Source organism: Artibeus jamaicensis, unplaced genomic scaffold (genome assembly GCF_021234435.1).
Source record: "Artibeus jamaicensis isolate MK-2021 breed Jamaican fruit bat unplaced genomic scaffold, CSHL_Jam_final contig_464, whole genome shotgun sequence".
Lineage (NCBI taxonomy): Eukaryota > Metazoa > Chordata > Mammalia > Chiroptera > Phyllostomidae > Artibeus > Artibeus jamaicensis.
Window position 1 is genome coordinate 802,015 of NW_026521842.1, and position 144,179 is coordinate 946,193.

The following is a 144,179-nucleotide window of genomic DNA, read 5'->3' on the forward strand; positions in this document are numbered from 1 at the left end:
AGGTCTGTGCTCAATCCCAAGGGAACTAGGCAACTAGGCCGGTGCAGGTGCCTGCAAACACAGCAAACCAGCCTATGGCGGTAACCCCTGGGAGGGGAGTGCTGTGAGGAAGTCCTAGTCCCCATTGTAGGGAGCTGGGGAGAGGCGCCAAGTGTCTGGATCCTGAGAGGGGCTGGTTGAAAAAATCACAACAATCGACCCTCAGCCAACTGCAATCAGAAAAACCGGTTCGGCTAGTTCGAAGCCAACAAGTGACATTTCCTTTTCTGAGGTTGTTTTTGAGAGATCATTTTTGTTTGTGCGTTTTTTTGTTTTTTGGGTTTTTTTTTACTTTACTTTATTTTATTTTTATTCTTTCTTTTTTTTTACCTTTCTTCCTTCTCTATTCCTTTTTTTATCTTTTTGCTTTTTTTAAGTAATCTGTTATTTCTTTTAAATTTTATTACTGTTTCATCTTTCCATACTTTTGTCCTCTTTACCCAGATTTTCTGTTTTATTTCTTTTTCTTTTCTTTCTAAACTTACTGTTCTTTCTTCCATTCCCCTACCATTTTTTTCTTTCGTCCTTTTATTTCTTTCCTTGTCATTTCTTTCTTTTATCCACAAGAAACACAATCAACTTGAAAATATGAAAAGACCAGAGCTGGACCCATAGAAGAGGCCTCCCAATAGTACAGTCAGAGAGACAAATTGCACATTGTTGTAGGAGAGAAGCCAAAAGTTGCTGCATATTCGAGTAGGTGGAAGCAGAGAACAACAGGATAACCAAAAGAGGCTGCACCACTGAAATTCACAGGCATTCCACCACAAAAGTTCACACCATAAACCCAGGGTGTCAAAACAGATTAATCTAAGAAGCTGAGGCTAACAAGAAGAGTCTCACAAACAATGGGATGACAAAGAAACAATCCCCAAATGAAAGGAAAGTAGGAACCCTCAGAAAGAATGTTAGATGAAATAGAGACAAGTCAACTATCAGACACTGAATTCAAAGCACTGGTTATCAGGAAGTTCAAAGAACACACAATGAGCTACCAGAAACTACAGGGGAGCTATAACAATCTCACCGCGAACTATATCAACCTGAAAAAGGAAATGGAAACTATTAGCAAGGGCCAAGAGGAAATGAAGAATACAATTTCTGAATTAAAAAACACAGTGGAAAGCATAAAAAATAGGGCAGATGAAACAGAAGATCGGATTAGTGAGTTGGAGGACAAGGTAGAAAGCATCTCACAGAAAGAACAGGAAAGGGAAAAGAGGCTCAGAAAGAATGAAGAGAGATTAAGAGAAATGCAAGACAATATGAAACATAATAATATCCGAATAATAGGAATGCCAGAAGGGAAGAAGAAGAAGAACAAGGGATAGAAAACATATTTGAAAGAGTAAAGAGAGAAAATTTCCCTAATTTGACAAAAGAAAAAGTCACACAAATCCAGGAATCACACAGAGTCCCATTCAAGAGGAACCCAAGGAGGCCCACTTCAAGACACATCATCATTAAAATGACAAAATTCCAAGGCAAAGAGAGAATCTTAAAGGCAGCAAGGGAGAAAAAAGAAGTAACATACAGGGGAGCCCCAATAAGGTTAGCAACTGACTTCTCAATGGAAACACTTCAAGCAAGAAGAGAATGGCAAGAAATATTCCAAGTAATGAGAAACAGAGGCCTACAACCAAGGCTACTTTACCCAGCAAGACTCTCAATCAAGATAGAAGGTCAAATAAAGAGCTTCCAAGACAAAAGAAGTCTAAAAGAATTTGCTGCCACCAAGCCAGCTCTACAAGAAATACTAAAATGATGGCCTTAAAGAAAGGAAGAAAAAGAGACAGACAGAGAGGAACACAGGTACAAAAATGGCAATGAATAAGTACCTATCAATAATAACCTTGAACATAAATGGATTAAATGCTCCAGTCAAAAGACACAGAATAGCTACATGGATAAAAAAGCATGACCCACACATATGCTGCCTACAAGAAACCCACCTCAGAACAAAACACCATCACAGACTAAAAGTGAAAGGCTGGAAACAAATTTTCCAAGCAAATGGACAAGAAAAAAAGCTGGGGTAGCAATTCTCATATCAGACAAAATACACTTCAAAAAAAGGAGCCATAAAAAGTGACCCAGAAGGTCACTTCATAATACTCAAGGGAAGAATCCACCAAGAAGACATTAACATCATAAATATATATGCACCCAACATAGGAGCACCAAAATATATAAAGAAAATCTTAGAGGAATTCAAGAAAGATATAGGCAGCAATACAATTATAGTGGGGGATTTTAACACCCCACTATCAAAAATGGACAGATCTCCCAAACAAAATATGAACAAAGACATTGTGGAATTAAACAACACCCTTGATGAAATGGACCTAACTGATATATACAGAGCTCTTCACCCCAAAGAAGCTAAATACACATTCTTTTCAAATGCACATGGAACATTCTCAAAGATAGACCACATGATAGGACACAAAACGAGCCTCAACAAATTCAAGAATATTGAAATCATACCAAGCATTTTCTCTGAACACAGGGGACTGAAATTGGAAACCAACCCCAAAGGAAAAAATCCAAAACACCCAAAATCATGGAGACTGAATGGTATGCTATTAAACAACGAATGGGTCAAGAATGAAATTAGGGGGAGAAATCAAAGTTTCTGGAAACAAATGAAAATGATCTCACAACAACCCAAAACTTATGGGACACAGCGAAGGCAGTCCTGAGAGGGAAGTTTATAGCAATACAGGACTACCTAAAGAAGATAGAAACATCTCAAAGAAACAACCTTACTCTATGCCTACAGGAACTCGAGGAACAACAACAAAAACAGCCCAAAGCAAGTAGAAGGAAGGAAATTACCAAGATCAGAGCCGAATTAAATGACATAGAGACTAAAAGCACAATTCTAAGGATCAATGAATCCAGGAGTTGGTTCTTTGAAAAGATAAACAAAATAGACAAGCCTTTAAGTAGGCTCATCAAGAAAAGAAGGGAACGGACACAAATAAACACAATCAGAAATGAAACAAGAGAGATTACAACTGATACCACAGAAATAGAAAGGATTGTAAGAAATTACTATGAAGAACTGTAAGCCAAGAAATTTGAGAACCTAGGGGAAATGGACACATTTCTAGAAAAATATAATCTTCCAAAGCTTAATGAAAAAGAAGCAGAAAATCCGAACACTCCAATAACAGCAAAAGAAATTAAAGCAGTAATCAAAAAACTCCCATCACACAAAAGCCCTGGACCAGATGGTTTCACAGGAGAGTTCTACAAAGCATTTAAGGAAGCACTAACCCCTATTCTTCACAGACTATTCCAAAAAATCCAAAAGGATGGAAAACTCCCAAACTCCTTTTATGAAGCCAGCATCATCCTAATTCCAAAACCAGATAGAGATACAACAAAGAAAGAAAACTTCAGGCCAATATCACTGATGAACATAGACACTAAAATCCTCAACAAAATATTGGCAAATCACATCCAACGATATATCCAAAAGATTATACACCATGACCAAGTGGGATTCATCCCAGGGATGCAAGGATGGTTCAACATTCGCAAAACAGTAAATGTAATTCATCCCATAAACAAAAGCAAAGACAAAAACCACATGATCATATCAATAGATGCAGAAAAAGCTTTCGATAAGGTACAACACCCATTTATGATGAAAACACTCAGCCAAGTGGGAATAGAGGGAGCATTCCTCAATATAATAAAGGCCATATATGAGACACCTACAGCCAACATTATTCTCAGTGGGCAAAAACTAAAAGCTTTTCCACTAAGATCAGGAACAAGACAAGGATGTCCACTTTCACCACTTCTATTCAATATAGTTTTGGAAGTTTTGGCCACAGCAATCAGGCAGGAAAAGGAAATAAAAGGCATCCAAATAGGAAAGGAGGAAACAAAACTGTCACTGTTTGCAGATGACATGATAGTGTACATGGAAAATCCTATAGACTCTACCCCAAAACTGCTCAAACTAATTAATGAATTTGGCAAAACAGCAGGATACAAAGTCAATATCCAGAAATCAAAGGCATTTTTGTATACTAACAATGAATCAGCAGAAGCCGAAATCAAGAAAAAAAATCCCATTCGATATAGCAAAAAGAAATATAAAATATCTAGGAATAAACCTAACCAAGGAGGTAAAAGACCTGTATGCAGAAAACTACACAGCACTGAAGAAAGAAATCAGGGAAGACACAAAGAAATGGAAACATATACCTTGTTCATGGATTGGAAGAATTAACATCATCAAAATGTCCATACTACCCAAAGCAATATACAGATTCAATGCAATACCTATTAAAGTACCCATGGCATATTTCACAGACATAGAACAAACACTTCGAAAATTTATATGGAACCATAAACGAGCCTGAATAGCAGCTGCACTTTTGAGAAAGAAGAACAAAGTAGGGAGGAATCACAATACCTGATATCAAACTGTATTACAAAGCCACTGTAATCAAAACAGCCTGGTACTGGCATAAAAACAGGCACATAGACCAATGGAACAGAACAGAGAGCCCAGAAATCAACCCAACTCTCTACAGTCAATTAATATTTGACAAAGGGGGTAGTAACATAAAATGGAGTAAAGATAGCCTCTTCAGCAAATGGTGTTGGGAGAACTGGACAGCTTCGTGCAAAAAAATGAAACTTGAGCACCAACTTACACCATACACCAAAATAAACTCAAGGTGGATAAAAGACTTAAATATAAGCCATGACACCATTAAAGTCCTAGAGGAGAACATTGGCAAGAAAATCTCAGATATTTCACACAGCAACTTCTTTACCGATATGTCCCCCAGAGCAAGGAATATAAAGGAAAGAATAAACAAATGGGATCTCATCAAAATAAAAAGCTTCTGCATGGGTAAATAAAGCAGTATTAAATTAAAAAGACAACCAACTGTATGGGAAAACATATTTGCCAATGATACCTCAGACAAAGGTTTAATCTCCAAAATATACAAAGAACTTACACGACTCCACTCTAAGAAGGCATCTAACCCAATTAAAAAATGGGAAAGGGACTTTAACAGACACTTCTCCAAGGAGGACATACAGAATATCCAGAGACACATGAAGAGATGCTCAATATCGCTAGCTATCAGAGAGATGCAAATTAAAACCACAATGAGATACCACTTTACACCAGTCAGGAGGGCTATAATAGACAAAGCAACAAACAACAAATGTTGGAGAGGGTGTGGGGAAAAGGGGACCTTAGTTCACTGTTGGTGGGATTGCAGACTGGTACAACCATTATGGAAAACAGTATGGAATTTTCTCAGAAAAATAAAAATCGACCTGCCTTTTGACCCAGCAATTTCACTGCTAGGATTATATCCTAAGAATCCTAAAACATCAATATCAAAGAACCTATGCACCACAATGTTCATAGCAGCACAATTTACAATAGCCAAGAGGTGAAAGCAACCTAGGTGCCCATCAGTAAAGGAACGGATCAAAAAATTGTGGTACATATACACCATGGAATTCTATGCAGCAGAGAGAAAGAAGGAGCTACTACCCTTTGCAAGAACATGGATGGAACTGGAAAGCATTATGCTGAGTGAAATAGGCCAGGCATTGAAGGACAAATACCATATGATCTCACCTTTGACAGGAAGCTAAAGAATAAAACAAACAAGCAAGCAGAATAAAAACAAAGACGCTGAAATAGAGAACAAGTGGGCAGCGACCAGAGGGGAGAGGGAAGGGAACTTAAGGGGGAAAAGGGGGAGGGAGTTTGAGGAACAAGTATGAAGGACACAGAGATGAGGACTAGGGGGCGGGAAACGGGAGGGAGGGGGAGCACAGGGCGGGGAGGCTGGGAAGGGGAAAAAAAATGTACTTGAAAAGTAACCAAAAAAAAAAAATACATGCTCTTGCATTGAGGATATATAAAATAGCAAATGAGAAATAATTAATGTCATAACAAAACCACCAGAAAAATTGAAATAAGAAAATAAAAATAGGGCCCTGGCTGGTGTAGCTCAGTGGATTGAGCGTGGGCCTGCAAACCACCCGATGGAGGTTCGATTCCCAGTCAGGGCACATGCCTGGGTTGCAGGCCGGTTCCCTGCAGGCCAGTTCCCAGCAGGGGACGCACAAAAGGCAACCATACATTGATGTTTCTTTCCCTCTCTCCTTCCCCCTTCCCCTTTAAAGATAAATAAATAAAATCTTAAAAAAAAAAGAAAGTAAAAATAGCAAACAATAAAATACAAGTTCTGAAGTTTAGTAAAGTGAAATTTGTCTCAGCTGTTCGTGTTAGCCTTTTGACTTCATTCTGGGTCTGTCTTTGTTTTTTTCACAGCTCTAGGTCTTATTGTCTTATACCTGCAAAAAAAAAAAGATTAAAAACAAGACTTGTCCTGTCTTTAAACCACCAAGTGGGTGTTGGTGGTCTTCCTGGATGCTGCAGACATAGGTGGGCTGGGCTCTATTTCTTTTTCCTTTCCTGTAGTATAGTAAGGATGGGGGCTTGATCTATACTATAATACTCACAAGTGCCCCATTTTCATGTCCTCAGAGTGCTGTGCAGTCTACACTCTCCACTGTACATATGCACCAGGTCAACACCTATAGTCCACTTCATTGTGCAACCCTTTGATTAGTTCATGAGGGGCACTGAGTGGGACAAAATCACACCCCTCATCCTCTCTCTTTGTTGGCCTGAGCTCTTTGCATATGCAAAGTCCCTTCTTGGCAGTTTATTTATTTTTTTAAATTTTATTTAATTATTGTTCAAGTACAGCTTTCTGTCTTATACTCCCATCCCAGCCCCCCCTAGTGCTCCCCACCTCCCTCCAATTTCCACCCCCCTTAGTTTTTGTCCATGTGTCCTTTATACTTGTTCCTGTAAATCCTTCCCCTTTTCCCCTGAAATTCCCTCTCCTCTTCCCTCTGGTCCCTGTCACCCTATTCTGTATTTCATTGTCTTTGGTTATATTTTGCTTGTTTATTTTTGTTGTTGTTGTTTAGGTTCCTGTTAAAGGTGAGATCATATGATATTTGTCTTTCACCACCTGGCTTATTTCACTCAGCATAATGCTTTCCAGTTCCATCCATGTTGTTGCAAATGGTAGGAGCTCCTTCTTTCTTTCTGCTGCATAGAATTCCATTGTGTAAATGTGATTTCCTATTAAATCAAGTCTCTCTGGGCACTACTACCTCTCTGCGTCCCTGCTGCCCACCTTTGATCAATGTGTAAGGAGCACTGAGTGGAAGCAAATCATGCACACACCCTCTTCCCTCTTCCCTCTTCACTGGCCTAGGCGCTGAGCAGGAGAGTTCTCTTCACAGCAGCTGAGAACTTTTTTTTAAGTGAATTCTCCTTGGTTTCAGCCCACTGCTCCTAACAAGTGCCTAGCTTTTCACACAGCACCACTCTCTGACAGTCCAGAGACTATCTGGTTCATGGCCAGTCATGGCCTGTCTTCTCCCATCTCCTAGTGTCACTCAGATCCCCAATTTCTCTGGTACTGTCCCAGCTGGCAACCACAGGACCAGCTAGGGTGTGCTGCTGGCTGTGTGTCTCCTACAGATCTTTATTCCATCAGAGACTTTAAGCATTCAGGTCTCTGCTGGCACAGGTCTGAAGATCCCTCACTCTGGAAAAGGAGGGAGCCACCAGGTTACAATCATGGACCCAGCTCTCCTCCAAAGCTTCCATGGCAGCTGCAGTCTACAGGGCCCAGGGACCTTCCTGTTGGCATACAAAATCTCCTTACCATTCATTTTGAAACATCTTCTGTAATCTTTGGCTTCCAAACTTTGTATCAGCCGGAATTCTGTTGGCTGTTCACTCTGTTCTTCAGGAGATCAGCTATTTGTCCCAGTTGGGTGTACAAGCAAGTGGGTTCAGCTCCCACCTACCATGCCACCATCTTCTTAGAAAATCAGAACTGTTATCCAATAGTTACTTAGGTTATTTTTCCCTTTGACTGTGAGGAAAATATTTGCTTTTGCTTATATATCAATTAAGGGTCTCTGCCTTCTTTGTTATTTTTTTCCAGATTCCTACATCTAGTTTTTTAAATTATATTTCATTGATTATGCTATTAGTTTTACCAATATTCCCCCTTTTATCCGCCCTCCATCCTGCACCAAGCAACCCTCCAACATCCCTTCCCTTAGTTCATGTCCATGGGTTGTACATCAGTTCTATGAGTTCTATTTCCTATACCATCTTTGACCTCTTCCCATGTATTTAATGCCTACCAATTATGCTTCTTCTTCCCGGTACCTTCCTCCCCATTCTTCCACTCTCTCTCCCCACTGAAAACCCTCCATGTGATCTCCATTTCTCTGATCCTGTTCCTGTTGTAGTTGTTTGCTTAGTTTTTCTTTTCATTGATTTTCCCTTTTTATTTTTTTTAGGTTTATTTGTTGATAGTTGTGAGTTTGTTCTCATTTTACTGTTCATATTTTTATCTTCCTTTTCTTTGATAAGTCCTTTTCTTTTAACATTTCATATAATAATGGCTTGGTGATGATGAATTCCTTTAACTTCACCTTATCTGGGAAGCACTTTATCTGCCTTCCATTCTAAATGATAGCTTTGCTGGATAATCTTGGATCTAGGTCCTTGCCCTTCATGACTTCACACACTTCTTTCCAGCCCCTTCTTGGCTGCAAGGTTTCTTTTGAGAAATCAACTGATAAACTTATAGGCACTCCTTTGTAGGTAACTCTTTCATTTCCTCTTGCTGCTTTTAAGATTTTCTCTTTGTTCTTAATTTTGGGTAATTTATTGATGATGTGCCTTGGTGTGTTCTTCTTTGGGTCCAACTTCTTTGGGACTGTCTGGGCTTCCTGGATTTCCTGAAAGTCCATTTCCTTCACCAGATTGGGGAAGTTTTCCTTCATTATTTGTTCAAATAAATTTTCAATTTCTTGCTGTTGTTCTCCTCCTTCTGGCTCCCCTATAATTTGGATATTGGAACTTTTCAGGTTGTCCCAGAGAATCCTCAGCCTCTCTTCATTTTTTAAATTCTTGTTTCTTTATTCTGTTCCTGTTGGATGTTTATTTCTTCCTTTTGTTCCAAATCAGTGATTTGAGTACTGGTTTCCTTCCTGTCACTGTTAGTTCCCTGAATATTTTGCTTTATTTCATTTTGGTTATCTTTCATTTTTTGGCCAAGCTCAATCATTTCTGTGAGCATTTTGATTACCAGGGCTTTACATTCTCCATCAGCTAGGTTGGCCATATCCTCCTCGCTTAGCTCTCTTTCTGAGGTTTTGCTCTGTTCTTTCATTTTTGCCCTATTTCTTTGCTCAGGGCCCCAGATAAGCTGTAAGGGGTTGGGGCCTTCTGTATTCATCCAGGCAGGGCAAACCTCCTTGGTGCACTTCTGCACTGCCTGTGGGGAAGGGACCAGAGAGGGAATAATGCAGTTCACCTGCTTGGCTATAGCACACTTTTTAATGAACTCTTATGTGAGACTAGGAGTTACCTCTACTGCACAACCACCGTGGTCCACAGCCACCTCTGAGTCTGTTTTCCTTTAAGTCAGCCCCTCCCACGCAACCAGCCCCACCCATCTGGTCCACCCTGGCCACTGGGTCCACCATCTCCCTTGGTTTTTCTGAGTCAGCCTGGGAGATATGCTGCCCTACTGGTCTGGTTGATCTGTTTGACTGTTTCATTAATTTCATGGTTGTCGAACTTCCATGTAGTTTGATTTTTCTGACATTTCTGATTTTTATTTATTTTATTTTATGTTTTTACCATAATTATTATAGATTCATCTTGAGTAGCAAAGGAACATACTACATTGACATAGAGAAGGAATATATGACTTCTGGCCAAGATGGAGGGGTAGGTAGACACACTGTGCCTCCTCACACAACCAAAATTAAGGACAAAAACTTAGAGAAAAAAAAAACCAACCACAACTGACAGAAAATTGAACTGTATGGAAGTCTGAAAACTATTCATCCTGACCAGTAAGAGGGGCGGAGTCAGCGGCAGGTGGAGAGATGCCACAGCAGAAAAATCAGTGGCTAGTGGATTCAGGTGCAGGGTGGCAACAAGTAGACCCACTGAGGTGCGCAAGGCTGCTGGCTGACCACAATCACAAATTTGTGCTCAGATAAACCAGACTAAAATGGGCAGTGAGACAGACTGTGCAACCCAGGGTGCCAGCACTAGGAAATAAAGCCTAAAATCACTGATTGAAAACACTTGGGGGAGTTGAGGTGCCCGAGAGACTCCCAGCCTCATAGGAGAGTTCGTTGGAGAGACCCACAGGGTCTAGAACATACACATGCCCACCCACCCAGCAACCAGCAACAGAAGGGCCCAAATTGCTTGGGGGAAGCAGCAGAAGGGACTGAAATATGAGAGAGAGTGCAAAGTGAGCACCATTGTTCCCTCTCTGACCCCGCCCCCACATACAGTGTCACAACCCAGCAACTGGGTTGCCCAGCCCTGGTGAACACCTAAGGCTCCTCTCCTTACTACGTAGCAGGTGCCACCAGACCAAAAAAAAAATCCTTTAACGTTTCATATAATAAGGGTTTGGTGATGATGAACTCCTTCAACTTGACCTTATCTGAGAAGCACTTTATCTGCCCTTCCATTCTAAATGAAAGCTTTGCTGTATAGAGCAATCCTGGATGTAGGTCTTTGGATTTCGTGACTTGGAATACTTCTTTCAAGCCCCTTCTTGCCTGCAAGGTTTCTTTTGAGAAAGAGCTGATAGTATCATGGGAACTCTTTTGTAAGTAACTGTCTCCTTTTCACTTGCTGCTTTTAAGATTCTCTCCTTACTTTTCATCTTGGGTAATGTAATTATGATGTGCCTTGGTGTGTTCCTTCTAGAGCTCAACTTCTTTGGGACTCCCTGAGCTTCCTGGACTTCCTGGAATTATATTTTCTTTGCCAGATTGGGGAAGTTCTCCTTTATTATTTGTTCAAATAAGTTTTCCACTTGTCGCTCTTCCTCTTACCCTTCTGGTACCCCTATAATTTGGATGTTGGAATGTTTAAAGATGTCCTGGTGGTTCCTAAGCCTCTCCTCATTTTTTGGAATTCTTGTTTCTTCACTCTGTTCTGGCTGAATGTTTCTTTCTTCCTTCTGGTCCACACCGTTGATTTGAGTCCCAGTATCCTTCCCATCACTGTTGGTTCCCTGTACATTTTCCTCTATTTCACTTAGCATAGCCTTCATTTTGTCACCTAATTTGTGACCAAATTCAATCAATTCTGTGAGCATCCCAACTACCAGTATTTTACACGGTGTATTTGATAGGTTGGCTATCTCTTTGTTGTTTAATTGTGTTATTTTCTGGGGATTTGATGTGTTCTTTCATATGCGCCATTTTTTTTTGGTCTCGGCACACGTGTTAAGTACTAAGGGGCAGACTCTTAGGTGTTCACCAGGGCAGGGCAACCCACGTCACTGGTTGTTATGCAGTATGTGGGGTAGCAGTCTGAGAGGGAACAATGGTGGCCACTTGCTCCTCTCCTGCTGGTTTTCAGTCACTTCCCCCACTACCCACAATTTGGGTACCCAAATTGGCCCCTTCTGGTGCTGATTCCCAGATGGTTGGGCTTGTGTACATTCTAGGACCCTGTTGGTCTCTCCAATAAACTCTCCCATGAGGTTGGGAGTTTCTCCTGCTGCCCCTCAACTGCACAGGTTTTTCAGTCAGTGGTTTGAGGCTTTATTTCCTGCGCTGAACTCTGGGTTGTGCAGTCCGTCTCACACCCCAGTTGTTCCTCCCAGTTTACCTGCACATGAATGTGGGACCACCCAGTCCATAATCCACCACCTCACCTGTCCAAGAGCTGCTGCCTTGCCTGCCCTGGCCCTTTCCATCCAGCTGCCTGTCTCTACCCTTCCTACTGGTCTGGATAAATGCTTTTCTTCTTTTTTTAAAGATTTTATTTATTTTATCTTTAGAGGGGAAGGGAAGGAGAGAAATATCAATGTATGGTTGCCTCTCATGAGTCCCCTGCTGGGAACTGGCCTGCAACCCAGGCATGTGCCCTGACTGGGAATCGAACTGTGATACTCTGGTTTGCAGGCCTGAGCTCAATCCACTGAGCTACACCAGCCAGGGCAATGAATGTTTCTTCTTTAACTCCTTGGCTGTCAGACTTCCTATAGTTCAATTTTCTGTCAGTTCTGTTTTTTGTTTTTTTTTTTAGTTTTTCTTCTATTTTTTTTTCTATTTAATTATTTTTCAACTACAGTATTCTGTCTTTTCCTCCCATCCCAGCTCACCCCCCAAGTCCCCCACCTCCCTCCCATTTCCACCCCCCTTAGTTCTCGTCCCTGTGTCCTCTATACTAGTTCCCATAAATCCTTCCACTTTTTCCCCTGAAATTCTCTCCCCTCTCCCCTCTGGTCACATTGGTGGATGCTACAATACCTCAGACAAGGGTTTAGCATGCAGGATCCCCTGCTCTCAATTTCAGTGTCTTTGTTTTTATTCTGCTTGCTTGTTTATTTTGTTGTTTAGCTTCCTGTGAAAGGTGAGATCATATGGTATTTGTCTTTCACCGCCTGGCTTATTTCACACAACATAATGCTTTCCAGTGCAATACATTGCTTTCCAGTGGTTGCAATGTGTAGGAGCTCCTTCTTTCTCTCTGCTGCATAGAATTCCATTGTGTATATGTACCATAATTTTTTGATCCATTCATTTACTGATGGGCACCTAGGTTGCTTCCAACTCTTGGCTATTGTAAATTGTGCTGCTATAAACATTGTGGTGCATAGGTTCTTTGAAATTGATGTTTTAGGATTCTTAGGATATAATCCCAGCAGTGGAATTGCTGGGTCAAAAGGCAGGTCGATTTTTATTTTTCTGAGAAAATTCCATACTGTTTTCCATAATAGTTGTACCAGTCTACAACCCCACCAACAAGGGACCCCTTTTCCTCACAACCTCTCCAACATTTGTTGTTTGTTACTTTGTTTATGATAGCCATTCTGACTAGTTTAAAGCAATATCTCATTGTGGTTTTAATTTGCATCTCTCTCACAGCTAGCAATATTGAGCATCTTTTCATGTGTCTCTGGATCCTCTGTATGTCCTCCTTGGGGAAGTGCCTGTTCAAGTCCTTTTCCCATTTTTTAACTGGGTTATTTGTCTTCTTAGAGTGGAGTCCTGTAAGTTCTTTGTATATTTTTTCTTTTGTTAAATATGTTTTATTAATTATGCCATTACAGTTGTTCTATTTCCCCCTGTCATTCTCCTCCATCCTGCATGCTAAACCCTTGTCTGAGGTATTGTAGCATCCACCAATGCGAGCAACAAATGGTCGGAAGCTTTCAGGAGTTTAAGATGGAACTTTATTGGGCAAAGTTTTACCTGCGCAGGGGCGAACTCTAGGGGTGTCCGGAGAAACGGTGCCAAAATGGCTGCAAATGAAAGTTGGGCCCGGTGCTTACAGCCTAGGGTTTTTATTGGGGTGAGCAAGCAAGCAAGTACAGAAGCAGACGTAGCTGTTAGCAAAATTGGCTATCTTGAGAGAACACACATGTGGCTATGCTCTCTGCTTGCAACAATAGATACTTTTCTGCAAAGACAAGGTTATGCAAAGACAAGGTCATGCACAGGCAGTTTATCTTGTTCAGCACTCTTTGTACTTTCTTTACTTTTCTATCTTCCTTGCTGAGACAGTCTGGTGCCTGCCTTGGGTTCCTCTTGGCTACTTTTATCTAATTCCGGGCGTAACAGTATCCTTGACAATTATGTTTTCCCATACAGTTGGTTGTCTTTTTATCTTAATACTATTTTCTTTAGCCACCCAGAAGCTTTTTATTTTGATGAGATCCCATTTGTTTATTCTCTTTTTAAAATTTTATTCAGTTATTTTTCAAGTACAGTTTTTTGTCTATTTCTTCCATCCCAGTCCCCCCTGCCCATTGCTCCCAACCTCCCTCCCATTTTCTCCCCACCCCCAGTCCTCATTCCTGTGTCTTTCATACTAGTTCCTCAAAATCCCTCCCCTTTTTTCCCCTTAAATTCCCTTCCCTCTCCTCTCTGGTCACTGACCACTTATTCTCTACTTCAGTGTCTTTGGTTTTATTCTTTTTTAAAATTTTTATTTAATTATTTTTCAAGTACAGTTTTTTGTCTATTTCTCCCATCCCAGCTCCCCAGCCCTGTCTTTCCACCTCCCTCGCATTCCCCCCCCCCAACCTCATCCCTGTGTCTTTCATACTTGTTCCTCAAAATCCCTCCCCATTTTTCCCCTTAAATTCCCTTCCCTCTCCCCTCTGGTCGCTGCCCACTTGTTCTCTATTTCAGTGTCTTTGTTTGTATTCTGTTTGCTTGTATGTTTTATTGTTTAGCTTCCTGTCAAAGGTGAGATCATATGGTATTTGTCCTTCAATGCCTGGTCTATTTCACTCACCATAATGCTTTCCAGTTCCATCCATGTTGTTGCAAAGGGTAGTAGCTCCTTCTTTCTCTCTGCAGCATAGAATTCCATTGTGTATATGTACCACAATTTTTTGATCCATTCATTTACTGACAGGCACCTAGGTTGCTTCCAACTCTTGGCTACTGTAAATTGTGCTGCTATGAACATTGTGGTGCATAGGTTCTTTGATATTGATGTTTTAGGATTCTTAGGATATAATCCCAGCAGTGGAATTGCTGGGTCAAAAGGCAGGTCGATTTTTATTTTTCTGAGAAAATTCCATACTGTTTTCCATAATGGTTGTACCAGTCTGCAATCCCACCAACAGTGAACTAAGGACCCCTTTTCCCCACACCCTCTCCAACATTTGTTGTTCGTTGCTTTGTCTATTATAGCCCTCCTGACTGGTGTAAAGTGGTATCTCATTGTGGTTTTAATTTGCATCTCTCTCACAGCTAACGATATTGAGCATCTCTTCATGTGTCTCTGAATGTTCTGTATGTCCTCCTTGGAGAAGTGTTTGTTCAAGTCCTTTTCCCATTTTTTAATTGGGTTGGGTGTCTTCTTAGAGTGGAGTCGTGTAAGTTCTTTGTATATTTTGGAGATTAAACCTTTGTCTGAGGTATCATTGGCAAATATGTTTTCCCATACAGTTAGTTGTCTTGCTAATTTAATACTGTTTTCTTTAGCCACACAGAAGCTTTTTATTTTGATGAGATCCCATTTGTTTATTCTTTCCTGTATATTCCTTGCTCTAGGGGACATATCAGTAAAGAAGTTGCTGCGTGAAATATCTGAGATTTTCTTGCCAATGTTCTCCTCTAGGACTTTAATGCTGTCATGACTTACATTTAAGTCTTTTATCCACCTTGAATTTATTTTGGTGTATGGTGTAAGTTGGTGCTCAAGTTTCATTTTTTTGCACGAAGCTGTCCAGTTCTCCCAACACCATTTGCTGAAGAGGCTATCTTTACTCCATTTTATGTTACTGCCCACTTTGTCGAATATTAATTGACTGTAGAGAGTTGGGTTGATTTCTGGGCTCTCTGTTCTGTTCCATTGGTCTATGTGCCTGTTTTTATGCCAGTACCAGGCTGTTTTGATTACAGTGGCCTTGTAATACAGTTTGATATCAGGTATTGTGATCCCCCCTACTTTGTTCTTCTTGCTCAAAAGTGCAGCTGCTATTCAGGCTCGTTTATGGTTCCATATAAATTTTCGAAGTGTTTGTTCTATGTCTGTGAAATATGCCATGGGTACTTTAATAGGTATTGCATTGAATCTGTATATTGCTTTGGGTAGTATGGACATTTTGATGATGTTAATTCTTCCAATCCATGAACAAGGTATATGTTTCCATTTCTTTGTGTCTTCCCTGATTTCTTTCTTCAGTGCTGTGTAGTTTTCTGCATACAGGTCTTTTACCTCCTTGGTTAGGTTTATTCCTAGATATTTTATATTTCTTTTTGCTATATCGAATGGAATTTTTTTTCTTGATTTCGGCTTCTGCTGATTCATTGTTAGTATACAAAAATGCCTTTGATTTCTGGATATTGACTTTGTATCCTGCTGTTTTGCCAAATTCATTAATTAGTTTGAGCAGTTTTGGGGTAGAGTCTATAGGATTTTCCATGTACACTATCATGTCATCTGCAAACAGTGACAGTTTTGTTTCCTCCTTTCCTATTTGGATGCCTTTTATTTCCTTTTCCTGCCTGATCGCTGTGGCCAAAACTTCCAAAACTATATTGAATAGAAGTGGTGAAAGTGGACATCCTTGTCTTGTTCCTGATCTTAGTGGAAAAGCTTTTAGTTTTTGCCCACTGAGAATAATGTTGGCTGTAGGTGTCTCATATATGGCCTTTATTATATTGAGGAATGCTCCCTCTATTCCCACTTGGCTGAGTGTTTTCATCATAAATGGGTGTTGTACCTTATCGAAAGCTTTTTCTGCATCTATTGATATGATCATGTGGTTTTTGTCTTTGCTTTTGTTTATGGGATGAATTACATTTACTGTTTTGCGAATGTTGAACCATCCTTGCATCCCTGGGATGAATCCCACTTGGTCATGGTGTATAATCTTTTGGATATATCGTTGGATGTGATTTGCCAATATTTTGTTGAGGATTTTAGTGTCTATGTTCATCAGTGATATTGGCCTGAAGTTTTCTTTCTTTGTTGTATCTCTATCTGGTTTTGGAATTAGGATGATGCTGGCTTCATAAAAGGAGTTTGGGAGTTTTCCATCCTTTTGGATTTTTTGGAATAGTCTGTGAAGAATAGGGGTTAGTGCTTCCTTAAATGCTTTGTAGAACTCTCCTGTGAAACCATCTGGTCCAGGGCTTTTGTGTGATGGGAGTTTTTTGATTACTGCTTTAATTTCTTTTGCTGTTATTGGAGTGTTCGGATTTTCTGCTTCTTTTTCATTAAGCTTTGGAAGATTATATTTTTCTAGAAATGTGTCCATTTCCCCTAGGTTCTCAAATTTCTTGGCATACAGTTCTTCATAGTAATTTCTTACAAATCTCTCTATTTCTGTGGTATCAGTTGTAATCTCTCCTCTTTCATTTCTGATTGTGTTTATTTGTGTCCGTTCCCTTCTTTTCTTGATGAGCCTACTTAAAGGCTTGTCTATTTTCTTTATCTTTTCAAAGAACCAACTCCTGGATTCATTGATCCTTAGAATTGTGCTTTTAGTCTCTATGTCATTTAATTCGGCTCTGATCTTGGTAATTTCCTTCCTTCTACTTGCTTTGGGCTGTTTTCGTTGTTGTTCCTCGAGTTCCTGTAGGCATAGAGTAAGGTTGTTTCTTTGAGATGTTTCTATCTTCTTTAGGTAGTCCTGTATTGCTATAAACTTCCCTCTCAGGACTGCCTTCGCTGTGTCCCATAAGTTTTGGGTTGTTGTGAGATCATTTTCATTTGTTTCCAGAAACTTTGATTTCTCCCCTAATTTCATTCTTGACCCATTCGTTGTTTAATAGCATACCATTCAGTCTCCATGATTTTGGGTGTTTTGGATTTTTTCCTTTGGGGTTGGTTTCCAATTTCAGTCCCCTGTGTTCAGAGAAAATGCTTGGTATGATTTCAATATTCTTGAATTTGTTGAGGCTCGTTTTGTGTCCTATCATGTGGTCTATCTTTGAGAATGTTCCATGTGCATTTGAAAAGAATGTGTATTTAGCTTCTTTGGGGTGAAGAGCTCTGTATATATCAGTTAGGTCCATTTCATCAAGGGTGTTGTTTAATTCCGCAATGTCTTTGTTCATATTTTGTTTGGGAGATCTGTCCATTTTTGATAGTGGGGTGTTAAAATCCCCCACTATAATTGTATTGCTGCCTATATCTTTCTTGAATTCCTCTAAGATTTTCTTTATATATTTTGGTGCTCCTATGTTGGGTGCATATATATTTATGATGTTAATGTCTTCTTGGTGGATTCTTCCCTTGAGTATTATGAAGTGACCTTCTGGGTGTCTTTTTATGCTCCTTTTTTTGAAGTGTATTTTGTCTGATATGAGAATTGCTACCCCAGCTTTTTTTCTTGTCCATTTGCTTGGAAAATTTGTTTCCAGCCTTTCACTTTTAGTCTGTGATGGTGTTTTGTCCTGAGGTGGGTCTCTTGTAGGCAGCATATGTGTGGGTCATGCTTTTTTTTCTTTAAAAAAATTTTTTTTATTGATTATGTTGTTACAGTTGTTGTATTCCCCCCTTCATTCCCCTCCACCCTACCGCCCCATCCCCACCGTTACCCCCCCTTTAGTTTATGACCATGTGTCTCAAGTCCTTTAGATTCTATATTTCCCATGCTATTCTTGTCCCCCCATCTATTTTCTATCTACTGTCTATGCTACTTATTTTCTGTACCTTCTCCCTCCTTCTCCTCCTCCCACTCCCCTATTGCTAACCCTCCTTGAGATCTTCATTTCTATGTTTCCACTCCTGATCTAGCTGTCCTTTTAGTTTGCTTTCGTTTTAGGTGTGGTTGTTAATAACTGTGCGTTTGTTGTCCTTTCACTGTTCATGTTTCTTTAACTTCTTTTTTCTTAGATAAGTCCCTTTAACATTTCATATAATAAGGGCTTGGTGATGATGAACTCCTTGAATTTGATCTTATCTGAGAAGCACCTTATCTGTCCTTCCATTCTAAATGAAAGTTTTGCTGGGTAGAGCAATCTTGGTTGTAGGTCTTTGGATTTCATGTCTTGGAATACCTCTTTCCAGCCCCTTCTTGCCTGCAAGGTCTCTTCTGAGAAATCCGCTGACAGTCTGATGGGGACTCCTTTATAGGTGACTGTCCCCTTAGCTCTTGCTGCTTCTAGGATTCTCTCCTTCATTTTAATCTTGGCTAATGTAATTATGATATGCCTTGGTGTGTTCCTTCCAGGGTCCAGCTTCTTTGGGACTCTCTGAGCTTCCTGGATTTCCTGGAAGTCTATTTCCTTTGCCAGATTGGGGAAATTCTCCTCTATTATTTGTTCAAATAAGTTTTCCACTGGTGACTGTGCCTTTCCCCCTTCTGGTACCCTTGTAATTCGGATGTTGGAGCATTTAAAGATGTCCTGGAGGTTCCTAAGACTCTCCTCATTTTTTTTTTGAATTCTTGCTTCTTGACTCTTTTCTGTTTGGCCATTATTTGCTTTCTTCTGGGCCACTCCATTGATTTGAGTCCCAGTTTCCTTTTTATCGCTATTGGTTCCTGTGCACTTCCATTCATTTCACTTAGTTTCGCCTTCATATATTTGTCTAATTTGTGGCTATAATGAACCAGTTCTGTGAGGATCCTGATCACCAGTGTTTTAAACTGTGTGTCTGAGAGTTTTGCTATTTCTTCATGGCTTAGATTTATAGGCTCTGGGGCTTTGAGATCTTCTTGAGCCATTTTTGGTCTGTTCACGTCCTTTAAGTGTGAGGAGCGGAGTCTTGCACTCCCAGGTCACTGGGTTGTGACACTGTATGTGGGGGCGTGGTCAGAGCAGGGAAATGGCGGAGCCCTCTCTGCCGCTCGCTATGGGAAACCGCTGGGTTCCAGTCCAATCGCCCACTCCCTCGCTTGTCTATCCATGCACAAATGCGTGACCACAGTCAACACGCAGCCCTGCTCCCCTGCTGTCTCCCCCACGTTCGCTCACTAGGTGCAACCCTGCGTCTGGATTTGGCGCACCTGAGTCCATCTGACTGAGTGTTCCTGTGCAACCCTGCTCCACCAGCCGCTGGTTTCGCCCCTTACCGGTCAGGCTGAAGAATTCGTTGTTAACAGACTTCCGAAAAGTTCAATTTTCTGTGTTCTGGCTGTGTTTTCTGTTGCTAATATTCAGTTGTCTCTAAACTTGGTTATGTGAGAAGGCACGGCACATCCACCTATGCCTCCATCTTGGCGGCAGTCCCTGGGTCATGCTTTTTTATCCATGCAACTATTCTGTGTCTTTTGACTGGAGCATTTAATCCATTTACATTTGAGGTTATTATTGAAAGGTACTTATTCATTGCCATTTTTGTATCTGTGTTCCTCTCTGTCTGTCTCTTTTTCTTCCTTTCTTTAAGGCTGTCCTTTTAGTATTTCTTGTAGAGCTGGCTTGGTGGCAGCAAATTCTTTTAGACTTTTTTTGTCTTGGAAGCTCTTTATTTGGCCTTCTATCTTGATTGAGAGCCTTGCTGGGTAAAGTAGCCTTGGTTGTAGGCCTCTGTTTTTCATTACTTGGAATATTTCTTACCTTTCTCTTCTTGCTTGAAGTGTTTCCATTGAGAAGTCAGTTGCTAACATTATTGGGGCTCCCATGTATGTTACTTTTTTTTTCTCCCTTGCTGTCTTTAAGATTCTCTCTTTGTCTTGGAATTTTGTCATTTTAATGATGATGTGTCTTGAAGTGGGTCTCCTTGGGTTCCTCTTGAATGGGACTCTGTGTGATTCCTGGATTTGTGTGACTTTTTCTCTCATCAAATTAGAGAAATTTTATCTCATTACTCTTTTAAATATGTTTTCTATCCTTTGTTCTTCTTCTTCTCCTTCTGGCATTCCTATTATTCGGATATTATTACGTTTCATATTGTCTTGCATTTCTCTTAATCCCTCTTCATTCTTTCTGAGCCTCTTTCCCTTTCCTGTTCTTTCTGTGAGATGCTTTCTACTTTGTCCTCCAACTCACTAATCTGATCTTCTGTCTGATCTGCCCTATTTTTAATGCTTTCTACTGTGTTTTTCAATTCAGAAATTGTATTCTTCATTTCCTCTTGGCCCTTGCTAATAATTTCCATTTCCTTTCCATTTCCTCACCCTATTTCCCGGTGAGATCATTATAGCTCCCGTGTAGTTCATTGTGAGCTCTTTGAACTTCCTGATAACCAGTGCTTTGAATTCAGTATCTGATAGTTGACTTGCCTCTATTTCATCTAACATTCTTTCTGAGGGTTCCTACTTTCCTTTCATTTGGGGATTGTTTCTTTGTCTTCCCACTGTTTGTGAGACTCTTCTTATTAGCCTCAGCTTCTTAGATTAATCTATTTTGACACCCTGGGTTTATGGTTTGAACTTCTGTGGTGGAATGCCTGTGAATTTCAGCGGTGCAGTCTCTTTTGGTTATCCTGTCGTTCTCTGCTTTCACCTACTCAATATGGAGCAACATTTGGCTTCTCTCCTACAGCAAAGTGCAATTTGTCTCTCTGACTCTACTATTGGGAGGCCTCTTCTATGGGTCCAGCTCTGGTCTTTTCATATTTTCAAATTGATTGTGACTCATCTGGTTCCTCCATGACCATCAAGGTTTCTGTTCCCTTATTTTCATATATGCTTGGCAACTGCTGGCTTGCTGGCTTCTCCTCCTCCAATTGGACAGGTTTCTCTCCCTTTTGTACTAGGAACTGGTATCTGCTGACTTTATTTTTGTTTGCTTTATTCTATCCTTCATATTGCATTTTAATTTTTCTTTTTTACTTAACTCATATTCCAATAACACACTACTCTTTATCTTTTACTTTTCAATCTTTTAATTCAAATTATTGATTTCTTATATTATCATTATTCCAGATCCAACACAGCACTCTTTCCTGGTCTTAATCTGTTTCACTTTCTTCCTGAACTTTATCACTGTTGTGACTAACTTTATTCTCTCACACAATATGCCAAGTTTCTGTCTATAACTCTCACTATATTTCACCATTTAACCACATAAATGCTATGCTTTCTAAAGTCAGTTCCCATTCTTTTCCCTTTTAACAAGAGTCATCTCTTTTTAACCTTTTATAAAAAGTGGCTAGTTGGGTGAAATATCACAGTTATTGCTGTACTTCTGCAAAGAATCTCCTATCTGTTCTCCACTGTCAGTACTTTAAATCCCATAGAATACTCTCCCACTATCTTACTTAATTAAGCCTTTGTCCTTCCCCGATCACATAGCTTTGATAAGGGTAGGAGCTGGTTTCTCAACAGAAACACTACAGGCCAGAAGGGAATTGCAAGAAATATTCCAAGTAGTGAAAAGCAAAGGCCTGCAATCAAGACTACTCTACCCAGTGAGCCTCTCAGTTAAAATGGAAAGTGAAATAAGGAGTTTCTCAGACAAAAGAAGGCTGAAAGAATACACCTTCACCAAACCACGACTGCAAGATACACTGAAGGGACTGCTTTAAGAAGAGGAATAAAAATAGCTAAAGAGAGGGGAACACAGGTACAAAGGGGGGAAATAAATAAGTACCTATCAATAATCACCTTAAATATTAATGGATTAAATGGTCTAATCAAAACATATAGGGAAGCCGAATGGATAAGAAATCATGACCCACAAATGTGTTGCCTACAAGAGGGGGAAAAAAAAAAGGCCTACACACACTGAAAGTGAAGGGTTGGAAAAAAATATTCCAAGCAAATTGACAGGAAGAAAAAGCTCAGGTAGTAATGGACTTAACTCATAATTATAGAACTTTCTATCCCAAAGAACCAAAATACACATTCTTTTGGGTAAATGCACATAGAACAGTTTCAAAGATAGACCATATGACAGGGCAGAAAACAGCCTCCACAAATTCAAGAAAATTGAAATTATATCAAGCATTTATTCTCACACCACAAGGGCCTGAAACTAGAAACCAAACTCAAGGAAAAAACTGAAAACACTCAAATTCATAGAGATTGAATAGCATGCTATTAAACCATGATTGGGTTAATAATGAGATCAAGTAAGAAATGAAAATATTTCTGGAAGCTAATGAAAATGAATACATAAGAGCCAAAAACTGATGGATCACAGAAAAGAGTCCTTACAGGAAAGTTCATAGTAATACAGACCTACTTTAAAAAGATAGAAACTTTTGAAATAAACAACCTAACCCCACACCCACAAGAACTGGAGGAACAACAACAAACAAAGCCCAAAGCAAGTAGAGTGAAGGAAATAATCAAAATCAGAGCAGAATTAAACAACACTGAGACAAAAACAATAATTCAAAGGATCAATAAATCCAGGAGCTGCCGCTTTGAAAAGATAAAATCAACAAGCCTTTGACCAAACTCATAAAGAAAAAAGAGGACCCAAGTACATAAAATCAGACATGAAAGAGGACAGATTACAGCTGATACCACAGAAATACAAAGTATTGGAAGAAATTACTATGAAGAACTAAATGCCAAGAAATTTGAAAACCTGGATGAAATGGAACAATTCCTAGAAAGATATAATATTCCAAAACTGAATGAAGAAGAGGCAGAAAGCCTGTATGGACTGATAACAGCTAGAGAAATCAAAGGAGTCATAAAAAAAACTCCAGGCACAGAAAAGCTCTGGACCAGATGGTTTCAGTGGAGAATTTTACAAAACATTAAGGAAGAGCTAAACCATGTCTTTCTCAGACTATTCCAGAAAATCCAAGAATAAGGAAGATTCCCAATCTCTTTATTAGCCAGCATCATTCTAATTCCAAAAGCAGATAAAGACACAACAAAGAAAAAGAACTGAAGACCGATATTACTGATGAACATAGGCACTTAAATGCTCAACAAAATATTGGCAACCTGCATCAAGCAATACATTAAAAATATCACACACCATGATCAAGTGGGGTTAATCCCAATGATGCAAGAATGGTATAATATTCACAAATCAATGTAGTATATCACATAAACAAAAGGAAAGACAAATATAACATGATCATACCAATAAATGTGGGAAAAGCATTTGATAAGGTACTGCACCCATTTATGATAAACACTCAGTAAAGTTGGAATAGAGGGAGCATAACTCAAAACAATAAAGGCCAAAAACAATACCTCAAAACAATAAAACAGAAACGTACAGCCAATATCATGCTCAATGGGCAACAACTTAAAGCTTTCCCAGAAATATCAGGAACAAGATAAGGATATCCACTTTCACTACTTCTATTCAACATAGTTTGGAAGTTCTAGCCAGAGCAGTCAGACAAGAAAAAAATAAAAGCCATCCACATTAGAAAGGAGGAAGTAAAACTGTCACTGTTTGCAGGGGATATGATAGTGTACATAGAAAAATTATACACTCCACCACAAAACTACTCCACATAATAAGTGAATTTGCAAAGCAGTGGGATACAAAGTCAACATTCAGATATCAAAGGCATTTTTGTACACCAACAATGAAATATCAGAAATAGAAATCAAGTAAAATATCCCATTTGCTATAGCATCAAGAAGAATTAAGTACCTAGGAGTAAACCTTACCAGGATGGTACAAGACCTGTACTCAGAAAATTACACAACATTGAAGAAAGAAATTAAAAAAGACACAAACAAATTGAAGCATATACTGTATTCATGGATTGGAATAATGAACATCATCAAAATGCCCATACTACCCAAAGCAATTTATAGATTCAATGCATTCCTTGTTAAAATACCATTGAGATGTTTCACAGATATAGAACAAACATTTTAAAAACTTATATGGAACCATAAATGAACCTGAACAGTCACAGGAATTTTGAGAAAGAACAAAATAGAAGGGATCAAAATACCTGACATCAAACTATATTACAAGGCCATGGTAATCAAATGGTCTGGTAGACTATTTGTCTGCCATAAGAACAGACACTGAGATCAATGGAACAGAATAGAGACCCCAGTAATAAACCCAAATCTCTATGGTGAATTAATATTTTACAAAGGGGGCAGAAGCATAAAATGGAGTAGAAATAGCCTCTTCAATAAATGGTGTTGGGACATTTGGACGGCTACATGCAAAAAAATGAAACCCAACCACTAGCTTACACCATACACAAAAATAAACTCAAATGGATAAAAAGACTTAAAGAGAAGTTGTGACACCAGAAAAGTAATAGAGGAGAACATAGACAGGAAAATCTCAGATACTCCACACAGCAATATTTTCACCAATATGTGTCCCAGAGAAAGGAACATAAAGGAAAGAATAAACAATTGGGACCTCATGAAAACAAAGAGCTTCTGCACATCTAAAGGAAACATCAGAAAGAAAAGGAAATATCAGCAAAATAAGAAGGGAACCAAATGTATGGGAAAATATATTTGCAAATGATACTTTGGAGAATTGTGTGATGTCCAAAATACATAAAGAACTACATGTGTCCACTCCAGGAAAACAAACAACCCAATTAAAAAATGGCAAAGGGACTTCTGGCCAAGATGGTGGCATAGGTGAAAACACTGTGTCTCCTCGCACAACCACGTTTAAAGACAACAAAGTTTTATTTAAAAAAATGCAACCAAAACACAGAAAATTGAACTATATGGAAGTCCGACAACAATGAACCATTCAGCCAGACAGATAAACCAGGCAAGGAGCAAGCAGTGAGACTGACCATGCTGGCCCCAGCGGTGGGAAGCAGCAGAAGGGACCACCATTGCCCCTCTTTGACCCCACTCCTACATACAGTGTCACAACCCAACTACTGAGTTGCCCTGCCCTGGCGAACACCTAGGGCTCTGCCCCTCATACCTAACAGGCACGAACAGACCAAAACATTATGGCTCAAGAAGAACTCAAAGCCCCAGAGCCGAGAACTCTAAGTGACCAAGAAATAGCCAACCTATCAGATACACAGTTCAAAACACTGGTGATCAGGATGCTCACAGAACTGGTTGATTTTAGTTGCAAATTAGATGAAAAAATTAATGCTACACTAAGTGAAATGAAGCAAAAAGCAAAGGAACCAATAGTGATGGAAAGGAAACTGGGACTCAGATCAAGAGAGTGGACCAGAAAGAAGAAAAAAAAGACCAAACAGAAAAGGATAAAGAAACAAGAATTCAAAAAAATGAGGAGAGGCTTAGGAACCTCCAGGACATCTTTAAATGCTCCAACATCCGAATTACAGGGGTACCAGAAGGGGGAAAGGCACAGCCACCGGTGGAAAACTTATTTGAACAAATAATAAAGGAGAATTTCCCCAATCTGGCAAAGGCAATAGACTTCCAGGAAATCCAGGAAGCTCAGAGAGTACCAAAGAAGTTGGACCCAAGAAGGAACACACCAAGGCACATCATTATTACATTGGCCAAGATTAAAATGAAGGAGAGAATCCTAGAAACAGCAAGAGCTCAGGGGACAGTCACCTACAAAGGAGCTCCCATGAGACTGTCAGTGGATTTCTCAAAAGAGACCTTACAGGCAAGAAGGGGCTGGAAAGAAGTATTTCAAGTCATGAAATCTAAAGACCTACATCCAAGATTGCTCTATCCAGCAAAGCTTTCATTTAGAGTGGAAGGGCAGATGAAGTACTTCTCAGATATGGTCAAGTTCAAGAAGTTCATCATCACCAAGCCCTTATTATATGAAATGTTAAAGGGACTTATCTAAGAAAAAGAAGTTAAAGAAACATGAACAGTGAAAGGACAGCAAACGCACAGTTATTAACAACCACACCTAAAACAAAAGCAAACTAAAAGGACAGCTAGATCAGGAGCAGAACCATAGAAATGAAGATCACATGGAGGGTTAGCAACAGGGGAGTGGAAGGAGGAGAAGGGAGGAGAAGGTACAGAAAATAAGTAGCATAGGCAATAGATAGAAAATAGATAGGGGGAGGGCAAGAATAGTAGGGGAAATATAGAATCTAAAGAACTTGAGACGTAATTGTAGTAGACCGCTCTGCCTGATTTTAGGAATTGTATCTCTACCCCCTGTGGCTAAGGGCAAGAGACCACCTTTGGAATGCCAGCCGCAGGAGACAAAGCCTGTCTCTGGTAGCAAATGCTGCCTCAATTCCTCTCCCTGCCCCCAGAGCTTGGTCAGAAGTCAATGACGGGTAAGACCCCTCACAGCGGGGGGCAACCTGAGCCAGACTCGATCACCTGGGAGGCCTTCATGGAGGGACTCCGGGGGCTGCAACAGAGAGCAATGGACTCTTGCCCCCCCCCCCCGCTTTGACAAAGCCTGAGTCCCCATGTACTCTGGGAGAAGCACTTCCTGTCTCTAATCCCCTTAAGCCTGAATACCTGTTGGGGAGAGGTGCAACTCCTTGCCTGGCCAGAGCGTGACCTGGGGGAAAATGTGGCATCACAAAGACTTGCTGATTAACCTGTGAAATCTGCTAAAAGTGCTTTCATTCATATGATAAGGGTCCGAGAGAAAATGAGTTTGTCTTCCAAAGTTTCTGCAACTCTGACTCATAGTAAGCCCCCAGACCTCTTTGTAATGTTATCTACTGTTTGATCCTTGCTGCCCTGTACTCCTGTGTATTACAACCCAATAAAAGGCTATGGAGAAAGGCGCTCGAGGCCTTTTTCTCCTCGGAGAAACTGGCCGCTGCTGGCCTCTTTCTCCTCAGAGAAACTAGCCACAGCCCACGCCTCCATCCCCAAACAGATCTCATCGCTTCTCGGCCATATTTATTCACTCACGCGTGTCTGTGGCACCGAGGGGATGCTTGCGAAAGTGGTTGCCCCCACAGGGAATGGTGGAGGTGGGGGTGTGCAGGGTGAAAGGGAACGAAGTGGGGGATAGGACAACTGTAATGGCATAATCAATAAAATATATTTTTTAAAAATGGCAAAGGACCTGAACAAACACTTCTCCAAGGAGGATATACAGAGGACTCGGAGACATATGACAGGCTACTCAGCATCAATAGCCATCAGAGAGATGAAAATTAAAACAATACTTAGATACCACTTTACATTGGTCAGAATGGCCATCATAAACAAATCAGCAAAGAACAAATGCTGGTGAGGTTGTGGAAAAGAGGGAACCCTAGTGTACTGTTGGTGGGAATGCAGACTGCTGAAGTCACTTTGGAAAACATATGTGATTTTATTTTTTTAAATACTTTTTATTTAATTATTGTTCAAGTACAGTTTTTTGTCTTTTACTCCCTTCCCAGCCCATACCCCCCTGTAATTTTCTCAGAAATCTAAAACTGTAACTGCCTTTTTATCTAGCAATTACACTGATGTGATTATACCCTAAGAATCCTGAAACACCAGTTCAGAAGTACCTATGCACTCCAATGTTCACAGCAGCACAATTTACAATAGCCAAGTACTGGAAACAGCCTACGTGCCCATCAATAAATCAGTGGATCAAAATACTGTGGTACATTTACATAATGGAATACTACACAGCGGAAAAAGAAAGGAGCTCCTACCCTTCACAGTGGCATGGGTGGAACTGGGGATTATTATGCTAAGTGTAATAAACCAGGAGGTAAAAGACAGATACCATAGAATTTCAGTTATAAGTAGAACATAGTCAACAAAACAAACAAGCAAGCAAAGTATAACCAGAGATATGGAAATAAAGGACAAACTGATAGTGACCAGAGTGGTAGATGGAGGGGCATAACAGATAAAGAGAAGGAAGGAACAAATCATGACACATTAATGAAGGACTCTTGGGCATGGACAGTGGGGTGGGCATTGACTGTTGGAGCAGAGGGGATGGGTGGGGCATGGAGTGCAATGGGGAAAAAAATGGGACCACTGTAATTGAATAACAGTAATATAATAATTAATTTTAAAAACTGCATGTAACTGCAGAAAAACAGACACACAATTATTTGGTTTGCACAGGGGTCCTCAACCCCCAGGTTTGAACCACTCCAGTGGTTCAGTGAAGCTTCATCTGTTTTTCCTGCTACTCCTCATCACTTGATTACCACCTGAGTTCTGCCTTTTGTTAGATCAGAGCTAGTATTAGACTCTCATTGAAGCCTGAACCCTAATTTGAACTGTATATGTGAAGATCTAGATGCACATTTCTTGTGAGTGTCTAATGCCTGGTGATCTGAGGTGGAGCTGAGGTCATGATGCTAGTGCTCGGGTTCAGCTGCAAATACAGATTATCATTAGCAGAGTGGTTTGACTGTACAAGGAACATGATAAATCAGTTGCTTGCTGACTCATATCAAAACCCTATCACTGACTGAGTGGCAATTAAGCTACATCTGTTGGTAGGCTTTATAGTGGCAAGTGAGTTGATGTAATTCAATTATACAGCTGTCTAGTGGCTTTAAGTCAGAATCCAACACTTCTTTCCAACAGTCCATGTATGGCCTGCCCAGTATTTTATTTACCACTTCTGTCCACACCTCCTTCTCATACTATGCACTTGTCCCTCTCACAGTTTTGGTAAGCCCACATGCTAACCCAAATGCCAAGAGACAAACATCATTGGAAAGCTTCTTTGAAAAAGGGGAAAGACCCAATGATGAGAGACCAGAAGTCTAAGACTATCAACAAAAAGAAAGTGCATTAAAGAAAATACCAAAAGTTCTGCTTAAAATATGTGTTTATTGCAATAGGTGATTCACATTCTCCAAGCCCACTTTGTATAATAATATGTGGTGACTGGCTATCCAGCAAAGCCATGAAACCTTCAAAACTGCTTTGCTGCATGGTAACCAAACATCCTGCATTAAAAGGCAGGCCTTTGGAGTGTTTCAAAAGAAAGTATGAACACAAAGAACAGAAGCAATTATTGAAGGCCACTACTTCATCAAATGTATCTGCACTAAGAGCATCATACTTAGTGGCTAACCACATTGCTAAAGCTAAGAAGCCATTTACTACTGGTGAAGAGTTGAAATTGCCTGCTGCAGAGGACATTTGTTGTGAACTTTTAGGAGAAGCTGCTGTTAAAAAGGTGGCATGTGTCCCTCTTTGGGCTAGCACCATAAGTAGACAAATTGATGAAATAGCAGAGCATATTGAGGCACAATAGTTAGGGTTAATGAATCACCATGGCACACAATCCAGGTTGATGAGTCTACCAACATTGACAATAAGACAACACTGCTTGTTTTTCTGCAATGTATTTGTCAGGAGGATGTTCATAAGGATATGTTATGTGCACTTTTATTGCCAACCAACTCCACAGCTGAAGAACTATTCAAGTCTTTGAATGATTACATATCAAAAAAACTTAATTGGTCATTTTGTGTTGGTATATACACAGATGGAGTGGCTGCCATAACTGGACGTCTTTCTGGTTTCACTACTTGGGTCAAATAGGTCAATTCTGAATGTGAGTCTATGCACTATGTCATCCATAGAGAAATGCTGACTAGCCAAAAAACATCACCTGATGTTAACGTTTTGCAGGACATGATTAAAATTATCAACCACATTAAAGTACATGCTGTTAACTGATGTCTGTTTGCACAGCTCTGTGAGGAGATGGACATAGAGCACACACACCTTCTCTTATACACAGAAGTGAGATTGCTTTCTAAAGGTAGATCACTGGCCAGAGCTTTTGAGTTATGAGAACCACTCCAGGGATTTCTTTTAGAAAAACAGACAACACTGGCAGCACATTTCAGTGACACAGAATGTGTTGCAAAACTTGGTTACTTTTTAACAAAATATATTTTGTTCATTATGCTATTATAGTTGTCCCATTTTTTTCTCCCCTTTATTCCCTTTTGCCCTGCATTTCTCCTCTCACAGCACCCACTCTTAGATCATGTCCATGGGTTGTATATATAAGTTCTTTAGCTTCATCATTTCCCATACTATTCTTAACCTCCCCGCTGTCTATTTTGTACCTAACATTTATGCTTCTTATTCCCTGTACCTTTCCCCCATTCTTCCCCCTCTCCACTGGTAACTTTCCATGTGATTTCCATTTCTGTGATTCTGTACCTGTTCTAGTTGTTTGCTTAGGGTTTTTTTTTCAGTTGTTGATACTTGTGAGTCTGTCATCATTTTGCTGTTCATATTTTTTATCTTCTTTTTCTTAGTTAAGTCCCTTCAACATTTTATACAGTGAGGATTGGGTGATGATGAACTCCTTTAACTTTACCTTATTTGGGAAGCACTTTATCTGCCCTTCTATTCTAAATGATAGCTTTGCTGAATAGAGTAATCTTGGATGTAGGTCCTTGCCTTTCATGACTTCAAACACTTCTTTCCAGCCCCTTCTTGCCCGCAAGGTGTTTGTTTGTTTGTTTGTTTAAGAAATCAGCTGATAGTCTAATAGGCACTCCTTTGTAAGTAACTGTCTCATTTTCTCTTGCTGCTTTTAAGATCCTCTCCTTATCTTGGGTGATGTAATTATGATGTGCCTTGGTGTGTGCTTCCTTGGGTCCAACTTCTTTGGGACTCTCTGAAGTCCTGGACTTCCTGGAATTATATTTTCTTTTCAAGATTGGGGAAGTTCTCCTTCATTGTTTGTTGAAATAAGTTTTCAATTTCTTGCTCTTCCTCTTCTCCTTCTGGCACGCATATGAATGTTCAAAGTTGTACCATAGGTTCCTAAGCCTTTCCTCATTTTTTTGAATTCTTGTTTGTTTGTTCTGGTTGAATGTTTCTTTCTTCCTTCTGCTCCAAATTGTTGATTTGAATCCCAGCTTCGTTCTGTTTACTCTTGGTTCCCTGCATATTTTTCTTTGTTTCTCTTTGCATAGCGTTCATGTCTTCCTTGGTTTTGTGGCTTCCCTGAATCATTTCCGTGAGCATCCTGGTCACCAGTGCCTTGAACTGTGCATCTGATAGATTGGCTATCTCTGTGTCACTTAGTTCTTTTTGTGAAGTTTTGATCCATTTCTTCATTTGGGCCTTATCTCTCTGTTTCTTCCTTTTGGCAACTTCCCTGTGTTTCTACATATTAGATAGAGCTGCTTTGATTACCATGCTTGGTGTACGTGGTATGTTTAAGGCAGGTGAATACCTGCCTTAGGTATTCACCTGGACAGGGCAGCCCACTTTGCTACTTTGTGGCACTGTATGTGGGGAGGGGTCAGAGAGGGATGCTGCACCTTGTTTGATTCTTGCCCCATTTCCAGTCTTTCCCTCCACTTCCCATAAGCATTTGGCACCATTCAATTTGCTGCTGTGGTGCTAATTCCTAGAGTGGATGGGTTTGCAGACATTCTGGGACCCTTTGTTCCCTTTATATGGACTCTCCTGAGAGACTGGTAGTTTCTTCTCCTGTGCCAGTCCCCACTGGTTTATAGCCAGAAGTTATGAGGCTTTATTCTCCCACTGCTGGAACCGTTGGCTGCACAGTCTGGCTTGGGGCTGGGATCAACTGCTCCTCAGTTGTCCCTCCCAGTTTTCATCCATTGCACATTAATGTGGGACCATGCTTTCAGTGGGCCACCACCACAGTTGCCTTGCCTGCCACTGCCTCACTGTGCCACACCATGTACTATGCACCCCACCTACCTTTCTGGATGAATGTTTGTTCTATAAATCCTTCATTGCTGGATTGCCATACAGTTCGACTTTCTGACAGTTCTGGTTGTTATTTCTTTTTAGATTGGTTTTTATCTTTCTCATGGTTGTGTGAGGAGGTGAATCAAGTCTACCTATGCCTCCATCTTGGCTGGAAGTGTTTCAGATTATAATTCAGTACTGTCGTATCTACCTATCTATCATGTATCTATCCATCTACTGCTCATATTACTCTAGTTTTGGCTATTGTGAACTTTCTCAGTTGGCTCCTGTGTCCCTTTTGCATAATTCTATCATTTTATTTTTTGAGAACTTCTGTACTTTCTGGTACAACAAAGTATTCCAGTCTTATATATTCCCTGGCCAACCCTGGACTCAGCTATTTTTCCAAGGAGCCCTGGTTCCTTTCACTGTAGAATATTTTTAGATACTGAGATCTGGGCTCAGGGATTGCTCATTTTGGGGGGGAATTTCATTACTTATAGGCCCTCTCAGCAAACAGAGCTAGAACTTATATTTGTGTATACTAAGTCGAGTACATATACATATCTATAATTATTTATAAGTGTGTATGTATTATATTAAGCTAAAAATGAGTTCTGTGATTTCTCTGACTCGAATTTAGTAACACACAGTTTATTCTAGCCTTTCCCCCTTACTGTTCTGGAACCTCCCATTCCAAGACAGAGAAACCTGGTTTCTACTGTCATCCATTTATTTATTTGTTCATACCCATATACATGTACAGTGGCTTCAAATTGTTTACCCATACACTGATGGAAAACAATTTTATTAATTAAAGTATAGCATTGATATATATTTGTCAGCTTCTCCTTACTTTCCATGCTCTTCAGTGACATTTATCATACATCTTTAATAGTTATATTTTTTGTCACTATCTGAATTTCATCCTGAAATTTCTTGTATCAATCTCAATTGATTTTTAAAAAAGTGTATATGCATGAAGATTCACTATTTGTGCTGTGACGTTTTATGGATTTGGACAAATGCATATGATCATGTGTCCACTATCATAGTACAGAATAGTTTCCCCATTCTAAAAAATTCAACCTCGTGCTTCAGCAAATTCAACTCTCCAAAATCCTAAAACCTTTGGCAATCGGTAAACTGTTTTACTTCAAATTTTACATAAATGGGATCATACAGATTTTTTCATACTACCTTTTTTAACTTAGCAATATTCATTTGCACATATTAATTCTTTAAGACTTCTTTGAGGATTGCCATTTAAATGCTGGATCAAGGACTTGCTATTTAATAGCTCTATAAGAAATCAGTAAACTATCTTCCAAAGTAGCTCTGCCATTTTGCATTCCCCTCAGACATGAATGAGAAATCACTCCTGATGCTCTGTATACTTAACAGCAGTTCAGGTTATATTTTTCAAAATTTTGGCCATTCTTATAGCTGGATTGTTATGAATTGAATATTTATTTTCCCACAAAATTCCTATGTTAAAAGCTTAACCTCGAATGTAATGTTATTAGCAGGTGGGGCCTTTGGGAAGTAATTAGGTCTTGAGGGTTACTTTAGTTATTTTAGCAATCTTTTAGATCTCCCAATTCAGTCACTATAAAAAGATTTTTTTTGGTTACTTTAACACATAACACTTTATTAGTAGTTGTCATGAATGAAATTAGTGCTCTTATAAGGAGAAACAGGAGAATGTGCTTCCACTCCCTTTGCTTCTGCCAGTAAACATGAAGGAAGATGACCACCTAAAAACCAGGAAGCAAGCTCTCACCAGATGCCAAATCTGCCAATATCTTTTTTTAAAATAGAATGATTATATTTCAATACACAACTTGCTTACAAACAAAAAATAAAACAGCACAGTAAAAAACCAAAAAACATGGTATTACATTTGCAATGCATGGGATATGGTTAACATTTTAGTCATAAATGAGCTCTTAAGAATCCAGTCACAAAGACACTAATAATCCACGGGAACTGGAAAAAAGAAAATGATCTCATTCAAATGGCAATTAAGAATTAAGACTATGATGAGTGTGCTGAACAATGACAGAAGAATGACTTCTCTGAGGCACCACACTGTAAATGCTGTGCTCTACAGTCTAACTCTCATGCACACTGATAGATTGATGAGGACCCTCTACAATTAGGGGTATGCTAGTGTTTGACTAAAAAATAACCAATTTTGGGCATCATTAGTCCCAGCATTTCTGATGAATTAAAATGATTTCAATGAATTAGTTGGAACAAATTTAAAAAAAATAAGTTAATACAACTGCACGTTTACTGCACAGGCAACATGTAGTTAAGTATCTGGGCCCCAAAACACTACCTATCAATTTGTTCACCAACACTACCCAGGAGGTTGTGTACAACACTCCACTGATGATGACAACGTAGGAAACAGCATCATATGATGCAGGTGGGTACCTGAAATATGGGGTAGAACACTTTGAAGTACATGACTGTAATGACTGTGCTGAACACCTAAATCTAATAATATAAAATAGTAATGAATGTCTAATATAATTGAAAGAATAAAAAAAGAGGCATTCTATAGTGGGTAGTAAAGGAAAAAAAGGAAATCAAAGGCACTTGAGGGGAAACTACTGATTATATACCTAATAACTAACTATATGTCCTCTAAAATCACATGATGACTTCTAGTGACTACATTTCAAATCCACCCTGCGGTGCGTGGAGTCAGACACACGCCCTCAGTGCTCACAGGAGCGCGGGGGGGGGGGGGGGGAGCCCCGCTACAGCTTGTCCCAAGGCCTCCTGGGAGAAACGGCTCCCTTGCTCCATCTCCTGGGACTCAGTCCAACAGCAACAATGGAAACAGCCAACATGCCTGCTTACAAGTCTCTCCACGACACCCATCAGGGCACTTTCCCACACGAGCTTTCTCAGTTCCATGTTTCTGATCTGTATGAAGTGTCCATGGCCACGCACATTAGTGGCATCTCCAACACATGATGAAGACTGTCTTTTGGTTTCGAAGATGGTGGCAGAAGCAAGGACATGGGCTCCTGGTCAGTCATCTCCTGAACATATCTCAAGACCGACCAGCTGCCACCAAAATTCATTAAGCTTGAAGAAAGCAGAATACAAACTACTGCCTCCTGAAGGGACCTCCCTGCATCAGAGGAACAGCCGGCCAGCCGGCCACCCTCAGTCCTGTCAATGACATGGTAGAGCTGGGCGCGAAGCGCACTGCAGTCACGATTGCTCCGCAGAAAATGATGGTGCCAATTCTTGGGATTAGTTAACAAGGACAGGACAGCAAAAAATGCAGCTTCTTGGACAAATCTGTCAATATCTTGATCTTGAACTACTGGGAAGCCTTCAGAACTGTTAGAAATAAATGTTGTTTACACTACCCAGTTAATGATAATTTTTTATAGCAGCCCAAACGAAGATAGTGATATCTGTCATTTTAATTTGCAGTTTCCTAATGAAAAATGTTGTTGAGCATATTTTCACAGGCTGATTTACATCTGTATGTCTTCTAGGTAAGATGTGTGCTCAAAGCTTTAACCCATTTTTCAAACGGTTTATTTTCTTATTTTTGAGTTTTAAGAGTTCTTTATATATTCTGGATTCAAATTATATAGCTATGTATTTGCAGATATTTTCTTCTAGTCAATGGTTTCTCTTTTCATGCTTTTAACCGTGTTTTTTACGCGGGGAAAGTTTTTAAGTTTTAGTGAAGTTTAACATTTTTTTAAAAACAGACCGTTCTTTTGGTATTGTATCTAAAAACTCACAAACCCCAAGTCACACAGATTTTCTCTAAAGGTTTTGTAGTTTTGTTTTACATATTTAGGGCTAATTTTGGATTAAAGTGTAACGTCTGTGTGCCTAACACAAATCATGTGTTAGCTTCCTGCTGGAGCCAAGGCTATTTTCTCAACCCTGGTAGGGCTTTCTTCAGAGACCAGTACAACCCTGAGATTGCTGACGGTAGTGAGTTCCCTCCCGGACAGCCTTAAAGCCCCTCCCCTGCCAGCTCATTTGCAAGTGCTGGCGCTAGGCCCCGCCAATGCTAACTCCCGGCAGTCCTTTGGGGGCGGAGACCAGGCACTCCATACCAGAGACTACATTTCCCACAGGCCTCTTGCGCATAGTTGTCTAAGGGCTTCCTTGCTGGTGTCTTCTGAAGCCGTGAGTTGGTCGTGGACATTGAGGAAATAAGCTCAGGGGCGGTGCGGGGACAGCGGGCCTTGGCATATTTGTGAACCGTGTTGCAGTCATTATAGAGTTTGTGACGGTAACTGGGCCCTGGGAGTCCTGATCCGTCCTTTGCCCTTCCGCTTCAGGACCGCACAGATCCAGTGGCTCAGAATGGCTCTCTGGTAAATGTATGAACTCCAGAGTGAAGGCCGCCTTCAAAAAGATGCAGACCTGAGATCAACGCAGATAAAAGAACCATAGCTTAACCAGGACTTCCTCCCAAGGTAAGTGCCTAGAACTCAGAGTCAGAGTCCAGCCCTGGTCTTTGCACTCTGGCCTTTCTGATACTAGGAAGTGTCAACCTTACCCCAGGCTCCCAGATTTCCATAGGCTTAAATGTGTGGTGGATGTTGGGAACAAATGTAGGAGCAAGGCTGTTAGCCAGCCTGGGCTGAGCTCCAAGAAAGGCTCAATGACTCCAGATTCCCATTTCCTTCCCCAAATCTGCTGATTTTTAGGAAAGGGGAGAGAAAGGAGGATATGTATCATATATATAATTTATATATAATCTATTGATATAAGTCAATAGATACATATTCCTCTTGAGGTGAGTTTTGGGTTTCCCTTTGTTCCATGAAATGTAATTTTTATTTTTCCAGACATGGGAATATTTGCTTTTGTAAAAAGGGAAAGTCAAGTTGGACTCCAAAGAGAAAAACCAGCCCTATCATTAATCAGGCTGGGAGAGTAGAGACAGATAAAGCCAGATGCAAAATTAGGAAATATTGGAAAGGAGAAGGCACTGGGTGTTATTTAGACTGGTGGTGTTAGACCTGACCTTGGTTCAGCAACCTTGGTACCTGAGTTCTGGTTAAGAAAGAATTAAGAGCCAAGACTCCACTATAAGAGAAAGTTTATTTAGAAAGTCCCAGAGATAGAAGTAGTGAACTGTAGAAGAAATGGGCTCTGGAAACAAGTTACAGAGGCAAAAAATGGGGGCCATTTGGGTTTAGGAGAAAGAGTAAAGGAAAACATGGGAGATAAAGGGAAAGGCTCAAGGGTGCCCCATAGAGTGAGCCAAGGGTCCTCTGTCTTGAGGACCCCCATCTGGAGGTCTTAGGGGAGCGTCCTCATAGAACATTTACCAGGTTTCCACATGTGTCCTTTCAAGGTCATGGTCTCTACTGATTGGTCCATGCCATGGCAGGGGTCATCAGTCAATATGTCAATCATGGTGTTGCTTGTCTGTTTTTTTTTTTTTTCTTTTCTGGGTCTGGAGCTGAAACATATCTGAGGCCTAGATGTATTTGATACAGGTCAGAGCTTCATTGTCCTGGGGGCTTAATGCTTATGGGCTATTCTCCAGCCCCCTTGTTGGTTCCCCCTCTAAGGGAGTGTAAGCTGCATGAGTAGCAGCATGCCAATGAAGAAAAGGCCAGGAAAGGGTCCAAACCACATGACTGGTGATATGAAAGGAAAGAGGGTGTTAACTGAATGACAAGTGATATTCTTGGGGATGAGAGGTTACCCTGTGGGCAAGGTCCTTGTTTTCCTAGTTTTGCCTATTGTTAGGTACCTGGAGCTTTTGCCATGGTGACCTTTTGTACCTGGCTCATCATCCTTGCTCTGCTCCTGGCTGTCTAACTGTCTACCACATACTCAAGACTTGCAGCAATTGTAAAATGCCATAATGACCTTCTTTCTTTCCACTCTGCTATTTTTATTTTATTGCTGGAGATACTCAATTGCTAAACTACTCTTGTTTTATTGTAATGTTCAACCTCCAATTAATACCTGTTTCTACTCTCTTCTCAGAGATAGCAAACATTCCAGAAATATTCCCCTCTTCCTCAGAACCCTTCAGTTGGTATTCAGCCCTTTACAAGAGAGTCTCTCCTTCTCTCTCTCTCCTCCATCACATTCCAATAGTTTCTGTGGAATTTCCTCCCTGTCTTGAGTAAATAAGTGTGCCTGTATAGGATTGTTCCATGTAGTCCAGGGGCATCCAATCTTTTGGCCTCTCTAGGCCACACTGGAAAAAGAAGAGTTATATTGGGCTATGCATTAAATACATTGTGAGGTGTAATCACACACACAAAAAATCTCATAATGTTTTAAGTAAATTTATGATTTTCTGTTGGACTGCATTCACAGCCATCTCTAAATTGTAGCGTTTAGCTGGTAAGGCTTTACACCTGAACTATCTATTGACCTGAATCTTTCCCTCTCCTACTCAAGTAGGTATTCACAGGAACATTTGGCAATCATTTAATTTCTCCTGTTAGCTGCTGCTTTCTAGACTGTTGAATGGTGTGCAAGCAAGGCTAACTGCAGAGCTTTACTGTGTAGGCTGTGATTTGTTGAGATGAGTTTAGTTAGACTCATACTAGGTGGCTTTGATCTTCCCCACTGCCCTAAGGTCAAAGCAGGAGATGTGATCAGTGACAGGGTCTTCTGCTTTTGAGGCTTTTAACAAATGTTGATTTGATTTGGTGGTTTTTAGTGGAGGTCTGTGTTAATAAGGAAGGGGTTATTAGTAGAAGAGAAGCAAAAACATTAGTAGAAGTTTGAGAAGAGGTTTGAAGTTTTGGACACCATGAATTTGTTTCAGGCTACATATTTATGTGGTTTTAAGCGAAGCAGTTTAGTATAGTCTCAATAGTATGGGCTATGGAACTAAATTACCAGAGTTCTAATCCTAAACCTGTCACTTAGAAATGGGTGAATTTGGGGCAATTTATTTCATCTCTTGGTACCACAGTTCCTTCATCTGTAAGAGAGGGATAATGATAGAGCCTACTATGTAGGATTGCTATGAGTAAATGAAACAATGTGTAAAGTTCTCAGGTAATGCTTGAGACATGTAAGTGCTCAGTAGATTTAGTTACTACTATTATGTTGTAATTTCATATTTTTTCTTCTCACCCAAACCCAAATCCAAAAATTGTGAGGATTTTGCCACATTTACTTTGTCCATTCACATACCCCACCTTTTGTAAACTCTTGTTAATCAGGAGGAATTGCCTGTCAACACAAAGCTTTGAAACTTAATAGTTAGCATTGTAAGAGCAGGGCTGAGAAGCTCATTTTTTATGGAAAAAAGTCGCCTTTAATAGTTATAGGAAGAAGAGTATATAGGATTCTTCATATATAGCTTCCCTTTATTAAATTTTTATTTGCTACTTTTAAGTGCTTTATATATATTTTTAATCCACATAACAACCCTTTTATACAGAACTATAATTATTACCATTTTCCATAGGAAGAAACTAAGGCTGAAAAATTAAGTAACACATCAAAGATCACACAGTTAATACCTATCAGAGCTGATATTTATATCCTGGAAGTCTGACAGCAAAGCCTATATTAGTAATTACAACAGTATACCAAGTCTCATCCTTACGTATACTTAAAAATTCTTCTTTTCTTAATAATCCATCATGATGGAAGAGATACTAACCTGATGTCAGCAAGCACTGTCGAGCTATGTCCAGTTATGCTGAGGCTACAGAGTTTCTGTGGAGGGAAATGGATTTTATACAGTAAGATTTATACTGTAAAATTTTTAACTTTAGTGATATTCTATGGCAAATTAGACTAGTAGGACAAGAAGATTCAGCATCTGTTGTAGGGCTTCATAGGTATCTTAGCCCAAAGGATTGGGTCAGAAGATGTGAAAGGAGGCAGCCATAATACTGCAATCAGTTCTTAAAAAACATCAGTCTAGGTCTTTTGTCATTCTTTCTAGATAGTATTCCAACATACATGAGCAAATTAAATCATATAGTTGGTTCATAAATTGGAAGCTGAAATTTAAAAGTCACTCAGGAAAAATAGCTGTTTTTAGAGAATGCTAAGCTCTTTTCTTAATTTAACAGAAGATGGGAAGAAAACCTTGAACTGGGAAAGTCTTTTTTTTTTTTTTTGAGTATTTGTGTAGGTTAGCTCACTCTATATTTAATATGGTGATGAGTATCACTGGCTGTGACTGTAAATATTTTAACTGGTACTTCTAGGCATATGTGTGATTTTTTTTCTGTCAGAATAGTTTAATGCCACATGTGTTGTTTTTGAACACAGCACCTTTACCCATTGCATCAAACCTGTGCCAACATCATCACTTTTTAATATTTGCATGATTTTCAGTTTAACAATTTCTCCAATTATATTTGTTTCCACTTTCATTCATCATAAACCATATCTGTCAGCATACTTCTGCAGATATCTTTATGAATTCAGCCACTGTAAGAGACTTTTTTTTGTTGCTTTAACACACATCATCTTACTTGGTAGTGAAGTTTAGTATCTTTTGAAAGGTTATTTCTATTTTATAGTTAATTTCTCTTGCTTAGGTTTCTCTCAGTAAATTGGAAATCCTAGTCTTCAGAGGCAAAAATTAAAGTTGAAAGATGGCTTTTTAGTTAAAGAAATGTGGAGTCAAAACAAAACAAAACTCTGGCATCTAAGAACTGAATTTGAACAAATTATTTGAGCCCTGAGCATCAGTATCCTTTTGAATGGAGAGAAGAACTACATTGCAGAACAGTGCTGAGGATCAATGAGTAGTGTGTATAATACCTTCATCAAATCAAAGTTCTCAATGTCTGTTAGTTTTTGACTAACTGCAGTTGTCATAATGGCAAAGGATGTCAGGGTATGAGAAGTCCTGACTGGGAAACAGTAGTGAGTTGCCCTGGCTGGACAAAGGCAGCTTTACAATGGCGGGAACTTCCAGGCTCATTCTGTGTGGTTTTTAGTCTTTGTTTAGTAAGTTAAGGCAGAATCCTGGGGCTCAAAGGAGGTTCTCTTTGATTGATATGGTCCTTTTGTGGCCCCGAGAAGCTATGCTAGAGGGAGAAGGAACTGCTCAGGACACATCTGAGTGCTCTCATGTCAGGACCACATTGCCAGATGGGGAACTAGTCAGAAATCATTCAGAAATTTCTGTTGTTCTACACCAAGTTCAGCATTGTTCATCGGGTTTCTTCAGGGTTTGGATTTCTTCATGCTCTCTAAATTTTTCTCCAGTTTATGTGGGTATAAGATCAGTATGGGTATAGTGGTATGGAATAGTTTGGAAGCAGGAGTGGCAGGGAAAAAAGCTTATATTAACAAGTAATTTTGGGGGCTCTGAGACACATATGGTTTCATGTCTTCTTTCTCTTTTTCTAGATTTGTCTTCTCTGGACTTTGCAGTTCTCTAACAGGAATCTTGAGGACTGACGAGTTTGAAACCATGGCCCATGTAAGTTGATGTTTCTTTCTCTCTTTTTAGATATTTAGATATTGTCAATTACCAAGTCATACATACATACTAATTTCTTATCCTGAAGTTTCCTTTTTAACAGAACTCCATCCAAGAACCTGCACTAGTTTCTCTCCTTCCTGTGAGTGTTGGGGACAAATAGTCCAGTATCCTCTCCATGCACTCCTTTTCCCCCCATTTATGTAGGCCATCTCCTATCTACAGAATCTGTCAAGAACTATGAGGGTACAAAAGCTTGATAAAAATTCAGGCATTTTGTGCACAATATTCACCCTGTTAATACTTCCCAGTTGAACAAGCTTTTGATTGTAATACTTAAACTTCAGAGAAAGTATATTTCTCTGAGTACAAGGATTTTAGTCTAGTTTTATGTAGGAAAAATTTATATCCCCAACACACAATTTGACATTTTAAAAGAGTTTTTGAACTTTTTATTGATAGTGTATATAGAGAAAAATGCACAAGTTGTAAGTGTATAACTAAATGAACTTTTAAAAATTGAGTACATTTATGCCTCCAGCCTTCAGGTCAAGAAAGAGAATATTTCTAGCACTTCAGATGTCCCCCTTTTCACTACTCCATACCTACCCAATCCAAATGTAACTTCTATCTTGATCTAAAATATCCTAAATTAATTTTGGCTATTTTTAAAACTTTATATATGTGAAATTGTATAGTTCAATGCAACATTTTTAAACAAAAAGCAATGTGCAGCAAGTCTCGTTTTATTCCAAATACAAATGATGGACTATCAGAACCATCTGCAGATGTTTTTAAATGCATGCAAATATTATTAAAGGGGATGTGTATATCTGGTGCTGCTGATTAATAAAGAAGACATCAGAGCATCGTAATATAAATCATTCCTGCCATAATGTTCGTTAGAAATGCATTTTAATAATGTATTTCGCATGTAGCTCTTGTTTTTGCCTAGTATAAAATGAGTTCCTAAAAATATGGAAGAATTGTCAAGAGAACTATGGAGAAACAAAAAAATCAAGTGAGAAAAATGAGTTCCATAAAAAGAGATAGTGAAAATACTAAAGCCAAAGTACCCCTGCACTGACCCTTGTATACTATACATAATTCTGTACTGAGAAGATATAGGAAAGTAGGTGAGGGGTTGAAATTGATGTGTAATGCAATCTAATTATTTGATTTAAAGTGATGGGAAAATAGGTACCTAGTCAATAATGTAGTGTTAAAATGGATTATTGATATTAAGCAGGAGATCATAGTTTTAGACTCTCCTTAAAGATCTATGTTTTGATGGAGAATTTTATCCTATTTGACATTTATAGGGAAAACTCCAAACTTCTCCACAGATTTCTGTCTCCCCAGGACATAAAATGAGATTTACATTGGCTAGTCTCAGTCTCTGCATTTGTTGAGACCTTATGGTACGTGAGGCTTTTATGATTGTACTGCCTTGATATCTTTATCAAATCTCTGAAGTCCTAACCACGAGTTCTGATCTCACAAGCTATATCTGCCATCCAGCAGAAAAAACTCCCTGCCTGGCTAGTTCCCATATCAGGCCCATCAGCACCCCTCCTAGTCCTTAATGTGTGAGTTGTACTCCCCTGCCAGTCTTCAGAATTATTCATACAAGCTCATCACATCTTTCTGCAGGAACCAAGGAACACCTCACCCTCTTTTTACTACCTCTTATAGACTTTGTTTAGTCACTTTATTCCTGAATGTAACCCCTGTGTGGTCCTACATGACATTTGGTGTCCTCCTCCCCTGGGCTGTGAGTATGTGACTAAGAAACTACTGGCAATCCCGTCTCCCTGGTGTCAGGTATTCAGCCATCTCATGCTATCTAGGGCAAAGGTTTCCCCTCTTTTCTTTCAGTGGATGAATAGGATTGATCAGAACAGGACTGCAAATAGAAAGCTCACGGATCATTGTGTAGTTTTATGGGATGTTCTAGTCTAGAGCAGGGTTTCTTAACCTTGGAACTATTCATATTCTGAGCCAGAGAATCTTTTATTTTAGGGAAGTGTCCTCTGCATTGTAGGATATCTAAAGTTATCCCTGTCCTCTACCAATTAGATGCCTGTAACACTTACACCTCTTCCCGTAGCTTATGCATCAAAATTTTATCCAGACGTGGCCAGGTATCTTCTGGGTAGTAAAATCACTCCTCATTAAAAACCATTGGTCCAAAGTGATATCTTCACAATTCACTATCCTGTAACTCAGGAATGAGGAAAGGTGGTCAGTTAGAGGCAATGGATGATAAGGAATAAAAAGTTATTCAGTTGCATAAATAAATATTAGATGATATAGACTTTGATATTTGAGAAAGACTTTTGAAATTGTGTTCAATGAAAACATCTAAACAGAAAAAAGATTGAATTTCATATATTTAACATGTGGACAACCATGTACCAAAATTTTTTAAGTTTACTAAAAAATTGGTCATAACTGGGAAAGTGATTATATACAGTTTGACTTATGATGAACTTGAGTCTGTGTTCTTAGAGATCTTCTACTATATTCAGGAGAAATTGTTATCAATATTTTTCATGATTATTCAGAGGAAAAAAAAAGGTAGAAGACCTCATATTTCTTTAGAATTTGTGGTGGAGATACAGCTTACAGAAGTCTGTGTGTACTGTTTTGTTTTATTGGGACTTTTGAGGGTTATTTTATTCATTTCCAGATATATGTGGTTAAAATTTAATCTTATCTGTAGCCACAGGGTTATTCAAGAGATGTAGTACTCTGCTTGAGGGATACTAATTTTCTTTCTCCTATGCATGTCATAAGTTTTCAGCCCTACCGTATTTGCTGCTATGTGGCTAGTTCTCGGCAGTGAAATCCTTGATATCATATCTTTCCATTAAAAAAAAGACTTTACTTATTTTCACAAATAATGCATGAGGGTTTTTTTTGTTTTTTTTTTTAGGATTCAGTGACATTCGGGGATGTAGCCATAGACTTCTCACAGGAAGAATGGGAATTTCTGGATGCAGCTCAGAGGGACTTATATAGGAATGTAATGTGGGAGAATTATAGCAACTTTATTTCACTAGGTAAGTTTATTTATTCCAAATTATACTGGCATTCTCTACTGTCAATTTCCAGACTGTGCTTTGAGAAACTAGATAAATTCTGTCTCTCTGTTCCAAAGGAATGGTGCAAGCTTTGTTAGGTTGGAAATAGGCCCCTCCATTCATCACTCCCATCATGCTAGGTCCTTCAGATTTTCTTCAGGTTTTGTACTTTTCTTGTTTCTTTAATATCCAAGAGGATGTATTTGAATTCTGAATTGCTAGAAACCAGATTTCACATTGTATTTGAGCTTAAAAATAATGTAGATGCTTAACACTCATTTTTTAAAAAAAGATTTTATTTATTTTTAGAGAGTGGGGAGGGAGAGAGAAAGAGAGGTAGAAACATCAACTGTGCTACCTCCTGCATGCCCCCAGCTGGGGACCTGGCTGGTAAGCCAGGTATGTGCCCAGACTGGGAATCAAACCAGAGATCTTTCGATTCACAGGCCAATGCTCAGTCCACTGAGCCACCTAGCCAGGGCTAATACTCATTTCTAATCCACCTATAAAACTTCCTGGCTGGTGTAGCTCAGTGGATTGAGCTCGGGCCTGCAAACCAAAGGATAGCGGTTCCTTTCCCAGTCAGGGCACATGCCAGGGTTGCAGGCCAGTTCCCAGCAGGGGACACATGAGAGGCAACCATACACTGATATTTCTCTCCCTCTCTCCTTCCCTTCCCCTCTAAAGATAAATAAATAAATAAATCTTTTTTAAAAATCCACCTGTAAGGAGAATTCCTAGAGAAGGGGGTTCTGAATCGCTCTAAAAATCAGAGCCTATTGAACTTTTATAATATGAGATGGATCCACTCATTTAATGCTCACTTCATTTAATGCTCAGTTAAATATTTACATGCATTCTGTTTCTTAGACACTTAATTCTACCTACTTTGTAATTGAAAGTTAAAAATCTAAGGACTTTTCCTTATAACATTGAATGAGTATTCTAAAAAGGTTATGAGAATGTCATAGGAAGCCTCTTATTCTCCTCTTAGCAAAATTGTATTAATAAAAGTTAATACCTAGTACACATACATTGTATGTATATGCACATATATAACTATTCTAAGCATTGTATATCATTAATTCTCCCAACTCTATGAGGAATATACTATTTTTATCCTCATTTCTGATGATAAAACTTAGGCATGAAACACAGCAACAAATGTAGTATGTGAACCCAGGCAGTCTGAATCCAGATTTTGTTACTGAACCATTACACAAGACTGCCACTCAACAGAGCTTGTGTCAGTTTAAATCATATTAGGCCTGTTTTTAATGATCTGGTTTCTATTCTTGTGGTTCTGAGGTTATCTTAATGTATTCTTCAACTTCTTGCATTTCTTTGCTCTTAGACTTGATAAAATATCATTTTGGCCTAGAGTTCATTATAAATTTAACCAAATCTGAATCTAAGGACATTTGGGCTCATAATTTCATGTCATATTTTTCTATTAAGCAGGACTCTTCATTTCTAACTAGATGTGATTACATTATTGGATGAAGGAAAGGAGCCAGGAAGGGTTATGAGGGAAAGGACAAGAAGACACTACCTTGGTGAGTGAGGCTTAGCAGGCATGGGAAAGTCATTACTTAAGGTAATAGCCAAACAGGTTAGGCTAAAGGCACAACCTTTTGTTGTTTTTGTGGACTTTTCCATTGCTTGTGGGGGGAAAGCCTGAGTCCTAAAAAACAAATTAAAATCTTTTAAGCCTAGACTAACAAAGAAACTTTGTTACACCTCTTTTTTCTTGTCTCTCGTATTTCTCTCCCATTTCAAAGAGAAGAACTATTCTTAGTAGAAGAAAAAATAACAAATATAAAAGCTGAAATCAACAAAATAAAAAAAGAAATAGAGAAAATTAATAAAGCCAAAGTTAATTTCTTTAAAAGATCAGCAAAGTTGTTAAACAGTAAACATGACTAATCAAGAGGAAAAGAAAACATAAATTACTGTCAGGAATGATAGAGAGGTTTTCAGTTCAAATCCTATAGCCATTAAAAGAATAATAAGAGAATACCATGGATAACTTTCTACTAGTGAATTTGACAGATTAGGTGAAATTGAAAAATTCCTTGAAAAATAAAACTTACTAGAACTAACACATGATCAAAAAACACATATAGAAAATCTTTATATTTGTTAAAGTAATTAAGTTAATTTTATTGCCACATATTCCTTTGTGGAAATATTTCCACAAAGAAAATGTCAGGCCCTGACAGTTTTACTGGTGAATTCTATTAAATATTTAAGAAATTAAAGCAGTATTACACACATTTCTGTAGAAAAGGAAAGAGCAACCTCCAACTCATTTTATGAGACCACATAACTCTTATATAAAGATTTACAAAAACCCCCAAATCACAAGCCCATATCCTTTATGAACATAGATATAAAAATTTAACAAAATATTACCAAATTGGATTCAGGTAATGGCTATTACCTTAAGTAATGACTTTCCCATGCCTGCTAAGCCTCACTCACCAAGGTAGTGTCTTCTTGTCCTTTCCCTCATAACCCTTCCTGGCTCCTTTCCTTCATCCAATAATGTAATCACATCTAGTTAGAAATGAAGAGTCCTGCTTAATAGAAAAATATGACATGAAATTATGAGCCCAAATGTCCTTAGATTCAGATTTGGTTAAATTTATAATGAACTCTAGGCCAAAATGATATTTTATCAAGTCTAAGTCATAAAAATAATGATCTAGTAGGGTTTATCCCAGAAATGCAAGCTTGGTTTAATATTAAAAATTTAATCAGTGTAATTCTGTCTTCCTCTTATAAGACCACCAGTTATATCTGCTTAGTAGTTTATTCTTATGACTTTATTTAACCTAAATTACAATGTAAAAGCACCATCTTCAACTACAGTTACATTGGGGATTAAGATTTCAATGTGTGAATTTTGGGGGAGGACACAATTCAGTTCATAGCAATATCTATATATGATCTAATTTCTTTACAACTTCTATTTTGATTATTTGATTTATATATTTAATTTTCTAAAAATATAGTTATTATTCATTTACCAAATACTTGAGTGCTCTGTACCATAGACACTAGTGGAACTGTTGTGAACAGGAGTGATAGGCCACAGGAGTCGTGTTGTTGCTTACGATTCCATTTTAATAGGAATAAGGACATTACATAAACTAGTAAATGAATAAATATTGTTAGGTAGTGACAGTATTATTAAGAAAAGTGAGAATATAATAATATAATATTTTATGTCAGTTAATATATGTCAACACAACTATGTCAACAACCCACAATTAAAAAAAGGCTCATAAAAACAGAACATTATATTATCACCATTATGCAATAAAGATATTGAGTATCATAACAAAAAGTGAGAAGACAGGGGAATAGAAATTGGCTTTTTGAGCAGGTGATATATGAGTGGTGACATGAAAAAAGAGGTCAGGCCATAAGAATATCTAGGTCAAGAGCAGTCCTGATAGAACACCAAATGCCGAGGCCTTGGATTGGGTGACAGAAGCCCTGTATGTCTGAGGAACAGCAAGAAGGCCAGGATGATGCAGATGATTATTCAAAAGGTAAGTGAAAAGTAGAATAACAAGATGAATTCAGAAAGTCAGGCAAGGGCTGTAACATGTAAAGGTGTATTTATTATAGGGGAAAGCATGAGACTTTTAAGTGGGATAGAAGTCAATTGGAGATTTTTGAGAAGAGGAATGACATGAGTTGATAATTATTGTCTTATAATTATTATAACATTGGAGAATAGATTGAATAGAGGCAAGATGGGCAGTAAGAAGACCAATTAGTAGCCTATTTCATTTGTCACACTAGAGGATGATAGTAGTTTTGGTTAGAATGGTAGTGTTACAGAAACCCCCACCCCTCCAAACTAGATTCTGTTATTATGGTTTCTTTTTGCCCACCACCAATAAAAACTGTGCCTCTCAATGCCAGAGTTTGGTAAAAAGGAAAGGAACTATTTATTCAAAAGTTATACAGGTTCAGAATAGTGGCAGAATGTCACCATTAAATCCCAAAGTGCCTTTAAAAAACCAACAAATACCCACACAATCTTGCCTCCCCTCTCCAAACCAGGTCAGTCAGGGGTACTATATCTCAGGAAAAGAATATAGAAGTCCATAGCTTGGCTAGGCCCCCTTCTTAATATAAAACCACGTGGCACTTCCTCATGGTGGGCCAGTGGGAGCCCATCTGCATTCTTTCAAATTGTGTGGCCAAGGCCCTGCACTGCTGCTACCTGGTCAAAAGGCTTCTCCTTCCCCAGCTGCATGGTCAAGAGTGAGCCCCCTCTCCACTCCAAAACCCATGGTTAAACTGCATGGGTTTAAATCCTGGCACAAATTTTCCTCTGTAATCTCATTTCCAACTCCTCCCACCCTGGGTTACACCTGCCAGTAGTCAGATTTCTTCTGCCTTTCTTAGCTGCCATTGTTAGTCCAGCCCTGTGTGGTTCCTTCAAGCTCCATCTCTCTGGTTCTGAGCAGGCACAGCTTTAAACATTACTAAAACACTGGCCAAGTTCTTCAGATATGCAAAGTAGCTCCTATTGGCCATCTCTGTGTCCTCTTTGGAGAAATGTCTCTTCAGGCCCTATGCCCATTTTTCAATTGGATTATTTGGAGTTTTTTGGTGTTGAGTCGTATTGCTTCTTTATAAATTCTGGATATTAATCTATTGTCAGATGTATCATTGATGAATTTGTTCTTCCTTTAGTGGGATGTTGGTTTATTTATTTTTAAACATGGAATGGCTCTACATTTATTTATATTTTATTGTGTATGCTGTTACAGTTGCACCAAATTTTCCCCATTTGTTCCTCATTACCCAGCCACCACCACTCCATCAGGCAATCCCCACACCGTTGTCTATTTTCATGTATCCTGCATGTATGTTTCTCGGCTGCTCTATTCCACATACTGTACTTTACATCCCCATGACTATTCTGTAACTACCAATTTGTAACTGTGATTCTTAAACCCTTTACCTTTTTCTTTTTATTTTTTAAATATACTTTAGTGATTATGCTATTATAGTTGTCCCATATTTTTCCTCCCTTTTATTTCCCTCTGCCCTGTAACCCCATCCTACCATTATTCTCCCACCTTAGGTCATGTCCATGGGTCATACATATAAGTTCTGTGGCTTCTCCATTTCCTATACTATTCTTAACCTCCCCCTGTCTGTTTTGTACCTACCATTTATGCTTCTTATTCCCTGTATCTATTCCCCCATTCTGCTCCCTCCCCCTCCCTGCCAGTAATCCTCCATGTGATCACTATTTCTGTGAATCTGTTTCTGTTCTAGTTGTTTGCTTAGTTCATTTAAATTATTTTTAACTTTTTTATTGATTATGCCTTTACATTTGCTCTATTCCCCCCTCCATTCCCCTCCACCCTGCATACCCCTCCCCCACCATTTCCCCCTTTAGTTCATGAACACGTGTCTCAAATTCTTTAGATTCTGTATTTCCCCTGCTATTATTACCCTCCCCCTATCTATTTTCTATCTACTGTCTATGCTACTTATTTTCTGTACCTTCTCCCCTCTTCCCCTCCTCCCACTCCCCTGTTGCTAACACTCCATGAGATCTTCATTTCTATGATTCTGCTCCTGATCTAGCTGTCCTCTTAGTTTGCTTTTGTTTTAGGTGTGGTTCTTAATAACTGTGAGTTTGCTGTCCTTTCACTGTTCATCTTTTTTATCTTCTTTTTCTTAGGTAAGTCCCTTTAACATTTCATATAATAAGGGCTTGGTGATGATGAACTCCTTGAATTTGGTCTTATCTGAGAAGCACTTTATCTGTCCTTCCATTCTAAATGAAAACTTTGCTGGGTAGAGCAATCTTGGTTGTAGTCTTTGGTTTTCATGACTTGGAATACCTCTTTCCAGCCCCTTCTTGCCTGTAAGGTCTCTTTTGAGAAATCTGCTGACAGTCTGATGGGAACTCCTTTGTAGGTGACTGTCCCCTTAGCTCTTGCTGCTTCTAGGATTCTCTCCTTCATTTTAATCTTGGCTAATGTAATGATGATGTGCCTTGGTGTGTTCCTTCTTGGGTCCAACTTCTTTGGGACTCTCTGAGCTTCCTGGATTTCTTGGAAGTCTATTTCCTTTGCCAGCTTGGGGAAATTCTCCTCTATTATTTGTTCAAATAAGTTTTCCACTGGTGGCTGTGCCTTTCCCCCTTCTGGTACCCCTATAATTCGGATGTTGGAACGTTTAAAGATGTCCTGGAGGTTCCTAAGCTTCTCCTCATTTTTCTGAATTCTTATTTCTTCATTCTTTTCTGTTTGATCATTTTTTTCTTCCTTCTGGTCCACTCCCTTGGTTTGAGTCCCAATTTTCTTTCCATTATTATTGGTTTCCTTTGTATTACCATTCATTTCAATTAGTTTAGCTTCCATATGTTTCTCTAATTTGTGACTAAAATCAACCAGTTCTGTAAGGATCCTGATAACCAGTGTTTTGAACTGTGCATCTGAAAGACTGGCTATTTCTTCATGGCTTAGATCTATCGGTTCTGGGGCTCTGAGTTGTCCTAGAGCCATTTTTGGTCTATTCGTGCTGTTAAGTAAGCAGAGCGAAGCCTTAGTTGTTTACCAGGACGGGGAGACCCCGTCGCTGGTTTGTGACGCTGTGTGTGGGGGCGTGGTCAGAGAGGGAGCAATGGCGGTCCTCTCCGCTAGCCCAGCCCGTCCAGTCACACCACACGCCTCGGGCTTGTTTATCCGCTCGGAATTGTGCGAGGCTGCTGCCCCGTGCAGGCTTCCCTTCTCACTGGTTTCTCTGCAGGTAAATGCGCAACCGACCCGCCCCGCCTCTTCCCTGTGCGCTCCTGTAGCTAGCTCGCTCACGATCAGCACTTTTGGCTGCTTGCGTGCTCACCGCGCACCACCCGGGAATTTTTTCTAGCTAACCTGTTCCGCTGCTGGCTTCACTCCTCGTACCAGTCCAGCTGAGTATCTAGTTGTCCTTTGGACTCCGTATTGTCGATTTTCCGTGTGGCTTGGTTGTGACTGCTGTTAAAAATAGTTTTGCTTAGATTTGGTTGTGCACAGAGGCAAGGTGGTTCCTCCACCTACGTCTCCATCTTAGCGGAAGTCCCTAAATTTTTTTTTAGGTTCAGTTGTTGATAGTTGTGAGTTTGTTGTCATTTTACTGTTCCTATTTTTTTATCTTCTTTTTCTTAGTAACTCCCTTTCACATTCCAAATAAGGGCTTGGTGATGATGAGCTGCTTTAACTTGACCTTATCTGGGTAGCACTTTATCTGCCCTCCCATTCTATATAATAGCTTTGCTGGATAGAATTATCTTGGATAGAGGTTCTTGCCTTTCATGACTCCAAATACTTCTTTCCAGCCCCTTTTTGGCTGCAAGGTTTTTTTTTCCTTGAGAAATCATCTGATAGGATTATGGGAATTTCTTGGTAGGTAACTGTCTCCTTTTCTCTGGTTGCTTTTAAGATTCTCTCCTTATCTTTAATCCTGGCTAATATAATTATGGTGTGCCTTGTTGTGTGCTTCCTGGGTCCAACTTCATTGGGACCCCCTGAGCTTCCTGGACTTCCTGGAAGTCTATTTCCTTTACTGGATTGGGGAATTTCTCCTTCATCATGTTTTCAAATAAGTTTTCAATTTCTTGCTCTTCCTTTTCTCCTTCTGGCACCCTTATGATTCAGATGTTGGGACATTTAAAGTTGTCCTTGAAGTTCGTAAGACTCTCCTTGTTTTTTTGAATTCTTGTTTCTTCACTCTATTTGGGCGGAATGTTTATTTCTTCCTTCTGCTCCAAACCATTGATTTGAGTCCCAGTTTCCTTCTCGTCACTGTTGGTTCCCTGTATATTTTCCTTTATTTCACTTTTCATAGCCTTCACTTTTTCCTCTAATTTGTGATCCATACTCAACCATTTGTGTGAGCATCCTGATTACCTGTGGTTTGGACTGTGCATCCAATAGGTTGTCTATCTCTTCATTGCTTAGTTGTATTTTTTCTGGAACTTTGATCTGTTCTTTCATTCGGGCTGTATTTTTTTTGTCTCAGTGCACCCATTACATAGCATGGGGTGGAGCCTTAGTTATTTGCTAGGGTAGGTCAACTCAGGTCACTGAGTTGTAACTCTGTGTATGGAGGAGGGGTCTGAGAGGGAACAATGCCACTTGCTTGACTCTCGGCTGGCTTTCAGTAACTTCCCCTGCCACCCACAAGCAAGTGGGGCCTTTGTGGTGGTGATTCCCAGGTAGTGGTTTTGTGTACATTCTAGGACCTGGTGGGTCTCTCTAGTGTACTTTCCTGTGAGCCTGGAGTTTCTCCTACCACCACAACCCCCACAGGTTTTTTAAGTCAGAGGTTTTGAGGCTTTATTTCCCTGCACTGGAACCCTGGGTTGTGCAGTCTGTCTTGCTCTCCAGTTGTTCTTCCTAGTTTATCCACACACTAATGTGAAACTGCACACTCCACCAGCACCTGCCTTGCCTGGTCTGCCAGCCACCACCTCCCTTGCCCTGGTACTCCAGCTATTGCTTTACTGTGAGCCCTTTCCACCCTGGCTTCCTGTCTTCATCCCTCCTACCTATCTGGATGAATGTTTCTTTAAGTCCTTGTCAGACTTTCATACAGTTCAATTTTCTGGCAGTTCTGGTTATTTTTTGTTTTTAAATTTGTTATTGTCCTTTTGGTTGTATGAGGAGGCAAAGTGTATCTGCCTATGCCTCTATCTTGGCAGAAGTCTCCCCTTGACCTTTTTCATTCATCTTTCTGATCCTTCTCCCATCTGGCAATCATCAACGTGCTCTGTTTCTATTCTGCTTATTTGTTTGTTTCTTAGATTCAGTATTGATACGTATGTATTTATTGCTATTGTACATATTTTTTATTTCCTTCATCTTCTTAAGACCCTTTAACATTTCATATAAACCAATTTGGTGATGGTAAACTCCTTTAGCTTTTTGGGAGACCACTGTTCGTTGATTGTATGACTAGAATATCTATCCATTGATGTCAATGGGGTGTTAAAATCCCCTGTTGTGACTGTATTTCTGTCAATCTCTCCCGTTATGTCCATCAAGATTTACTTTATATATTTAGGTTGTCCTATATTAGATGCATAAATATTTACAACGGTTATATCCTGTTATTGGATTGCTCCTTTTTATCATTATGTAATATTCTTCTTTGTCTATTGTTATTGTCTTTGTTTTAAAGTCTATTTTGACTGATATAAGTATTGCTACCCAGTTTTTTTTCATTTTCATGAAATTTCTTTTTCCATCCTTCTACTGTCAGTCTGTATGTATCTTTTGTTCTCAGGGAGGTCTCTTGTAGATAGCATATATATGGGTCATGTTTTCTTATCCATTAAGCTACTTTATATCTTTTGAGTGGAGCATTTAAGCCATTTACATTTAAAATGATCATTTATAGGTACATAGTTATTGCCATGTTTTTTCATTTTTTTTCTGAAATATGTTTTTATGGCATTTGGTGTATTATCTGTTGGTCCCAGGGGTCCTTGGTGGGGCTGGTCTAAAGAAGGGCCTCCTGGTGGGGTTCCCTGTGTAGTACTTGGTTAGGGAGAAGGGACAAGTATGGAAGTGGGTTTGGCTTTGTCTCAACCACTCAGAACTCCATTGTTCTGTATATGCTTCAGTTTCCTCAGTGGACCCCTGGGTCCTGGGGAAATCCAGTCTCTTATGATGCCTAAAATATCTGGGGACTTTGGCCTGGCCTTATCTCAGGGGACTTCTTTCCCAGCACCTCCCTCCACCCTCCCTACCCCCTCCTCTCCAAAAAATTACTTTTGTTAAAGCTGCCTGAAATCATTGTAAAGCTGTCAAACTGATCAGCAGAGATAAGGAAGCACAAGAAACTGGAATCTCTTTGGGTCCAATTTGCCTTGCTGCCCAGGTTTCTCCCCCAAAGCTCCAGCTTGTCCCAAAGCCTGCTGGAAAATTTGCTACCTCAGTGTGCCCTGGCATGGACTCCCACTCCACATACATCTGAAACTGGCCTTCACAGACCCTCAACTAGAAGCAGTTGAACACATAGAGAAGTAAAATAAAAACACAAAAAAAACACCCAAATCCCAAATGGAGTGGTGATATGGGGGCACACCCCACAAAGGGGGGGCCTCATTAGCCTGCCTCCTCTTGGTAATTCAGGGGGTACTCTGGGGCCTTCCCCTGGCTTGGGTAGTTGCCAACTGACTCTGGAGTCCCATTGGCCACTGGGTCTTTCGAGCAATACTTGGGGCCATATATCTGTTGGCCCAGGCCAAAGACCTGTCCACTCTGGTTAGCGCCCTTTGTGTAGCCCCTCTACAGAGACATGGAAGAGTTGTCACACTTGTTGGTCTTCAGCTTCATGTCATAGATGTGCCACCGGATAGTGGGTGCCATCCTGCCCACTGTGCTGGAACACTGTTCATGCCCATTTGTAGGCTGATGGTTGAGTGGTTCGTGGCTGGCAGGATATGGTTCTTAGGGTCATACAGATGACTCATGCCATATGCTATCATGTCTGAGTGGCTGGCACACTTATTGACTGATTCATTGGCCTGCCTTCATGTTGGCATTATCAAAGTTCCACATCTGCTTTTCTGGATACCTGATGCCAATTTTCACGTGACTCTGCAGTCCCTTTTTCTTGGCCTCTCTTGCTAGAGCCAGAAGAGACCCTGCACGTGTGTAATGTTTCCACTCTCAAACAGGTCATTGGCTTCACATGGGTCCACAGAGTTTATGCCATAGCTGACCATGGGCTTGATAAAGTTAAAGAGGTTTTCTAGCTGGTGACAGTTTTGCATGGACTGGTTGATCTTGGGACTGAGCCTAGCTGCAGCTTATTCATGAGTATACACAGGGTAATTCCATCCTTCAGGCTCTTCTACAAGTCAGGACTGAGAGATAGAACTGAGAGTCCCTCAATCCAGATGTAGAGTTCTGCCTCCTTCTGAGGGTCATATTGGACAGAGGCCAATACTGACTTTGGCAGAAGGCCTGTACGTGGGCCCTTTATTGAACTGTGTGCAGCTTGTGCTGGTGGTGGCAGCTACAAAGAAAAAGAAGGCCTGAAAGGTGTAATGGTGGGGGACATGTGTCTTGATTTATTCTTCGTAACCACGTTTCTCTGAGTTTTCTTTGTTTCTTCTTAAAGAAGACACTTGATAATTTCTTCTAATACTGGTTTCGTGGTAATGAACTCCTTTAAGGCTGTTTATTTTGTTTGTTTGTTTGTTTGGTCTGGGAAGCTCTTCATTTGGCTTTCGAGTTTCTTATTTGTTATCTTTAAAAAATCTATTTTATTGATTATGCCATTACAGTTGTCCCATTCCCCCCCTTCATTTCCCTCCACCCTGCACACCCCCTTCTCCTATTCCCCCACTTAATTCATACCCATGTGTCACAAGTTCTTTAGCTTCTACATTTCCCATACTATTCTTGCCCTCCCCCTGTCTATTTTCTACCTACCGTCTATGCTACTTATTTTCTGTACCTTCTTCCCCCTTCTCCTCCTCCCAATCCCCTGTTGCTAACCCTCTATGTGATTTCTGTTTCTATGGTTCTGCTCCTGATCTAACTGTCCTCTTAGTTTGCTTTCATTTTAGGTGTGGTTGTTAATAACTGTGAGTTTGCTGTCCTTTCACTGTTCATATTTTTTATCTTCTTTTTCTTAGATAAGTCCCTTTAACATTTCATATAAAAAGGGCTTGGTGATGATGAACTCCTTGAACTTGACCTTATCTGAGAAGCACTTTATCTGCCCTTCCATTCTAAATGAAAGCTTTGCTGGATAGAGCAATCTAGGATGTAGGTCTTTGGATTTCGTGAGTTGGAATACTTCTTTCCAGCCCCTTCTTGCCTGTAAGGTCTCTTTTGAGAAATCCCCTGACAGTCTCATGGGAGCTCCTTTGTAGGTGACTGTCCCCTTATCTCTTGCTGCTTCTAGGATTCTCTCCTTCATTTTAATCTTGGGAAATGTAATGATGATGTGCCTTGGTGTGTTTCTTCTTGGGTCCACCTTCTTTGGGACTCTCTGAGCTTCCTGGACTTCCTGGAAGTCTGTTTCCTTTGCCAGATTGAGGAAGTTCTTCTTTATTCTTTGTTCAGATAAGTTTTCCACTTGTCGCTCTTCCTCTTCCCCTTCTGGTACCCCTATAATTTGGATGTTGGAACGTTTAAAGATGTCCTGGAGGTTCCTAAGCCTCTCCTCATTTTTTTGAATTCTTGTTTATTCATTCTTTTCTGTTTGGTTATTTCTTTCTTTCTTCTGGTCCACTCCATTTATTTGAGTCCCAGTTTCCTTTCCATCACTATTGGTTCCCTTTGGTTTTTGCTTCATTTCACCTAGTGTAGCATTCATTTTTTCATATAATTTGCAACTAAAATCAACCAGTTCTGTGAGCATCCTGATCACCAGTGTTTTGAACTGTGCATCTGATAGGTTGGCTATCTCTTTGTTGCTTAGAAGTATTGGCTCTGGGGCTTTGAGTGTTCTTCTGTTTGAGCCATAATGTTTTGGTCTGTTTGCGCCTGTTATGTGTGTGGGGTGAAAGCTTTGGTGTTCACTGGGGTGGGTCAATGCAGTCGCTGTGGGGGTGGGGTCAGAGAGGGAGCAATGGTGTTTGTTCCACTCTCTCGGATTTCAGTCCCTTCTGCCATTTCCCACAAGCAAATTGGGCCTTTGTGATGTTGGTTCCCACATGGATGGGCTTGTATATGTTCTAGGACCCTGTAGGCCTCTCCAACGAACTCTCCTGTGAAGTTGGGAGCCTCTCTTGACACCTCAACCCCCAAAAGTTTTTTCAATCAGTGCTTTTAGGCTTTATTTCCCAGTACTGGGGTCCTGCGTTGCGAGGTCTGTCTTACTGTTCGTTTTTCTCCTTGGTTTATCTGCATGTAATGTGTGACCATGGTCAGCCAGCCTCCTTGTGCCCTCACTGGGTCTGCCTATTGCCACCCTATGACTGGGATCTGCCAACTGCCGCCTGTGTGCCTGGGTTAGTCTGGCAGCCACTGCTTTTCCCTGCCGAGGCCTCCCTCCACAGGCCACCGTCTCCACCCCTCTTACTGGTCTGGAGGAATGGTCCATTGTTGGACTTCGGTACAGTTCAATTTTCTGTCTGTTTTGGTGGTATTTTTATTTCTAATTCTTTGTTGTCCTTAAATTTAGTTGTGGTAGGAGGTACAGTGTTTACACCTACGCCTCCATCTTGGCTGGAAGTCCTTGGCCTTCAAATTTATTTTTATTTTATTTTTATTTTTTTTTAAATATTATTTTATTTAGTTACTTTTCAAGTACATTTTTTTTAATCTATTTCTCCCATCCCACCCCCCCCCCCCGCCTGGTCTCCCCCCCCTCCCATTCCGCCCCCCCAGTCCTCATCTCTGTGTCTTTCATACTTGTTCCTCAAAATCCCTCCCCCTTCTTCCCCTTAAGTTCCCTTCCCTCTCCCCTCTGGTCGCTGCCCACTTGTTCTCTATTTCAGTGTCTTTGTTTTTATTCTGTTTGCTTGTTTGTTTTATTCTTTAGCTTCCTGTCAAAGGTGAGATCATATGGTATTTGTCCTTCAATGCCTGGCCTATTTCACTCAGCATAATGCTTTCCAGTTCCATCCATGTTGTTGCAAAAGGTAGTAGCTCCTTCTTTCTCTCTGCTGCATAGAATTCCATGGTGTATATGTACCACAATTTTTGGATCCATTCATTTACTGATGGGCACCTAGGTTGCTTCCAACTCTTGGCTATTGTAAATTGTGCTGCTATGAACATTGTGGTGCATAGGTTCTTTGAAATTGATGTTTTAGGATTCTTGGGGTATAATCCTAGCAGTGGAATTGCTGGGTCAAAAGGCAGGTGAATTTTTATTTTTCTGAGAAAATTCCATACTGTTTTCCATAATGGTTGTACCAGTCTGCAATCCCACCAACAGTGAACTAAGGACCCCTTTTCCCCACACCCTCTCCAACATTTGTTGTTTGTTGCTTTGTCTATTATAGCCCTCCTGACTGGTGTAAAGTGGTATCTCATTGTGGTTTTAATTTGCATCTCTCTGATAGCTAACGATATTGAGCACCTCTTCATGTGTCTCTGGATATTCTGTATGTCCTCTTTGGAGAAGTGTCTGTTCAAGTCCTTTTCCCATTTTTTAATTGGGTTCGATGTTTTCCTAGAGTGGAGTCGTGTAAGTTCTTTGTATATTTTGGAGATTAAACCTTTGTCTGAGGTATCATTGGCAAATATGTTTTCCCATACAGTTGGTTGTCTTGCTAATTTAATACTGTTTTCTTTGGCCATGCAGAAGCGTTTTATTTTGATGAGATCCCATTTGTTTATTCTTTCCTTTATATTCCTTGCTCTGGGGGACATATCGGTAAAAATGTTGCTGCGTGGAATATCTGAGATTTTCTTGCCAATGTTCTCCTCTAGGACTTTAATGGTGTCATGGCTTATATTTAAGTCTTTTATCCACCTTGAATTTATTTTGGTGTATGGTGTAAGTTGATGCTCAAGTTTCATTTTTTTTGCACGTAGCTGTCCAGTTCTCCCAACACCATTTGCTGAAGAGGCTATCTTTACTCCATTTTATGTTACTGCCCCCTTTGTGGAATATTAATTGACTGTAGAGGGTTGGGTTGATTTCTGGGCTCTCTGTTCTGTTCCATTGGTCTATGTGCCTGTTTTTATGCCAGTACCAGGCTGTTTTGATTACCCTGGCTTTGTAATACAGTTTGATATCAGGTATTGTGATCCCTCCTACTTTGTTCTTCTTTCTCAAAAGAGCAGCTGCTATTCGGGCTCGTTTATGATTCCATATAAATTTTTGAAGTGTTTGTTCTATGTCTGTGAAATACGCCATTGGTACTTTAATAGGTATTGCATTGAATCTGTATATTGCTTTGGGTAGTATGGACATTTTGATGATGTTAATTCTTCCAATCCATGAACATGGTATATGTTTCCATTTCTTTGTGTCTTCCCTGATTTCTTTCTTCAGTGCTGTGTAGTTTTCTACATATAGGTCTTTTACCTCTTTGGTTAGGTTTATTCCCAGATATTTTATTTTTCTTTTTGCTATATCGAATGGGATTTTTTCCTTGATTTCTGCTTCTGCTGATTCATTCTTTGTATACAAAAATGCCTTTGATTTCTGGATATTGACTTTGTATCCTGCTGTTTTGCCAAATTCATTAATTAGTTTGAGCAGCTTTTGGGTAGAGTCTATAGGATTTTCCATATACACTATCATGTCATCTGCAAACAGTGACAATTTTGTTTCCTCCTTTCCTATTTGTATGCCTTTTATTTCCTTTTCCTGCCTGATCGCTGTGGCCAAAACTTCTAATACTATATTGAATAGAGGTGGTGAAAGTGGACATCCTTGTCTTGTTCCTGATCTTAGTGGAAAAGCTTTTAGTTTTTGTCCATTGAGTATGATATTGGCTGTAGGTCTCTCATAAATGGCCTTTATTATATTGAGGAATGTTCCCTCTATTCCCATTTTGCTGAGTGTTTTTATCATAAATGGGTGTTGTACCTTATCGAAAGCTTTTTCTGCGTCTATTGATATGATCATGTGGTTTTTGTCTTTGCTTTTGTTTATGTGATGAATTACATTTACTGTTTTGCGAATGTTGAACCATCCTTGCATCCCTGGGATGAATCCCACTTGGTCATGATGTATAATCTTTTGGATATATTGTTGGATGCGATTTGCTAATATTTTGTTGAGGAATTTAGCGTCTATGTTCATCAGCGATATTGGCCTGAAGTTTTCTTTCTTTGTTGTATCTCTATCTGGTTTTGGAATTAGGATGATGCTGGCTTCATAAAAGGAGTTAGGGAGTTTTCCATCCTTTTGGATTTTTTGGAATAGTCTGTGAAGAATGGGGGTTAGCTCTTCCTTAAATGCTTTGTAGAATTCTCCTGTGAATCCATCTGGTCCAGGGCTTTTGTGTGATGGGAGTTTTTTGATTACTGCTTCAATTTCTTTTGCTTTTATTCGTCTATTCAGCTGTTCTACTTCTTTTTCATTGAGTTTTGGGAGATTATATTTTTCTAGAAATGTGTCCATTTCCCCTAGGTTCTCAAATTTCTTGGCATACAGTTCTTCATAGTAATTTCTTACAATCCTCTCTATTTCTGTGGTATCAGTTGTAATCTCTCCTCTTTCATTTCTGATTGTGTTTATTTGTGTCCGTTCCCTTCTTTTCTTGATGAGCCTACTTAAAGGCTTGTCTATTTTGTTTATTTTTTCAAAGAACCAACTCCTGGATTCATTGATCTTTAGAATTGTACTTTTAATCTCTATGTCATTTAGTTCTGCTCTGATCTTAGTTATTGCCTTCCTTCTACTTGCTGTGGGCTGTTTTTGTTGTTGTTCCTCGAGTTCTTGCCGGCGTAGAGTAAGGTCATTTGTTTGAAATGTTTCTGTTTTCTTTAGGTAGGCCTGTATTGCTATAAACTTCCCTCTCAGGGCTGCCTTGGCTGTATCCCATAAGTTTTGGGTTGTTGTGAGATCATTTTCGTTTGTTTCCAGAAACTTTTTGATTTCTTCCCTAATCTCATTCTTGACCCATTCATTGTTTAATAGCATACCATTCAGTCTCCATGATTTTGGGTGTTTGGGGTCTTTTCCTTTGGGGTTGGTTTCCAGTTTCAGTCCCTTATGGTCAGAGAAAATGCTTGGTATGATTTCAATTTTCTTGAATTTGTTGAGGCTCGTTTTGTGTCCTATCATGTGGTCTATCTTTGAGAATGTCCCATGTGCATTTGAAAAGAATGTGTATTTAGCTTCTTTGGGGTGAAGAGCTCTGTATAGATCAGTTAGGTCCATTTCATCAAGGGTGTTGTTTAATGCCACAATGTCTTTGTTCATATTTTGTTTGGAAGATCTGTCCATTTTTGATAGTGGGGTGTTAAAATCCCCCACTATAATTGTGTTGCTGTCTATATCTTTCTTGAATTCCTCTAAGATTTTCCTTATATATTTTGGTGCTCCTATGTTGGGTGCATATATATTTATGATGTTAATGTCTTCTTGGTGGATTCTTCCCTTGAGTATTATGAAGTGACCTTCTGGGTCACTCTTTATGGCTCTTTTTTTGAAGTCTATTTTGTCTGATATGAGAATTGCTACCCCAGCTTTTTTTTCTTGTCCATTTGCTTGGAAAATTTGTTTCCAGCCTTTCACTTTTAGTCTGTGATGGTCTTTTGTCCTGAGGTGGGTCTCTTGTAGGCAGCATATGTGTGGGTCATGCTTTCTTATCCATGACGCTATTCTGTGTCTTTTGATTGGAGCATTTAATCCATTTACATTTAAGGTTATTATTGATAGGTACTTATTCATTGCCATTTTTGTACCTGTGTTCCTCTCTGTCTGTCTCTTTTCCTTCCTTTCCTTAAAGCAGACCTTTTAGTATTTCTTGTAGAGCTGGCTTGGTGGCAGCAAATTCTTTTAGACTTCTTTTGTCTTGGAAGCTCTTTATTTGGCCTTCTATCTTGATTGAGAGCCTTGCTGGGTAAAGTAGTCTTGGTTGTAGGCCTCTGTTTCTCATTACTTGGAATATTTCTTGCCAATCTCTTCTTGCTTGGAGTGTTTCCATTGAGAAGTCAGTGGCTAACCTTATCGGGACGCCCTTGTATGTTATTTCTTTTTTCTCCCTTGCTGCATTTAAGATTCTCTCTTTGTCTTGGAATTTTGCCATTTTAATGATGATGTGTCTTGAAGTGGGCCTTTTTGGGTTCCTCTTGAATGGGACTCTGTGTGATTCCTGGATTTGTGTGACTTTTTCTTTTGTCAAATTAGGGAAATTTTCTCTCATTACTCTTTCAAATATGTTTTCTATCCCTTGTTCTTCTTCTTCTCCTTCTGGTATTCCTATTATTCGGATATTATTACGTTTCATATTGTCTTGCATTTCTCTTAATCTCTCTTCATTCTTTCTGAGCCTCTTTTCCCTTTCCTGTTCTTTCTGTGAGATGCTTTCTACTTTGTCCTCCAATTCACTAATCCGATCTTCTGTTTCATCCACCCTATTTTTAATGCTTTCCACTGTGTTTTTTAATTCAGAAATTGTATTCTTCATTTCCTCTTGGCCCTTGCTAATAATTTCCATTTCCTTTTTCATGTTGATATAGTTCACAGTGAGATCACTGTAGCTTCCCTGTAGTTTCTGGTAGTTGATTGTGAGCTCTTTGAACTTCCTGATCACCAGTGCTTTGAATTCAGTATCTGATAGCTGACTTGCTTCCTTTTCATCTAACATTCTTTCTGAGGATTCCTCCTTTCCTTTCATTTGGGGATTGTTTCTTTGTCTTCCCATTGTTTGTGAGACTCTTCTTGTTAGCCTCAGCTTCTTAGATTAATCTGTTTTGACACCCTGGGTTTATGGTATGAACTTTTGTGGTGGAATACCTGTGAATTTCAATGGTGCAGCCTCTTTTGGTTATCCTGTTGTTTTCTGCTTCCACCTACTCAAATATGCAGCAACTTGTGGCTTCTCTCCCACAACAATGTGCAATTTGTCTCTCTGACTCTACTATTGGGAGGCCTCTTCTATGGGTCCATCTCTGGTCTTTTTATATTTTCAAGTTGATTGTGACTCTTGTGGGTAAAAGAAAGAAATGATAAGGAAAGAAAGAAAAGGAAGAAAGAAAAAAATAGCAGGGGAATGGAAGAAAGAGCAATAAGTTTAGAAAGAAAAGAAAAAGAAATAAAACAGAAAATCCGGGAAAAGAGGACAAAAGTATGGAAAGATGAAACAGTAATAAAGTTTTAAAGAAATAACAGATTACTTTAAAAAAGCAAAAAGATAAAGAAAAGGAATGGAGAAGGAAGAAAGGTAGATAAAAAAAAGAAAGAATAAAGATAAAATAAAGTAAAAAAAACAAAAAAACAAAAAAGGCACAAAAATAATCTCTCAAAAACAACCTCAGAAAAAGGAATGTCACTTGTTGGCTTCAAACTAGCCAAACCGGTTTTTCTGGTTGCAGTTGGCTGAGGGTCGATTGTTGTGATTTTTTTTTTCAGCCATCCCCTCTCAGGATCCAGACACTTGGCGCCTCTCCCCCAGCTCCCTACAATGGGGAACTAGGAATTTCTCGCAGTGCTCCCCTCCCAGGGGTTACTGCCATAGTCTGGTTTGCTGTGTTTGCAGGCACCTGCACCGGTCTAGTTGCCTGGTTCCCTCGGGATTGAGCACAGGCCTGCCCCCGTTCAGTTGGGAAGCCCCAGACCCTCTGCCCAATCCTGGGCTTGCTGCCAAGCTGGGTGTGAAGCAGACCAGGCTGCCGTGGCTACTGGATTCAGAGCCCCAGGCTGCACCTCTGAGTTCTCCTGGGCTGGCAACCACAGAGTCTTTGGTTGGGGCCCTTTGTCCTCCGCACCCTCTCTGTAAACTCTATCAAACAAGTCTCTCCTGGCCCCCCACCTTGCTTGGCCAGAAAGGGAGGGGGTTGAGGGTCTCAGCTCTTTTCCCAGGACCCCTCAGCGTCCCGGGCTTCCAGATAGTCTGAGGGGGGTAGACTGGAAGCTGGGAGCAGATCTGAGGACTGGGCGCCGACCTAGAAACTCTGTGTGCTCGTCATGGCACGCTGCGTGGTGTGTATCCCTTCTGCTCCTGTGTTTGTCTGGGTCCCCTGGCCAACATCTGGCAAAAAAAACAAACAAAAAAAAAAACCCAAAAAAAACAAACAAACAAACAAAAAACAAACAAAAAACAAAAAAAACCCCTAGGGATGTAGCAGCACCATGCCGGGTGCTGGACCCAGAACCGTGTGCAGGCTGAAATCTCCTCTGTTCCCCTCTGGTTGGGTCCTCCGGCCTGTCCAGGCCCAAAAATCCTAGGGAGGGAGCTTTCTGGGCGCTGAACGTTGGCCTAGGCGCCCTCAGGCACTTGCCCAGACACACTGCGTGTGGAGCGACTAGCTCCCCAAATTGCGCGCAGGCTGAAATTTCCTCCACACCTCTTTGCCTGGGCCACTCGGCCTGCCCGGCAGAAAACTTCCAGGGAGGGAGCCGTCCGAGCGCCAAACGCTGTCCCAGGCGCCTTTAGGCACTCTCCCAGACACAGTTCCCACCAGGCGCTCGACCTCCGAGCTATGCACAGACTGAAATCACCTCTGCTCCCCTCTGGTTGGGCCACTTGGCAGGTTCCCGGCCCAAAAAACCTAGGGAGGGAGCTTTCCGGGCGCTGAACGTTGGCCTAGGCGCCCTCAGGCACTGGCCCAGACACACTGCGTGTGGAGTGACTAGCTCCCCAAATTGCGCGCAGGCTGAAATTTCTTCCACACCTCTCCGCCTGGGCCACTCGGCCTGCCCGGCAGAAAAATTCCAGGGAGGGAGCAGTCCGGGCGCTGAAGGCTGCCCCAGGAGCCGTTTGGCTCTGGCCACAGGGCGCTGGTTCCCCTACCCTGCACCAGCTGTTTCTCCCTGCTCCGTCCCAGAGACTACTGTACCGTTGCTGTCTCCCTACCGTCTGGTTCCTCCGTGACCGATGAGGTTTCTGGTCTCTTATTTTCATATATGCTTGGCAACTGCTGGCTTGCTGGCCTCACCTCCTCCGATCGGATAGGTTTCTGTCTCTTTTGTACTAGGAACTGGTATCTACTCCGTCCTAGTCCACCGCCATCTTGAAACCCCACTGGCCTTCAAATTTAAATGATAACCTGGGTATAGTATTCTTGTTGCATGTTCTTAGCTTTCAACACTTTGAGTACTTCTTGCCTGAACGTTTCTGTTGAGGTATCAATTTATAGATTTATGGGAGCTCCCTTGCAGGTAACTAGCTGTCTTTTTGTTCCTGCCTTTAAGAGTCTCTCTGTCTTTAACTGTTTTCATTTTGATGATGATATGCCTTGGTGTGGGCCCTGTTTGGGACTCTCAGTGCTTCTTGGCTTTGGGTATGTTTTTCCTTCACCAAGTTAGGGAAGTTTTCGGTCATTATTTCTTCAAACAGGTTCTTGATCCCTTACTCTCGCTCTCTCTTCTCCTTCTGATATCTCTGTGATGCAGATGTTGTTATGCTTCATGTTATCCCAGAGTTTCCTGAAACTATCCTCATTTTTTTAAAAAAAAATTTTCTTTTTCCTGGCTGGTGTAGCTCAGTGGATTGAGCACGGGCCTACGAACCAGACAATCGCAGTTCGATTCCCAGTCAGGGCACATGCCAGGGTTGCAGGCAGGTTCCCTACAGGCAAGTTCCCAGCAGGGGACGCATGAAAGGCAACCATACATTAATGTTTCTCTCCCTCTCTCCTTCCCTTCCCCTCTAAAGATAAATAAATAAAATCTTTAAAAAAATTTTTTTTCTTTCTTTTTTAAATGCATTTTCTTGATTATGCTATTACAGTTGTCCTGATTTCTCTCCCTTTTTCCCCTCCACCAGTACCTCCAGTTCCCCCCAGCAACCACCTCCCTCAGTTCATGTCCATGGGTCCTGCATATAAATTCTTTAGCTACCCCATTACCCACATTGTTCTTAATATCCCCTGGTCTTCTGTACTGATTTGTGCCTCTTAATCCCTGCACATTTTCCTTCCTGCTTTCCCTTCCCCTCCCAAGTGTTAATCCTCCAGATGATCTCCATATATATGATTCTGTTCCTGTTCTGCTTGTTTGCTTAGTTTATTATTTGGATTTAGTTATCAATAGTTGTGAATTTATTGCCATTTTAATGTACATTTTTTAATCTTTTTCTTATATCATTCCCTTTGTATTTTGTATAATAATGGTTTGGTGAGGATCAACTTCTTTAGCTTTACCTTATCTGGGAAGAATTTTATCTGCCCTTAATTCTAAATGATAACTTTGCTGATAGAGTAATCTAGGTTTTAGGTCCTTGCTTTTCATCACTTTGAATGCTTCTTGCCAGTCTGCTCTAGCCTGCAAATTTTCTTTTAAGAAATCTACAGTCTTATGGGAACTCCTTTTAGGTAACTTATTTTTATCTTGCTACTTTTTAGAGTCTCTCTTTATTTTTAACCTTTGTCATTTTAATTATAATGCATCTTGGTGTGCTCCTGTTTGGGTCCATCTTGTTTGGGACTTTTTGTGCTTCCTAAACTGTATGTCTGTTTCCTTCACCAAATTAGGTAAGCTTTCTTTCATTATTTTTTTCAAATAAGTTTTCAATTTCTTGCAATTCCTCTTTTCCTTGTGGTACTCCTGTGATTTGGATTTGGTATGTTTAAAGATGTTCCAGAAGTTTCTAAGCCTATCTTTTTTTTAATTCTTTTTTTTTTTCTGTCTTGCTCCTCTGATTGAATGCTTTTGCCTTCCTTGTGTTTCAAATCATTATTTTGATTCTTGGCTCCATTCTGTCCACTGTTGGTTTTCTGTAGATTTTTCCTTATTTCATTTAATGCAACCTTCATTTCTGCCTGGGACCTTTTTATGCTGTTGAATTACTCAATGAGTTCCTGGAGTGTCCTGAAAACCACTGTTTTGAAGTATACATCTGATAGATTGCTTTTCTCCATTTTGTTTTTTTTTTTTCTGGAGTTTTGTTCTGTTATTTCATTTGGGCCATGTTTCTTTGTCTCCTCATTTTAGCAGCTTCTTTGTGTTTGTTTTTATGTGTTAAGTAGAGCTAATATGTCTCCCAGGCTTGATAAAGTGGCTTTATATAGTAGATGTCCTGTAGGGTCCACTGGCACAACCTCTCCTGTACCCAAGCTGGGTACTCAAGGTGTACCCACTGTGTGGGCTGTGCACATTCTCCCTTTTTAGTTGGGCCTTGATTGCTTTCAGCACATCCAAGGTCAGCCACCACCTGTATTCTGCCCAGGGTCACACAGCATTAGCCAAAAAGTGATGTGCAGATGGCTACTACTTGCGCTGGTCTTGGAGGTGCCCAAGAGAGACCAAGCTGTGAATGAAGGCGAACCGCTACTAGGTTTAGCCTGGGCAACTTAGCAAGAGGTGTGGGGCTCACGGAAACCAGAGGCTACCTGTTTTAGAGAATTTAGGAAAATATGAAGCATGAGCCAAGACAAGCCATTCATATGGAAAAGTCACTGGAAGCAACTTGGGTGAGCCTGAAAATGGATGCAGTAGAGTCTCAGGGAATCACCAGAGTGGGGGAAACAGTGTGAGCCAGATTAATGGAGTCTCAGATATAGCACCTGCCTGCCAGCTCTGTGGCTCTGTGGAGGGAGGGCTCAAAAAAGGATCAGTGGTTTCTGCCAGCACTTCTTTCTGGGAGAAAGCTGGCCCATAGCTCTCATCCTGATGCTGGACAATTAATTTCCTCCCTATTTGTCTCTGATGCCTTTCGATCTGCTATTTTGGCTCTGCACCTCATGGGGAGTGAGTCCAAGTAAGTCTGCACATGGGGCCTTTAAGAGGGACTGCCTGTGATCCCAGCAGTTTCTGTCTTTCACAGCCTCAATCCCACTGGGTTTTATAGACAGAAGTTATGGAGACTTTTCTTTCTGGCACTGGAACTCTGGGGTGGGGGGCCTGGTGTGGGGCTGGACCCTTCACTCCTAAGATATCCCTTCCTGTTTTTATGCACCACACATGGTATGAGTCTAGCCAGTTCCAAGTCCCTGACCTTCCTACCAATCTTGATGTGATTTCTTCATTAATGCCTTCATTGTACGACTTCCATTCGGTTCAGATTCCAACAGTTCTGAATGATGGTTGTATGGTTTAGTTGTAATTTTGATGTGGTTGTACAAGGAGGTAGGCTGTGTTTACCTATGCTGCCATCTTGGCCAGAAGGGTTGGTTTATTTTGTTGATGTTTTTTCTTTGCTGTGCAAAAACTTTTTAGTTTGATATAGTTCCATTTGTTTATTTTTTCTTTTGTTTCCCTTGGCCAAGGAGATATATCAGAAAACATTGCTATGAGTAATGTCTGAGATTTTACTGCCTGTGTTTTATTCTAGGATTTTTATGGTTTTGTGTCTTATATTTAAGTCTTTAATCCATTTTTTTAGTTTATTCTTGTGTATGGTATAAGGAGTAGTCCAGATTCACTTTTTTGCATGTATCCATCCAGTTTTCTCAGCACCATTTATTGAATAGATTGTCTTTGCCCTATTGTGTGTTCTTGACTTTTAAAAAGAATATTAATTGACCATAAAGGCATGAGTTTATTTCTGGGCTTTCTATTCTGTTCCATTGGTCTGTATGTCTGCTTTTATTCCAGGATCATGCTGTTTTTATTACTATGGCTTTGTGGTACAGATCCATACCAGGTAACATGACTCCTCCAACTATATTCTTTCTGAAGATTACTGTGGCTATTCACAGTCTTGTGGTTCTATATTAACTTTTGGAATATTTTTCTAGTTCTGTGAAATAAGTCATTGGTATCTTGAGAGGAATTGTGCTGAATCTATAGATTGCTTTGGGTAGTATGGTCATTTTAATGATGTTAATTCTTTTTATCCATGAATGTGTTATATAATTTCATTTATTTGTATTTTATTCAGTTTCTTTCTGGGGTGTCTTATAATTTTCCCGGTACAGGTCTTTTACATCCTTGGTTAAATTAATTTCTAGGTAAATTATTTTGTTTGATGCAATTGTAAATGGATTGTTTTCTTTCTCTTTCTGATGGTTCATTATTGGTGTATAAAAATGTAACTCATCAGGATATTAATTTGTGTCTTGCTACTTTACAGGTAGAATCTTTAGGGTTCTGTCTATACAGTATTGTGCCATCTGCAAATAAAGACAGTTTTACCCTTCCTTTTCAATTTGGATATTTTGTTTTTTCTTCTTGTCTAATTGCCTGGCTAGAACTTCCAGTATTATGTTGAGTGAGAATGGTGAAAATGGACATTTCTGTCTTATTCCTGATCTTAAGGGAAACACTTTTAGTTTTTGCTTTTGAATATGATATTGGCTGTGGGTTTGTCATATATGGCCTTTATCATGTTGAACCATGTCTCCTCTATTCACCGTCTACTGAGAGTTTTTGTCATAAATGGGGGTTGGGTTTAATCAGAAACTTTTTCTGTATGTATAGATATAATCATGTGATTGTTATTTTTTCATTTTGTTTATGTGATATATCACATTTATTGATTTTGGATATTGTACTAACCTTGTATCCCTGGAATAAATCCCAGTTAATCGTAGTATATGATCTTTTTAATGTATTGCTAGCCCCAGTGCTAATATTTTGTTCCGAATTTTAGCATCTATGTTCATCAAGGATCTTTGGTTGTGATTTTCATTTTTTGTAGTGTCTTTATCTGGTTTTGGATTTAGAATAGTGCTGGTCTTGTAGTAGATTTTGGGAGTCTTCCCTCCTCTTGAATTTTCTGGAATAGTTTGAGAAGGATAAATGTTAATACTTCCTTGAATGTTTGGTAAAGTTTACTTGTGTAGCCATCCAATCCAGGACTTTTATTTACTTCTTGGGAATTTTTTTTTTAATTCCTGCTTCAATTTCATTAATTGTTATCAGTCTATTTAGATTTTCTGATTCTTCCTGATTCAGTTTTGTAAAAGTGTATGTCTCTAGGAATTTACCCATTTCATCCAGATAGTCCAACTTGTTAGCATATAGTTGTTCATATTTTCTTACAATCTTTTGTATTACTGTGGTGCCGGTTGCTACTTCTCTTCTTCCATTTCTGATTTTATTTATTTGATTCCTCTCTTTATTTCTTAATGATTCTGATTAAAGGCTTGTCAATGTTGTTGACCTTTTGAAAGAACCTGGTTGGTTTTATTATCATTTGTATTATATCTTTAGACTATTTTGTTTATTTCTTTTTTTTCTCTTCTTAGCCCCGCCCCGCTCCTGACCAAACATGACAGCCTATTTTGTTTATTTCTGCTATGATCTTTATTATTTTCTTTCTTCTCACTTTGCTTTGTTTTTTCATTTGGGCCATATTTCATCATCTCCTCATTGGGTCATCCTTGCTGTATTTGTTTCTTTGTGTTAGGTAGGGGTGCTTTGACTCCCGGTCTTAGCATGGCCTATTTTAATAAAGTGCACTGGGAAATCAGATGGGGTGGAGCCTTAGCTAATCACCAGGATGGGGCAACCTGTGTCATCACTCTTGCTGTGTGTGGGGAAGGGCTTAGATGGGGACCTATGCCACTTGAATAGTCTCTGGAGTTTTGCCTGGGAGGAAGCCATTTCCCGGTATTCTGTTGCCAGTCACTTCACTTTTTCCCTGTATGCCACTGATGCCCTTCCAGCTTTTGCCCTGGTGCCAAATGCCAGAGAGTGTGAGTCTGCATGAGTTCTAAATCTATTGTGGGCCCTTTAAAAGGAGTCTCTTGAGAATCCCAGTTTCTTCTTCCATCCTTACCCCCACTGGTTCTTACAGCTAGGAGTTATGAGGACATCTTCCTGGCACTGGAAATGTATGGTGGGCTGAGTGGTATGGTCTGGGGCTGTTATCCTTCGCTCCCAAGGTGTCCCTCCTGATTTTTATGAACCACACATGTATGTGGGACTGCCCATTTCCATCTCCGTACCTCTCTGCACACTCTGCACTTCTCTGCACCTCAACCTCTCTGTGCCTCTTCCATGTCACTGCCCTTCCTATCCATCTGGATTAATGTGGCTTCTTAAATTCTTGTTTATTGGCATTCCACACAGTTTGATTTTCTGATAATTCTGGGTGATGTTTGTTTTGTAGTATAGTTGTATTTTTTGCTATAGGTGTGCAAGGAGGTGAGGTGTGTTTACCTATGCCTCCACTTGACTGGAAGCTCTAAAATTCTTTCCCTTTGATGCTTTGGGGGTTTTCTGCTACTTTTTGTCTAAATTGTTGATTCATTCCTCTGCTTCATCCAAACCACTATTCCTTTTGGTCTATTATTTACTTCAGGTATTATATTCTTCATTTCTGACTGTGTATTCTTTATGATTTCTCTGTGCCTTTTCATACTCTCACTGAGTTCCTTGAAGTTCTCACTGAGTTTCTTGAGTATACTTATAACCATATTTTTGAAATCTGGTAAATTTCTTGCCTCCATTTCATTTAGATCTTTTTCTGGAGATTTCTCCTATTCTTTCATTTGGGGCATGATTCTTCTTTCCTCATTTTTGCTGGCTGTTTGTGTTTATTTCTGTGTATTAGATATATCTGTTAGGTCTCCAAGCCTTGGTAGGGTGGCCTTATGTAATAGGTTTCTTCTTTGACCTAGTGGCTCAGTCTCCTTGATCATCTGAGCTGGGTGCCCCGGAACATTGTTTATGTGGGTTATGTCAGCACTCCTGTTGCAATTGAGTTTTGATTATTGTTGGTCTCTTCATGCATGGGGTTGACTCTCAGGCTGGCTAACTGTGAGGTTCGACCCCAACCACAGTGTAAAAGCTATGGTCAGATGCTAACCACAGAAAGTGGAACTCATCTCACAGGGTCCTGTGTCTGTTGAGATCTCCCTTTGATACGCCACTTGTGAAACTATTTGGATCCAGCTCTGATGCAGCCACTTCGGAAAACAGTATAGCATTTCCTCAAAAAATTGAAAATGGAACTGCCTTTGATCCAGCAATACCACTTCTGGGATTATATCCTAAGAATTCCAAAACACCAACTTGAAAGAATATGTGCACCCCTATGTTCACAGCAGCATTATTTATAATAGCCAAGATCTGGAATCAGCCCAAGTGTCCATCAGTAGATGAGTGGATAGAAAACTTGTGCTATATTTACACAAAGTCAATGTAAAAAATAAGGAACTCTTATCTCTTGTGACAGCGTGAATGGACCTGGAGATTATTAGGCTAAGTGAAATAAGGTAGTCATTGAAAGATACCATATAATCTCAACTATTTGTGGAACTTAATGAACAAAATTAACTGATAAACAAAATCTGAACAAAGGCATGGATACATAGAACAGACTGACAGCTGTCAGAGGGCATTGAGGAGTGGGGTACTTGATGAAAGAAGGTAATGGGATTTGCCAAAGAACACATGCACAACCCATTGATACAGACAGCAGGGGCAATGGATAGAGGGAAGTAGGAGGTGGGGTGGGGAAGAGGTGGGCAAAGGAAAAAATGGGGACATTTGTAATGGTGTAAAAAATAAAAATAAAGTGAAAAAGAGAAAGTGCCTGGATCATAAACAAAATCAAAAATATCTCAGTATAGTTTCAAATCTTTTTTAATCATTTATTGTTGTTCAAATACAGTTGCCTCCATTGTCCCACCACCATTATCCCCAGCCCCACCCACCCCCACCTCCCACCCTCAATCCTACCATGCTTTGGCTTTGTCCATGGGTCCTTTATACATGTTCCTTGACAACTCTTTCCCTTCTTTCTCCCATTATCTCCCACTGCTGTCCCCTCTGGTTACTGTTAGTTTGTTCTTTATTTCAGTGTCAATGGTAGTATTTTGCTTGCTTGTTTGTTTTGTTGATTAGGTTCCACTTATAGGTGAGATCATATGATACTGGTCTTTTACTGTCTGGCTTATTTCACTTAGCATAATAATACTCTCCAGTTGCACCCATGCTGTCATGAAGAGTAGGAGTTCTTTCTTTCTTTCTGCTCTGTAGTATCCCATTGTGTAAATGTACCACAGATTTTTGATGCACTCATTTACTGATGGGCACTTACTGCTTCCAGCACTTGGCTATTGTAAATTGTGCTGATATTAACATTGGGTTGCATAGGTTCTTTTGAATTAGTGTTTCAGCATTTTTAGTGTATAATTCCAGCAGTGTAATTGCTGGATCAAAAGGCAGTTCCATTTTTAGCTTTTTGAGGATATTCCATAGTGTTTTCCATAAAGCTGCACCAGTCTGCATTCCTACCAACAATGTACTAGGTATATTTCCCTTTTCTCTGCAACCTCACCAGCACTTATTATTTGTTGATTTGTTTATGAGGGCCATTCTGACTGAGGAGAAATTGTATGTGAAAGCATCTGGTCCAGGGCTTTTGTGCTTCAGGAGTTTTTTTTTTCTTTTTTTTTTCCTCAATAATTTTATTTAGTTATTTTTCAAGTACAGTTTTTTGTCTGTTTCTCCCATCCCAGCCGTGCTCCCCACCTCCCTCCCATTTCCACTCCCCTTAGTTCTCGTCCCTGTGTCTTTCATATTTGTTCCTCAAAATCCCTCCCCTTTTTCCCCCTTAAATTCCCTTCCCTCTCCCCTCTGGTCACTGTCCCCTTCTCTATTTCAGTGTCTTGGTTTTTATTCTGCTTGCTTGTTTGTTTTGTTGTTTAGCTTCCTGTTAAAGGTGAGATCATATGGTATTTGTCTTTCAACCCCTGGCCTATTTCACTCAGCATAACGCTTTCCAGTTCCATCCATGTTGTTGCAAAGGGTAGTAGCTCCTTTCTCTCTGCTGCATAGAATTCCATTGTGTATATGTACCACAATTTTGTGATCCATTCATTTACTGACGGGCACCTAGGTTGCTTCCAACTCTTGGCTATTGTAAATTGTGCTATGAACATTGTGGTGCATAGGTTCTTTGAAATTGATGTTTTAGGATTCTTAGGATATAACCCTAGCAGTGGAATTGCTGGGTCAAAAGGCAGGTCGATTTTTATTTTTCTGAGAAAATTCCATACTGTTTTCCATAATGGTTGTACCAGTCTGCAATCCGACCAACAGTGAACTAAAGATCCCTTTTCCCCACACCCTCTCCAACATTTGTTGTTCGTTGCTTTATGATAGCCATCCTGACCGGTGTAAAGTGGTATCTCATTGTGCTTTTAATTTGCATCTCTCTGATAGCTAACAATATTGAGCATCTCTTCCTGTGTCTCTGGATATTCTGTATGTCCTCCTTGGAGAAGTGTCTGTTCAAGTCCTTTTCCCATTTTTTAACTGGGTTAGATGTCTTCTTAGAGTGGAGCCATGTAAGTTCTTTGTATATTTTGGAGATTAAACCTTTGTCTGAGGTATCATTGGCAAATATGTTTTCCCATACAGTTGGTTGTCTTGCTAATTTAATACTGTTTTCTTTAGCCATGCAGAAGCTTTTTATTTTGATGAGATCCCATTTGTTTATTCTTTCCTTTATATTCCTTGCTCTAGGGGACATATCAGTAAAAATGTTGCTGCATGAAATATCTGAGATTTTCTTGCCAATGTTCTCCTCTAGTACCTTAATGGTGTCACAGCTTGTATTTAAGTCTTTTATCCACCTTGAATTTATTTTGGTGTATGGTGTAAGCCTGTGCTCAAGTTTCATTTTCTTGCACGTAGCTGTTCAGTTCTCCCAGCACCATTTGTTGAAGAGGCTATCTTTACTCCATTTTATGTTACTACCCCCTTTGTGGAATATTAATTGACTGTAGAGAGTTGGGTTGATTTCTGGGCTCTCTGTTCTGTTCCATTGGTCTATGTGCCTGTTTTTATGCCAGTACCAGGCTGTTTTGATTACAGTAGCCTTGTAATACAGTTTGATATCAGGTATTGTGATCCCCCCTACTTTGTTCTTCTTTCTCAAAAGTACAGCTGCTATTCAGGGTTGTTTGTGATTCCATATAAATTTTTGAAGTGTTTGTTCTATGTCTGTGAAATATGCCATGAGTACTTTAATAGGTATTGCATCGAATCTGTATATTGCTTTGGGTAGTATGGACATTGTGATGATGTTAATTCTTCCAATCCATGAACAAGGTATATGTTTCCATTTCTTTGTGTCTTCCCTGATTTCTTTCTTCAGTGCTGTGTAGTTTTCTGCATACAGGTCTTTTACCTCCTTGGTTAGGTTTATTCCCAGATATTTTATATTTCTTTTTGCTATATCGAATGGGATTTTTTTCTTGATTTCGGCTTCTGCTGATTCATTGTTAGTATACAAAAATGCCTTTGATTTCTGGATATTGACTTTGTATCCTGCTGTTTTGCCAAATTCATTTATTAGTTTGAACACTTTTTTAGTTCAGTATAGGATTTTCCATGTACACTATCATGTCATCTGCAAACAGGGACAGTTTTGTTTCCTCCTTTCAGATTTGGATGCCTTTTATTATTTTTTTTCTTCCCTGATCACTGTGGCTAAAACTTCCAAAACTATATTGAATAGAAGTGGTGAAAGTGGACATCCTTGTCTTGTTCCTGCTCTTAGTGGAAAAGCTTTTAGTATTTGCCTGTTGAGTATGATATTGGTTGTAGGTCTCTCATATATGGCCTTTATTATATTGAGGAATGCTCCCTCTATTCCCACTTGGCTGAGTGTTTTTATCATAAATGGGTTTTGTACCTTATCAAAATCATTTTCCGCGTCTATTGATGTGATCATGTGGTTTTTGTCTTTGCTTTTGTTTATGTGATGTATTACATTTACTGATTTGCGAATGTTGAACCAACCTTGCATCCCTGGGATGAATCCCACTTGGTAATGGTGTATGATCTTTTTGATATATTGTTGGATGCGATTTGCCAATATTTTGTTGAGGATTTTAGCGTCTATGTTCATCAGTGATATTGGCCTGAAGTTTTCTTTCTTTGTTGTGTCTCTATCTGGTTTTGGAATTAGGATGATGCTGGCTTCATAAAAAGAATTTGGGAGTTTTCCATCCTGGATTTTCTGGAATAGTCTGTGGAGAATAGGGGTTAGCTCTTCCTTACATGCTGTGTAGAATTCTCCTGTGAAACCATCTGGTCCAGGGCTTTTGTGTGATGGGAGTTTTTTGATTACTGCTTCAATTTCTTTTGCTGTTATTGGAGTGTTCAGATTTTCTGCTTCTTTTTCATTAAGCTTTGGAAGATTATATTTTTCTAGAAATGTGTCCATTTCCCCTAGGTTTTCAAATTTCTTGGCATATAGTTCTTCATAGTAATTTCTTACAATCCTTTCTATTTCTGTGGTATCAGTTGTAATCTCTCCTTTCATTTCTGATTGTGTTTATTTGTGTCCTGTCTCTTCTTTTCTTCATGAGCTTAGTTAAAGGCTAGTCTATTTTGTTTATCTTTTTAAAAAACCAGCTCCTGGATTCATTGATCCTAAGATTTGTTCTTTTAGTGTCTTATGTCATTTCATTCTTCTCTGATCTTGGTTATTTCCTTCCTTCTACTTGCTCTGGGCTGTTCTTGTTGTTGTTCCTCAAGATCTTGCAGGTGTAGGGATAGGTTGTTTGTTTAAAATGTTTCTATCTTCTTTAGGTAGTCCTGTATTGCTATAAACTTTCCTCTCAGGGCTGCCTTCGCTGTGTCCCATAAGTTTTGGGTTGTTGTGAGATCAATTTCATTTGTTTCCAGAAACTTTTTGATTTCTTTCCTGATTTCATTCTTGACCCATTCATTGTTTAATAGCATGCCATTCAATCTCCATGATTTTTAGTGTTTGAGTTTTTTTTCTTCAGGGTTGGTTTCCAGTTTCAGTCCCTTGTGGTCAGAGAAAATGCTTGGTATGATTTCAATTTTCTTGAATTAGTTGAGGCTCGTTTTGTGTCCTATTACATGGTCGATCTTTGAAAATGTTCCATGTGCATTTGAAAAGAATGTGTATTTAGCTTCTTTGGAATGAAGAGCTCTCTATATATCAGTTAACTCCATTTTATCTAGGGCATTGTTTAATGTTACAATATCTTTGTTGATATTTTGTTTGGAAGATCTGTCCATTTTTGACACTGGGGTATTGAAATCCCTTACTATAATTGTGTTGCTGTCAGTATCTTTCCTGAAGTCCTCTAAGGTTTTCTTTATGTATTTGGGTGCTCCTATGTTGGGTGCATATATATTTACGATGTTAATGTCTTCTTGGTGGATTCTTCCCTTGAGTAGTATGAAGTGACCTTCTGGGTCTCTCTTTATGGCCCTTTTTTTGAAGTCTATTTTGTGTGATATGAGAATTGCTACCCCAGCTTTTGTTTTCCTGTCCATTTGCTTGGAGAATTTGTTTCCAGACCTTTACTTTTAGTCTGTGATGGTCTCTTGTCCTGAGGTGGGTCTCTTGTAGGCAGCATGTGTGTGGGTCATGCTTTCTTATCCATTTAGCTATTCTATGTCTTTTGATTGGAGCATTTAATCCACTTACGTTTAAGGTTTTTATTGATAAGGACTTATTCATTGCCATTTTTGTACCGTGTTTCTCTCTCTCTTTCTCTCCCTTTCCCTTCCTTTTCTTAAAGCAGTCCCTTGAGCATTTCTTGCAGAGCTGGTTTTGTAGAGATGTATTCCTTTAGACTTCTTTTGTGTGGGAAGCTCCTTATTTTGTCTTCTATCTTGATTGAGAGCGTTGCTGGGTAAGGTAGCCTTGCTTGCAGGCCTCTGTTTTTCACTACTTAGAATATTTCTTGCCATTCTCTTCTGGCTTGGAACATTTCCATTGAGAAGTCAACTGCTAACCTTATCAGGGCTTCCTTGTATGTTACACTCTGTTTCTCCCTTGCTGCCTTTATGATTCTGTCTTTGTTTTGGAATTTTCCCATTTTAATAATGATGTGTCTTGAAGTGGGCCTCTTTGGGTTCCTCTTGATTGGGACTCTGTGTGTTTCCTGGATTTATGTGACTTTTTCTCTCCTCAAATTAGGGAAGTTACCATCATTACTTTTTTAAACAGGTTTTCTGTTCCTTGCTCTTCTTCTTCTCCTTCTGGTATCCCTATTATACGGAAATTACTATGTTTCCTATTGTCGTCCATTTCCCTTAATCTCTCTGCATTCTTTCTGAGCCTATGTTCCTTTTCTTCCTCTTTCTAGGTGTTTTTTTCTACCTTGTCCTCTAGCTCACTGATCCGATCTGCTTCATCGAGCCTGCTTTTAATTCCTTCTACTGTGTTTTTCAGTTCAGAAGTGGTATTCTTCATTTCCTCTTGGCCCTTGTTGATAGTTTGTTTCTATTTCCTTTTTCATGTTGATATAGTTTGCAGTGAGTTCACTGTAGTGTCTCTGTAGTTTGTGGTAGCTCATTGTGAGCTTATTGGACTTCCTGATAACCAGTGCTTTCAACTCAATATCTGATAGTTGAGTTGTTTCTATTACATTTAGCATTCTTTCTGAGGCTTCCTCCTTTTCTTTCATTTGGGTATTTTTTCTTTGTCTTCCCATTGCCTATGAGACTCTTTTTGTTAGCTTCAGCTTCTTGAATTGATCTGTTCTGGCTCCCTGGGTATATGGTGTGGACTTCTGTGGTAGAATACCTGTGACATTCAGTGGTGCCGTCTCCTTGATCTCTTGAGCTCACTGGTCTTGGGCTGTCATTTATGTTGGTTCTGTGTTTGTCTTTGGGTTTGGATTGTTGTTGGGTCTTTCTTTGGTGGGTCCTTCTCACCAGCTGGTTAACTGAGGGTCACTCTGTCACCACCTCTTGTATTTTGTTGTGGTGTTGTGGGTAGGTTTTGTTGAACCTGGTTCTTCCGTGTGTATAAGGTTTTGAGGCTTCTCTCTCACTTTTGTTCAGTTGTTTGTTCTAGGTAATTTCTCCACTATTTAGCTGTATTTCCAGATAGGTCCTGGATTGAAGCAGTGTGGTTTCCACTCCCTCTTTCACCTTCTACCTGTTGGTGGTTCCTTTGTTAGTGAGTTTCCTCTTCCAGCAGGTATCCTTGTGTTCAAAGGTTCCACCTACTGTTTTTTGTGATCAGTTGGAGGGGGAAGGCAAAAAGGTTTAAGACCGCATGAATGTAATTTATGCTATTTACAGTAGTAGCTGGTTGAGAAGAGCTTGGATATTCTTAGGATATATATAGTGTTAACTGTGATATTCCACACAACTAGCCACTTTTTAGGAAGGGTGGAAAGAAGATAAGACTCCTGTTGGGGAGGGAAGGGTTGTGAGTTGGGTCTAGAAAGCAGTTAGCTTGTGAGGGGTCAGATTCTGAGGTAAGGTGAGAGTAAAGGATAGAAAATAGTTGTATTGTGAGAGAATAGAGTTAACCACAACAGTAATAGAGTTCAGGAAATGGTGAAGTGAGCTAAGATCTGGGAGGGGTGTTGTGAAGTGTTACATCCCATCCTTGCGAGCAAGAAGGGTCAGAGACTGATGGGTAGTCAGAGGTGTTTTATTGGCCAAAGTTTCAAAGTTTTACCTGCGCAGGGGAGAACTCTCGGGGTGCCTCCAGAGACACACGAGTGCCAAAATGGCTGCAAATGAGAGTCACGCCTAACGCTTATAGGCTAGGGTTCTTATAGAAGCGAGCAAGCAAGCAACTTCCAGAAGCAAAAGGTGGCAGTTAGCTACTGGCTCAGGGGCTTACGCTAGGGCTCGTGATCTTGCTGATGATTGGCTGGCAGGGCTCATGAACAGCTCGTGCTCAGGTTAGCCATTGGCCTAGGGGCTCATGCTAGGGGTAAAAATCCCCCCCCCCAACGGATGTTCCAAGAAGCTGTCTGCTTAACTTCCTGGAACATTTGCCCGGGGGTGGGGGTGCAGTCCCCCCACCCAAGCTTGAGCAAGCAGCTAAGGTTGAACAAACAACTTAGTTTTCTTAAGACTATTTCCCTTAGCCCCTAACATGAAGTATTTACAATTATATGGAACAGCTATTATTTACAATAATAATGGAGCAACCATCACATGACAGAATCTGTGTGATCTGGATAACAAGAATAGGAAGTATAGGACCTTGAGTAGTGTGCTAATGGAACACAAGTGAAGTGAAAGACAGTAAATTAACAATATAGTATGAAAAAGAAAATAAGGGAAATCAGTCAAACATTACAATTTAACCACGTAAGCAAAGAAGACTAAACAGAAAGAAGAGGAATACAAAAATACTAATAAAATAAAAAGTGTAAGAATAATGAAAAAATAATACAAATATGCAGTAACTTGCAGGTCTCTGTAGTAGCAAAGTGATATTTGTCTCACTGTCTCAGCTGTTAGGGTGACCCCCTTGCAGTCCAACTCTGGTCTTTTCACGGTTCTAGGGTTTTTTTGTCTCAGTTTTGGTAATTAAAAGAAAAATGATATAAAACGGAAAAAATGGAAGAAGGAATAAAACAAGAAAGAAGGAAAGGGAGGGAAAAGGAGTTCAAAGATAAAAAATAAAAAATTATCAAAGAAATAAAGAATTACTTAAAAAAAAAAACAGCCTTTTGCTGGCTTCAAACTGGCCAAACTAGTTTTACTGGTCTTCCTGGCTGAAGCAGACTGAAGGGCATTTGGTTTTGCTTTTCTGCTTTTGGTCCACACCCAGTCAGCCTCCTGTCCAGCTCCTCAGCAGCCTCTGGTCCCTCAGGTTCCACAGGTTAGGGCAAGTACTCTCCCTGGGGCTATGGGAGTGTGTGCAGACCCTTCTGTACCACTGCCACCTCCATCTTGGGAGCGCCATGCAGCTGGGTTGGGAGGAGGCCAGAGTGGCTACTGCAGAAGAATTCTGCAGTGTCTCATTTTTCACTCTTTCTTTTTGAGTAAATCCTCCCACTCAAGCCTGCTGCTCCATAGAGAGGTCTGGCCTCTCACAGAGCCCAATTCTCCAACCACAGTGGGGACTGTCAGGGTCAGGGCCTGTCACAGCCCAACTCTCAACTTTCCCCAGCAGACGTCCACAGACTCTGTGGATACTCACAGCCCCTGTGTGTTTGCCACTTAGTCCTTAGTCCCCTGTCTGTGACTTCAAGCAACCAGATCTCTCCTGGTGCTGCTCCACTCTTGTTTGGCAGGGGAGGGAGCTGTTGACCCAGCTCTCTTCCAAGAACCCTGTGGCAGACCCACTGGGTTTGGGGCTGCAGCTGCCCTGGTCCACATGCTGGTCCCAGGGAACCTATTGGGCTGAAATAGTCTCCTTACCGTCTGGTTTTTCAGTGTCCTCTACAATTTTTAGTCCCCTGTCTTTATATGTGCTGGAGTACTGTTGGCTGTTTGCTCTGTTTCTCCATAGATCGGCTAGGTTTTTCTCCCGTGTGTAGGGGGAAGTAAAATCCACTCCCTCCTACCTCCCTGCCATCTTCAGTCTCCTGGGGTTACGATTTTTTTGATGTATTGCTGGATGCAGTTTCCCAATACTTTGTTGAGGATTTTATTGTCTACATTTATATGTGATATTGGCCTGTAGTTTTCTTTTTTGTTGTGTCTTCCTCTGGCTCTGGGATTGTGTGATTCTGGCCTCATAAAAAGAGTTTGAGCGTCTTCAGTCTTCTTTGTTTTTCTTGAATAGTCTAAGAAGGACATGGGTTAGCTCTCCTTAAATGTTTTGTAAAATTCTGTTGTTAATTTATGCAGACCAGGGCTTTTGTTGGATGGATTTTTTTTGATTAATGCTTCAGTTTCACCAGTTTTTATCAGTCTGTTTATGCTTTCTGCTTCTTGATTCAGTTTTAGAAAATTATATTTTTTGAGTAATTAGTCCATTTTACCCTGGTTTTCAAATTTTTTGGTATATACTTGCTCAGAGTAATTTCTTATAATCCTTTGTATATCTGTGGTATCAGTTGAAATTTCTCCTCTTACATTTCTGATTTTATTTATTTGGTTCATGTCTCTCTTTCTTGATGACTCTGGTTAAAGGCTTGTTGATTTTGTTTATTTTTTCAAAGAATCTACTCCTAGATTTATTGATCCTTTGAACTGTTCTTTTAGTCTCTATGTCATTTAATTCTGCTTTGATCTTGATTATTTTCTTCCTTCTACTTGCTCTGAGCTTTATTTGTTGTTGTTCCCCCAATTCTTGTAGATGTAGGGTTAGGTTCTTGATTTGTAATGTTTCTGTCTTTTCTTGGTAGGCCTGCATTGCTATGAACTTCCCTCTCAAGACTGCCTTGGCTGTGTCCCATAAGTTTTGGACCATTGTGTGTTTCTTTTTATTTGTTTCCAGAAACTTTTTTATTTCTTTCTAGAGCTCATTATTATCCCATTCATTGTTTAATAGCATGCTATTCAATATCCATGAGTTTGAATATTTTTGAATTTTTCCTTGAGGTTGGGTTCTAGTTTCAAGCCCTTGTGGTCAAAGAAAATGTTTGATATGACTTTAATTTTCTTGAATTTGTTGAGTGTTTTTTTGTATCCTATCATGTGGTCTATCTTTGAAATTTTTCTATGGGCATTTGAAAGGAATGTGTAGTTTGCTTCTTTGGGATGAAAGGTTCTATATATATAAATGAAGTCCATTTGGTCTAATACATGGTTAAGTTCCACAATATCCTTGTTGATATTTTGTCTGGAAGATCTGTCTATTGTTGACAGTGGGGTGTAAAATCCCCTACTATAAATGTGTTGCTCTCTATAGCTTTCCTGAAATCCTCCAAGAACTTCCTTAAATATTTGGGTGACCCTATATTGGGTACACATATGTTTACAATGTATATGTCCTACTTGCTGGATTCTTCCCTTGAATATTATGAAGTGCCCTTCTGTGTCTCTTTTTATGGCCTTTGTTTTGAAATCTGTTTTGTAAGTTATAAATATTGATTGCTAACCTGGAATTTTTTCCTGTCTATTTACTTAGAATATTTTTTCCAGCCCTTCACTTTCAGTCTATTTAGTTCTTTTGTTCTGTGGTATGTCTCTTGTAGGCAGCATATGTGAGGATCTTGTTTCCATGTCCATTTAACTACCCTGTGTCTTTTGATTTGAGCATTTAATCCATTTACATTTAAAGTTATTATTTATAGGTAGTTATTCATTGCCATTTACTCCCTTTGTACCTGTATTCCTCCCTCTCACTGTTTCTCATCCTCTTCTTAAAGCATCTCTAGCATATCTTGCAATGCTGGTTTGGTGGAGGTGTACTCTTTTAGCCTTGTTTTGTCTGAGAAGTTCCTTATTTTGCCTTACATTTTAAATGGGAGCTTTGCTGGGTAGAGTAGTCGTGGCTGCAGGCCTTTGCTTTTTATTGCTTGGCATATGTTGCTTGAAATAGTTCTTGGCATTCTCTTTTGGTTTGTAATGTTTCTGTTGAGAAGTCAGGTGCTAGACTTTCGGGCTCCTTTTCATGTTATGTCCTGTTCCTCCCTTCCTACCTTTATTCATACTCTCTTTGTCTCTGAATTTTCCAGTCAATAATTATGATGTGTCTTGGTATATGCCTTTTGATTGGGACCCTCTGTTTCCTGGACTTGTGTGGCTTTTTCTCCCATGAAATTAGGGAAATTTTCCATTGTTACTTTTTCAAACAGGTTTTATATTCCTTTCTCCTCTTTCTCCTTTTGGGATCCCTATTATATGGATATTATTACTTTTAATGTGTCCTGTATTTCCCTTAACCCTCTTCATTCTTTTTTAGTCTTTTTACCTTTTCTTGCTGTTTTTGTGAGTTTTTTCTACCTTGTCCTCCATCTCACTGATTCGATCCTCTGCCTCATGTAGCCTGGTCTTAATTCAATCTATTTTATTCTTCATTTCAAAAATTGTATTCTTCATTTCCTCCTAGCCCTTGTTGATTTTTTTCATGTCCTTTTTTATGCTGATATAGTTTGCAGTAAGTTCCTCATATTTCCCTGTAGGTTTTGGTAGTTTGCACTGAGTTCATTGAGTTTTCCTATAACCACTGTTTTGAACTCAATCAATATTTGATAGTTGACTTGCCTCTATTTCATTTAACATTCTTCCTGAAGATTCCTCCCTCCTTTCTATTAGAGATTGTTTCTTTGTCCTCCCATTATTTGTGAGACTTTCTGTTTGCTTCTGCCTCTTAAATTGATCTGTTTTGACTGCCTGTCTTTGTGGTCTGAACTTCTATGGTAGGAGGCCTGTGAGATTTAGTGATGTTATCTCCTTCATCACCTGAAGTAGATGCTCTTGGGATGCCTTTTATGCTGTTTATGCTGGTTCTCTGGATATAATTGGATTTTGATTGTTGTTGTGTTTCTTTGGTTGGTCCTTCCCTCCAGCTGGTGGACAAAGTGGCACTCCACCCACCATGTCCTGTGTGCTGCTGTACAGGTGCTGCCAGAACAAAACCACAAAGTTTTCCAGGAAATAAACCCATACCTGCAAAAATAACTCTCTCCCACAATCCCACTGTCAATAGGAAATGAACCAGTATTAATAAGGGTGTAAAGAGATCAGGACTATTATAAGACAGGAGAACAAATATGAGATGACCTACTGAAAGAAAAATGATTTTGAGAGTGTTAGAGGGAGGAACACTAATAAGAGTTATGAGTTGTGAAGTGAAAGAATTGGCACAATGCAAAGAGAGAAATTAAAATGTACATCATGAAAAAAAAGGGAAGAATGTGGAATTGAGTATGAGAAGGGAAGTGTAGAGAATTAGGTTTAAACAGAATGAAAATAATATAAAGTTAGAGAGAAAGAAGAAGGGAGGAAGAATAGTAAATGATTAATAAAACTATAGGAGCCAAATTGGACAGAAGTTCCACCTCAGTACTATCAGCAACAAATGTGGTAAAATTAATATAGTTGGTATGGGAATAAGAGGGAAAAAAGAAACAAAAATCTAAAAGATGTCTAGAAGAATGGGAAGTGATTTTGAAATGATAGAGGGAGAGGAAATAGTGAGTCAGGAATAAAACCAGGCTAGACAGGGAAAAATTAAAATTAGGGATGTAAGGGAAAAAAGAGAAGAAGAGTAAAAATATAAGGGCAGGATGAAAGAGAAATAGAAGAAAGACAAAAAAGAAAAAACAGGCTAAGATGGGAAAATTAAAAATTGGTGGTGTTGCTCAGTGGATTGAGCGCCAGTCTGTCCAAACAAAAAAGATCTCTGATTCTATTCCCAGGCAGGGTTCATGCCTGGATTGTGGGCCAGGTCCCCAATAGGGGGCACGTGAGAGGCAACCACACATTGATGCTTCTCTCCCTATTTTTCTCTCTCCCTTCTTTTCTCTCTAATAATAAATAAAATCTTTAGTAAAAGGAAAAAAGAGTAGATGAGGGACCAGCAAAATTTGATATTTGAAATACAAAATTAGTGAAGCTCTAGAAATATAATTTAAAAAAATACAACAGCAACAGCCCTACCCACAACCAACTAGAAAAGATTGCTACAGGTGGGGAGAGAACACAAGTATTCTAAGATCAGGGAAAAAGTGTGTTAGATGACCATTGACAACAAAATTGGTGTTGTGTATCTGGATGTGGGAGAAAGAGTAATGGTGCAGAATGGAAACAAGTTGTAGCAAGAGAGAAAATAATTTGAAATGAAAATAATGCAAGAAAAGGGGAAGGTATAATGAGGTAAGAGAAGGGAGAAGCAAAATATGTGAATTGAAATACACTATGGTATAAAATGTAGTGACTTAATACATGCAAACTTGCTGGAGAAGAAATTAATGTTAAAAAGCTATGCAGGAAAGAAAATATCACAAACCATGAAGAAGACAACAGTAGATTTTGTCTTGATAGCTTCTTGTATTTACCACTGTTTTTTTCTTTCTTGATCTGCTTCTGGTGATGTCAGATGTTGACCCTTTCTGACCTTAGGCAGCCTGTACAAGACTTCCAGGGATCTACTGTTCCTGGCTGTCTCCTTCTGTTGTTAATCTACTCACTCTGCACTTGGCAGTCAGATTTAAGCACCATAGACTGGGGCTGAATTCCTCCTAGGGTAGGGGCTTTTGTTTCCCCTCATGCTGCTGCTTCTGCTCAGAGGGGAGCAGTCTGCCTGAGCAGGATGGCCACTCTTGTATGGGGGTTGGCTCAGCACTGGGATCCCAGCGGCTATTCTCTCAGTTCTCTCCCCAAAGCCTCTGTCCCCAGTCTCTCCTCAAGTCTCTCTAGTCCACTCTGCCCCACTTTTGGCAGGGATCTATGTCTGTGGCTCTCTCTTTCTGTTGTTAATCTAGTCAATCAGTATTCAGCAGTCAGGCTTAAGCACCACAGGGCTAGAGCAGAGTCTTTCCTGGGGTTGGAGCTGTTGTTTCCCCTTAGGCTGCTTCTGCTTGGAGGGAAGTGGTCTACATGAGCAAGATAGTTGCTTCTCTATGGATGTTTCAACACTGGGATCCCAGTCTCCACTCTCTCAGTTCTCTCTCTAAAGCTTCTGTACTCAGTCTTTCCTCCGGCATTCTTGCCTCTCCTTGGCCAGAGCCTAGGGTAAGTGGCTGCAAATTAAAATTTGTGTTTTGGCCTTTTTAAAGGTCTTGCATCTCCAGACTTCTGTCTCTGCAACCTTGCTGCTTTTTGCCTCTGGTTGTTTATCTGTACTTTTTGGACTCTGGTGCTCTAGGTTGGGAATCTTAGCTTAGGGTTTATTTTATTTATTTATTTATTTATTTATTTATTTATTTATTTATTATTTAATTATTGTTCAAGTACAGTTTTCTGTCTTTTACTCCCATCCCAACCCCTACCTTAGGGTTTAGACCCCATTCTTTTCAGGGGGATCCAACCAGCCACTTAATTATCCCACTGGCACTGCTACCTGTGGGTGCCCAGTCAGCCTTCTCAAGTGTCTACTGTATTCCTTACCAGATAAGATTGTGCGAAGCTGATTCTTCTGTTTGTCCGAGGTTATTTGGCATCTCTCTTGCTATTGCTCAGTTGTTTGTTCTGGGTGGTTTCTCCACAGTTGAGTTGTAATTCCGGACTGGCCATGGGTGGAATTTAGTGTGACTTCCATTCACTCGCCTGCCATCTCCCTCACCCCCTCTTATCTAGTTTCAAATTTTCAGGTGACTCATCCATACTTAAATCAGGCTTTCACTGATTTATCTTGTTTCTCTAATCGCCAAATTTCTCTCCTTTCCTGCACTTTCCTCATTCTCTATTTCCTTTGACTTTTTCTGAAATATTTGAGAATACAATCTGTTCCATAATGCAGTGAATAATCCATATGTAAATTACTTAATAGTCATATGACATAGGGAATATCAGTATAATATAGAAGTTAGTTCACAGGTAATTTTCTTAGTTTAATGTGGACAGAATAGTAGATTTATAATATTAAGAAGAAAAGGCAAAAACCTTCAGTTTTATGCTTTGTTAGGAGCCCTTTTATCTCTGTATCAAGCAAACTAATGATAAATGCTTGCACACAGGGCTCCCTTCTCAGAGACGTATACAATCAATCAGCCTTGCATGGCATCTAGCTAGACATATTGTACTTTACCCGTTTCACTTCTTAATGGTACCTTTACTGGCTTTGGGCTTTGTTTTCATGCGCAATGTCTCAGTTTCTGAAATCCAGCATTTTCACTTAACATTTGTGCATTTTCATAGTCATGAAGCAGCCTTAAGCTATGCTGAGCTGCCTTGTGGGTTCTCTTGAGGTTCCCATTATTGTATTAGTGCTCTGCTAATACAGTTGCATAAATTTGAGCAGTCCTCTCCAGCTCTACTTTCTTCATAAACTTTAATTTTGGTGTGCAATTTTGCATTAGATAGGTATCATTTGTAATAGGCATTATTTTCAGTGCCTTTTATTTCTTTACATAAGTTTTCTCTTTTCCGGAACAGAAAAACAGCATGTGTTTGCTTTTTTGTTTCTTTCAGATTTGGAGTCCAGATATAAGACCAATACTTTATCTCCAGAAAAGGATATTTATGAAACATATTTATTCCAGTGGGAGATAATGGAGACATCTAAAAGCTATTGCCTTCAGGACTCCATTTTTAGAAATTATTGGGAATGCAAAAGTAAGTTTGAGAGGCAAATGGAACCACAAGAAGGATATTTGGGGCAAGTGAAAAATACTTCTGAAAAAATAACCACTTACAAAAAGCAAAATTTTGTTGCTGAATATCAGAGAGTTCATAATGGAGAAAAGTTATATGAATGTAAAGAATGTACGAAGACCTTTATTCGTCGTTCAACACTTAGTCAGCACCTGAGAATTCATACTGGTGAGAAACCGTATAAATGTAAGGAATGTGGGCAGGCTTTTAGACAGCGTGCACACCTTATTCGACATCACAAACTTCATACTGGTGAGAAACCCTATGAATGTAAGGAATGTGGGAAGGCCTTTACAGTGCTCCAAGAACTTACTCAACATCAGAGACTTCATACTGGTGAGAAGCCTTATGAATGCAAGGAATGTGGAAAGGCATTTAGAGTACATCAGCAACTTGCCAGGCATCAAAGAATTCACACTGGTGAGAAACCCTATGAATGTAAGGCATGTGGGAAGACCTTTAGGCAGTGTACACACCTTACTCGACATCAGAGACTTCATACTGCTGAGAAGCTCTATAAATGTAAGGAATGTGGGAAAGCCTTTGTATGTAGTCCAGACCTTAAAGTACACCAGAAAATTCATTTTGGTGAGAAGCCTTATGAATGTAAGGAATGTGGAAAGACTTTTAGAATATGCCAACAACTTACTGTCCATCAAAGTATTCATACTGGTGAGAAACCCTATGAATGTAAAGAATGTGGAAAGACTTTTAGATTAAGACAACAACTTGTTCGCCATCAGAGAATTCATACTCGGGAGAAACCTTTTGAATGTATGGAATGTTGGAAGACCTTTAGTAGTTACTCACAACTTATTTCACATCAGAGTATTCATATTGGTGAGAGACCTTACGAATGTGAAGAATGTGGGAAGGCCTTTAGACTGCTCTCACAACTTACTCAACATCAGAGTATTCATACTGGTGAGAAACCCTATGAATGTAAGGAATGTAGAAAACCATTTAGACTGCTCTCACAGCTTACTCAACACCAGAGTATTCATACTGGTGAGAAACCTTATGATTGTAAGGAATGTGGTAAAGCTTTTAGACTTTATTCATTTCTTACTCAACACCAGAGAATTCATACAGGTGAGAAACCCTACAAATGTAAGGAATGTAAGAAGGCCTTTAGACAGCATTCACACCTTACTCAACATCAGAAAATTCATAATGGAATTTAGTACAAGAAAGCCTTGAAGTGTATAGAACATCACGAAATTCATTTTTGATATTTTTTATGCTCACATCTAAGCATAAGAAATTTCATATTACAGAAAAATGTTGCTTTAAAAGCCTTCCTTCACCATTCAGACATCATCTTTAGCAAATATATGTCAGAGAATAATACAATTAATGTAATAAAAATCTTTAACTTTATTATTATCTCCATTTTACCACTTTATTACCAGTATGTTACTGGACAAGGTACTTAAACTTCTGTGTCTCATTGTGTTCACTCATAAGTTGGTGATAATAGCACCTATGTACATTATTTATTGCTGTGTAATACATTATCACAACTTAATTAATAACTTAAAATAATACATATATATCATTTCACAATTCTAAGAGTTAGAAGTCTGGGTATAATTTAGTTGGGTCTTCTGCTTCAGGGTCTATTACAAGGCTAAAATCAAAGTTTTAGCTTGGGCTAAGACTCATCTGAAGGCTCAGGTGAGGAAGGGATCCACTTCAAACCTCACATGGTTGTTGGGCGAATTTATTTTCTTGAGGGCTATCACATTGAGTTCCTCAGTTTCTGACTGTTGGCTAAAAGCTGAACTCAGTTCCTTGCCCCAGGGGCCTCTTGCACATGCTGCTTACTTCATTAAAACATGCAAGCCAAGAAGGCAGTAGAGTTTACTAGAATTATAAAAGTTATAATCTTGTTTAGTCTAATTACTGACTATTAGGTTGACCCAAAAGTTTGTTTGTTTGTTTTCTATAAGGTGGCTCTAGTAGCTCTTAGTTGTTTTTAACTTCATTCAAAACTATTTTGTTAGATGGTGTTGTGACAGCTGTCATGTCAGCATGCATTTTAAAAAACCTTATAAAACTTGGTGAATTTTTTGTGTAGCAGTTTCAGTATTAAATGAAAGAAAGTGTGCGACATTTTTGGCTTTGTTATTTCAAGAAAGGTAAAACACCAAAAATGATTTGTGCAGTGTATGGAAAATGTGCTGTAACTAATGGAACATGTCAAAGTGGTTTGTGAAGTTTTGTCCTGGAGATATCTCGCTGGACAATGCTCCATGGTTGGGTAGACAAGTTGAAGTTGATAGTGATCAAATCAACACATTAAGAATAACAACGTTATAGTATGGGGGAGATAGCTGATATACTCAAAATATCCAAATCAATAGTTATTGGTAAAAATGAAAAAACGTGTCTTTTATTTTATAGAAAAAACTATACAGACTTTTTGGCCAACCACATATTTTGTCACTTTTGCTGTCTTCTGCTGGCTACAAGCGAATTTCTAGGTTGCCCACACTCAAAGGAAGAGTAGTAAACAAGAATGTGAATACCAGGAGGTAGGGACCACTGGGGCCAGTTCAAAGTCAGCCTACAACAATGTGTAATAGAATTGCAAGGATTAAGTAGTTAATAGTTAGGAAAATAGCAGCTACACAGCATGTTTTTTGTAAATATTATCTGTAATTGTATCATTATTAGTACTAGTGAATTCATATGAAAGGAATATCCTATAGAAGTAATAAAGGGAGAAATGCCTTTTCTCACTGTTCAGCACTTATTTGTCCTGGGTAAAAAAATATAGAAGGTTGTATTAAATGTGAGAAGTTCTTCATCACTTAAGCTGCATCAGATATTTTATGGTGAAAAGAAAGCTTTAAGAATTTCATGAAGAGGAGGTTTTTAAGAGTACAACTATTGAAGACTCAAAGAAAAACATGAAATTATTTTCCCATAATAAATTCCCAAAAGTAGATGTTTTGTGATCTTTACTGTCTGAGCGCAAATCAAGATTGATTAGAAACTATCAGAAAGATGGCAAAAAGGAAACTAATCACTGGAAATTTAACATTGTAAATTGTGCATACGTGTGTGTGTGTGTGTGTGTGTGTGTGTGTATGAGATAGTATGTGTAAAACTCTTGTATAAAAGGAAGAAGACATTATTTCATAATGGTCACTATGACTTTTGGTGCTCATATTGTCCCATCTTCAACTAGTAGAAGTAGTCTTTTGAAATTCGTAGTGACACCACTCATAGTTTACTTGGTTATGGCTCTATAGTTCAGTCAGCTATGGATGACATTTTGGCACAATTCAGCATTCTGAAAATTGATAAATAAGGGAGAAAATATTTTACTTTTCCCTTGTGAACCAAGTTTTATAGCATCAAAAGCTTTCAAATTAAAGAGTCTTTAAAATCTAGTAAACACAGGGGGATTGACAGTATTAGAATAATCACCATTTTCTAGTTTCCTAATGGAATAATGGGTCCAGAAAATGATCAGTGAATATTAAAACTATTAAGTGAAGGTTTTTATAGTGTGAACATTAGAATGAATTTACTGAGCTGACCACCTCTGAACCCTTTAATCAACTTTAACCAGTATAAAAGTGGGGCTATTAGACTATTCCCCTCTTGAAATAATGCAACAGAAAGTACACACCACTACTTATAAAACCCTATTGCCAAAATAATTAACTGAAGGAATTAAACTGTTAAGTCAAATTTTTTAAAAAAAGAATTTAGGGATTAGACAAAGTAAATGGCAACACAAGAAAGCAGCCAAACAAATCCAGTATGTATAAAATTCTACAAAACAATCTGCTTTCTTCAACTAATGAGTGGCATAAAAAAGAAAATAAGGGCAATTGTTAACAGATTAAAAGAGACAAGAGACATAGCAACTAAATAGTATATGGGCATTACTTGGACCTATTTGGAACAAAACGTAAAAGGATTTTGGAGACAGTGAGGGGAATGTGGACATGCACTGACTGTTAGATAATATTTAGAAACAATTTTGTTAGGGATGATAATATCAATGTGGTTAAGAAATAAGAGCTCTTGTGTGTTAGAGTATATGCTTACATGTTTATGAAATGATAAGCTATTCAGATTTACATTAAAATACTTCAGCAATAGAAAAAAATTGGCAAAGAACTGGAAAGTAGATTGACAAAATGTTGATAATCACTGAAGTGGAGTGGTTTGTATATCGGGGTTTGTAATAATATTTCTACTGTTTATGTGTTTGAAAGTTTCAATAAAAATGTTTAGTGTCAAAACTGAAATTATAGATTACTTAGAAATGATTATTAATGAGAAGCCTGCATATCTAAACTTGTTTGACCAAAGTTCTATTCAGGAAGAAATGAATGCCCTTTAATAAGTAAACTTTGGGCACAGTCTTGATCTTCATCACTTATCTACAGCAGTCAGGTCTGGGCCTGTCACATATATGAATATGTTGAAGGAATGAATAAACATCTGTGTCAAGAAATTAGAAATAACAAAATAAAACCTCAAGAGAAGCAAACTGGCCCTGGCTGGTGTAGCTCAGTGGATTGAGCGCGGGCCTGTGAACCAGACAATCACGGTTTGATTCCCAGTCAGGGCACATGCCCAGGTTGCAGGCAGGTTCCCTGCAGGCCAATTCCCAGCAGGGGACGCACAAACGCAACCATACATTGATGTTTCTCTCCCTCTCTCCTTCCCTTCTCTTCTAAAGATAAATAAATAAAATCTTTAAAAAAAATTAAAAAATTAAAAAAAGAGAGAAGCACACTACAATTAGAAATAGGAATTAAGAGACTAGACAATAGAACAGCTTTTGGCCAAGATGGAGGCATAGGTGGAAACACTGTGCCTCTTCACACAACCAAAATTTAGGACAACAAAGATTTAGAAACAAAAAACACAACCAGAACAGACAGAAAATTGAACTGTACAGAAGTCCAACAACCATTCAACCGGACCAGTAAGAGAGGCAGAGTCAGTGGCCAGCAGAGAGGGATCATGACAGGAAAGGGTAGTGGCTTCCAGACCAGGGAGCGCAGGTGGTGTGGGGCTGACCCCGGTCACACATTCATGTGCAGATAAACTAAGCAAAAACAGGCAACAAGACAGACCGTGCAACCCAGGGATCCAGTGCCAGGGAATAAAGCCTAAAAGCACCGATTGAAAGGGTGCCAGGAGAGACTGCTAGCCTCACTGGAGAATTCGTTGGAGAGGCCCACAGAGTCCTACAATGTACACAAGCTCACCCACCTGGGAACCAGCACCAGGAGAGCCAAATTTGCTTGTGGGAAGTGGCAGAGGGGACTGAAATCCGAGAGAGAGTGGAACAAGTGTCATTGTTCCCTCTTTGACCCTGCCCCCACATACAGTGACACAATCCAGCTACTGGGTTGCCCTGTCCTAGTGAGCACCTAAGGCTCTGGCCCTCACTACATAACAGGTGGGACCAGACCAAAACATTATGGCTCAAACAGAACAAATCTAAGCCCCAGGGCCAATACTTTTAAGTGACCAAGAGATAGCCTACCTATCAGATGCACAGTTCAAAACACTGGTGATCAGGATGCTCACAGAATGGGTTGATTTTAGGTGCAAATTAGATGAAAAAATAAAGGCTACACTAAGTGAAATGGAGCAAAATACAAAGGGAACCAATAACAGTGGAAAGAAAACTGGGACTCAAATCAATGGAGTGGATCAAAAGGAAGAAAGAAACAACCAAACAGAAAAGAATGAAGAAACAAGAATTCAAAAAAAAAAACTAGAAGAGACTCAGGAAACTCCAGGACATCTTTAAACATTCCAACATTCAAATTATAGGGGTACCAGAAGGGGAAGAGGAATAGCAACAAATGGAAAACATATTTGAACAAAGAATAAAGGAGAACTTCCCCAATCTGGCAAAGGAAATAGATTCCCAGGAAGTTCAGGAAGCTTAGAGAGTCCCAAAGAAGGTGGACCCAAGAAAGAACACACCAAGGCACATCATAATTACATTAGCCAAGATTAAAATGAAGGAGAGAATTCTACAAGCAGCAAGAGATAAGGGGACAGTCACCTACAAAGGAGTTCCCATCAGACTCAGCTGCTTTCTCAAAAGAGACCTTGCAGACAAGAAGGGGCTGGAAAGTATTCCAAAAGGCCAGGACCTACATCCAAGATTGCTCTATCCAGCAAAACTTTCATTTAGAATGGAAGGGCAGATAAAGTGCTTCTCAGATAAGGTCAAGTTAAAGTAGTTCATCATCACCAAGCCCTTATTATATGAAATGTTAAAGGGACTTACCTAAGAAAAAAGATAAAAAACATGTATAGTAAAATGACAGCAAACTCAGTTATTAACAACCACACCTAAAACGAAAGCAAAGTAAGTGGACAGCTAAAACATGAGCGGAGTTACAGAAATGGAGATCACATGGAAAGTTAGCAACAGGGGAGTGGGAGGAGGAGAGGCTGGGAGAAGGTACAGAGAATATATAGTATAGATGGTGGAGAGAAAATAGAAGGGCAAGAGTAGTGTGGGGAATGTGGGTGGGAGGCAGTGTGCAAGGTGGATGGGAATGAAGGGGGGAAGGGTACAACTGTAATGACAAAATACATTATAAAAAAAACTGAACAATAGACTTAATTGAATGTTTTTAAAACCTTTCTCGGTTACAGTTGGATGAAAAACAAATGTAAGACCCAAAACTATAAAACTAGAGGAAAACATAGATAGCAACCTCTCTGACTTGCTTTTATTAATAACTTTTGGGTGTAGGTTTCCTCAGGCAAAGGAAATAAAAATAAACAAAAGGGACTACATCAACCAAAATCTTTTTGCACAGCAAAGAAAATGATCAACAAACAAAAATAATGACTGATTGAGAGAAGTTATTTTCCAATTACACATTTGACAGGGGTTAATATCCCAAATATACAAGGAACTCACACAACTTAACACAAAAAGACAGTCTGATTTAAAAATGGACAGAGAATGTTAACAGACATTTTTCCAAAGAGGACATACAGATGACCAATAGACATATGCAAAGATGCACAATATCACTTATCATCAGAGAAAACAAATTAAAACCTAATAAACAAAATAAACTGATGAAAAGTACAAACAGAAGCATAAATACATGGAACAGACTGATAGCTGTCAGAGGAGAGGGGAGGAGGCACAGGGTGAAAGATAAAGGGATTAGCCAACCTAGCATAACATATAGAAACAGACAACAGTGTAGTGATGACCAGAGAAAAGGGAGGACAGGGTTGGGTGGAGGTGGGCAAAGGTGGGGAGGCAGGAAGAGGACGTCTGTAATAGTGTCAATAGAAATAAAGTTAAAATAAGAACAAGGAGACATCACTTCACACCTACCAAAATGCTATCATTAATAAATCAACAAACAAGTGTTGGCAAGGATGTGAAGAAAAGGAAAGCCTTGTCCACTGTTTGTGAAAATTCAAATTGATACAGCCACTATGAAAATCAGTATGCAGGACCCTCAAAAAATAATAAAACTATATGATCCAGCAATTCCACTTTTAGGTATTAATTCAAAGAAATCCAATACTAATTCAAAAAGATATATGCATCCCTATGTTCACTACAGCATTGTTTACAATACCCAAGATATGGAAGCAATCTACTGTATTTTGCTGTGTATAATGCACACTTTTTTGTTTAAATTTTTTAGGGAAAAATAAGGATGTGCATTATACATGAATATAATGAATACATACAGTGGGTATAATAATGGGCATAATAATCCCATGTATAATGTGCACAAAAACGTGGGTGAGCATTATACCTGACAAAATACAGTAAGTTCCACTGATAGACAAAATTGGTAAAGAAGTGGTACATACATACAATGAACTATTATTCTGCCATAAAGAATGAAATCATTCTGTGTGCAACACAGATGGATCTAGAGGGTATTATGCTAAGAGAAATAAGTCAGACAGAAGGACAAATACCATGTGATTTCACTTATATGCAGAAATTGAAACATAAAATAAATGAACAAATAAAACAGAAGTAAGCTTATAGATACAGAGAACTGATGGTTGTCAGATTTGAGGGGGTTGGGAGAATGGATGGAAATGAAGGAATTAAGAAGTACAAATTAGCAATTATAAAAGGTCACAGGGCTGTAAAGTACAGCATAGGGAATAGAGTAATATTGTAAAAATTAGATATGTTATCAGATGGGTAAGACTTATCAAGGAATCACTTCTTAAGTTATATGTCTAACCACTATGCTGTACACCTAAAACTAATATTGAATGTCTCCATTTTGGGCTTATTCTTTTATAAGAAAGTGGTCTTGTTTCATTTTTTTCCTTTTAATAATCCAATTTTCCCAATGTTATTTGGGAAAATAACATTGAAGAGACTATCTTTATCACATTGTATATTCTTGCTTTCTTTGTCAATTATTAATGGACCAAATAGGCATCAATTAACTTCTGTGCTCTTTAATCTGTTTCCTGACTGGTGTGTCTGTTTTTATGCCAGTACCATGCTGTTTTAATAACAATAACCTTGCAGTTTAGTTTAACATCTATAGTGCAATTCCTCCAGCTTTGTTCTTCTTTATACTGTTTTAGTTATTCAGCTATTAGAGTTCAATATAAATTTTAGGGTTCATGTGAAATAGTTCTAGTTCTGTGAAATGTGCCACTAGTATCTTGATAGGAATTGTACTGAATGCATAGATTGCTTTATGTAGTATGAATGTTGTAATGTTAAATTTTATTAACAAACACAGGATGTGCTTCCATTGACTGTACTATGTCCTGTATAATGCACACCCACATTTCTGTGTGCATTATACATGGGATTATTTTACCCATGATATGTAGTCAATATACCTATGTATAATGTGCATCCTTATTTTCCCTAAAAATTTTGGACCAAAAAGTATGCATTATACATAGCAAAATATGGTATTTGCATCTCCTCCAATTACTTTCTTCATTGTCTCATAATTTTCTGAGTATAGGTCTTTTACCTCTTTTTTTGATGCAATTTTAAAAGGAATATTTTTCTTATTGTCTCTTTCTGATAGGTTATTAGTGGTTTTTAAAAATGCAACCAATTTCTGAATATTAACTTTGTATTATTTTACTTTATTAAATTAATTTATCAGTTCTAATATTTCCTGGTGTACTCTTTCAGGTTTTCATATATAGTATCATGTCATCTTTAATAATGACAATTTACTCCTCTCCAATTTGAATGCTTTCATTTTCTTTATTTTTAGTTTGTTTGATTGCTGTTGCCAGGACTTCCAACACTATGTTGTATAGAAGCAGTGAAAAGTGACATTCTTGTCTTGTTCCTGATCTTAAGGAAAATGTTTTAGCTTTTCACTGTTGAGTTTGTTAGCTGTGGGTTTGTCATATGGTTTTTATTATGTTGAGGTTTTCCTCCCCATTCCCATTTAGCTGAGAATTTTTTATCCTAAATGGATCCTGAATTTTGTCAAATGTTTTCCTGCATTTATTGATATGATTATATAATTTTTATCCTTCACTTTTTGGTGTGGTATATCATGTTAATTGATTTGCATCCCAGGAATAAATCCCACTTGGTCATGGTATATGATCTTTAAAATGTATTGCTAAGGTTGATGGAAGGAAGATGGCAACATAGTAGGACTGAACAGATTCCAGCTCCCATACACATGGGTGAAAATCCTGGCAGATCTACTGAGGAACAGTGCAATCAACTAACAGACTGACAGCATTTATGAAATTGGGAGAGCAGCGATTGTGATGGACTCTGAGGGACCGGTCAGTGGCAGGTCAGTGGGGTTTTGGGGAGTTGAGTAGAGACAGGAGCGGTGGCAGCAGCGGGGCCAGCGCCCGCGGCCAGGTGGCCCCAGTGCTGTCGCCACTGTAGCCAGTCAGGGTTCAGAGGCATTGGTCTGGGACTAGTGCCCGAGGCATCATCCACAGGAGCCAGGGTACCCAGCAGCCTCAGTAGGTGATCGGCTCAGGTCATCAGCTCCCTCCCTGCCCGTCTAAGCAACGCCAGGCAGAGGCCTGTCTGCTTAAGTTTACACAGAGAGTAACAAGAACAAAAGGCAGAGAGTAAGAAGGACAAGGGCCTTGTTGGACTGCGGACTCTGTGGTTGCCAGCCCAGGAGAATTGTGTCACCGGTCTGGCTAGGGATTAGGATGGGCTGAAAGGCAGGCTATCTGGAGAGGTCTTTTTTTGTTTTTTGTTTTTTAAAGTGGACTGACCTTCTCTCCTGTGACAACTTGGCTTGCTTCTCACCCAGCCTGGCAGCAACCCAGAGAAATGGCGGAGGGATTTGAGTCCAGCCACAGGTCTGGGAAAAACTATGCCAGAGACGGGGGGACCCACGCAGACTGTTGGATGTGCGGGGGCCTGCACCCCAGTCTGTTAGCCTGGCTGACTCGCACTGGCAACTCAGCCCACAGAGAGGTCCTGCTGCAACCAGAAAAACCTGTTTGGACAGTTTAAAACCAACGAGGGAAGTTTTTTGTTTTTTGTTTTCTGGTTTTTTTGGGTTTTTTTTTTTGGTTGGTTGGTTTTTTAGTAATCATATATTTTTCATTTTATTATTGCTTTATCTTTCAATACTTTGATCCTCTCCATTCTTTTTTTCCTGTTTTAGTCCTTCTTCCTTTCTTCCCAAACTTATCGCTTTTTCCTTCCTTCTCCTGCCTTTTTTGTTTTGTTCTGTTTTGTTTTCTTTTGTCTATTTGATGCTTTGTTTTCATTTACCCACAAGAGACACAAACAACTGGGAACTGCAAAAAGACCAGAGTGGTACACAAAGAGGGGGCATCTCAACAATAGAGACAAAGTTCAGTTTGCTACAGCAGAGGAGCCACAGTTGCTGCATACGTGTATTATTATTTTTTCATTATTCTCACTTATTTTATATTCTAATAGTATCTTTGTATTCCTTTGCTTTCGGTTTAGGCTTCTTAGTCTTGGCTGGTTATATTGCATTATTTGACAGGTTTCCCCTGTTCTTTCCTCCACAGTGTATTGCTAATCCTCTATACTTCATGCCACTTGTTTTCCTCTAGTACACTACACAAAGCTCTATACCCCCTATTCAGATAGATCACATAGAGTCTATGATTGCTGCTCTAATATTATTGTAAAATAATAGCTGTTCTATACAACTGTAAATACTTCACAACCCATCTCCTGGATCTTAGTCCACTTTACAGATTCCTGAATTCTATTACTGTAGTGATTAACTATATTTGCTCACACACTACACCTATTTACTACTCTTTACTCTCACCTTACCTCAAAATCTGACTGTCTGCAACCTCACTGCTTGCTAGTTCCAACTCACAAAACTTCCCTCCCCAACGAGAGACTTATCTTTTGTCCATCCTTTCGTAAAAGTGGCAAGTTGGGTTGAAGATTACGGTTAACACTATATATAGCAAAAAGATCATCTATCCCTTCTCTACCAGCTGTGACTGTAAATATCATAAAATACTCTTCTGCTGTCATAAACCATTTTGCCTTCCCCTCCAACTGATCACACATGCACAAAAAAAGGAGTAGGTGGAAGTGGAGAACATCAAGATAGCTGCAGGACATTGCACCACTGAATTTCACAGGTATTCTACCACAGAAGTTCACACCATAAACCCAGGGAGTCAGAACAGATCAATTTTAGAAGCTGGGGCTAACAAGAAGAGTCTCACAAACAATGAGAAGACAAAGAAACAATCCCCAAATGAAAGAAAAAGTGGGAGCCTCAGAAGGAATGTTAGATGAAAGAGAGGCAAGTCAACTATCAGATATTGAATTCAAAGCACTATTTATCAGGAATTTCAAAGAGCTCACAATGAGCTACCAGAAACTACAGGGGAGCTACAACAAACTCACCACAAAATATATCAACATGAAAAACGATATAGAAAGTATCAAGAGACAAGAAGAAATGAAAAATACAGTTTCCGAATTGAAGAACATTGTAGAAAGTATGAAAAGTAGAATCGATGAGCCAGATGATCAGATCAGTGAGTTGGAGGACAAAGTAGAAAACATCTCACAGAAAGTGCAAGAAAAGAAAAAGAGGGTCAGAAAAAATGAAGAGGCATTAAGAGAAATGCAAGACAATATGAAATGTAATAATATCCAAATAATAGGGATACCAGAAGGAGAAGAAGAAGAAGGGATAGAAAACCTATTTGAAAGAATAATGAGAAAATTTCCCTAGTATGATGAGAGAAAAAGTCATATAAATTCAGGAATCAAAGATAGTCCCAATCAAGAGCAACCTAAAGAGGCCCACTTCAAGACACAACATTAAAATGGCAAAATTACAAGACAAAGAGAATCTTCAAGGCAGCAAGGGAGAAAAAATAAGTAACATACAAGAGAGCCCCAATAAGGTTAGCTACTGACTTCTCAATGGAAACACTCCAAGCAAGAGAATGGCAAGAAATATTCCAACTAATGAGAACCAGAGGCCTACAACCAAGGCTACTTTATCCAGCAAGGCTCTCAATCAATATAGAAGGCCAAATAAAGAACTTCCAACACAAAAGAAGTCTAAAAGAATACGCCTCCACCAAACCAGCACTACAAGAAATACTAAAAGGACTGCTTTAAGGAAAGGAAGGAAAAGAGAGAGAGACAGAGAGGAACACAGGTACAAAAATGGCAATGAATAAGAGCCTATTAATAATAACCTTAAATGTAAATGGATGAAATGCTCCAATCAAAAAACATAGAATAGCTCAATGGATAAAAATGCATGACCCACACATATGCTGCCTACAAGAGACCCACCTCAGGACAAAAGATCATCACAGATTAAAAGTGAAAGGCTAGAAACAAATTTCCCAAGCAAATGGACAAGAAAAAAAAAGCTGGGGTAGCAATTCTCATATCACACAAAATAGACTTCAAAAAAGGGGCCATAAAGAGAGACCCAGAAGGTCACTTCATAATACTAAAAAAAAGAATCCACCAAGAAGACATTTACATTGTAAAAATACATGCACCAAACATAGGAGCTCCCAAATACATAAAGAAAATCTTAGAGGACTTCAAGAAAGATATTGACAGCAACACAATTAGAGTAGAGGATTTTAACATCCCACTGTCAAAAATGGACAGATCTTCCAAACAAAATATCAACAAAGATATTGTGGCATTGAACAATGCCTTAGATGAAATGGACTTAACTGATATATATAGAGCCCTTCATCCCAAAGAAGCTAAATACACATTCTTTTCAAATGCACATGGAACATTCTCAAAGATAGACCACTTGATAGGACACAAAACAAGCCTCAACAAATTCAAGAATATTGAAATCATGCCAAGCATTTTCTCTGACCACAAGGGACTGAAACTGGAAACCAACCCTAAAGGAAAAAACCCAAAACACCCAAAATCACGGAGACTGAATGGTATGCTATTAAACAATGAATGGGTCAAGAATGAAATCAGGAAAGAAATCAAAAAGTTTCTGGAAACAAATGAAATTGATCTCACAACAACCCAAAACTTATGGGACACAACGAAGGCAGTCCTGAGAGGGAAGTTCATAGCAATACAGGCCTACCTAAAAAAGATAGAAACATTTCAAACAAACAACCTAACCCTATGCCTGGAAGAAATCGAGGAACAACAAAGACAGCCCAGAGCAAGTAGAAGGAAGGAAATAACCAAGATCAGAGCAGAATGAAATGACATAGACACTAAAAGAAAAAAATCTTAGGATCCATGAATCCAGAAGCTGTTTTTTTTAAAAAGATAAACAAAATAGAATAGCGTTTAACTAGGCTCATCAAGAAAAGAAGAGACAGGACACAAATAAACACAATCAGAAATGAAAGAGGAGAGATTACAACTGATACCACAGAAATAGAAGGAATTGTAAGAAATTACTGTGAAGAAATGTACGCCAAGAAATTTGAAAACCCCAGGGAAATGGACACATTTATAAAAAAAATATAATCTTCCAAAACTCAATGAAAAAGAAGCAGAAAATCTGAACACACCAATAACAGCAAAAGAAATTGAAGCAGTAATCAAAAAACTCCCATCACACAAAAGCCCCGGACCAGATGGTTTCACAGGAGAATTCTACAAAGCATTTAAGGAAGAGCTAACCCCTATTCTCCACAGACTATTCCAAAAAATCCAGAAGGATGGAAAACTCCTAAATTCTTTTTATGAAGCCAGCATCATCCTAATTCCAAAACCAGATACAGATACAACAAAGAAAGAAAACTTCAGGCCAATATCACTGATGAACATAGATGCTAATATCCTCAACAAAATATTGGCAAATCACATCCAACAATATATCAAAAAGATCATACACCATGACCAAGTGGGATTCATCCCATGTATGCAAGGTTGGTTCAATATTCACAAATCAGTAAATGTAATACATCACATAAACAAAAGCAAAGATAAAACCCACATGATCATATTAATAGATGCAGAAAAAGCTTTTGATAAGGTAGAACACCCATTTATGATAAAAACACTCAGCCAAGTGGGAATAGAGGGAGCATTCCTCAATATAATAAAGGCCATATATGAGACACCTACAGCCAACATCATACTCAGTGGGCAAAAAGTAAAATCTTTTCCACTAAGATCAGGAACAATACAAGAATGTCCACTTTTACCACTTCTATTCAATATAGTATTGGAAGTTTTAGCCATATCAATCAGGCAAGAAAAGTAAATAAAAGGCATCTAAATCGGAAAGGAGGAAACAAAACTGTCCCTGTTTGCAGATGACATGATAATGTACATGGAAAATCCTATAGACTCTACCCAAAAACTGTTCAAACTAATAAATGAATTTGGCAAAACTGCGGGTTAGAAAGTCAATATCCAGAAATCAAAGGAATTCTTGTATACCAGCAATGAATCAGCAGACGAAGAAATCAAGAAAAAAATCCCATTCAATATAGCAAAAAGAAAAATAAAATACCCTGGAATAAACCTAACCAAGGAGGTAAAATACCTGTATGCAGAAAACTACACAACACTGAAGAAAGAAATCAAGAAAGACACAAACAAATGGAAACATATACCTCTTTTATGGATTGGAAGAATTAACATCATCAAAATGTCCATACTTCCCAAAGTAATTTACAGATTGAATGCAATACATATTAAAATACCAATGGCATGTTTCACAGACATAGAACATACACTTAAAAAATTTATATGAAACCATAAATGACCCCGAATGGCACATGCAATTTTGAGAAAGAAGAACAAAGTAGTAGGGATCACAATACCTGATATCAAACTGTATTACAAAGCCACTGTAATCAAAACAGCCTGGTACTGGCATTAAAATAGGTACATAGACTAATGGAACAGACGGAGAGTCCAGAAATAAGCCTAACTCTCTACAGTCAATTAATATTTGACAAAGGGAGTAGTAACATAAAATGGAGTAAAGATAGCCCCTTCAACAAATGGTGTTAGGAGAACTGGACAACTACGTGTAAAAATAAAACTTGAGTACCAACTTACACCATACAGCAAAATAAATTCAAGGTGGATAAAAGACTTAAATATAAGCCATGACACCATTAAAGTCCTAAAGAAGAACACTGGCAGGAAAATCTCAGATATTTCATGCAGCAACATTTTTACTGATATATTCCCTAGAGGAAGGAATATAAAGGAAAGAATAAACAAATGGGATCTCATCAAAATGAAAAGCTTCTGCGTGGCTAAAGAAAACAAAATTAAATTTAAAACACAACCAACTGTATGGGAAAACATATTTGCCAATGATACGTCAGGCAAAGGTTTAATCCCCAAAATATATAAAGAACTCACACGACACCACTGTAAGAATACAAGCAACCCAATTTAAAAAATGGACAAGGGGCTTGAACAGACACTTCTCCAAGGAGGACATACAGAAGATCCAGAGACACATAAAGAGATGCTCAATATCGTTAGCTATCAGAGAGATGCAAATTAAAACCACAATGAGATACCAGTTTACACCAGTCCAAATGGCTATCATAAAAAAAATAACAAACAACAAATATTGGAGAGGTTGTGGGGAAAAGGAGACCCTAGTTCACGGTTGGATTGTAGACTGGTACAACCATTACGGAAAATACTATGGAATATTCTACGAAAACTAAAAATGAATATGCCTTTTGACCCAGTAATTCCACTGCTTGGAGTATATCCTAAGAACCCTGAAACACCAATCCAAAAGAACCTATGCACCCCAATGTTCATAGCAGCACAATTTACAATAGCCAAGATCTGGAAGCAATCTAGGTGCCCATAAGTAAATGAATGGATCACAAAATTATGGCACATATACATAATGGAATTCTATGCAGCAGAAAGAAAGAAGGAGTTCCTACCCTTTTCAACAGGATGGATAGAACAGGAAAGCATTATGCTGAGTGAAATAAGCCAGGTGTTGAAAGACAATTACCATATGATTTCACTGTTAACAAGAAGCTAAACAACAAAAGAAACAAGGAAGCAAAATAAAAACAAAGACACTGAAGTAGAGAACAGGGGAACAGTGACCAGAGGGTAGAGGGGAGTGAATTTAAGGGGAAAAATGGGAGGGATTTAGAGGAACAAGTATAAAGGACACAGGGACAAGAACTAAGGGGGGGTGAAAATGAAGGGAGGTGGGGAGCATGGGGTGGGTTAGGGCTGGGATGAGAGTAACAGAAAACTGTACTTGAAAAATAATGAAATGAAAATTTTTTTAACAAATAAATGTATTGCTGAATCCTGTTTAAATATATTTTGTAGAAGGTTTTTGCATATATGTTCATGAGGGATCTTGGACTATAATATGTATATGTGTATATATATACATACATACATATATATATAATTTTATTTCGTTATTTTTTAAGTACAGTTTTTTCTATTTCTCCCATCCCAGCCCCCCTGCCCCGTGCTCCCCACCTCCCTCCCATTTCCATCCCCCCTAGTCCTCATCCCTGTGTCTTTCATACTTATTCCTCAAAATCCCTCCCCTTTTTTCCCCTTAAATTCCCTTCCCTCTCTCCTCTGGTCACTTCCCACTTGTTCTCTATTTCAGTGTCTTTGTTTTTATTCTGCTTGCTTGTTTGTTTTGTTGTTTAGCTTCCTGTTAAAGGTGAGATCATATGGTATTTGTCTTTCAACACCTGGCCTATTTCACTCAGCATAATGCTTTCCAGTTCCATCCATGTTGTTGCAAAGGGTAGTAGCTCCTTTCTCTCTGCTGCATAGAATTCCATTGTGTATATGTACCACAATTTTTTGATCCATTCATTTACTGACAGGCACCTAGGTTGCTTCCAACTCTTGGCTATTGTAAATTGTGCTATGAACATTGTGGTGCATAGGTTCTTTGAAATTGATATTTTAGGATTCTTAGGATATAATCCTAGCAGTGGAATTGCTGGGTCAAAAGGCAGGTCGATTTTTATTTTTCTGAGAAAATTCCATACTGTTTTCCATAATGGTTATACCATTCTGCAGTCCCACCAACAGTGAACTAAGGACCCCTTTTCCTCACATTTGTTGTAAGGACCCCTTTTCCTCTCCAACATTTGTTGTTTGTTGCTTTGTTCATGATAGCCATCCTGACTGGTGTAAAGTGGTATCTCATTGTGCTTTTAATTTGCATCTCTCTGATAGCTAACATTATTGAGCATGTCTTCATGTGTCTCTGGATCTTCTGTATGTCCTCCTTGGAGAAGTGTCTGTTCAAGTCCTTTTCCCATTTTTTAATTGGGTTAGATGTCTTCTTAGAGTGGAGTCGTGTAAGTTCTTTGTATATTTTGGAGATTAAACCTTTGTCTGAGGTATCATTGGCAAATATGTTTTCCCATACAGTTGGTTGTCTTTTTAATTTAATACTGTTTTATTTACCCATGCAGAAGCTTTTTATTTTGATGAGATCCCATTTGTTTATTCTTTCCTTTATATTCCTTGCTCTAGGGGACATATCAGTAAAAATGTTGCTGCGTGGAATATCTGAGATTTTCTTGCCGATGTTCTCCTCTAGGACTTTAATGGTGTCATGGCTTATATTTAAGTCTTTTATCCACCTTGAATTTATTTTGATGTATGGTGTAAGTTGGTGCTCAAGTTTCATTTTTTTGCATGTAGCTGTCCAGTTCTCCCAACACCATTTGTTGAAGAGGCTATCTTTACTTCATTTTATGTTACTGCCCCCTTAGTTGAATATTAATTGACTGTAGAGAGTTGGGTTTATTTCTGGGCTCTCTGTTCTGTTCCATTGGTCTATGTGGCTGTTTTTATGCCAGTACCAGGCTGTTTTGATTACAGTGGCTTTGTAATACAGTTTGATATTAGGTATTGTGATCCCTCCTACTTTGTTCTTCTTTCTCAAAAGAGCAGTTGCTATTCGGGCTCGTTTATGATTCCATATAAATTTTTGAAGTGTTTTTTCTATGTCTGTGAAATATGCCATGGGTACTTTAATAGGTATTGCATTGAATCTGTATATTGCTTTGCATGGTATGGACATTTTGATGATGTTAATTCTTCCAATTCATGAACACAATATATGTTTCCATTTGTTTGTGTCTTCCCTGATTACTTTCTTCAGTGCTGTGTAGATTTTTGCATACAGGTATTTTACCTCCTTGGTTAGGTTTATTCTCAGATATTTTATTTTATTTTTATTTTTGCTATATTGAATGGGATTTTTTCCTTGATTTTGGCTTCTCCTGATTCATTGTTAGTATACGAAAATGCCTTTGATTTCTGGATATTGACTTTGTATCCTGCTGTTTTGCCAAATTTATTAATTCATTTGAGCAGTTTTTTGGTACAGTCTATAGGAGATATATATATATATATATATAGGAGATATATATCATATATATTTCATATATATATAGGAGATAAATATCATATATATCATTTATATATATGATATATATATAAATTTATTCATCTGGCTATAGAATTAGGGTCATGCTGAGCTCCTAGATAAGCTTGGGAACCTTTTTCCCTCTTTAATTTTTTGAAATAGTTTAAGAAGGGTAGGTGTTAATTATCCTGAGATTGTTTGGTAAAATTCACTTATAATGCCATCTGGCCTAGGACTTTTGTTTTGGCAGTTTTTAGATTACTGATTTAATTTTGTTCATTATCAGTCTTTTCGTATTTTGTGTTTCTTCTTGATTTCATTGTGGAAGATTGTATGTATGTTTCTAGAAATTTATCTATTTCTTTCAGGTTGTTTAATTTGTTGGCATATTTGTTTGTAGTATTTTCTTATGGTCCTCTTTATGTCTGTGGTGTCATCACTTTTGTTTTATTTCTGATTTTGGCGGGGGGGGTTCTTCTTTTTTTTTTTTTTTTTTGATGAGCCGGTCTAAAGGCTTAAAGAATCATCTCTTGGTTTCATTGATCTTTTGAAATTTTTTAAAGTATTTTAGCTATATTTTCTCTAATCTTTATTAATTTATTTCTTCTGTTCACTCTGGGCTTTATTCTTATTTTTCTAATTCTTTTAGGTTTAAGTTTAGATTGTTTATTGGAGTTTTTCTTCAGGTAGGCTTGTACTATTATGATTTTACTTCTTAGGATGGCTTTTTCATAGACTTTGGGTCATTGTATTTTCATTATTAATTGTGTCAAAGTATCTTTCCACTACTTTGATCTCATTATTAATGTAATCATTGTTTAGTAGCATGCTATTTATCCTTCATGAGTTTTTTTCTTTCAGTTCTTATTGTAATTGATTTTTAGTTTCATATCTTTGAGACTGAAGAGATGCTTGGTTTTATTTCAATCTTTTTATATGTTTACTAGGGTTATATCCTCTTTTTGGATTGATCTATTTATCATTATGTGATGGTTTTGTCTCTCCTATAGCCTTTGTTTTAAAGTCTTGTCTCATTTAATATTGGTATACCAGTTCATTTTATAATTAACAAAATTTAAATTACAGTTAACATTTAATATTATAATAGATCTAGGTGAACAGAACGGTGATTAGACATTTTTATTGTTGTTTAAGTACAGTTGTCTTTATTTTCACCCAACTACCACCCCCATCCCTGCCTCCCACCCTCAAAACTACCTAGTGTGGCTTTGTCCATGTGTCCTTTATACATGTTCCTTCATAGCCATTTCCTATTATCCCCTATTACCTCTCTCCCTGCTCCTATCTGGTTACTGTCAGTTTGTTCTTTACTTCAATGTCTGCTTGTATTTTGCTTGCTTGCTTGTTTTGTTGATTAGTTTCCACTTACAGGTATTTGTCTTTTACCACCTGGCTTATTTCACTTAGCATAATGCTTTCCAGTTTCATCCATGTTGTTGCGAAGAATAGGAGCACCCTCTTTCTTTCTGCTGTGTAGAATTTCATTGTGTCAATTTCCACAATATTTTGATCCACTCATTTACTGATGGGCACTTAGCTTGCTTCCAGCACTTGGCAATTGTAAATTGTGCTGCTATGAACATTGGGGTGCATATGATTTTGATTTGGTGATTCAGGATTCTTAGGGTATAATCCCAGCAGTAGAATTGCAGAGTCAAAAGGTAGTTCCATTTTTAGTTGTTTTTTTAAAATATATATTCTTTATTACGCTATTACAGTTGTCCTGTTTCCCCCCTTTATTCCCCTGTGCTCTGCACACCTTGCCCCACCTGCATTCCCCGCTCCCCCCCCCACCTTTAGTTCATGTCCATGGGTCATACACATAAGTTCCTTGGCTTCTCCATTTCTTATACCATTCTTAAACCCCCCTGTCTATTTTCTACCTACTATTTATGATACTCTCTGTACCTCCCCCCCTCCCTCATCATACCTGTCCATGTTTTCTCCGTTTCTGTGATTCTGTTCCTGTTCTAGTTGAGAATAGCTTTGAGTTTATTCTCATTTACTGTTCATATTTTTATCTTTTTCTTAGATAAGTCCCTTTAACATTTCATATAGCAAGTACTGGGTGTCAATAAACTCTAACTTGACCTTATCTAGGAAGCACTTTATCTGCCCTTTTATTATAAATGATAGCTTTGCTAGATAGGGTAATCTTGAATGTAGGCCCTTGCCTTTCATGACTTGGAATACTTTCTAGCCCCTTCTTGTCTGCAATGTTTGTTTTTTGGTTTTTGTTTGTTTGTTTGTTTTTTTGAGAAATTAGCTGATAGTCTAATGGGCACCCCTTTGTATGTAACTGTCTTCTTCTCTCTTGCTGCTTTTAAGATTCTCTCCTCATCTTTAATTTTAACTAATGTAATTATGATGTGCCTTGGTGTGTTCTTCCTTGGGTCCAACTTCTTTGGAAGTAGTTCTCTGAGCTTCCTGGAAGTGTATTTTCTTTGTCAGATTGGAGAAGTTCTCCTTCATTATTTGTTGGTCTTCCCCTTCTCCTTCTAGCACCCCTATGATTAAGATGCTGTAATGTTTAAAGATGTCCTGGAGGTTCACAAGTCTCCTCACTTTCTGAATTCTTGTTTCTTCATTCTGTTCTGGTTGAGTGTTTCTTCCTTCTGCCCCAAACCATTGATTTGAGTCCTGGTTTTTTTCCCTTCACTGTTGGTTCCCTGTAGGTTTTTCTTTATTTCACATAGTGCAACCTTCATTGCTGCCTGGGTCTTTTTTATGCTGTTGAAGTACCCACTGAGTTACTGGAGCATACAGATAACAAGTGTTTTGAACTGTGCATCTGATAGTTTGGCTATCTCTGCATCACTTAGTTGTATTTTTTCTGGTGCTTTTATCTGTTCTTTCATTTGGGCCTTTTTTTTTTTGTTTTGTTTTGGCATGCCTGTTATGTAATAAGGGATGGAGCCTTAGGTGTTCACTAGGGTGGGGAAATCCACATTGCTGTGTTTTGGTGCTGTATGTGGGGGCAGGGTCCAAAAGGGAACACTGCCACTTGCTCCTCTCTCTGCTGGTTTTTGGTCACTTCCCCTTCTACCCACAATCAAATTGGGCTCTTCTGGTGCTGGTTCCCAGGTGCATGGGTTTCTCTATGTTCTGGTATCCTGTGGGTCTCTCCAAGACCTTTCCTGTGAGTTTATTCTGCTGCCACCTCAATCTCAGGTGTTTTCAGTCAGAGGTTTTGAGGCTTTATTTCCCCACACTGGAGTCCTGGGTTGCACAGTTTGTCTCACTCCCCGGTTGTTCCTCCTGGCTCTGCAAGCAAATGTGGGACTGCCCAGTGCAAGCCACTGCCTTGCCAGTCTGCCAGCTGCTGCCTTGCTGAGAATCCTCCACCTGGATCCCTGTCTCTTCCCCTCCTACCAGTCTGGATGAATGTTTCTTCCTTAACTCCTTGGTTGTCAGACTTCCATACAGTTCGATTTTCTGGCAGTTCTGGTGGTTTTTTGTTTTTAAATTTGTTGTTGTCCTTCTCTTGGTTGTGCAAGGAGGCACAGAGTGTCTACCTATGCCTCCATTTTGGCTGGAAGTCCATTTTCAGTTTTTTGAAGAAATTCCATAGTGTTTTCCACAATGGCTGTACCAGTCTGCATTTCTACCAACAGTGTTCCCTTTTCACCAAAACCTTGCCAGCACTTGTTTATTGATTTATTAATGATGGTCATTCTGATCATTGTGTATTCTGCCTTTGTCCTTATGTAGCTTAGACAGGCAGCTAAGCTACCTGTGTCTCTTGAAGGAAACATATGGTTGAGTTTTGCTTTTTTGATCCAGTAGGCTAATATCTGCCTCTCTAATAGTGAATTCAGTCCATTTACATTTAGGGTCCCATTTGTTTATTCTATCCTTTATATCCCTTGCTCTAGGGAGTATATCAATGAAAATATTGTTGTGTGGGATATCTGAAATAGTCCTGCCTCCATTCTCCTCTAGGACTTTTATTGTGTCGTGATTTAAGTCTTTTTTACATCTTGAGTTTATTTTTGCATGTGGTGTAAGTTGGTGATCTAGTTTTATTTTTTGCATGTACTTGTCCAGATCTCTAAACGTGATTTATTGAAGAAGCAATTTTTACTCCATTTCATGTTGCTGCCCGCTTTGTCCAATTTTAATTAACCATAGTGACATAAGTTTATTTCTGGGCTCTCTATTCTGTTCCATTGCTCTATGAGGTTTATTTTTGTACAAGTACTAGAATGTTTTGATTACCTTGGGCTTATAATATAGTTTAATATAAGGCATTGTGATCCCTTCTACTTTGTTCACCTTTCTCAAAATTACTGAGCAGTTATTTCTAGTTCCATATAAATTTTTGAAATGTTTGTTCTATTTCTGTGAAATATGTCATTGGTATTTTGATAGGGATTGTGTTAAATCTATAAATTCCTTTGGGTAGTATGGACATTTTGATGATGTTAATTCTTCCAATCCATGAACACAGTATATGCCTCCATTTATTTGTGTCTTCCTTAATTTCTTCAATGTCGTGTGGTTTTCTGAGTATAGGTGTTTTACGTCCTTGGTTCGGTTTATTCTTACATACTTAATTTTTCTTATTGCTATAGAAAATGGGATTTTTTCCATGATATCTGTTTCTGATATTTTCATGTTATTGCCTCACATACCTTTAATTTTTTAATATTGACTTCATATCTTTCTGTTTCACCAAATTCACTTATGAGGTCGAGTAGCTTTTGCATGAAGTGTATACAGTTTTCTATGTACACTATCATGTCATCTGCAAACAGTGACAGCATTACTTCTTTACTTCCGATTTGGATGCCTTTATTGTTTTTATTGTATTTTTTAGGTTTTATTTATTTATTTTTAGAGAGATGAAGGGAAGCAAATAGGAAGAGAAACATCAATGTGTGCTTATCTGTCAAGCACCCGATAATGGGTACCTGGACTGCAAAACAGGTATGTGCAATGGGTGGGAAGAGAACCAGTGACCCTTTGGTTCTCGGTCTCGTGATCAATATATAGAGCCATAAAAGCCAAGGCTGAATTTATTTTACTTTATTTTATTTTATTATTTTACTTTATTTTGTATTTTACTTTATATTATTATTTTACTTTACATTATATTTTCTTTTAATTTCTTTTATTATTGTTTTATTATATTTCTTCCTGGTACCTTATTTTTTTATATTTTGATTGTTGTTCAAGTACAGTTTTCTGCTTTTCCCTCCATCCCGGCCCACCCTCCCAGCCCTCACCACCTCCCTACCCAACCTTGTTATTGTTCATGTGTCCTTTATACTTGTTTTTGCAAACCCTTTACCCTTTTCCCATGAAATTCCCTCCCCTCTCCCCTCTGGTCATTGTCAGGCTGTTCTCAATTTCAGTGTCTTTGGTTATACTTTGCTCATTTGTTTTGTTGATCAGGTTCCTGTTAAAGGTGAGATCATATGATATTTGTCTTCCACCACCTGGCTTATTTCACTCAGCCTAATGCCTTCCAGTTCCATCCATGCTGTCACAAAGGGTAGGAGCTCCTTTCTTTTTGCTGCCTAGAATTCCATTGTGTAACTGCACCATAGTTTTTGGATCCATTCATTTACTGCTGGGCACTTAGGCTACTTCCAGCACTTGGCTATTATAAATTGTGCTGCTATGAACATTGGAGTGCATATGTTCTTTTGGATCTGTATATCAGTGTTCTTAGGATATAATCCTAGCAGTGGAATTGCTGGGTCAAAGGCAGTTCCATTTTGAGTTTTCTGAGGAAAACCAATTCCATAGTGTTTTCTGTAGTGGTTACACCAGTCTGCAATCCCACCAACAGTGCACTAGGGTTTCCTTTTCTCCACAACCTCTCTAATACTTGTTGTTTGTTGCTTTGTTTATGATGGCCATTCTGACCGGTGTGAAGTGGTATCTCATTGTGGTTTTAATTTGCATCTCTCTGATGGCTAGTAATATTGAGCATCTCTTCCTGTGTCTCTGGATCTTCTGTATGTCCTCCTTGGAGAAGTGTCTATTCAAGTCTTTTGTCCATTTTTAAAAATTGGGTTGCTTGTATTCTTACAGTGGTGTCGTGTGAGTTCTTTATATATTTCAGAGAATAAACCCTTGTCTGAGGTATCATTGGCAAATATGTTTTCCCATATAATTGGTTCTCTTTTTATTTTAATACTGTTTTCTTCAGCTGTGCAAAAGCTTTTAATTTTGATGAGATTCCATTTGTTTATTCTTTCCTTTATATTCCTTGCTCTAGGGGATTTCTCAGTAAAAATGTTGCTGTGTGAAATATCTGATATTTTCCTGCCTATGTTCTCCTCTAGGACTTTAATGGTGTCATGGCTTATATTTAAATCTTTCATCAACCTTGAATTTATTTTTTTGTATGATGTAAGTTGTTCATGGAGTTTCATTTTTTGCATGTAGCTGTCCAGTTCTTCTGACACCATTTATTGAAGAGACTGTTGCTACTCTATTTTATGCTGCTGCCCCCATTGTTGAATATTAATTGACCATAGAGACTTGGGTTTATTTCTGGGCTCTCTATTTTGTTCCATTGGTCCATATGTCTGTTCTTATGCCAATATCAAGCTGTTTTTATTACAGTGACCTTGTAATACAGTTTTGTATCAGGTATTGTGATCCCTCCTACTTTGTTTTTCTTACTCAAAATTGTAGTAGCTATTTGGGTTCATTTATGGTTCCATAGAAATTTTCGAAGTGTTTGTTCTACTTCTGTGAAATATTCCATTGGTACTTTAATAGGGATTGCACTGAATCTGTATATTGCTTTGGGTAGTATGGACATTTTGATGATGTTAATTCTTCTAATCCATGAACAAGGTATATGTTTCCATTTGTTTGTGTCTTCCTTGATTTCTTTCTTCAGTTTTGCGTAATTTTCTGTATACAGGTATTTTCCCTCCTTGGTTAGGTTTATTCCAGGGTATTTTATTTTTCATTTTGCTATATCAAATAGTTTTTCTTTTCCCTTGATTTCTGCTTCTGCTGATTCATTGTCGGTATACAAAAATGCCTTTCATTTCTGGATATTGACTTTGAATCCCATTGTTTTGCCAAATTCATTTATTAGGTTAGCATTTTTTTGGTAGAGTCTATAGGATTTTCCAAGTACACTATCATGTCATCTGCAAACAGTGACAGTTTTGTTTCCTCCTTTTTGATTAGAATGCCTTTTATTTTCTTTTGTTGTCTGATTGCTGTGGCTAAAACTTCCAATACTATATTGAATAGTAGTGGTGAAAGTTGACAACCTTGTCTTGTTCCTGATCTTAGCAGGAAAGATTATTTTAGTTTTTGCCCATTGAGTATGATGTTGGCTGTAGGTCTCTCATGTATGGCCTTTATTATGTTGAGGTGCATGCCCTCTATTCTCACTTTGCTGAGTGTTGTTATTATAAATGGGTTCTCTACCTCATCAAATGGTTTTTCTACATTTATTGATATGATCATGTGATTTTTGTATTTGCTCTTCTTTATGTGATGTATTACATTTATTGATTTGTGAATATTGTACCATCCTTGCATCCCTGGGATGAATCCCCCTTGGTCATGTTGTATGATACTTTTAATGTATTATTGGATGTAGTTTGCCAATATTTTGTTGGGGATTTTAGCATCTCTGCTCATCAGCAATGCTGGCCTGAAGTTTTTGTTGTTGTTGTTGTTGTGTCTTTATCTGGTTTTGGGATTAGGATGATACTGGTTTCATAAAAAGAGTTTGGGAACTTCCATCATTTTGGATTTTGAGGATAGTCTGTGAAGAATAGGGGTTAGCTCTTCCTTAAATGCTTTCTATAATTATTCTCTTGTGAAACCATAGGGTTGAGGGCTTTTGTGTGTTGGGAGTATTTTTTTTATTACTGCTTCAATTTCATCAGCTGTTATTGGTCCATTTAGTCTTTCTGCTCCTTTTGGAGTTTTGGAAGATTATATTTTTCTAGAAATTTGTCCATTTTCCCTGGGTTTTCAAATTTCTCGGCATACAGTTCTTTGTAGTAATTTCTTACAATCTTTTGTATTTCTGTGGTAACAGTTGCAATCGCTGCTCTCTCATTTCTAATTGTGTTTATTTGGGTTCCCTCTCTTTTCTTGATCAGTCTGCTTAAAAGCTTGTTGATTCTGTTTATCTTTTCAAGGAACCAGTTCCTGGATTCATTGAGCCTTAGAATTGTGCTTTTAGTCTCTATGTTATTTAATTCTTCTCTGATCTTGGTTATTCCTTCCTTCTACTATGTCTGGCCTGTCTTTGGTATTGTTCCTCAAGTTCTTGTAGGCATAGGATTAGGCTGTTTAAAATGTTTCTATGTTTTTTTAGGTAGGCCTGCATCACTATGAACTTCTCTCTCGGGACTGCCTTCACTATGTCCTGTAAGTTTTGGGTTGTTATTAGTTCGTTTTCATTTGTTTCCAGAACTTTTTGATTTCTTCCTCAATATCAGTCTTGACCTTGTTTAATAGCATGCTATTCAAGCTCCATAATTTTCAGTGTTTTGGGTTTTTTCCTTGTGGTGGGTTTCTAATTTCAGTCTATTGTGGTCAGAGATAATGGTTGATATGATTTCAATTTTCTTGAATTTGTTGAAGCTTGTTTTGTATCTTATCATGTGGTCTATGTTTGAAAATGTCCCACATGCATTTGAAAAGAATGTTTATTTAGCTTCTTTGGGATGAAGAGCTCTATATATATCAGTTAATCCATTTCATCTAGGGCATTGTTTAATGCCACAATGCCTTGTTGATATTTTGTTTGGAAGATCTGTCCATTTTTGACAGTGGGGTGTTAAAATCCACTACTATAATTGTGTTGCTGTCAACACCATCTTTCTTGAAGTCCTCCAAGATTTTCTTTATGTATTTGGGTGTTACTATGTTGGGTGCATATATATTTACAATGCTTATATCTTCTTGGTAGATTCTTCCTTTGAGTAATATGAAGTGACCTTCTGGGTCTCCCTGTATGGCCTTTTTTTTTTTTTTTTTTTGAAGTCTATTTTGTCTGATATGATGTTGCTATCCCCACTTCTTTCTCCTATCCATTTGTTTGGAAAATTTGTTTCCAGCCCTTCAGTTTCAGTTTGTGTAGGTTTTTTGTCCTTAGGGGGGTCTCCTGTAGGCAGCATATGTGTGGGTCATGGTTTCTTATCCATTTAGCTATTCTTTGTCTTTTGATTGGAGCAGTTAATACATTTACATCTAAGGTTATTAATATAGGTACTTTTTCATTGCTATTTTTTCATACCTGTGTTCTTCTCTCTCTCTTTTTTCCTTCCTTTCCTTAAAGTAGTCCCTTGAGCATCTCTTGCAGAGCTGGTTTTGTGGAGGTGTATTCCGTTAGACTTCTTTTGTTTGGGAAGCTGCTTATTTTGCCTTCTATCTTGATTGAGAGAGTTGCTGGGTAAGGTAGCTTTGGTTGCAGGACTCTGGTTCTCATTACTTGAAATACTTCTTGCCATTCTCTCCTGGCCAGGAGCATTTTCATTGAAAAGCCAGCTGCTAACCTTATTGGAGCTCCCTTGTATGTTACTTTCTATTTCTCCCTTGCTGCCTTTAAGATTCTCTCTTTGTCTCGGAATTTTGACATTTTAATGATGATGTGCCTTTAAGTGGGACTTTTTGGGTTCCTCTTGTTTGGGACTCTGTGTGTTTCTTGGATTTGTGTGACTTTTTTTTTTTTTTCATAAAATTCAGGAAATTTTCTATCATTACTTTTTCAAACATGTTTCTCTCCTTTGTTCTTCTTCTCCTTCTGGTATCCCTATTGTACAGATATTATTAAGTTTCATGTTGTCTTTCATCTCCTTTACCACCTGTTCATTCTTTCTCAGCCTGTTATTTTCTTGCTCTCTCTGGGCGTTTTTTTTCCTACCTTGTCCTGAAGATGGCTGATACAATGTTCTGCTTCATTAAGCTTGCTTTTGGTCCCTTCCACTGTGTTCTTCAGTTCAGAAATTGTATTCTTCATTTCCTCTTGTCTCTGTTTTTTTTACATTTTTTTATTCATTAGATTTATTGCTTTACAATTTTCTTTCTGATTTTCTACTTTTATCTATTATTTTTTCCATTTGCTTTCATCTAGTTTAATTTTTTTAAATTTTATTTAGTTATTTTTCAAGTACAGTTTTTTGGCTATTTTTCCCATCCCAGCCTCCCCCGCCCCTTCCTCCCCACCTCCCTCCCATTTCCACCCCCCTTAGTTATCGACCCTGTGTCCTTCCTATTTGTTCCTCCAAATCCCTCCCCCTTTTTCCCCTTAACTTCCCTTCCTTCTCCCCTCTGGTCACTATTCCCTTGTTCTCTATTTCAGTGTCTTTGTTTTATTTGTTTTTTTGTTTTGTTTTTTTCTGCTTGCTTGTTTGTTTTGTTGTTTAGCTTCCTGTTAAAGGTGAGATCATATGGTATTTGTCTTTCAGCACCTGGCCTATTTCACTCAGCATAATGCTTTCCAGTTCCATCCATGTTGTTGCAAAAGGTAGTAGCTCCGTCTTTCTCTCTGCAACATAGAATTCCATTGTGTATATGTACCACAATTTTTGGATCCATTCATTTACTGATGGGCACCTAGGTTGCTTCCAACTCTTGGCTATTGTAAATTGTGCTGCTATGAACATTGGCGTGCATAGGTTCTTCAAAATTGATGTTTTAGGATTCTTGGGATATAATCCTAGCAGTGGAATTGCTGGGTCAAAAGGCAGGTCGATTTTTATTTTTCTGAGAAAATTCCATACTGTTTTCCATAATGGTTGTACCAGTCTGCAATCCCACCAACAGTGAACTAAGGACCCCTTTTCCCCACACCCTCTCCAACATTTGTTGTTTGTTGCTTTGTTTATGATAGCCATCCTGACTGGTGTAAAGTGGTATCTCATTGTGCTTTTAATTTGCATCTCTCTGATAGCTAATGATATTGAGCACCTCTTCATGTGTCTCTGGATATTCTGTATGTCCTCTTTGGAGAAGTGTCTGTTCAAGTCCTTTTCCCATTTTTTAATTGGGTTCGATGTCTTTCTAGAGTGGAGTCGTGTAAGTTCTTTGTATATTTTGGAGATTAAACCTTTGTCTGAGGTATCATTGGCAAATATGTTTTGCCATACAGTTGGTTGTCTTTTTAATTTAATACTGTTTTATTTACCCATGCAGAAGCTTTTTATTTTGATGAGATCCCATTTGTTTATTCTTTCCTGTATATTCCTTGGTCTAGGGGACATATCAGTAAAAATGTTGCTGCATGGAACATCTGAGATTTTCTTGCCAATGTTCTCCTCTAGGACTTTAATGGTGTCACGGCTTATATTTAAGTCTTTTATCCACCTTGAATTTATTTTGATGTATGGTGTAAGTTGGTGCTCAAGTTTCATTTTTTTGCACGTAGCTGTCCAGTTCTCCCAAAACCATTTGTTGAAGAGGCTATCTTCACTCCATTTTATGTTACTGTCCCCTTTGTCAAATATTAATTGACTGTAGAGAGTTGGGTTGATTTCTGGGCTCTCTGTTCTGTTCCATTGGTCTATGTGCCTGTTTTTATGCCAGTACCAGGCTGTTTTGATTACCGTGGCTTTGTAATACAGTTTGATATCAGGTATTGTGATCCCTCCTACTTTGTTCTTCTTTCTCAAAAGAGCAGTTGCTATTCGGGCTCGTTTATGATTCCATATAAATTTTTGAAGTGTTTGTTCTATGTCTGTGAAATACGCCATTGGTACTTTAATAGACATTGCATTGAATCTGTATATTGCTTTGGGTAGTATGGACATTTTGATGATGTTAATTCTTCCAATCCATGAACAAGGTATATGTTTCCATTTGTTTGTGTCTTCCCTGATTTCTTTCTTCAGTGCTGTGTAGTTTTCTGCATACAGGTCTTTTACCTCCTTGGTTAGGTTTATTCCTAGATATTTTATATTTCTTTTTGCTATATCGAATGGGATTTTTTCCTTGATTTCTGCTTCTGCTGATTCATCATTTGTATACAAAAATGCCTTTGATTTCTGGGTATTGACTTTGTATCCTGCTGTTTTGCCAAATTCATTAATTAGTTTGAGCAGTTTTTGCGTAGAGTCTATAGGATTTTCCATGTACACTATCATGTCATCTGCAAACAGTGACAGTTTTGTTTCCTCCTTTCCTATTTGGATGCCTTTTATTTCCTTTTCCTGCCTGATCGCCGTGGCCAAAACTTCCAATACTATATTGAATAGAAGTGGTGAAAGTGGACATCCTTGTCTTGTTCCTGATCTTAGCGGAAAAGCTTTTAGTTTTTGCCCATTGAGTATGATATTGGCTGTAGGTCTCTCATAAATGGCCTTTATTATATTGAGAAATGCTCCCTCTATTCCCACTTGGCTGAGTGTTTTTATCATAAATGGGTGTTGTACCTTATCTAAAGCTTTTTCCGCGTCTATTGATATGATCATGTGGTTTTTGTCTTTGCTTTTGTTTATGGGATGAATTACATTTACTGATTTGCGAATGTTGAACCAACCTTGCATCCCTGGGATGAATCCCACTTGGTCATGGTGTATAATCTTTTGGATATATTGTTGGATGTGATTTGCCAATATTTTGTTGAGGATTTTAGCATCTATGTTCATCAGTGATATTGCCCTGAAGTTTTCTTTCTTTGTTGTATCTCTATCTGGTTTTGGAATTAGGATGATGCTGGCTTCATAAAAGGAGTTTGGGATTTTTCCATCCTTTTGGATTTTTTGGAATAGTCTGTGAAGAATGGGGGTTAGCTCTTCCTTAAATGCTTTGTAGAATTCTCCTGTGAACCCATCTGGTCCAGGGCTTTTGTGTGATGGGAGTTTTTTGCTTACTGCTTCCATTTCTTTTGCTGTTATTGGTCTATTCAGGTGTTCTACTTCTTTTTCATTGAGTTTTGGGAGATTATATTTTTCTAGAAATGTGTCCATTTCCCCTAGGTTCTCAAATTTCTTGGCATACAGTTCTTCATAGTAATTTCTTACAATCCTTTCTATTTCTGTGGTATCAGTTGTAATCTCTCTTGTTTCACTTCTGATTGTGTTTATTTGTGTCCGTTCCCTTCTTTTCTTGATGAGCCTACTTAAAGGCTTGTCTATTTTGTTTATCTTTTCAAAGAACCAACTCCTGGATTCATTGATCCTTAGAATTGTGCTTTTAGTCTCTATGTCATTTAGTTCTGCTCTGATCTTAGTTATTTCCTTCCTTCTACTTGCTTTGGGCTGTTTTTGTTTTTGTTCCTCGAGTTCTTGCAGGCGTAGAGTAAGGTCATTTGTTTGAAATGTTTCTGTTTTCTTTAGGTAGGCCTGTATTGCTATAAACTTCCCTCTCAGGACTGCCTTCTCTGTGTCCCATAAGTTTTGGGTTGTTGTGAGATCATTTTCATTTGTTTCCAGAAACTTTGATTTCTCCCCTAATTTCATTCTTGACCCATTCGTTGTTTAATAGCATACCATTCAGTCTCCATGATTTTGGGTGTTTTGGGTTTTTTCCTTTGGGGTTGCTTTCCAATTTCAGTCCCTTGTGGTCAGAGAAAATACTTGGTATGATTTCAATATTCTTGAATTTGTTGAGGCTTGTTTTGTGTCCTATCAAGTGGTCTATCTTTGAGAATGTTCCATGTGCATTTGAAAAGAATGTGTATTTAGCTTCTTTGGGGTGAAGAGCTCTGTATATATCAGTTAGGTCCATTTCATCAAGGGTGTTGTTTAATTCCGCAATGTCTTTGTTGATATTTTGTTTGGAAGATCTGTCCATTTTTGATAGTGGGGTGTTAAAATCCCCCACTATAATTTTGTTGCTGTCTATATCTTTCTTGAATTCCTCTAAGATTTTCTTTATATATTTGTTGGAGCCCAAGAGGCCTGTGAGGGGTCGAGGATAGGGTCTAGCACTGGGGGTGTGGTGACTGGGCTTGGTTTCTGGCCTCGGGGCTATCTTGGGTTGTAACAGTTCTCTGACCCCTTGAGAAAGTAGCCGCTTCTCCCAGCAACTCATATCTTTGGCCTGTGCATCATGTACCCAGAAAGTATGCTAGCTTGGGAACGTCCGGACTCTAAGAGAAGAGATAAACTTTGTAAGTCAAGGAAGTGAGCTACGTGCCAGAAGGCTTCTCCTTTGTTCTCCTTTGTATCCAAGATTGTATATAAGCCAGAAGACTGCGCAATAAACTTGCCTTATGCCAGCAGAGCATTTGGTCCTCTCCTTTATTTCAGTCCCTCGCTCAGCCTCACGATCACCCTTGCCGCAGCGGGCTGCGGCAGAGTGGCGCCCGGAACAGGGACCTGAAGAGTCCAGAATCGTGAGGATTTGAGATCCCGAGAGGACCGCTGCTACGGGGGCCCGGTAAGTTAAAAGTAAAAAGTAGCAGGGAGCGGTGCAGGAGAGCATAATAATGGGGAATTCCCACTCTTCCGAAAGGGAGTTGTTTGAACAAGTATTGTGCACCCTATTAAGGGGACGAGGTGTCACAACCTCTAAGGGGCAAATCCATCGTTTTGTGGATTTTGTCCAACAAGTATGTCCTTGGTTCCCTGAAGAGGGAACGATCAATATTGACACTTGGAGAAAGATTGGGGAGCGGATTCGAGAGCATTACCGAGCTCACGGTCCTGAAAAGACTCCCGTTGATGCCTTCTCCTTGTGGTCCCTAGTGAAGGATTGTTTGAAAGGGGACTCTGAGTTAGATAAATGGGAAAAAGGGACTAGAGGCAGTCCCACTCTGTGGGCTACACGCTCTGCAGAGGATTTGTTTAACAACCCCCCGCCTCTGCCATCTGCACCTCCGCCGCCGCCGCGGCATGAACAATCAAATGTTGAGCTTGAGGGTCTTGAATCTAGAGATCCAGACCCTGCGGAGGTCAATTGGGACGATCTAGAGGAACGAACGGCGGCTTATAATCCCCCTCATGGAGCGTTTGTTGCCACTGAGGCTAAAGAAAATAAGAAGGATAAGCCAGAGCCGGCTGTGCTCTTTAAAGACCTTTTGCAGTTGTTGCACTCCCTTCAGGAGCAGACCCAGGGTTCTGGGAAAGATGTTACAAAAAGAGAACTGACCTCTGTTTCTGAGGATCCTATGTTTCCCAGAGACCCCACTTCTCCATTAGTAGCTCGAGTGGGGTTCCGCCCGCATCCTCCCCGGGAGGACGCTGTCGCGTCGCCTTTGCAGACTGCGCTGCGGCGCGCGCTCCGTGACGGAGAATCAATAGATGGTTTCTCTCCCGAGAGACAGATTTTCCCTGTCCTTCAGAGGCAGAATGGTCAAGGCCAACAGTGGCGAGATTATGAGCCTATTCCTTATAAGATTTTGAAGGAGTTAAAATTGGCCTGTGCCCAATATGGGGCTACCGCCCCCTTCACCATTGCTACCATGGAAACTATCGCGAGCCTTGTTCTTCTCCCGCAAGATTGGAAAACTATGTGTAAGGCAGTGTTAACTGGGGGGAATTATTTGTTATGGCTTGCTGAATATCATGAGAGCTGTGAGCGACAAGCTAGGTCTGAAGCTGCTCGCAGGCTTGGAATAACATATGAACAATTAGCAGGAACGGGGAATTTTGCAGATACCCAGCAGCAACTCAATTTCCACCCCCAAGCATATGATTATATCCGCTAGTCTGCCTCCACGGCATGGAAGAAGTTACCTATGACAGGAGTGAGAAAGAAAGAATTGTCCAAGACTCGGCATGGCCCTGACCCGGTACTAGTTTGGGGCCGAGGGCATGTTTGTGTTTTTCCCACAGACGCTGAGTACCCACGGTGGTTGCCCGAGAGGTGTGTCCGCCATGCCCAAGAGCAAGATAAAGAAGCTCCAGAGAAGACTCGCGGTCATGTTACTAAGGAACTGGAGAGCCCAGAGGAGACTCCAGCGATTAGCGCTGATCTTGAGCCTCCTGTAGATACTGAAAACTCAAGTGAAGGCTGAAGAATACTGGGCCTTCCTTCCCAGTCCTCCCGTCCTGCATCCAGTTACTTGGGAGGACAATGATTTTGTGCCTGTTTATGTGAACAATACCCAGGTCTTAGGCCCGCCATCTTCCGGGCATATCTTGCCCGTGTCAGCTAAGTATAATTATACCGGCTTGTCTACTACTCAACCCATTTGCTTTTCTTCGACCCCAAGAAATTGTACTCTTATCTCCAGGTATACTGATTGGGATAGTAATTTCACTGATAGACCTCATTGGGGTGTGGACATGCTTTATCTTCATAGAAATGTGAGCACCGCTACTATTGGCCAGGGGTCCCCTCCTCCTGACATCCCGGTATGCAAGCAGAGAACGCCCTCTCAGAGCCAGTGGGGCCCGGCATGGAGAATTTGTCATCTCAACCATACCGTTTGTGATCAAGGGATTTGTGACTGGAGTGATTACCGAGAAGGGACCTACAGGCCCATGAACCTGCTATATGGAATATGGACAAAGAATAATCGGACCTATCAGACAATGCTTTGGAAGGCTGTCGCCTCCCTCCAATATATCACCGTAGCCAAGAGACAAGTAGTTTAGATGCATATAAGAACACAAGACGCTATCTCCGTAGACGGAACCCAGAAAAATGTATCTGTCATAGCTTGTGTACCTAACCCCTTCGCGTTTATTGCAGGGAATTTGCAGCTTGCTCAGAATACCATGTATAACCTAACCTGTCACGATTGCATTTTAACCAATTGTCTTAATTCCTCCTTGAATGTAAGCTCCTTTGCTGTTGTTAAACAGCCCGCCTTTTCTTTTGTTCCTGTTAACCTCACTATTCCCTGGTTCAATGATCCTGGTTACGCTGTCATTCGAGCAGCTAATGAACTTATATTAGCTCGCGCCAAACGCTTTATTAGAATGCTAATTGCAGGAATAGCTGCCCTTATAACTCTTATAGCCACGGCCGCCACGGCTACTATTGCCCTAACAGAAGGAATTCAGACAGCAAATTTTGTTAATAAATTGTCTCATAATATTTCTGTAGCTTTTCAGACTCAAGAAGATTGGGATCGGAAGATAGAACAAAAGTTGAATGCCCTCTATGACACCGTCAGAGTCGTGGGGGAAGAACTGAATTCTCTTGAAGTTCGGTCCTCATTGAAGTGTCATGCCATGTTTTCTCACATTTGTGTTACCCCCTTCCTTTACAATTCTACCATTTTTCCTTGGAATAAGATATGTAACCATTTATTAGGTGTTTGGCATAACTACAATACTTCCTTAGATCTTGCTGCCCTACACAAGGAAATCCGAGACCTAACAGTAGCACCGCCTATAGATGTCGATATTGCTCGAGACGCTCAGAATTTTCTGTCAGCCTTAGCTAAGCAGTTCCCTACCTTTAACCAGCTCATGTATAATTAGATTAGTGTTGGAATCTTTATACTCTTGTTCCTCTTGCTGATACCCTGTGTTATTCGAGTTTTTGTAAGCCAAATGAACGGCTTATATGTCGACCTGAAGCGGCAAAAATTGGATATGACCAAAAACAAAGTTCCACTATGTTATATAAAGTAAAAAAGGGGGAGATGTTGGAGCCCAAGAGGCCTGTGAGGGGTCGAGGATAGGGTCTAGCACTGGGGGTGTGGTGACTGGGCTTGGTTTCCGGCCTCGGGGCTATCTTGGGTTGTAACAGTTCTCTGACCCCTTGAGAAAGTAGCCGCTTCTCCCAGCAACTCATATCTTTGGCCTGTGCATCATGTACCCAGAAAGTATGCTAGCTTGGGAACGTCCGGACTCTAAGAGAAGAGATAAACTTTGTAAGTCAAGGAAGTGAGCTACGTGCCAGAAGGCTTCTCCTTTGTATCCAAGATTGTATATAAGCCAGAAGACTGCGCAATAAACTTGCCTTATGCCAGCAGAGCATATGGTCCTCTCCTTTATTTCAGTCCCTCGCTCAGCCTCACGACCACCCTTGCCACAGCGGGCTGCGGCATATATTTTGGTGCTCCTATGTTGGGTGCATATATATTTATGATGTTAATGTCTTCTTGGTGGATTCTTCCCTTGAGTATTATGAAGTGACCTTCTGGGTGTCTTTTTATGCCCCTTTTTTTGAAGTCTATTTTGTCTGATATGAGAATTGCTACCCCAGCTTTTTTTTCTTGTCCATTTGCTTGGAAAATTTGTTTCCAGCCTTTCACTTTTAGTCTGTGATGGTCTTTTGTCCTGAGGTGGGTCTCTTGTAGGCAGCATATGTGTGGGTCATACTTTCTTATCCATGATGCTATTCTGTGTCTTTTGATTGGAGCATTTAATCCATTTACATTTAAGGTTATTATTGATAGGTACTTATTCATTGCCATTTTTGTACCTGTGTTCCTCTCTGTCTGTCTCTTTTCCTTCCTTTCCTTAAAGCAGACCTTTTAGTATTTCTTGTAGAGCTGGCTTGGTGGCAGCAAATTCTTTTAGACTTCTTTTGTCTTGGAAGCTCTTTATTTGGCTTTCTATCTTGATTGAGAGCCTTGCTGGGTAAAGTAGCCTTGGTTGTAGGCCTCTGGTTCTCATTACTAGGAATATTTCTTGCCATTCTCTTCTTGCTTGGAGTGTTTCCATTGAGAAGTCAGTGGCTAATCTTATTGGGACTCCCTTGTATGTTATTTCTTTTTTCTCCCTTGCTGCCTTTAAGATTCTCTCTTTGTCTTGGAATTTTGCCATTTTAATGATGATGTGTCTTGAAGTGGGCCTCTTTGGGTTCCTCTTGAATGGGACTCTGTGTGATTCCTGGATTTGTGTGACTTTTTTTTTTATCAAATTAGGGAAATTTTCTCTCATTACTCTTTCAAATATGTTTTCTATCCCTTGTTCTTCTTCTTCTCCTTCTGGTATTCCTATTATTCGGATATTATTACATTTCATATTGTCTTGCATTTCTCTTAATCTCTCTTCATTCTTTCTGAGCCTCTTTCCCTTTCCTGTTCTTTCTGTGAGATGCTTTCTACTTTGTCCTCTAACTCACTAATCTTATCTTCTGTTTCACCTACCCTATTTTTAATGCTTTCCACTGTGTTTTTTAATTCAGAAATCATATTCTTCATTTCCTCTTGGCCCTTGCTAATAATTTCCATTTCCTTTTTCATGTTGATATAGTTCACAGTGAGCTCATTGTAGCTCCCCTGTAGTTTCTGGTAGCTGATTGTGAGCTCTTTGAACTTCCTGATAACCAGTGCTTTGAATTCAGTATCTGATAGTTGACTTGCCTCTATTTCATCTAACATTCTTTCTGAGGATTCCTCCTTTCCTTTCATTTGGGGATTGTTTCTTTGTCTTCCCATTGTTTGTGAGACTCTTCTTGTTAGCCTCAGCTTCTTAGATTAATCTGTTTTGACACCCTGGGTTTATGGTATGAACTTTTGTGGTGGAATGCCTGTGAAGTTCAGTGGTGCAGCCTCTTTTGGTTATCCTGTTGTTCTCTGCTTCCACCTACTCAAATATGCAGCAACTTTTTGGCTTCTCTCCTACAACAATGTGCAATTTGTCTCTCTGACTGTACTATTGGGAGGCCTCTTCTATGGGTCCAGCTCTGGTCTTTTCATATTTTCAAGTTGATTGTGTCTCTTGTGGATAAAAGAAAGAAATGACAAGGAAAGAAATAAAAGGACGAAAGAAAAAATGGTAGGGGAATGGAAGAAAGAACAGTAAGTTTAGAAAGAAAAGAAAAAGAAATAAAACAGAAAATCTGGGTAAAGAGGACAAAAGTATGGAAAGATGAAACAGTAATAAAATTTAAAAGAAATAACAGATTACTTTAAAAAAACAAAAAAGATAAAAAAAGGAATGGAGAAGGAAGAAAGGTAAAAAAAAAAAGAAAGAATAAAAATAAAATAAAGTAAAGTAAAAAAAAACACCAAAAAACAAAAAAACGCACAAACAAAAATGATCTCTCAAAAACAACCTCAGAAAAGGAAATGTCACTTGTTGGCTTCGAACTAGCCGAACCGGTTTTTCTGGTTGCAGTTGGCTGAGGGTCGATTGTTGTGATTTTTTCAGCCAGCCCCTCTCAGGATCCAGACACTTGGCGCCTCTCCCCAGCTCCCTACAATGGGGAACTAGGACTTCCTCACAGCACTCCCCTCCCAGGGGTTACCGCCATAGGCTGGTTTGCTGTGTTTGCAGGCACCTGCACCGGCCTAGTTGCCTAGTTCCCTTGGGATTGAGCACAGGCCTGCCCCCGTTCAGTTGGGAAGCCCCCGGCCCTCTGCCCATTCCTGGGCTCGCTGCCAAGCTGGGTGTGAAGCAGACCAGGCTGCTGTGTCTACTGGATTCAGAGCCCCAGGCTGCACCTCTGAGTTCTCTTGGGCTGGCAACCACAGAGTCCTTGGTTGGGGCCCTTTGTCCTCCGCACCCTCTCCGCAAACGCTATCAAAAAAGTCTCTCCTCGCACCCCACCTTGCTTGGCCAGAAAGGGAGGAGGTTGAGGGTCTCAGCTCTTTTCCCAGGACTCCTCAGCTCCAGGGGCTTCCAGATAGTCTGAGGAGGGTGGACTGGAAGCCGGGAGCCGATCTGAGGACTGGGTGCCGACCCAGAAACTCTGTGCACATGTCGCGGCACGCTGCGTGGTGTGTATCCCTTCTGCTCCCGTGTTTGTCTGGTCCCCTGGCCAACCTCTGGCAAAAAAAAAACCTAGGGATGTAGCAGTACCACGCCGGGCGCTGGACCCAGAACTGTGTGCAGGCTGAAATCTCCTCTGCTCCCCTCTGGTTGGGTCTCTTGGCAGGTCCAGGCCCAAAAATCCTAGGGAGGGAGGTTTCTGCACGCTAAACATTGGCCTAGGCGCCCTCAGGCACTTGCCCAGACACACTGTGTGTGGAGCGAGTAGTTCCCCAAATTGCACGCGGGCTGAAATTTCTTCCACACCTCTTTGCCTGGGCCACTCGGCCTGCTCGGCAGAAAAATCCCAGGGAGGGAGCCGTCCAGGCGCTGAACGCTGTCCCAGGCGCTGAACGCTGTCCCAGGCACTGTTAGGCACTCTCCCGGACACAGGAAATTTTTCAAAAGAAAAGGAAGGAAGGAAGAAGGAAAAGAGGAAAAAAGAGAGATAAGAAAATGCGAAGGAATTTTAAAAAAAGAAAAGAAGAAGAATTTTTTTCAAAAAAGTCTTCTGCTGGCTGTAAACACATCATGCCAGTTCAGCTGGTGTTCCTGGCTGAAGCAGGCTGAGGAGGGAATCCTTCAGCAAAACCAATGGTTTTGCTCTTCCACCTTGATGAGCTGCACTCTTTGCTGTTGTCCAGCTTCCAGCCCAGTTTCCCAGTGCCCTTCTGTGTCTAGCCTAGGCCTTTAGTCTACCAGTTGTTCTGTCCTTGAGGTGCAGCAATTAGGGGCAACTCACACACCACCTTCTTGTTCTTTGCTCTCCCAGATGCTAGGGACTCTCAGTGCTCCTTCAGAGTAGTTCGGGTGCCCACTGAACCAAGTATTTCCAGGGGCTGCATCTCCCCTCTATGGGGCTTTTTTACCTTCCTCTTAGAAAGCCAGTTGGCACTGCAGGGCTCTGGGTGCAGGGGCCAGTTGAGAGGCACTCTGTCCCAGGTGTCTTGGGCGTGAGCACAGACAGGCAGCTTGGACCAGGTGTGCACCATCCCCAGTGTTTTCGGAGTAGGTGCAGCTTGGCCACCCCTGGGACTTAGACCTGATGCGCACCATCCCTGGTGCATCTGGAGTGAGCTTAAGCAGGCCCTGCTGGGACAGACCAGGTGCGCATCATCCTAGGTGCTTAAAAATATGGAACGTTTTATGAATTTGTGTGCCATCCTTGTGTAGGGGCCATGCTAATCTTCTCTGTTGTTCCAATTTTAGTATATGGGCTGCTGAAGTAAGAACTATTTTTTAAAAATTTATTTTGCCTGATGCACCTAGAAGTTCCAGTTACATTGAATAAAAGTAGTGAAAGTGGACACCCTTGTCTTATTTCTGATATTAGTGGGAAAGCTTTTAGTTTCTGCCCATTTAGTATGATTTTAGCTCTTTGTTTATTGTATATGAGCTTACTTATATTGAGGTATGCTTTCTCTACTCCCACTGTGCTGAGTTTTTTAACATAAATGGGTGCCGTACCTTATCAACTGCTTTTTCTGCATCTATTGATAGTCATGGGATTTTTGTATTTAATCTTGTTTATGTAGTGCATTACATTTATTGATTTGCAAATATGGTACCATTTGGATGAATTTGCAAATATAGTACCCTCAGATGAATCCACATGGTAATGGTGTATGATATTTTTAATGTATTGCTGGATGTGGTTTGCCAGTATTTTGGTGAGGATTTTAGTGTCTATGTTCATCAGCAATATTGGCCTGTATTCTTTGTTTCTTTGTCTTTCTTTATCTGGTTTTGGTATAAGGGTTATCCTGTCCCCATAAAAGAGTTTGGGAGTCTTCACTCAGCTTGGATTTTTTGGAATCATTTGAGCAGCATAGGGGTTATTCCTTAATTTTTTTGTAAAATTCACCTTTGAAACCATGTAGTCAGGGCCTTTTGTGTGCTGGGAGTTTTTAATTACTGCTTAAGTTTCATTAGCAGTTGTGGGTCTATTCAGGATTTCTGCTTCTTTTTCATTGAGTTATGGAAGATTATATATTTCTAGAATATTTTTTCATTTCACCCTTGTCATATTACTTGGCATATAGTTGCTCATAGTAATTTTTTACAATCCTTTGTATTCCTGTGGTATTGGTTGCCATTTCTCCTCTTTATTTCTGATTTATTTGGGTCCTCTTTTTTATTGATGAGTCTGATTAAAGGCTTGTTAATTTTGTTTATCTCCTCAAAGACATATTGATTCTTTGAATTATTCTTTTAGACTCTATGTCATTTAATTCTGCTCTGATCTTGGTTATTTCCTTCCTTCTACTCACTCTGGGCTTTATTTATTCCTCCAGTCCTTGTAGATGTAGACTTAGGTTTTTATTGGAAATGTCCCTATCTATATGAAATGTAGTCAGGCCTGTGTTGCTATGAACTTCCCTCTCAGGACTGTCATTGCTGTGTCCCATAGGTTTTGGGCTGTTGTTCATATTCATTGACTTCTGAAGCTTTTTTATTATTGTCTTGGATCATTGTTAACCCATTCATTATTTAATAGCATACTATTCAGATTCCATGAATTTAAATATCTTTGATTTTTTTCTTGAGGTTGGATTCTAATTCCAAGACCTTGCTATTTGAGAAAATGCTTGATATGATTTCAGTATTCTTGAATTTGTTGAGGCTTGTTTTGTGTCCTATCATGTGGTCTATCTTTGAAAATGTTCCATGTGCATTTGCAAGAATGTGTATTTTGCTCGTTTCAGATGAAAGGCTCTCTATATATATCAGTTAAGTGTTTTTGATCGAGGACATTGTTCAATGCTACAATATCTTTGTTTATATTTTGTTTGGCAGATCTATCCATTTTTGACAGTTGGGTGTTGAAATCCCCTACTCTAATTGTGTTGCTGTCAATATCTTTCTTGAAGCTCTCCAAGATTTTCTTTATGTATTTGGGTACTCCCATGATGGATGCATGCTTATTTACAATGTTTATGTCTTGGTGGATTCTTCTCTTTACTATTATGAAGTGACTTCCTGGGTTTTCCTTTATGGCTCTTTTTTTGAAGTGTATTTTGTCTGATATAAGTATTGCTACCCTGGCTTTTTTTCCACTGTCCATTTTCTTGGAAAATTCATTTCAGGCCCTTCACTTTTAGTCTGTGTAGGTCTTTTGTCCTGAGGTGGGTCTCTTGTAGGCAGCATATGTGTGGATCATGCTTTCTTATCCATTCAGCAATTCTGTCTTTTGATTGGAGCATATAATGTATTTACATTTAAGGTGGTCATTGATAGGTTCTTATTCATTGGCATCTTTTCATGTCTGTGTTCCTCTTTCTATCACTCTTTTTCTTTCTTTCTTAAAGCAGTCCCTTTAGCAATCTTACAGAGATAGTTTGTTGGAGGTGTAGTCTTTTAGTCTTTTGTCTGGGAAACTCCTTATTTGGCCTTCCATTTTAATTCAGAGCCTTGCTGGATAAAGTAATCTTGGTTGCAGGCCTTTGGTTTTCATTACTTGGAGTATTTCTTGCATTCTCTTCTGGCTCGGAGCATTTCCATTGAGAAGTCAGATGCTAGTCTTATCGGGGCTCCTTTGTATGTTACTTCCTGTTTCTCCCTTGCTGCATTTATGATTCTCTCTTTGTCTTAAAATTTTGCCATTGTAATAATGATGTGTCTTGCAGTGGGTGTCCTTTTGTTCATCTTGATTGGGACTCTGTGTGTTTCTTGGATTTGTGTGACTTTTTCTCCTATCCAATTAGGGAACTTTTACATCATTACTTTTTTAAACAGGTTTTTGATCCCTTGGTCCTCTTCTTCTCCTTCTGGTATCTCTATTATACCAATATTATCACATTTCATATTGTCCTGCATTTCCCTTAATCTCTCTTCATTCTTTCTGAACCTCTTTTCCGTGTCTTGCTCATTCTGGGTGTTTTTTTCTACCTTGTCCTCCAGCTTGCTGATTGGATCCTCTGATTCATTCAGCTTGCTTGTAATTCCTTCTAATGTGCTTTTTATTTCTGAGATTTATTGTTCATTTCCTTTTGTTTTTTTGTTCATAAATTCTATATTTTTTCATACTGTTGTAGTTCTTGCTTAGTTCCTCATAGTTGTCTGCATGTTCCTTGAGTATTTTTATAACCATTCTTTTGAATTCTATCTCTGGTAGTTTGGTTACATCCATTTCGTTTTGCTCTTTTAGTGAGTAGTTTTCCATTCCTTTTGATTGCATTTTTTTTGTTTCCCCATTATACATCACTCTTTTTGTTTCTGCTCCTCCTGATGTTTTGCTTTGCTAGCTGTCTTTGTAGGGTAAACTTCTATGGTAGGAATTCTATGAGGTTTAGTGGTGTGGTCTCTTTGATCTCCTTGTCTAGGTACTGTAAGTTTGCCCTTTCTTCTGTTTGTGTGGGCTCTCTTGTTGTACCTGGGGTTTTACCTTTTGGTGGTTCCTTTGTTGGTGGGTTCTTTCCTCCAGCAGGTATACTAATGTTCACTGCTGCCACCTATTCTTGTATGTGATCAGTAACAGGGGGTAGGCAAAATGGATTAAGACAGTGGGACAGTATTTTATAGGATATAAAGTACCAGCATGTAGAAAAGAGGCAGGAGATTCTTTGGATAAGTATAGCATTAACTTTGATATTTCTCCCAACTAACCACTTTTTTAAAAGGTGAAAGAGAGATAAGACTTGTTAGAGGAGAGGAGGATTTTGAGCTGAATCCAGAAAACAGCTCTTGTGCAAAGTTAGATGATGCGATATAGTGAGAATAAAGGAGAGAAAGTAGGTGTAGTGTGAGAGAGAATAGAGTTAACCGCAACAATATTAATGCTTGGGAATAAAGTGAAGTGGGTTAAGTTCATGGAAGTTTGCTGTGTAGTATATTACAATTGTATGGAACATCAATTCTTTATAATATTACTGGAACAACAATAATATGACAGGAAATATATGATTTGGATAACCAGAATAGAAAGTACTCAATCAAGAGTAGTGTGTTATTGGAAGATGAGTGATGTGAAAGAAGGAAAATTAAAATATATTAAAGAGAGAATAAGGAAAACCAGTCAAACAATGCAATTAAACAGAAAAATAAAACAAGGAAAGGTAAACAGGAGGAAGAGAAAAAATACTAATAAAATAAAAGTAGTAAAAATAATTAAGAATAATAATACACATAAACAATAAAATGCTAGCTGTATGGGATAGCAAAGTGACATTTGTCTCATTTTCTCAATTTTTGGGATTAGCCTGTGTTCTCCCTTTGGATGTCTCTGGACCTTTCATAACTCCATATTTTATTGTCTCACTTGGGGGAAGAAAAAAAGGAAAAAGCTTCCTGCTGACTTTAAAGCTGTTCAGGGAGTTCTGCTGGCTTTTCTACCGCCACAGGAAGAGGGGAGCTGGGCTTCACTTCTCTCCCTTGCTATGGTTTCCAGAGATTGGGGAGCAAGTCAGGGCTGCACACAGTTGCCTACCCTCTGGCCCAGGTTCTTTGTGTGCTGCCAGGCTCAAATCAGCCACTCAGTCTCTGGGCATGTAGTGAGAGTCAATCTTTGGTGCACTATTCCACTCAGACACTCAGCCTCTGTGCACACTGCCTGAGACAAGTGGGATGTGCAATTCCACTTAGCCAGTCAGTCTCTGGCACGCACAGCTCAAATCACCCTTGGGGCAAGCCAGCCACTGCTCAAGAGTTCCTTACGAAGCAGCTGCCCACTGTTCTTAACAAGTGCACAACTTTTCACACAGCCCACCTTTCCAGCCAGTCTGGAGACTATCCAAGACAGGGTCCAAAATGGCCCAACTCCTCCTTTCTCCAGATGTTGCCTGGTACCTCAATTTTTCTGGTGCTGGTGCCCACAGTCCCAGTGGATGTATACCACCTCTGTATATCTCCCACTTTGTCTCTATTCCCCCCAGCAACTTCCAGCATCCAGATCCCTTCTGGTGATGGGCTGCCCTCCATACTCTGGCAACCTAACTCTCCTCCCCATATCCTGTGGCCAGCTCGGGCTGGAGGCCACAGCAGCCTACATCCCTGTGCAGGTCCCAGGAACCTTACTGTCCCAGCACAGTCTCCTCACTGTCTGTTTTACAATCTCTACAATTTTTGGCCTCTAAACTTCATATAAGCTGGCATTCTGTTGGCTGTTCACTCTTCCTCAGATTAGCTAGGTGTTCCAGCTGGGCACAGGGAGAACTGGCCTTCCACTCCCACCTACCTTGCTGCCATCTTCTTGCCAATCCAGAGTCTTGTTCATAGCTGTTTGCAGCCCATCTCTTCTCTCAGGTCCAGGTGTTACCTGGCTCCCCAATTTCTCTGGTACTGTTCCAGCAAGTGATCAGCGTCCCAGCTGGGTTACACTTATGACCTCAGTGACTTTATATATCCATGTCTCTCCTGGCATGGGCCTGGGACTTTTCTGCTCTTGGAGGGTAAGGGTCACTAGGTTGCTGTCTCTCCTCCAATGCTCCTGAGCAGACTTGTCTCCCTGGGGAACCTCCTGTTGGCTTACAAAATATTCTATTACCCATTTTTAAGCATCTCCTGCACTGTACTTTGGCTTCTAAACTTCATATCAGCTGGGATTCTGTTAGCTGTTCAGAAGATCAGCTAAGTGCCCCAGTTGGTTGCATGAGCAAATTGGCTTTGCTCCTACCCATGTCGTTGCCATCTTCCTACACCCCTGTCTATTTTATACCTACAAATTTGTGCTTGTTAATCCCTGTACCTTTCTTCCCATTTCCCCCTCCCCCTCCCAACTGATAAGTTTCTGTTCTGCTTGTTTGCTTAATTTATTATTTGGATTCAATTATTGATAGGTGTGAATTCATTGCCATTTTTAGGTTCATTGTTTTGATTTCTTTTTTAAAAAATATAATTCCCTTTAGAATTTCATATAATAATGTTTTGGTGATGATGAACTTCTCTAGTTTTACCTTGTCTGGGAATCACTTTACCTAAATGATAGCTTTGCTGGATATAATAATCTAGGTTGCAGGCCTTTGCTTTTCATCACTTTGAATACTACTTTTCCAGATTCATTCAGACTATAGGAAAGGCAGTGATGCAGAGAAGCATAGGAGGGTGTATAGACACAAAATGGGGCATAGAGGCATGGATATGGGAACCAGTGGTCCCACATCCATGTGTAGTGGATAAAAATTGGGAGGGATACCTGGGGATTGAGAGATTCCAGCTCCAGTAATGACAACCTAGTCCAGGGTCTCAGTACCAAGAAGATAAGTCCCCAAAACTTCTGGCTGTACAAACTGGTGGGTGTTGGGGTGGGAGAAGAAACTTCATTCTCTTAAAGGGCTTGCAGTGGATGTAGGACTCCTGCAGACTCATACTCTCTAGGGTTCAGCACCAGGGCAACAGCTGGATGGGCACCAGTGGCATAAGGAAAGAAAGTGAAGTGCGAGTAGGGAGACAGCTTCCTCTTGGACAAAACAGAGGTCAGGCAGTGGAATTTCCCCTTGACAAACCCTACTACACACAGAGCAACATAGTGGTGATGTGTTGTCCCACCCTGGCAATTACCTATGGCTCTCCCCCATACAATTTTACAAGTGTGCTAAGACAGGGAGTCAAAGCAGCTCTACCTAATACACAAAAATGAAAACAGGGAGACTGCCAACATGAGGAGACAAAAAAAATACAACCCAACCTAAAGGGAGAACAAAACTCCAGAAAAAGAACTAAATGAAATGGTGATAAGCAACCTATCAGATGCATAGTTCAAAACACTGGCTATCAGGATGCTCTAGAAACTCATTGGGTACTTCAATCCAATAAAAAGACCCAGGCAGAAATGAAAGTTGCATTAGTGAAATAAAGAAAAATCTACAGGGTAACAATAATAGAGTGGAGGAAGCCAAGAATCAAATAAACTATTTGGAATATAGTATCTGTTCAAATTTTAAAGTCTTTGTAATTCTCTTCAAAGCTATTCCATATCTGTGCCATCTGGTGACCAGTCTGAGACCTGGGCAATTATCTACCCCATAAATCAGTTCTCAAAGGCTTGGTATGCTATTTATGATACACAAATGTAGGCTTGAGGACAGTTCCAGAAGTTCACATAAATCTTTATGTTTAAAATTTTACTTTGAGCCCTGGCTGGTGTAGCTCAGTGGATTGAGTGCAGGCCTGTGAACCACACAATCACGGTTCAATTCCCAGTCAGGGCACATGCCAGGGTTGCAGGCCAGTTCCCAGCAGGGGACTCGTGAGAGGCAACCATACATTGCTATTTCTCTCCCTCTCTCCTTCCCTTCCTCTCTAAAGATAAATAAATAAAATCTCTTTAAAAATTTATTTTGAATTAAAGTATAATTAACACACAATATTATATTAGTTTCAAGTATACAACATAGTAACTCAATATGCCTAATCACCATTAAGTACAATAACTATCTTACACCATACATAGTTATTACAATATTGATTATATTCCCCATGTTGTATACCCACAAAATACATTAATTTTCTTTAAAAAGTCTGTAACTCTTATTCCCCTTCACTTTTTCCACCCATCCCCACACTTACTTCCCCTCTGGCAACCATCAGTCTCTGTAATATGAGTCTGTTTCTGGTTTTTTTTTCATTTGTTGTTTTTTTTCTTCAAAAGATACCATTTCTAATCTTAATTTAAAATCTCATAGCATTGAATATCTCCTAGAAAATGTGGGGTTATTCTTTTTAAAAATTTATTGTTCATTGTTGGAAACTGCTCTGCCTGGTTTCAGAAGTTGTAACTGCCCCCATGGCTAAGGCTGAGTGAGCAACCTTCCAACTTCAAGCCACTAAGGAGACAAAGCTTATCTCTGGCAGCAGCGCTGCTTCTGCTTCATCCCCTGCCCCCAATGCTTGGTTGGTTAGACAGAGATGGGTAAAACCCCTCAGAGGAGGGGCAACCTAAGCCATACATGATCACTTGGGAGGCCCTCAAGGAAGGACTCAGGGGGCTGCAACAGAGGGAATGATGGATCCTCACCCCCTGGCTATTTTGACATAGCCTGAGTCCCCATTTCCATCTGGGAGAAGCACTTCCTGGCTCTAATCCACTTAAGCCTAAAAACCTATGACTGGGAAGGTGGTGCAGCTCTTTGCCAGCTAGATAAGGTTCTGGGTGATCAGGCCTAAGAAAGAATATACAAGATTATACAAGAAAAAAATATGTCCCCTACAATAAGGGACATATTTGTCCCTTATTGTTTAGAATGCTCTCATTTAAATGATAAGGGTCCAAGCAAGAAGTTTGTTCCTCAAAGTTTTATGGCTCTTAGCTATCTGACCCTGACTGAGAATAAGCCTTCATAGTTCTTTGAATACTGTCTATTGTTTGATCCTTACCTGTATTCTTGTGCAAAACAAACCCAATAAAAGCCCATTGAGGGAAAGGCTCTTGGTCCTTCTTCTGTGAGAGACTGACCACCTTTCTTCCCCAAGCAGATCATGTCTTGGCAGTTTTATTTTCATTTGTGGCGGACGGGGGACTTGTGGGCAAAGTTGCCCCCACAGTTACTGTTGTCTAAAAATTTCCCCTCTTTTTCACCCCAACCCTGCCCCTACTCCCACAGTTAGTCATCCCCCCATTATCTGTGCCTATGAGTCCTTTATTCCTGTTTCTTAGCTTACCTATTTCCCTTTACTTCCTTATTTTACCCCTTATTCCTCCCCTCTGTTCACCATCAATTTGTCCTTTATTTCCAAGTCTACTTCTATTTTTCTCATTTGTTTGTTTGATTTATTACGTTCCACTTACAGGTGAGATGAAATGGTATTTGTCTTTCACCTCCTCACTTATTTCACCTAGCATAATGTTCTCCAGTCCCATCCATGCTGTCATGAAGACTAGAAGTTTCTTCTTTCTTTCTGCTGTGTAGTATTCCATTGTGTAAATGTACTACAATTTTTGATCCACTCATTTACTGATGGGCACTTAGCCTGTTTCCAACACTTGACTATTGTAAACAATGCTGCTATGAACATTAGGGTACATAGGCTCTTTTAAATTGGTGTTTCAGGATTCTTAGGATATAATCCCAGCAGTGGAATTGCTGGATCAAGAGACAGTTACATCTTTAACTTTTCTGAGGAAATTCCATACTATTTTTCATTGTGGTTGTACCAGTCTGCATTCCCACCAAGAGTATACAAGGGTTCCCTTTTCTCCACAATCTTGCCAGCACTTCTTGTTCATTGATTGGTTTAGGATGGCCATTCTGACCAGTGTGAAGTGGTATCTCACTGTGGTTTTAATCTGCATCTCCATGATGGCTAGTGATTCTGACCAATCTTTCATATATCTCTGAGCCCTCTGTCCTCCTTGGAGAAGTTTCTGTTCAGGTCCTTTATCCATTTTTTAAATTGGATTGTTTCTCTTCCTGGTGTTCTTGACCTGTTCTTGATATATTTTGGAGATCAAATGCTTGTCTGAAGTATCATTGGCAAATATGTTTTCCCATATGTTTGGTTACCTTTTAATTTTGCTGATGTTTTCTATAATGTGCAGAAACTTTTTAATTTTATATAGTCCCATTTGTTTAATTTTTCCTTTATGTCCCTTATTGTAGGGGACATGTTATAAAAATATTGCTGCATGAGATATCTGAAATTTTCCTGCCTATGTTCTCTTCTAGGACATTTATAGAGTCATGACTTATATTAAAGAGTTTTATCCATACTGAGTTTATTTTTATGTATGGTGTAAGTGGTACTAGTGTTTTATTTTTTGCATGTATTTTTACTCCATTTTTTGCTCCTGCCCCCTTTGTCAAATATTAATTGACCATTGAGCCATGGGTTAATTTCTGGGCTCTCTATTCTCTTCTACTGATCTATGCCTCTGTTCTTATGCCAGTACCAGACGATTTTGGTTACAGTGACCTTGTAATATAGTTTCATATCAGATATTGTGATCCCTCCTACTTTGTTCATCTTTCTCAACATTGCTGAGGCTATTTGGGGTAGTATATGATTCCATATACATTTTTGAAATGTTCTTTCTATTTCTGTGAAATAATGTAATTGGTATTTTAATGGGGATTGCATTGACCTATAAATTCCTTTGGATAGTATGGAAATTTTAATGATGTTAGTACTTTCAATTTATGATCATGGTATATGCTTCCATTTATTTGTGTTTTCTTTAATTTCTTTCTTCAGTGTTGTCTGGTTTTCTGAGTACAGGTCTTTTACCTCCTTGGTTAGGTTTTTTTTTCCCCATGTACCTTATTTTTCTTGTTGCTGTGGTAAATGGGATTTCCCCTCTAATTTCTCTTTCTAATATTTCATTGTTGGTGTACAAAAATGCCTTTGATTTCTGAATACTGACCTTGTATACCACTGTTATGCCAAATTCACTTATTAAGTTGAGTAGTTTTTTGGATGGAGTCTATACAGTTTTCTATGTACACTATCATGTCATCTATAAACAATGACAGTTTTACCTTCTCCTTTCCAATTTGGGCGACTTTTATTTCTTTTTCTTGTATAATCTTTTCAAATTACTATTTATGTTTTCTTCAGTAGTGAAATTGCTGGGTCATGTGGTAATTCTATTTTTTTAACTTGTACTATATGGAATTGTTTTACTGAGCTGCCTTCTCTTTCATCATTCTAACATGTTCCAATTCATAGATCCTCATCCCCATTGTCTTCTGAGTAGAGAAGTGAGAGTTTACTTTTCTGTTCAGCCATATATTTCCTGTGAACCTTCAGAGCCAAGCAGTAAAAGGCAGGGCAGGGGGGTGGAGAGAGAGAGAGAGAGAGAGAAAGAGAGAGAGAGAAAGAGAGAAAGATTTCTCATATGTTCTTGGAAATACAGTTCCTCTGGTCAGAGAGCAGAGTTTTTGTCCCTTAGAATTTTAGAAACTAGAAACACTGTTATCCAGGTTAATGGAGTCTCAGATATGGTCCCAGATTGTGGACTCTATGTGGGATGGTTTTAAAAAGGGGCAATGGCCTCTGCTCACCTTGATGTTAGACACTTCAGTTTCTCCCTGTATACCACAAGTGCCTTTCAATCTGCTTACCCAGTGCTGGAGTGAGGGAAATTCTGGCCAGCGAGGTTCCCCAGGCCATCACGGATGAGAATGAAATGTCATCCTGGACACAGTCTTTTTGGTTCAGTGGGAAAAGGGGTGGCGATTCTCTCTAGTGGAGAATGCCCTGAGCCCTTCTCCAAAATGGCTTTTATTAGGGTTGGGAAGTGCAGGGGTATACAGCACACATGCACAGCTTATCAGTCAATGTCCAACAAGGTTATAGTCATAAAAAAAACTAACACTATAACCCTGGCTGTTGTAGCTCAGTGGATTGAGCACGGGCCTGCAAACCAGACAATCGCAGTTCAATTCCCAATCAGGACACATATCTGGGTTGCAGGCCGGTTCCCTGCAGGCCAATTCCCAGCAGAGGATGCACTAAAGGCGTTGTTGTTTCTCTCTCTCTCGCCTTCACTTCCCCTCTAAAGATAAATAAATAAAATCTTTAAAAAAAAACTAACACTATAGATAACAATTGAAGAAACACAGAAATCTTTTCAGGTTGGGGTCTGTGAGACATACAAATGCCAGATGACTGTAAAGGTGTATATCATGAAGTTGGGAGTTTCACTCCTCATGCCTTGAACTCAAACTTCTGGGTTATATTGACAGGGTTTATTGCTGAGCAGAGCCAGCTTCAAAGGACAAAAATGTACATGGTGGTAAAATTGAGTCATGCCTGTCACCTGTGTTATGACCTGGTTTTCCAGGGAGACTTACCAGCCCCTTTCAGAGCTTGCTCTTGTGGAGCTACAATCTTGGAAACCATACAGAGCAGTTCCCCAAACTGGAGCTTGTAAATCTGAGTAAATTAAATATTAATTTGGCTTTCTCTCATTCCCTAAACAAAGAACAACAAAAGAATCTTGCCTTGGGAGAGAGAAAATGGCAAAAATGTAGGTTGGAGCTGAGCCCACTTGCAAATGCACCCAAGTGGGACACCTATCCGATCTTCCAAAAAAAAAAAAAAAAGAGAGAGAGAACAGCAAATAGAATCTTAATTGATAGGAACTTCGGAAGCCAAATTATGCAAAGGATGCTTCAAAACAGGCATTAAGGAGGTTTTTTGTCAATGAGAAAGGTTCCCAGGCCTGGCACCAGAAACCTTGTCTTCTGTGGGGACATTGGAGGAGAGCTGGGACAGTGTTAGCAGCCTAGCAGCTCCCTCACACATCCCAAGGTATGGAAGTCCCAGACCCATGCCAGGGGAGACCTGGATGCATGAATGCACAGAGTGGAGAGTGCGAGCTGCATAATGCTCTGAGGGTGTGGCCTAGAAAATGGACACCAGTGATTATTGTAGCCCAGACTGAGCCCCCACACATGTGAAACCACAAGAAAAGAAAAACAGAGCCCAGCCCCAACTGCCTACAGGAACAGGAAAGATCTACAACACCAGTCTTACCAATCAGCAGGAGGCTAAGACAAATTTTACTTTGCTCTTCATCAGAACTTGCATGTTTTTTAATTTCTCTTTCTTTTTTCCTCTTTACTTAGTTTTTTTGCTTTTATTGTTTTTTATTTTTCCATTTGATAGGCATTTTAATGTTTTTTCTTTCACTTTACTCATATTTTAAATAACTCACTATTCTTGGTCTTTTTATTCTTTCTGTTCAGATTTTATATTTCTTATCATTTTATTTTTATTCCAATCCCCCAGTACCCTTCTCTGGTCTTAATCCATTTCACCATCTTCCTCAGCGTTATTACTGTTGGTGTACACTTCATTTTCTCTCACACTAAGCCAAGTTTCTGTCACTCTCACTATTTCTCCTCTACCTAAACTTGCTTAAGCACTCTTCTTTCTCAAGTCAGCACACATTATTTTGCCCCTCTTGTAAGAGTCTTATTTCTTTTCTACATTTTATAAACAGTGGCTAGTTGGGTGAAATAACATGGTTATTGCTGTAATTCTCCAAAGCAACTCCTATTTGTTCACTATTCTTTGTACTTTCAATCCCATAGAACACTCTCATACAGTCTTACTCCATTTTGCCTCCCCCCTGCCCTTGATCAGCTGAATGAGGAATTTTATTTCATTGGTTTCCCTCTCTTTCTTTTTCCCCTATGTCAACCTGGGCTTTACTTGATACTCTTATTAGTTTTCCTCTTCCATTCTCTCAAAAGAATTTTTCTTTACTGTAGACACCTCATATTCACTTTTTACTTTTATATAATATCTTTATTGCCATTCCACCTTTATTAAACCTCATTTAGCTGCCATGGCTATTGACTGCACTGTGGTTTTTCTGAAATTTTGCTCCTGTTCATTCAGTACCTTTTCAATTTTACTTCAAACCCCATCGTATACTCTTCCCTTTCTTTACTGCATTGTCCCATCACCCTTTCATGTTTTACTTATACTGTAAATTTTGTTCTCTCCCTTTCTTTGCTTTAGTTCTATCCCAACTCTTATCAAGTTTGGTTCTATCCCAACTCTTCTTCTCCTCCCACTTTCCACTTAATAACATTTTCATCTCTTTTAGTCATCTAATACTCACCCTTGTCAAATCTTACAATTTCAGCAATCTCTTGTCACTTTTTTTTCATCTTAATTAAATTGTGGTTGAGATTACTGATGTGCTAGGGAGGGTTTTTTTTTTTTCTGGGGCACGTTTGGTTGTCTGGTAACACTGCTTTGCTAAACAACACTTGTAAGAGCATATAAGGCAAGGTGGGAGTTGTGACTACCACTAAGACTGCTGGAGAGAAGAACCCACCAACAAAGAAGCAACCAAAAGGTAAAGCTGAAGTACAAGAGAGCTCATACAAACAGAAGAAAGGGCAGCCCTGGAGCATCCAGACAAGAGCAACAAAGAGACCACACCACTGAGTCCCACAGAACCCCTACCACAGACGTTCATTCCACAAAGATAGCTGGAAAAGCAGAGCATCCAGAAATGCAAAAATAAACAAAAAAATCATCTAAAATGCGAAGACAGAAAAAGAACCAGCAATCAGAAAGAACAGAAGAATCCCCAGTAAAAAAGAAAAATGAAATGGAGGCAAGCAAGCTATCAGACATAGAATTCAAAAGAATGGTTCTAAGGGTGCTCAAGGAACTCACTGACAAGTACAAGGAACTAAGCAAGAACCATAATAGCATGAAAAAGGAAAGAGAAACTATAAATAAGAACAAGGAAGAAATGAATACTACAATATCTGAAATAAAATATACACTAGAAGGAATTATAAGCAAGCTATGAAGCAGAGAACCAAATTACTGAGCTGGAAGAAAGGTAGGAAGAAATACCCAGGTAGAGCACCAGCACAAAAAAAGACACACAAAAAATTAGAATAGCTCAAGGGAACTTCAGGACAACATGAAATGCAACAACTTTATTATTATTATTAATTATGATATTGTTCAATTACAGTTGTCTGCACTTTCCCCCATCACTGGCCCTCACCCCAGCCAAACCCACTTCCCTCCCTTGCCTCCACCCTCTCCCTTAGTTTTGTTCATGTGTCCTTTACAGTAGTTCCTCAAAGTCCTTCCCCACATTGTCCCCTTCCCTTTCCCCTCTAGTTATTGTTAAATTGTTCTTAATTTCAATGTCTCTGGTTATATTTTGTTTGCTTTTCTCTTTTGTTGGTTAGGTTACAGTTAAAGGTGAGATCATATGGTATTTGTCCTTCACTGCCTGGCTTATTTCACTTAGCATAATGTTCTCTAGTTCTATCCATGCTGTTGCAAAGGGTAGGAGCTCCTTCTTTCTCTCTGCTTCATAGTATGTTTCTCCCTTGGTGCTTTTAAAGTTCTCTTTTTCTGTAAGAGAAAGAGAATCCCATGCTAAAGGCATGGGAATACCAGAAGGAGAGGAAGAAGAGCAAGGGATAGAACCCCTACTTGAAAATATGACAGAGAATTTTTCTAATATGGAGAGGGAAAAGCCATGCAAATTCAGAAAGCCCAGAGGGTTCCAGTCAAGATGAACCCGAAGAGGCCCACTACAAGACACATTATAATTAAAATGCCAAGTTTTAAAGAAAAAGAGAATCTTAAAAGCAGCAAGGGAGAAACAGATACTAACATACAAGGGAGGTCCAATAAGGCTAGCAGCTGATCTTTCAACAGAAACACTATAATTCAGAAGGGAATGGCAAGAAATATTCCAAGTAATGAAAAGCAAAGGCCTGCAACCATGACTACTCTACCCAGCAAGGCTCTCATTTAAAATAGAGGACAAAATAAGGAGTTTCTTGAACAAAAGGAAGCTAAAAGAATACACCACTACCACAGTAGCACTAAATGGTATGATAAATGAACTGCTTTAAGAAGATGAAGAAAAGGAGTGAGAGAGATAGGAACACAGGTATAAGTAGGGGAAAAGTCAATGAGTAAATATCAATCAATAGTTCCCCTAAATGTGCCCCAATCAAAAGTCATAGGATAGCTGAATGGATAAGAAAATACGATCCCCGTATATAGCGCCTACAAGAGGTCCACCTCAGAACAAAAGACCTACACAGACTAAAAGCAAAGGGTTAGGAAAAAATACTACAAGCAGATGGACAGGGAAAAAAGCTGGGGTAGCAATACTTATATCAGACAAAATAGACTTCAAAACAATGGTAATTAAAAAGAGACACAGAAGGACATTTCATAATACTCAAGGGAAGAATTCATCAAGAAGACGTAAACATTGTAACCATATATTCACTCTACATAGGAGCACCCAAACACATAAAGGAAATCTTGGAGGACTTCAGGAAAGATATAAACAACAGCACGATTATAGTAGGGGATTTTAACACCGTATGTCAATGGTGGAT

General features: G+C 39.3%; 1 protein-coding gene, 1 non-coding gene and 1 pseudogene across 4 annotated transcripts; 1 reads left to right on the forward strand and 2 right to left on the reverse strand.

Moving 5' to 3' along the window:
* Positions 1 to 36,158: 36,158 nt before the first annotated feature.
* Positions 36,159 to 92,233, forward strand: ZFP14 (ZFP14 zinc finger protein). 3 transcript variants are annotated; one of them, XM_037155274.2, is made up of 5 exons: positions 36,159 to 36,221; positions 36,377 to 36,514; positions 41,403 to 41,475; positions 44,414 to 44,540; positions 87,795 to 92,233. In XM_037155274.2, the coding sequence occupies exons 3-5, from the start codon at positions 41,467 to 41,469 to the stop codon at positions 89,159 to 89,161; spliced, it is 1,503 nt and encodes a 500-aa protein (XP_037011169.1). In that variant the 5' UTR covers positions 36,159 to 36,221; positions 36,377 to 36,514; positions 41,403 to 41,466; the 3' UTR covers positions 89,162 to 92,233. The 3 variants fall into 3 exon arrangements, with proteins under 3 accessions (XP_037011169.1, XP_037011168.1, XP_053522679.1); XM_037155273.2 differs by lacking the exon at positions 36,159 to 36,221 and having other exon boundaries at positions 36,228 to 36,514; XM_053666704.1 differs by lacking the exons at positions 36,159 to 36,221; positions 36,377 to 36,514; positions 41,403 to 41,475 and adding an exon at positions 46,343 to 48,121 and having other exon boundaries at positions 44,463 to 44,540.
* LOC119056756 (calponin-2-like) lies at positions 54,698 to 57,653 on the reverse strand (annotated as a pseudogene).
* A 36,293-nt stretch (positions 92,234 to 128,526) lies between the features above and the next one.
* On the reverse strand, positions 128,527 to 128,631 carry LOC119062770 (U6 spliceosomal RNA). Its single transcript, XR_005085047.1, has one exon. It is a non-coding gene; the product is annotated as a U6 spliceosomal RNA (small nuclear RNA).
* Between the last annotated feature and the right edge of the window lie 15,548 nt (positions 128,632 to 144,179).

Coding starts and splice junctions, on each gene's coding strand:
- ZFP14 (XM_037155274.2), top strand. Junction 44,541..87,794: donor TAGCAACTTTATTTCACTAG/GTAAGTTTATTT, acceptor TGTTTCTTTCAG/ATTTGGAGTCCAGATATAAG.